Raw genomic sequence first — 144,179 nt, forward strand, 5'->3', positions numbered from 1 at the left:
ACCTTCAATAACTCGAAAAGTATGAGAGATAAAAATATGCTCTTTTGGAGAAAGTTATGCGTTTTTGCAAGTAACAAATAACACTAGAACAATTGAAAATTGTACAAAATCATCCAACCAAGTTATGATGAAAAAAGTGATTTTTAGGGGTGTTCCACAAAAAACTCCACAAATGTACATGAAAATCAAAAAATATGCATACGGTGTCTTCAGCGAAGTTGTTTCTTCTAATATTACCTACAACTTTCCCGAATAAAGTTTATTTTTAAATTCATAAATACGAAAAATAAAATTTCGTTCTCACTTATAGGTGGATTAATCACCAAATTGACACTTTCATAAAATAGCGATTATTTTATGGAAAAACTTTCCCGAAGACACTATAGTACTAAAATCATGTTTTCAAGGTCAAAACAATTTCGATCACGTGCACGCGACGGCTACAGTGTGCAATGGTGCGAACGTTTAGAGGTAACCATACCATCTACCAGAGCTGCGGCAATACACATGAGCTGGGAACAGCTTTTATAGTGATGGGTGATATGCAGAGGCGCGTGATCGGGTGGTGGCCGATCAATGAGAGAATGTGCAAGTTGAGGATCAAAGGCCGGTTCTTCAACTTCAGCATAATAAACGTGCACAGCCCTCACTCCGGAAGCACTGATGATGATAAAGACGCTTTTTACGCGCAGCTCGAACGCGAGTACGACAGCTGCCCAAGCCACGACGTCAAAATCATCATAGGAGATCTAAACGCTCAGGTTGGCCAGGAGGAGGAATTCAGACCGACGATTGGAAAGTTCAGCGCCCACCGGCTGACGAACGAAAACGGCCTACGACTAATTGATTTTGCCGCCTCCAAGAATATGGCCATTCGTAGCACCTACTTCCAGCACAGCCTTCCGTACCGATACACCTGGAGATCACCACAGCAGACAGAATCGCAAATCGACCACGTTCTGATTGATGGTCGGCACTTCTCCGACATTATCGACGTCAGGACCTATCGTGGCGCTAACATCGACTCTGACCACTATCTGGTGATGGTCAAACTGCGCCCAAAACTCTCCGTCGTTAACAACGTACGGTACCGACGGCCGCCCCGGTATGACCTAGAGCGACTCAAGCAACCGGATGTCGCAGCGGCATACGCGCAGCAACTCGAGGCTGCATTACCGGAAGAGGGTGAGCTGGACGAAGCCCTGGAGACTGCTGGAGAACAGTAAAAGCAGCCATCAACGATGCAGCTGAGAGCAACGTCGGGTACGTGGGACGGAGTCGACGGAACGATTGGTTCGACGAGGAGTGCCAGGAGGTTTTGAAGGAGAAGAATGCAGTGCGGGCGGTCATGCTGCAGCAAGGGACCCGGCAGAACGTGGAACGCTATAAACGGAAACGGCAACAGCTGACCCGCCTCTTTCGGGAGAAAAAACGCCGCCTGGAGGAGACGGAGTGCGAGGAGATGGAACAGCTGTGCCGGTCTCAGGAAACGCGTAGATTCTATCAGAAGCTCAACGCATCCCGCAACGGCTTCGTGCCGCGAGCCGAGATGTGCAGGGATAAGGATGGGAGCATTCTGACGGACGAGCGTGAGGTGATCGAAAGGTGGAAGCAGCACTTCGACGAGCACCTGAATGGTGCTGAGAGCACAGGCAATGAAGGACGGGACAACGGAGGAAATGCCTTCGTCAGTACTGCGGAAGATGGAAACCAACCAGCCCCCACTTTGAGGGAGGTTAAGGATGCCATTCACCAGCTCAAGAACAATAAAGCTGCTGGTAAGGATGGTATCGGAGCTGAACTCATAAAGATGGGTCCGGAAAGGCTGGCCATCTGTCTGCACCGGCTGATAGGCACAATCTGGGAAATAGAACAGCTACCGGAGGAGTGGAAGGAAGGGGTAATCTGCCCCATCTACAAGAAAGGCGACAAGTTAGATTGTGAGAACTTTCGAGCGATCACCATTCTAAATGCGGCCTACAAAGTATTATCCCAGATCATCTTCCGTCGTCTGTCACCTGTAGTAAACGAGTTCGTGGGAAGTTATCAAGCCGGCTTCGTTGACGGCCGATCGACAACGGACCAGATCTTTACTGTACGGCAAATCCTCCAAAAATTTCGTGAATACCAGGTCCCAACGCATCACCTTTTCATCGATTTCAAGGCGGCATACGACAGTATCGACCGCGTAGAGCTATGGAAAATCATGGACGAGAACAGCTTTCCCGGGAAGCTCACGGACCGATAAGAGCGACGATGGAAGGTGTGCAAAATTGTGTGAAGGTTTCAGGCGAACACTCCAGTTCGTTTGGATCCCACCGGGGACTACGACAAGGTGATGGACTTTCGTGCCTGTTGTTCAAAATTGCGCTAGAAGGTGTTATGCGGAGAGCCGGGCTTAACAGCCGGGGTACGATTTTTACGAGATCCAGTCAATTTGTTTGCTTCGCGGATGATATGGACATCGTCGGCCGAACATTTGAAAAGGTGGCAGACCTGTACACCCGCCTGAAACGCGAGGCAGCAAAAGTTGGACTGGTGGTGAATGCGGCCAAGACAAAGTACATGCTAGCTGGTGGGGCCGAGCGCGACAGGGCTCGCCTAGGTAGCAGTGTTACGATAGACGGGGATACGTTCGAGGTGGTCGACGAGTTCGTCTACCTTGGATCCTTGCTGACGGCTGACAATAACGTTAGCCGTGAAATACGGAGGCGCATCATCAGTGGAAGTCGGGCCTACTATGGCCTCCAGAAGAAGCTGCGGTCAAAAAAGATTCACGCCCGCACCAAATGTACCATGTACAAAACGCTCATAAGGCCGGTAGTCCTCTACGGGCATGAAACGTGGACGATGCTCGAGGAGGACCTGCAAGCACTTGGAGTCTTTGAACGTCGGGTGCTTAGGACGATCTTCGGCGGTGTGCAGGAGAACGGTGTGTGGCGGCGAAGGATGAACCACGAGCTCGCCCAACTCTACGGCGAACCCAGTATCCAGAAGGTAGCCAAAGCTGGAAGGATACGATGGGCAGGGCATGTTGCAAGAATGCCGGACAGCAACCCTGCAAAGATGGTATTCGCTTCGGATCCGGTTGGTACAAGAAGGCGTGGAGCGCAGCGAGCTAGGTGGGCAGATCAAGTGTGTATCGATTTGGCGAGCGTGGGGCAGAACCGAGGATGGAGAGATGCGGCCACGAACCGAGTATTGTGGCGTAAAATTGTTGATTCAGTGTTATCTGTGTAGATGTTAACTAAATAAATGAATGAATAGCTTAGAGTCCTTCTCTAGCACTCGGACGATGATCAGCCGCCCCTGACATGGGAAAAAGACGCTGTTATGAGCCGCTCCTAACATGGGGTACAGACGCTCCAGGTTTGCAGAAGAAAAAGCAAAAGTAACCCCCCCCCCTTCCCTGTCGGCATATGACCAAACTACCCACCGGGGATGGTTATCCGATCTTCCCCAAGGTTACTCGTACCCCGGCCAGTAATGCGAGTAGGTAGGAATAGGAGTTGCTGGACAGGAGGCTAAGGACCGCACCGAGGGGTCTATTTTATTCTTCCAGGTACGCGAGGTACCAATGGTACGCCATGCCCAGGCAGTTACCAATCATAAAATGGTACAAATTTTTCTCAACAAATTATGTTAGTTTTTGTGTTTTATCTGTTCTAGAATGTTTTATATTATATCTGGCTGACTACATCGTAAACACTTCTAAAGCTGTACAATACGTTGAGCGGGCAAGTTAAAAAAAACAGTCAGCAATAGTAACTGCAGTTTTAACAAAGACAAAATAAAGACCTCCATGTCCCTTGCAGTTGCCCAAAATTTTATGGCAAAGTCTGCACGGCCCACTGTGGCCATTTTAATATTTGTATAATATCACAGATATTCTGCAAATATTAATGCTGACAAGAAAATACCTTAACATATCTAGGTATTTCCAGGATGCTTTTCAATATTGGCTGTGCAAGCGCTTAGATTAGATTAGATTAGAAATCTAGAATGTCGTGAAAAGTATACTGCGATCTGTCAAACTTGGGTACTTTTTGCAGTACCAAGGCACCAAATGCAGTACTAGAAGTGGTACCCAATTTGAGCCTGAGTGGGACGGTTTTATCGAGAACTTTCGGATGATCGATGAAAAAGCAACGAATAGCCGTTTAAAATAGAATAACGATAGCGTTTATTTTACTTGCTACAATAATCTCCTAGCCGCTAAACTGTTTCAATATAAAAAATATATTAACAATTGTTCGAATTATCATTACTATCCTCATGGAAAAAAGTAAGGCAAACAATAAATTACTCCATGTGTAGGTACCACTGTTCGATTCCATATTCTTGAAAGCGCCGATCAATCGTTGAAAATTGATGCATTCTCTTTTGGCATTCCTAGTACCGACCGTTTCCCTTAAACACACAACGTACATTTCCGTTCTTTTTTGATTATCATTGGTATACTTAACGACTAATCAGTTAGAGGTGAAAAACGACTCGGGAGAATGGGATTTTAAAATACTTTCTCGGAAATACATAAATATAAATACAACATAGAGCATCGTTTTTGGGTTTCGTTGATAATGCCGCGAAATGGAATTGTCTGACAATCATTACACGAATGAATATCTGAAGATACGTTTATATGCCATATTCTCTCACAAAGACATCATTTTTCTATCATATGTATGGCTTTTTATTAAGGTTTCACATCCATAGGAAGTTGGTGGGTGCAAACGCGGTTTTGTTCTTGTATACTACACATGAAGACGTGCGCCAGTAAGGAATGAGTTCCTTGCTGTAGTATTGTCTAGCATTAGTCCTACGATTGATATAGTTTTAGAGAGATGAAAACGATCAGTTCCTTGGGTCATAAATCATAGGATTCAATCTTCCACCGGCGATTGGTAGTTTTTCTTTCGGAACGCTGCCAGCCGCATTCGCTCCATTTGTAGAGCTTGCTCCAACTCCAACACTTTGACCTGGATTTCCATCTCCTTGGTTTTGGCCTGATGAACGGTTAGCGAGCCCAGGTCCAGGTCCTGCGAGTCCTCCAATCGCTGACTGCAGTCTTTGGCAGTTGCCACCACGATTCCGGTAGCTTGGGTGACATTCTTGGAAGCGGTACCCAATGCGGCCAGATTTTGACTACCGCGAGGAGCCTTGACGCGACTGGCCACTACGAGCTGAGCTGTACAGGCCGCAATCTCCTGGGCGGCCACAATAAGATCCAGCTGATGGCGAGCTCCACCGGAAACAGTTTTGTTGGCGGCCGTTCTGTGAAAAAAAAATTATCTTATTAAAAATCCTCACCCGTTACATTTCATCGATACGTACACTAAAAAGTTCGCTCCCTGCGCGACACTCTTGGCAGCGGAGATAAGGCCTTCGGTCCACTGGTGGTTACGTTTGTAGAATTCCTTCGCCGACGCGGAGCCCTTTCCGAGGGCGACAATCTCCGACTGCAGCAGGCGCGACTTCTGCACCAGGACACGGATTGCCTGCATCAGCGAAGTACAGGCGTCCAGGATTTTTTCGTTCACCTCCAGCTTGATGCCGGAATCGGACGCGCGGGACTTTGAGAGCATTTCCTGCGATACGGGAATGGAATGTTAGTTAGCTGGGAAACATGATGTTGTTCATGAAATGCGTAATATCGAATTCAGCCCGATCTACAGGGTTGTGATTCTTCGAACAATCTCTGCAAGTCGCTCGATTTAATTGCAGTGACATGACAGGACACACCTGTACCAAGTACCAGAAATTTGATTATGTATAGATAATTTTCGGCATTTGAAGGTAGATAAAGTAGAATAAGGCCAACGGTGAAAATACAGAATTTGAAAGCATTTTTGAAAACCTTAGCATAATTGAGGAGGCTAGAAGCAAAGTGGTGTAAGCGACAAAAACTTCAAAAGTTTTTTTCAAGTAACTTTTAATTCCATACAAATTGTATGGGAGCCAAAAAAAAACATCTTCTACAAATTCCGTTATTTCATTCTATTGAACGGAAAAATCATTCAAAACTGACGTTGATAAGGTTAAAAAGAGTAGCAGTTGTAGGTATACTTAACTTAAAACCAACCAATATTGACTGATGTGTGCTACAGTTGCTGGCTAGTGTTGTGTGCTATTTCATCACCTAAAAAAAATAATGCGCTCTCGGGTTAGGCATTGAATATTAATAGAAAGCGTTGTGTTTGGATGGGCATCTAATTCTTCCGAAAAAGGTGCACTTTGCGAAAAAGGACCACGTGATTATTGAGCTGAAATCGAATTCAGGTTAACTTCTGCGTTCATGAGTCCTCTCATGGCGTAGGGGTAAGGCGCCCTAACTAGAGATCAGGGAGTCGTGATTTCGATTCTCACTGAGAAGACGTGTAACTTTTTCGCAAATCTTTACATCAATTTGTCCATCTAATCCAATTGCAAATTATATGTAATGTTTAGCTTTTCGGTAGTTGTTAAACTTCCACTCGGCTGGTTAGCCGTAAACCACGATTCATAATTAAAAACAAGGTTAAATGAAGTTCAATCGTGCTAAGTACCTCCACTATTGGTACATCTATCCTATTGGAATTTATACAAGAGAACCAAGAACACTTCTCAGAGTTTTTGGTTGCATACTTTATCACAAGGGATTTTCTTAGAAAAAAATCCTGATCAAATCCTTGATAGAGTTCATGGATGAAAATTTCCAGAAACTCCTGGTGGAATTTCCGAGGAATTCTTGAGAAAATATTGACTGATGTGACACTGCTTAGTTTGTAGAAGTACATATTCCACAAGTTTTTGGGTAAATATCTGAAGGAGGTTTGGAGATCTGGGACAAATTCTCAGATTCTAGGAGTAGTTGTAAAAGTAAAAGATTACCAGAAGGCTTTGGATCAATTTGTAGAGGAAATTCTGGGAGAGATCATAGATATGTTAAGAGCAATATATATGGAAGATCTTTTGGAGAAATATTTAGGTACATTGATTTCAGATTCTTTAGAGGATTTCTTGATCGAATTCATAGAGCAATTTATGGCAGAATACCTGAATACTTAGTAGGAGTAATATCTTAATAAATATCTAAAAGATATCCCCTGAATAGTGTTGGATTAGTTTTGAAAGCAATTCTTGACAGAAATCTTGAACTGATACCTAAAAGACATTTGCAGAAATCTTAGAAACAATATCTGGAGGAATTTCAAACAAAATCTCTGAAGGAGCATAAGCAAATTATCAAACGAATCTGTTGAGAAATTCCTAGATGTGTCATTAGTGGTATTCCAAGACAAATATTTAGTAGAATTCTTTTACAAGTTTCATGGGCAGTTTTTTGGAGTTATATTGAAGCAATATTTTCGATGAAACACAATAAGAAAATTCTAAAAAATCTCCTCTATCCCCAAGTACTTCAAAAATAGCTGAAAACAGTTTCTAGGGGGGAATTCATACATGATATGAAATTAATTCTTGAGATAATTTCCCGCTTCCTTGAAGCAATATTCCGAATGACTCTCTCAGCGATGCCTGGAGGAATCCTGAAATGCGCTGTTATTTATTTTAGAGAACCTTTAGAGGAACTTAATGAAATTTTTATACAAATCAGTCATGTCCAACAAGGAATTCTTTTTGATCCTTGAACACTATCTTACCAATGCAAGTTGTCAGTCTACGACATCCACGTTTTTACGTTTGAAACTGCAGCTGAAGGCAGTGAAACGTAGGAACTGAGTGCAGAAGCGCAGTGTAAAAATCTAGATAAATCACCGTCAAACCAAATCAAACGTCTCGAATGTCCTCAAGAGCAGTGTGACATCGACGTAGCCAGTAAGACCATCCACCTTAGAAAAGGCACCCAGGTGGTGGTGATAAGGCTGCCGGTTACAGAGGCCTACAAAGCGAAGAACGTGGGTGTCCAGCTTCTTAGGGGAAGGGGTGGTAAAATGAACACCTTAAGGAAATCATCTTGTTTCTGATTGAAAAACGAGGAATTTGTATAGTTTAATTGCACAACATCAAAAATAGGGATGTAATCTATATCAGCTACATGAATTCAGACTAAAATAGCTAAATTTTCACATATTTTCATCGATATCAAAATGAGATGCAAATGTTCATTTTACCTGCACTATGTGGGTAAAATGAACAGCGATTGGTGGTAAAATGAACACCATGCAAAAAACGTGATCAAAACAAATATTTCTGGAAATTTTCATTGCCCCACCGAAAATATATCCAATAATGAGTGTAACCCATTTCAAACGAATTCGAAAGGTATCAGATTTGACATCATATCATAACGATATTCACCTCACTAAAAGACCTCAAGTCTTCCGAGCTAAAAGTTACGTCAGTTCTAATTTTCAAACGTGGTTTTCTAAAATCTTAGTTTTTGTTGATATTTTTACTTCAATTGACTTCCTTATCAACTCGAACACTCAGATTTATGCTCTAAATCGTCCGTGCGTGATAAAAATTCATCGAAATTTGTTTTTTCTCGGTAAAAGGCATGGTGTTCATTTTACCACCCCTGTTCATTTTACCACCACTTCCCCTACTCTAATTTGCTATAATATTTTGATCACCTCCTATTTGACATTGCGTACATACACTATAATTTTTTATAGCTTAATCGAAGTAAGCTTTGAAGAGATCGACATTTTTTTTGTTGATTTTAAAATGTCAGTGTATAACGGGTTTACCGCTCTTATTATCGGAAAATCAATATTAGAATAATTAATATTCTTATTTTCTAATGTGTTTTACTATTTATTTTAGGTTTAGTGGTGATAAGTGTCCAATCGATGATGATTAGCTACGAAATAATCTATACCGAGACAAATTTGGTGAATGAAGACGTCACACGGAAATAAACCGCTCAACATGTCGCTTTATAAGCAGCCATCAACAGCGCAGCCAAGAGCATCGTCGGGTACGTGGAAAGGAGGACATGTAACGATTGGTTCGACGAAGAATGCAGGCAGGTTTTGCAGGAGAAGGATGCAGCGCGGGCTGCAATGCTGCAGCAAGGAACGCGACAAAACGTGGAGCGATATAGAAGAAAACGAAAGCAGCAAACCCGCCTATTCCGGGACAAAAAGCGCCGCCTGGAAAAAGCGGAATGTGAAGAAATGGAACAGCTGCATCGTGCAAAAGAAACGCGAAAGTTCTACGAGAAGCTTAACGCATCCCGAAAAGGCTTCGTGCCGCGAGCCGAAATGTGTAGGGATAAGGACGGAAGCATCTTGACGAACGGATGTGTATTGGAGCTGAACTCATCAAAATGGGCCCGGAGAGGTTAACCGCCTGTCTGCACCGGCTGATTGTCAGAATCTGGGAAACGGAACAGCTGCCGGAGGAGTGAAAGCAAGGGGCATATGCCCCATCTACAAGAGAGGCGACAAACTGGAATGTGAAAACTATCGTGCGATCACTATCCTGAATCTAAGGGGTGCAAACTCGAACATTTTGGCCTTTCAATTTGAACAAAACTTTTTTCCACCAGTGCTTATCGTTGCTTGTTTCGCAGGAAACCATTTTCATGGTACACACTTAACATACTTCACACAAAACTACTGCAGATTGATGCTGTTAATGAGTCCAATAAATCGACTGAATCAGATAGTTTCTGACCTTACCTTAGTAAGAAATATATTTTACCAGCTTTTAATAAACTTATGCATAAATAAGACCAAGTATAACGTCTTTTCAAAAGTTGGAAGTTTTTGTGTCACATAAAATGCATAACATTTTTTAGGGTGACTCAGTAATGACCGCACATTCCTAGGCCTACTCGGATCATTTCCATGAAAAATTTAGCTTGACAGCAGCCTGGCTGCTTGTTGATATCCAGTTCGCATACCCCAGTCCTGAATGCCGCCTTCAAAGTGCTATCCCAGATTGTCTTTCGTCGTCTATCACCAATAACAAATGAGTTTGTGGGAAGTTATCGAGCTGGTTTCATCAACGGCCGCTCGACGACGGACCAAATCTTCACTGTACGGCAAATCCTCCAGAAATGCCGTGAATACCAGGTCCCAACGCATCACCTGTTCATCGATTTTAAAGCGGCTTATGATAGCTCGACCGCGAAGAGCTATGGAGAATCATGGACGAGTACAGCTTTCCCGGGAAGCTCACAAGACTAATAAGAGCAACGATGGACGATGTGCAGAATAGCGTGAAGATTTCGGGCGAACACTCCAGTACGTTCGAGTCTCGGCGGGGACTTCGACAGGGTGATGGACTTTCGTGCCTGCTGTTCAACATCGCGCTAGAAGGTGTCATGCGGAGAGCCGGGTTCAATAACCGAGGTACGATTTTCACGAGATCCAGCCAATTTGTTTGCTTCGCGGATGATATGGATATTGTCGGCAGAACATTTGGAACGGTGGCAGACCTGTATCCAGGCCTGAAACGTGAAGCGACAAAAGTCGGCCTGGTGGTGAATGCGTCAAAAACAAAGTACATGGTGGTTGGCGGAACTGAGCGCGACTGGGCCCGCCTAGGAAGCAGTGTCGCGATAGACGGGGATACCTTCGACGTGGTGGACGAGTTCGTCTACCTTAGATCCTTGTAGACGGCTGACAACAACGTTAGTCGGGAAATACGAAGGCGCATCATCAGTGGAAGTCGTGCCTACTATGGGCTCCAAAAGAAACTGCGGTCAAGAAAGATTCACCCCAGCACCAAATGCACGATGTACAAAACGCTCATAAGACCGGTAGTCCTCGATGGGCATGAGACGTGGACTATGCTCGAGGAGGACTTGCAAGCTCTTCGGGTTTTCGAGCGCCGAATGCTGAGGACAATCTTCGGCGGCGTGCAGGAGAACGGCGTGTGGCCACGAGCTCGCTCAACTCTACGGCGAATTCAGTATCGTGAAGGTAGCTAAAGATGGAAGGATACGCTGGGCAGGACATGTTGCAAGAATGCCGGAAAACAACCCTGTAAAGATGGTGTTCGCTACGAGGCCAGTCGGAACAAGAAGCTTTTGTTCACCCCGGATAATGAAATCCTCCGGATAATCAAATCACTAGAGGAAAAATTAAAATCTGCGATAAAAGAAGTTTTATTTTTTTTTTCGTGATATTATTTATATAATTCAGTGGTGTAGCCAGAAATTATTTCTAGGAACATTAGAGGTTTTCAGAAGAATTTTTTTTTGAAACCCCTTTTCAAACCTCCTTTGTTCTAACGACGTCGAAAACTGCTAAATCATTCATATTGTATATTGCTTAGCTTAGCTTAGCTAGCTTAGACTGACTACACATATCAATGGTTGCTATTCCGTGATTGACCGAAGTCAGTGAAAATGCAAAAGAATCAACTAGAAGTTCGGCTGGGATTGGCCATAATCTTCTTCAGTGTGCATAATTCAGTGCCTCTATTTATACAAGGTCAATAACGGCGCCGGCCACGTCCTTGCAGTCAGGTGGGATTGGGGGAAGGAATGTTAGTGTGTAACCTTTGCTATTTGGAGACCGTGTTTGTCTCTGCATCTCCACAAAGGTTACTGGGAAGGATGTTTGTTAATGGGGAGGATCGTTGGGTCAAAGGATTCACTTTGATAAGTGATTAGACCATGATAAATAGTTTTTTTTTGCCAAATATAAATATGCTTTTATGAAAATATAATATTTTCATTTGATATGAACAATTTCTATGTAAAGGAAAATTATGCCGACACTTGAGGTGACGAACCATTCAAAGTTTGTTGAACAAATATCTAAATGTAACATTCCTACAGCTGTCAGGACGAAAGCATGTGTTATTATATTTTACTTATTTGAAAAAAAAAAAACAAAAACTCGATTGGCTGGAACATCATAGAACACTCTTATTCTTATGCCGACACTTACAGTGGCGAACCATCCAAAGTTTGTTGAATAAAGTGAACCTTTCGGAAGTCTACACTTGTAGTGTCGAACCATTCAAAGTTTTTTTTTTATAATTACAAAAATAAAGATAAAAAGAAAGGGGTGTTTTGTAAACAAAAAAATGTTAAACATAAATAATTCATGAATCAGAGTTTGTGTCGACACTCACAGTGACGAACCATTCATAGTTTGTTGAAAAATCATATTTACGTCCTACCGTTGTATCGATTAAATGTGCAGTCATACATATTTTATAGATTAGAAATAGTAGCATGAAACGAGCTCACCAATTGATCCGTCATCCTTGACTGAGCAGCAACAATCCACATTCAGCTTAACTCGTTTGCTCGGCTATATAAAAGCACTCAGAGAAAATAGGCGCACGACCCGAGAGGGAAAACAACTGACGACTGCTCGGGCTTTCTTGACGCACTGCCAAGGAGCAATCGTCAAGGTCGAAGATCAAACAGAACTAACCGATCGCGGAACTTTTTCACTTCACTCGACCGACACACGACATGTTTGATCCTGCCCTCGTCTCTCGCTCCCGCAAAAGCAATCGTCAAGGTCGAAAGATCAAACAGAACTAACCGATCGTGGAACTTTTTCACTTCACTCGACCGACGCGCGACATGTTTGATCCTGCCCTCGTCACTCGCTCCCGCAAAAGCAAGCGTCAAGGTCGAAAGATCAAACAGAACTAACCGATCGTGGAACTTTTTCACTTCACTCGACCGACGCGCGACATGTTTGATCCTGCCCTCGTCACCCGCTCCCGCAGAAGCAAGCGTCAAGGTCGGAAGATCAAACAGAACTCAAATCATTCATATTGTATATTGCAATAATAAATTATCTTATGCACAAAAAAAACTGAAAAACAAGAATATCAAAACATATATTCCGGATAATCGAGTCTATAAGATTCCGGATCATCGAAGACGGGGTTGGTGGTCTTATGGCTACCGCTTCTGCTTTATAAGCAGAAGGTCATGGGTTCAATCCCAGGCCCATCTCTTCCCTCGTACTTTGTAGTTGTATCTTTCACTTGCTTCTATCCACCACTCTTAATGTATCACAGTTGATCTATCACAGTTCATAGCATTTGCTAGAACAAGAGACGGACAGAAATAAACCGTTTCCCTAACGCTTCCATTCGTTCATCATTATAGCATGCCTTCCTTTACGCCTGATACATAGGCAGTCTGCTAACCAAACCAGCAATCCTCTCTGCCATAAACAATACCCCACCCTTTCTCCCTTCCCGCATGAACTGGCGTTGACGGAGTGCGGTATGAGCCTCTGTACGTGCCATAAATTCTTTTGTTCTCTTTGAGCCTATGTATGCTATAAAACTTTTGACTTTTACTGTGCGCCCTGTTTTCAAGTTGCCTGTGAGAGAGAGCGAGACAGCATCAACACACGGCGCACAGTAAAAGTCATGAGAACAAAAGAATTTATGGCACGTGCAGAGGCTCATACGATCGACCGTGGGAGCCAGTTGAATGCATCATCAATTCCTTCCCCTTCCCCTCATTGGTCTGCATTCTGACGTGGCAGGCACCATTGATGCCTAAAAATAGAAGATCACCAGCACTTATACACTGAGGGTGCCTGTTTATCCCAAGCAGTCATCTGGTGGGTTCCTTGTGTAAGTGCAGCTGATCTGGCGATACTGGAGTAGCAACCACGGGCGGCCAATCAAGCTCAAGCTCAAGCTCAAGATCTAAGATTCCGGATAATCGAATCCCGGATTATCGAGTTGCCGGATAATCGAGTCTCTGGATAATCGAGTCGGACCTGTACCGCAAAAATTTAAATTTTGATAATTTTCAAAAAACAGTAACCTAAAGAGGCGTTAAGAAAAAGAATGAAAGGATTAAGATATTTAAAAATAAAAATTAGAAAAATCAAAATTCATAAATTTGCGATAAAAAATAAATCATTGTTCAAAACGTGCATAGATAAATTTTGGGTAGCGAAAATAAAAATTTGGTATAGGAGGGTTAATATAATAGTCAACTATGCAATTGATAAACAATCAATTTACTATTGAAGAAGAACTAAACAAAATTAAACTGATTTTAAAAGTTTAGCCCATTTGCAACAGTGTTTGTTTAAGCTTTTTTTTAAACGCTTCAGAGGCCATTGAGATTCTTTACATCCTCAGACCTACGTAGACCTTCACAGATCTTCACAGGCCCTTCGAAGAGCTTCGCGAACGTTTGCAGACCGTGGATGATGTTAGCAGATCTTCATAGGCCTCGGTTGATCTAACTCTGCGATTACATTTCAGAGGAAGACCCTAAATTTGATTTGGTAAATAAGAAGTAGTTCAGTAAAGTGCTTCTGAGAAAGTTATGAGAACAATTGACAGTGCAGGGTGAGAATCGTTGGTCACAATGCACTGTGTATTATTTTCTCGATTTCATGCGCTTTTTGAATAGCGCCCAAACCGTTGATTTTAGCGATATAGTTTGTTCGGAGAAGTTTCTTGGTGTATTGAAGCGCAACTTTTGACGAAAAAAGTTTTGTGATCAACCTAGCAGTGAGATAGAAAAACTATTTTTTCAAAACATTTAGATAGACCTATGGTGTCTTCGGCAAAGTTGTAGAATTGGCAATTTGAAACAACTTTGTCGAAGACACGATTTTTCTATCTCTTATATTTTTTTAGATATATGCCGTTGTATGTGAATAGCCCCTAGAAATCAATACTTTTTATCATAACATTTTTCCAAGATTTTTAACTTTTTTTGCGTTTTCTACAAAGTTGTTTTTCATGAGAAAACCCGTGTTTTTGCTGAACATATCATCACTCTATCTTTTAAAGTAACAAAGTTATTCATGAATTACTCTTTTTTCAAGGGGTAGTTTAGGCCTCTATAAGGCGGCATCCACAAATTACGTAACGCTCTAGGGGGAGGGGGGAATAGGCTCAAGCGTTACGGCTCATACAAAAATTTGAAATTTATCATACAAAAAGCGTTACGGAGGGGGGGAAGGGGTCAAAAATTTAAAATCTTAGCGTTACGTAATAAATGGATGCTGCCTAACTGGCTTCGGCGCAAAATGGCGCAGACGACTCTTACAAATGATGAAAGTACCATATCTTCCCTTTCGGTATTTGCTAAAAACTTTTGTCTATAAGCGTCTTTGCTTGGGTTTTTACTATAAAACAAATAAGCTTTATTGAAACGAATTCGACTGATAATTCCTTTACTTTAAGAGTTGTGTAAAGTACACAAATTTGTTTGAAAAAACTCGTTCAAAATCATTTTTTCTCATAACTATTTACTTAAATTTTTAACATTTTTCATGTCTTTTACAAAGTTATTAAACATCTTAAAACGCGTGTTTTTGCTGAACATCGCACATCTCTATCTCTTAAAGTAAAAGAATTATCAGTCGAATTCATTTTAATAAAGTTTAATTGTTTGATAATAAAAACCCAAGCTAAGACGCTTATAGACAAAAGTTTTTATCAAATGCTGAAAGGGAAGATATTGTACTTTCATCATTTGTAAGAGTTGTCTGCGCCATTTTGCGCCGAAGCCAGTTATAGAGGCCTAAACTACCCCTTGAAAAAAGAGTAATATATGAATAACTTTGTTACTTTAAAAGATGGAGTGATGATATGTTCAGCAAAACACGGGTTTTTTCATGACAGATAACTTTGTAGAAAACTTAAAAAATGTTAAAAATCTTGGAAAAATGTTATGATAAAATGTATTGATTTCTAGGGGCCATTCACATACAACGGCATATATCTCAAAAAGTATGAGAGATAGAAACATCGTGTCTTCGACAAAGTTGTTTCAAATTGCCAATTCTACAACTTTGCCGAAGACACCATATGTCGATCTAAATGTTTTGAAAAAATAGTTTTTCTATCTCACTGCTAGGTGGATTGATCACAAAACTTTTTTCGTCAAAAGTTGCGCTTTAATACACCAAGGAACTTCTCCGAACAAACTATATCGCTAAAATCAACGGTTTGGGCGCTATTCAAAAAGCGCATGAAATTGCGAAAATAATACACAGTGCAATGGTTGCATATTCCACTGTACGTCCATTACAGTCCTGCTTACAAGCAGAGTTTGGTAGTGAAAAATTGAACATATTTACAAAAAAAAAAAAGAGGCAGGAAACTCGACCATTTGTACAAAGAACACCAATGGCATATTTTTAGCAATACGTTTCGGCGCAAGAGAAGATGAGACCAATCTCACTTATTTCAAGAAAAAATCCCATTCCGACAATACTCCAATCGGGGGCTCACCACTGTAGACCTGGGCATAACGAGGCAACAACGAAACTGGACGACACAGGTATCCACATCGACGAACATACGCTTTATGACGCCCACGTGCGGAAACGCTTTTGCTGTTGTCGGTACTGCAGCTGGAATAGTAGTGGTAGGGGTGGTGGGATCTGGTTGGGAATTTACCTCAATTTGCGATGCCGCTTCCTCGATCGCCTTGTCCATACTGGTGAGTTCGTTCTCGACCAGATCGCCCAGGTTCTCCGTGCCGTCGGTTTGCTTACTCAGGTCCCCGATCATTTCGGTCACCGCCTGCAGCTTCGTCTTCAGATCGGTGATCTTCTCCGACACGTTGGCCGACTCGCTCGTCTTCTGCAGCGACTGGAAAAGCCCGGTGATGGATCCGCTCAACTCCTTGATCTCCTCGGCTATGCCTGTAGAATGTGGAGGATTGGGATATGTTGGAAACGTCTCAATTATAAAGATATGAATTGCAAATATATATTATCCCTCATAAAACTAATACTTACACAGAAGAAAATAACAAAAAATAAAGTATGCATGCATTAAGGACAAAACACTCAAAACAATTAAGTACCAAAGTTGATCATTACGTCAAAACCATACTTACGTTCACCGCACTCGATGTTGGCCGATCGATTGCAGATGGACATTCCTTGGACGTGCGCCGAGGCCAGCAGATGTGCTCCGATGATCACCTTCCGGGCCAGCGATTCCACGTTGGTCGAGTTGTCCTTTAGGTAGTTTTCGTGCACGATCGCCAGCTTGGACAGCACTTCCTGCAGTTCTTCGGCGATCATCAGGAAGTACGTTGGCGTTCCACCGGCACCGGGCATTTCGTTCTCGCTGATCGCCCGCAGCGTTAGCTTCTCCGACGACTTGATGCACGCTTCCAGCAGGGTTCGCAGGGCCGTTTCGCCGCTGATCTTGGAATCGACCAGGCAGTTCTCCAGGCTCTTGATCGTTTCGAGAGCGTCCTGGTACTTGTGCTCCATTTGCTCCTGTTGGTGAAGTAAATCTTGCAGGTCGGACTCGATTGCTCCCTTTTCGGCCAGCAGTCGGTCCATGTTTGCATCGAGAGACTTGAGAGGTGGGAAGGAACGAAAGTTGAGATTGTTAATGGCGGAGCTGGAGCTTTGGGGGTTCAACACAGAGATGATCGGGGTGATCTCTCACTTTTACCATGTGGTTGCCGCTAGCGATACCAGGTGAGGGGCTTTACGAGATGTTGGGGTTATTCACATTGGGTTGGTGCAGCAGTCATTACGATAGGTAGGACTGATTTCCCTTACCGAAGGGATCAATCCGAACCAAGTAGTAGCAACTGATGAAACCACCCTACACAAAGCAGTACATACACAACTTGACGATGCATTTGCAGTGACCAAAAGCTGGGTTATTTACGCATGACTTGGGTGTGGAATTGTTCATGAATGGTTAACATACAAAGAGGTTCTGAAGGAGCGATTCTTGCCTTTGGTGAATTTCATGAAGTTCGAAAAACGCTGTGACTTGATAAGTCTAAAATGTAGTCCTAGCAAGTTTTTGAACTTTTTCGCAATTAGTTAGTAATAATTTGTTATTCTCTTTTAATTGCGATATTGCCTTCTAAGGTTTTTTTTTCATGATTTTAGATAATTTCCAAGGGGCTAAAAGCCAGGGTCTAAATGAAAAAAAAAAAAAAAAAGGTTTTCAAAATTGCTAGGCATTGCAATGCCTTTTGCTTCAACAATGGATGTTTTGCGTTAAAGTTACCAATGACAACATTTTTTACCTTATTGTGAGTCATTTTACGCAAGTCAAATTGTAGCAAATTAATTTGCTTTAAATTAAAGTATTTTAATTAAAGTTTCAAAATTTTGGTTTCAAATGACAAAAAAAGTTGATGTTTTATACGCCTATGAATGATGATAGCAACTTCACCACAAGTTCCATCCAGTCGATCATTACGATAAACAAAAAAGTTTGGTTCTCTTTTGAGTTTGGATCCAGGTGTTGAATAAGTATCTGTAATAAGAACGAGCGTTTGAATTTAAAATATTTTAAAAAGATATTTGGATCCATTAGAGACACGTTCTGTACTACCAATTAGGATCTTATCAGCATTTACATCAAACACACACAAGAATCGCTTCTTCTAGAACTTCCACAAAACATAACATAACCTCGTTACCCCGTCCTACCTGATACTTCTCCTCCAGTTCCTGATGCTTGGCGCGCAGTTCCTCCAGCTCGTGGTCCTTCTGTTCGATCACGTTCTTCAGGTCCTTCTCCAGCGAATCGAAGTCGGCACTTCGCTGGCTGGACTCCGTTTGCAGCGTGATCAACTGCGCGCAGGTATCTTCTTTGACGGCCAAAAGGTCATCCTTTTCCGCGCTCAGCAGGTCCATTTCGCCCTGGAGGGAGTCGAGCTTCAGCAAGTCTTCCTCGTGGATTCGGTTGAACTGCTGCTCCTGAGCGGCCTTGGCTGCTTCCAGTTCGGTGTGCCGTTGTTGCAGCGATTCGTATTCCCGTTGCAGATGGTCCAGTTTGTCCACGAGTTCTGGTCGAGGGATGGAAGACACCGTTTAGAATTTGTTTAACAAGAGTCTAGTTTTCTCAACTGAACAAAACTCACAATTCGGGCAGAGCAAAAAGTGCGAAAGCATGCAGTCAAGAACGTGATTTAATGATTTGAATTTCAATGCTGGTGCTTGTCAGACCGTTATTATCATAAAAACTCCATCAAATCTCAGATTCCTCCAGAAGCTATAAAAACTTTTATCGGAAGCTGTAAAAGCTTCCATCAGAAGCTGTTAAAGCTTCCATTAGAAGCAGTAAAAGCTTCTACCAGAAGCTGTAAGAGCTTGTACCAGAAGCTGTGAGAGTTTCTACCAGAAGCTGTAAAAGCTTTCATCCGGAAGCTGTAAAAGCTTCCATCCGAAGCTGTCAAACCTTCCATCAGAAGCAGTAAAAGCTTCTACCAGAAGCTGTAAAAGCTTTTACAAAAAGCTATAACATCTTCTACCAGAAGCTGTAATATCTTTTACCAGAAGCTGTAAAAGCTTCCAACAAAAACTATAAGAGCTACTCAGAAACTGTGGGAGCTTCTACCAGAAGCTGTAAGAGCTTCTACTTGAAGCTGTAAGAACTTTTATCAGAATTCGAAAAAGCTTATAATATTATCAACCAGAAGCTGTAAGAACTTCCTATTGCAGCTATGAGAGCTTCTACCAGAAGCTCTTAAGGGGGCAGGATCCGTCATTGATTTCGGAATTTTCGAAAGCAGTTTTATCGGTCGAAATCAAGAAAATTTTCAGAAAAATGTGTTTACTGTATGCTATTCTCCAATCGAAACACAGTGAACACATTTTCATCGAAAAATATTCAGTTTTGAACAGCAAAACTGCTTTTGGTGTTTCGATGATGACGATGATTACGATGACGGAGCGTTGAACGTTAATGGTTTAATCGGAAGTTGTAAAAGCTTCCATCAGAAGCAGTAAAAGCTTCTACCAGAAGCTGTAAAAAGCAGCTTTTACAAAAAACTATAACATCTTCTATCAGAAGCTGTGAGAGCTTCTACCAGAACCTGTAAGAGCTTCTACCAGATGTTGTAAAAGCTTCCTAAAGAAACTGTTAGAGCTTCTACCATAAGCTGTGATAGCTTCTTCCAGAAGCTGTAAGAGTTTCTATTAGAAGCTTTAAGAGCTTCTATAGCCTCGGCGTTGCTGTAAGAACATGTTTCCTACCTGTATTGACACTTTTGGAAAAGCAAAGATTTCATGGAGATGTTTTTCTAGTAACAACGGTTTTCTGGTAACAACGGTCAGGGTAGCACCGTGTCAACGTGACCAGCTATCCTTCAATCTCCCGCATCTTACCTTGCGCTTGCTGAGTTTTCTGGCTGACGCTCTGCTGCAGTGCCACCTCCTCCTTCGAGTGCTCGTCGGTTTTGATCTGCAGCGTCGCCAGCTTCCCGAGCACATCTTCGTACTGCTGGGCCAACTCCTGTCGCTCCTGTTGAATTTCGCCCAGGCTGCTCTCCAGTGCACCCTTCTCCGTCTGGAGGGCATCCCGTTCGCTTTGGAATGTGCTCAGCTCCTCCTCGACCCGTTCCTTGCTGATCCGCAGCTCGGCGATCTCCGCCTGCCGATTGGCCTCCATCTCTTCGAACTTACTCTGTAGGGTTTCGTACTTTTCGGTGATGGCTTTCAGTTCTTCGACCACCACTTCCTGCTCTCGTTTGGCTTCGGAAGAACTCTGCTGCAGCTGCTCCTCGACGACCGCTTGCTTCTGCTGGATCTCCTCCAACTGGACGCGGAGCTCTTCTTTGGCCTTGGTGGCGTCCGATGCGGCCTTGGAGGAGGCGGCCAGCTGTTTGCCGATTTCACCGTGCTGGAATTTAAGGGTTGGTAGTTAGTATTAGCTAAGCTATAGAAGTTTTTTGGTTATACGACCTCGTCTAAGACTACGAGGGACAGCTCTCGGTCCTGACTAGCATCTATGGGTGAGCGGTAGAATTTGGAACAAAGGAAATTTAGGCAGGTTTGATACCGGAAGCTTCGAATGGTGTTCAAAAAGTTTGTCAAACTGGAATTTATGGTTGCATGGAAATCCATGTTGCAGGTGAAAAATGCTACTGGGTTACTAAGATTACGAATTGTTCGGTATTTCAATAAAATTTTGGATCATGATAAACTAAAAGGGGCCCAGATAGCCGTAGCGGTAAACGCGCAGCTATTCAGCAAGACCAAGCTGAGGGTCGCGAGTTCGAATCCCACCGGTCGAGGATCTTTTCGGGTAGGAAACTTTCTCGACTTCCCAGGGCATAGAGTATCTTCGTACCTGCCACACGATATACACATGCAAAAATGGTCATTGGCACAGTAAGCTCTCAGTTAATAACTGTGGAAGTGCTCATAAGAACACTAAGCTGAGGAGCAGGCTCTGTCCCAGTGGGGACGTAATACCAGAAAGAAAAAGAAGAAGAAACTAAGGCATGGAAAAAACTTCAGCCAGCAGCTGAAAAAGCTTTCATCAGAAGCTGGAAAAGCTTTCATCAGAAACTGAAAAACCTTCCATCATAATCTGGAAAAGCTTCCATCAGAAGCTGGAAGAATTTACATCAGAAGCTGGGAGAGCTTCTATCAGAAACTGAAACAGCTTTTATCAGAAACTAAAACAGCTTTTATCAGAAGTTGAAATAGGCCTCTGCACTGTTTTGATTTTGTATGGGATTTTGACTTTTACTGGCCTTGTTGTTTACAAATTTTATGAAAGTGTAAAAGGGAGGGGTACATTTTTGTGCAGAGCCCAAAAATTTTCCATCAAAAGCTGGAAAAGCTTCCTTCAGAAGCTGGAAGAGCTTTCTTCAGACGCTGGAAAAGCTTCTTTCAGAAGCTGGAAAAGTTTCCTTCAGAAACTGGAATAGCTTTCTTCAGAAGCAGGAAAGGCTTTCTTCAGAAGCTGGAAAAGCTTCCATCAGCAGCTGGAAAAGCTTCCTTCAGAAGCTGGAAAAGCTTCCTTCAGAAGATGGAAAAGCTTCCTTCAGAAGCTGGAAAAGCTTCCTTCAGAAGCTGCAAAGGCTTCTTTCTGAAGCTGGAAAAGCTTCTATCAGAAGCTGGAAAAGCTTCCATCAGAAGCTGGAAAAGCTTCCTTCAGAAGCAGGAAATGCTCCCTTCAGAAGCTGGAAAAGCTTCCTTCAGAAGCTGGAAAAGCTTCCTTCAGAAGATGGAAAAGCTTCCTTCAGAAGCTGGAAAAGCTTCCTTCAGAATGTGATGTGCATCCATACATCTTCAACCCATAAATAAGTACAAGTCAAAAACCTTCATGTAAACACAACAAGTCATTCCACTAGAACCAAAACCCGCAGGTCAGATTACGCATAGCCAAGCGCAACCAAATGTGCCGGTTGCGCCAAGGCGTTAGAAGTCAATAATTTGCACTCTCTCTCTCTTCTCGCGTTCGACGGTTCGATCCATGCCAATGCAGTCCCGAACCGATAGGTGTCATATTGCACAACTGGGTAGGACCGCCGGGGCACCGAAATTGCCGACCTAGTGAAGATGCACTTTTCGGGCATATGTACTCCAGTTGTCTCACTCCGACTAATAGGTTAATTACATTAAGCAATGAATTGTAAAGAATCGTGAACCATATATAAACCCAACTGAAACTCAGAAATAGAGAAATCATAACCAATCACTTGAAGACTCTTCACTGTAGTCCTTACTGGTGATAGCTTTTTAGCTCACCATAGTTTGGATACTACTAGGAAAGAAAGTCCTTCTCCATTGAGAAGCTGGAAAAGCTTCCTTCAGAAGCTGGAAAAGCTTCCTTAAGAAGCTAAAAAAGCTTCCTTAAGAAGCTAAAAAAGCTTCCTTCAGAAGCTAGAAAAGCTTCCTTTAAAAGCTTAAAAAGCTTCCGTTAAAAGCTAAAAAAGCTTCCGTTAAAAGCTCAAAAAGCTTCCTTCAGAAGCTGGGGCCTTCCATAGCCGAGTGGTTAGAGTCCGCGGCTACAAAGCAAAGCCATGCTGCTTTAAGAGCTTCTAGCAGAAACTTTAGGAGCTTTAAGAGCTTCTAGCAGAAGCTGTAAGAGCTTCTAGCAGAAGCAGTAAGAGCTTCTAGCAGAAGCTTTAAGAGCTTTTAGCAGAACCTTTAAGAGCTTCTAGCAGAAGCTTTAAGAACCAATGTCTCAAGCACGGAGCAATCTTTGCAAATTTAAGAGCTTCTAGCAGAAGCTTTAAGAGCTAATTTCTCAAGCACGGAGTAATCATTGCAAACTTAAGAGCTTCTAGCACAAGCTTTAAGAGCTTCTGGCACAAGCTTCAGGAGCTTCTAGCACAAGCTTTAGAAGCTTCTAGCAGAAGCTTTAGGAGCTTCTAACAGAAGCTTTAAGAGCTTCTAGCAGAAGCTTTAGGAGCTTCTAGCAGAAGCTTTAGGAGCTTTTGGTAGAAGCTTTAGGAGCTTCTGGCAGAAGCTTTAGGAGCTTCTGGCAGAAGCATTAGGAGCTTCTAGCAGAAGCATTAGGAGCTTTTGGTAGAAGCTTTAGGAGCTTCTGGCAGAAGCTTTAGGAGCTTCTAGCAGAAGCATTAGGAGCTTCTAGCACAAGCTATAGGGGCTTTTAGCAGAAGCTTTGAGAGCTCTTAGCAGAAGCTTTAAGAGCTTCCAGCAGAAGCTTTAAGAGCTTCAAGCAGAAGCTTTGAGAGCTTCTAGCGGCAGCTTTAAGAGCTTCTAGCAGAAGCTTTAGGAGCTTCTGGCAGAAGCCTTAGGAGCTTCTGGCAGAAGCTTTAGGAGCTTCTTGCAGAAGCTTTAGGAGCTTCTAACAGAAGCTTTAGGAGCTTTTAGCAGAAGCTTTAGGAGCTTTTAGCAGAAGCTTTAGGAGCTTTTGGTAGAAGCTTTAGGAGCTTCTGGCAGAAGCTTTAGGAGCTTCTGGCAGAAGCTTTAGGAGCTTCTGGCAGAAGCTTTAGGAGCTTCTGACAGAAGCTTTAGGAGCTGCTAGCAGAAGCATTAGAAGCTTCTAGCAGAAGCATTAGGAGCTTCTAGCAGAAGCTATAGGAGCTTTTAGCAGAAGCTTTGAGAGCTCCTAGCAGAAGCTTTAAGAGCTTCAAGCAGAAGCTTTAGGAGCTTCTGGCAGAAGCTTTAGAAGCTTCTGGCAGAAGCCTTAGGAGCTTCTGGCAGAAGCTGTTGGCAGGAGTAGTCGTGGGCTACCTGCTGGTGAAAGTGATAATTAAATGCCACCGCCACCATACGGAGCAAGTGGCAGAGCGCACTGCGCGCCGGGTTACAATCCCGCTATAAATCTACAAAATAGACTAAAAGCATTCAGTGCCCGTGCCACGCATTGATGCAAACAAGTGAGAACGTAAAAATTGAAAAAATAGGGGACAATCAAACCTGACGCCAGGCAGATCAACACCACCAGGACCGTGGGAAAAATTTTCATCGAGGAGTTTTGCGCCGTGGACGACGCCGGCATATGCTAAGGAGAAAAACTAAATAACGGGGAGTAAATTAATATTACCAAATTTATAAGTATGGATATTTAGACAGATTTTTTTAGGAACTACGGAGAAGAAAAACCAAGATGATTTGACGATTTTCTGAAGCCATGTAAGTGATTTATTTTTACTTTTATGAACCGTGAGTCTTCCTGTTTTTTTTTAAGATAAATATTGAATTGGCTATTTATGGCATTATTTTTTCCCAATCTTTTTGGATGGTCCACATACAATTTTGGTTTTAGTGTTTTAAATGAGTGATATATTCCGTGTACAAGAAACAATTGCTTACTTAGCAGTGAATTTGAGAAATTTAAAGTAAAACCCACGGCGAAGTTATTTACACTGTATCCTATTGAAGAAAAAATAATACTGTGACAGGAGCTTCAAGACTGGGAATGAACTTTTAGAAATTTTATTACACAAAATATCACTGGAAGATTTGGTGTTCTACAGAAACAAACTAAAAGAAGTATACAGTCAAGTTCCAGAATTGTTACTTAAAAAATTGGAGACTGTAAACATGCCGCCAAAATTGGACCTCAGCATTGGGCTGAAACTTGTGGACAAGTTCAGCGGTGACGCTGAGAAAATAGCAGGATTTTTTGAGTCAGTAGATCTGTTGAAGGATTACTCCGACGGAGTACCTGAAGCGGATATACTGAAGTTTATCAAAACACGTCTGGTCCCGCACATGGGGTGATCAACACCGCAGTGACATTGGCAAATGCGAAAGCTTTGCTAAAAAACAAATTCGCTATAAAATTCAGCCCGCAAGCCATCGAATCAGAGATGGCTAGCGTTAAACAGAAGAAATCTTCTGTTAGTGAATATGGACAACAGATTAATGAGCTTGCTGCAAAGCTCGTAGCAGCTCATGTATCACGTGGAACCGTTGATGACGAGGCAGCAGCTGACGCAGTGGTTCAGCCTGTCGCCATTAAGGCTTTTGTAAACGGGTTGAAGGACCCAAAAGCGCATTTTTTCCTAAAAGCGCGAAACCCACAAACACTTACCAAAGCAATCAGCGATACTTTGGAAGTAAACGACAGCGAAACCGAAATGGCAATGTGGTTTGCCGCCGGTCCTTCGCGATATCATAATCAACCGAATTATTCAAACCGAGGATACCGAAGTAACCGAGGTTACCGAGGCAACAGAAATTTCAGAGGTCGAGGTAGATCTGACTACAATTGGTCCGACCAAAGCCAAAATTATGAGACGTCTAGTTTCCGAGGAAATCGAGGCCATAGGGGTAACACGAATCAACGTTACCCGTCTCAACATCAACATAGGGGACACGTTGCACACGTAGCAGAAGCCCCTCAAGAAACCAGACCAAACAATCAAGCACTCACACAACGTCCGGAACAAGAAGCAAATTTAATTGATTTATTTCGTTGATTTGAATCAACAAAAATTAAAATGTTCACCGAGAACTATTTTCTCAGTATTTAATACTGATATTGTTTTTATTATCGATAGTGGTGCGTCTTGTAGCATTATCGATAGTAGATTTTTGCCAAATAATGTTCAATTTCGAACCGATGACATCATTTCAATAAAAGGAATCAATGGAGTAACCAAATCCTTAGGGTCCATTGATACTAGTTTACGTTTTGGAAACGATAATTACGATATTAAATTTAATGTAGTTTCAAACTTGCCTAGTAATATAGCAGGCTTAATAGGAACTGATTTTTTTGGTCCATTATAGGGCAAATATTGACTTCGAGGCATTAACATTATCCCTAAGATACAGGAATGACAAACGCACAATACCCTTGACACTGAATGGTACTGTAGCAATTACGATACCAGCCCGAACAGAAATTACAACATATGTCAAAACGCAACATGTAAACACATGTGTAGTACTTAACCAGGAAGTTACTTCACATGTTTATATTGCAAATTCTATTGGACAACCTTCAAACGGATTAATACCAGTTCGGATTGTTAATTTCAAAAACAAACCGGTTGTTATTGATCATATTGCACCCCACATTGAGCCAGCTTCAAATTACAATATAATTGAACTGAGCAAAAATGACAACAATATTGATAAAAACCGAGCCAGTAAATTGCTCAGAGAACTGAAATTAGGTCACCTCTCTGGAATTGAAGAGAAAACAATTAAACAGATTTGTCTCAAATATGCAGATATCTTTTGTTTAGAAGGTGATAAACTTGGAACAACTAACGTTTATTGCCCGACGATATCTGTCAAACCCAATAGTCAACCCTCCTTTAGTAAACCATATAAAATTCCACATTCACAAAATGAAGAAGTCATTAAGCAAGTTGAGAAAATGATTAACGACGAAATACTAATCTTCAAGATGACAAATTTCCGCTACCTAATATAGAGGAAGTAATTGATTCCCTCTCGGGAGCACAATATTTCACGCATTTGGACCTGTCGCAAGGTTATTATCAATGCGAATTGAAGCCTGAAGACAGACATGTAACAGCATTTTCAACACCAACTGGTCAATATCAAATGACTAGATTGCCCATGGGACTGAAAATAAGTCCCTCTAGTTTTTCACGGCTAATGACTGTAGCTATGTCAGGCCTAAATCTTGAAAGATGTTTGATATACTTAGATGATATTATTGTATTCGGGAAAACATTTGACGAACACAATAAAAATTTGATTTCTGTTTTTCAACGACTACGAGAAGTCAATTTGAAACTCAACCCTGCTAAATGTAATTTCTTCAAGCAGGAGTTGATATATTTAGGGCATTTTATTTCAAAAGAAGGTATACTACCTGATCCCCAGAAAATTGAAACAATTAAAAGTTAGAAGAGTCCTTCATCCTCAGATGAAGTCAAGAGATTCGTTGCTTTCGCGAATTATTATAGGAAGTATATACGAAACTTTGCGAGTTTATGTTCGCCTTTGAATTATTTAACGCGAAAGGGAAGCGAATTCAATTGGAATTCGGAATGTGAAACTGCATTTCAACAGTTGAAAGCGAGTTTCATCAACCCCCCTTTGTTAGATTATCCGGATTTTAGTGAGGAAAATACATTTAAATTACACACTGACGCATCTGATTATGGAATCGGCGCAGTGTTGAGCAATAAAAATGAAAAACCCATAGCTTATGCTAGTAAAGCGTTGAATAACGCTGAGAAAAACTATTCAACAATCGAAAAGGAACTTTTGGCAATAGTTTGGGCAATTCGTCATTTTCGTGCATATTTGTATGGGCGAAAATTTGAATTGTATACTGACCATCGACAATTAGTATACCTTTTTACTCTTACAGATCCTTCAAGCAGACTGACGAAATATCGTCTGGCGCTTGAAGAATACAACTTTGATGTCTTTTATAAGAAAGGTTGCGAGAACGCTGTGGCAGACGCGCTATCACGTATCTCGACAACTGAATTAAAAGACATGCACACAAAATTGACACAAGAAGTATGAATGCAAACTCGAAGAGAGAAAAATAAAACTAATCATGAAAAGAACGTCACTGGCCATGACAATCCTACAATGAAGATTATTCAAATCATAGTGAAAGATCATAGCTCTCAAGAAAATGCGAAATGGATCCCAGAAAATGAAACGATACTCATCAAACCAACGGAAACATTGGTTTCATTACGACGAACAATGAAGGAACTTGGTAATATTTGTACTCAACAAAATGTCGACGAATTATATATGAAAATAAATAATCAAAGTGCGCAATTTTATGAGCAGATAATGAGCAACGACTTATAAAAAGGGATACCCAACATAATAAGAATAGCAAGTAATATTAAAGTCATCGAGGACGAAGTAACCAAAAAACTGATCCTTAACGACTATCATGTTACCTACTGCAGGACATGCAGGGGTCAAAAGAACCATGAATACAATTAGACAACTTTTCACTGTTTCATTCCATTGTCAGAAAATAAAATTAAAGCAAAACTATACTCGAACTGTACTGATAATGATGCAAAAGTGTTCGATATTGTAAAAAAATTGAATAACAATAAATAAATAAATTAGTATTAATAAAATGTTTTCATGATCTCATAACGCATACCCAAATCCAAAACTTTTAAAGTTTATATATAACATTTAGAAACTCATCGATCATACTCTAAAAAAAATATCCTGGTAAAAAAAAATTTTATTTTCGTGTAATCTGTTAATTCATTTTAATTTATACATATATACATATACATATAATATTTATACATATAATATACATAATACTAATGAATACATGAAAACGACTTGTTAAATTCACGCAAGGCCCTTAACAATAAAATCAGCAACAAACTGCGGTTCCCGTAATAATTTACACCGAAAAAAAATTGTTTTCTACTAAATGTGAAAATTGTGACATGTTTGAAATGTCATAACTTTTTTGTTTATTGGTTTACCATCACCAAATTTTTATGGTAGATAGCTAATATAATGGACCGTTTTCCCTCAAAAAATTACGTTGGTATTCCGATAGGGTTTTGAGATATTTGAGTTTTTGTGTCAAAAATTATGTTTTTTAATGCAAAAAAAAATATTTTTTTACTGTGTGTATTTTTTTTGGAATCTTTATTTAGTTGTCTAACTTTGTTTCTTTAGTTGTCTAACAATCGAACAAACCGTTTTTGCTGTGCAGCTTTTTGAATATTTTTGAACCATTTTCACATACACCCTTTTGAAAAGTTAGTCGTGACTCAACTTGATGATTTGAATCGGAAAATGACGATTTAGATGGAACTGGAAAACTGTGCAAAGTTTCAGCTCAATAGAAAAAAATGAATTAAAAAATTTACCAAATTTTGGTGCTGTTGCTTGGAATCACTCAAAGGTACTATTGGAAAGGTATGAAGCAAGATGTACACAAGTTTGTGAAGTCTTGTGAAAAATGCCAAAAGTATAAATCAATAAATGTACCTAAACCGGAAATGACAATAACGACAACAGCAAATACCGCATTTGAAAAAGTTTACCTAGACCTCGTAGGACCTTTGATTCCTTCAGAAGGCTACGAGTATATCTTAACAACTCTGTGCGAGTTAACAAAGTTCTTAACCGCCACACCTATTAGAAACAAGACAACAGAAACAGTTGCGGAAGCATTTGTAAAATATGTTGTACTAAAATATGGAGTACCAGACAGAATCGCATCAGACAGAGGAACAGAGTTCCTCTTCAGTAGCGAAACTGTTAAACATCGAAAAACTAAACAGCACCGCTTACCACCACCAAGCAATAGGATCTTTAGAAAACACTCATAAATGTTTAGGAAATTTTTTGAGGACCCAATGTGACAACAAACTGTTTTCGTGGTCAACTTGGGTACCATACTATGAATTTGCGTATAACAACACAACACACTCAACAACGAACTATACTCCATTTGACTTAGTTTATGGCAAATTATCGAAAATGCCATCCAACATAATAGATGCTCAACCCGAGCCTATTTATAATGTAGATGACTATTGCAAGCAATTAAAGTGCAGATTGCAAATATGTCATAGCGAAGTTGAGAACCGTTTGATAGAGGAGAAAACGAAGCGAACAACAGAGTTTAACAAAACTGCAGAATTAAAAATTTACCATCCAGGAGATTTAGTTTGGCTTAAAAATGAAACAGCCAAGAAACTTGAAGCAAAGTATATTGGTCCATACAAAGTAATTGAAGATTTGAATCCGAATCTTAAAATTTTAATTAACAAAAAGGAAGATTTAGTTCATAAGAGTACGGTAAAATCATATGAAGAAAAAATAGAAGATTAGGTTAGACGTGTGGTGTATAATCAAGTTAAGTTAAATTTCAATAACACCATATAATTCTCATATATTTTACAAAGTATTAGAATTTAAAAACATTCTTTATTAATATTACCTTTTTACAAATACACTTATATGAAGTAACACAAAATATTCAAATATCTAAAAAGTAAAAAAATAACAGTTACATAAATGATTTAAACATTAAACTTAAGCTAATTTTTAAATTTTATTAGGTAAGGCGTGTGGTGCCTACCAGCCTTACTGTTTTTTTTAGTCGCAAGATCAGCATAAATACGCATAGTCCAAAGTATCAACGATCGGACGATTGCGATTATGCTGACGGCAGCGAAAAGAGTCACGTCCCTAGCTGCCAACCACACTCGAGTAAGTTAAATAAACATATTTTTCAATTCGTTCATTCTTAACGAGACTGTAACTAGCGAGTGGTTCTTATTCTGAGATATCACCACGCCAGCGGGAGTAGTGAAGAGTCCCCACACAAAGTGCAGTGCTAAGCACATCAAGAAGCTTTAGGAGCTTCTGGCAGAAGCTTTAAGAGCTTCAAGCAGAAGCTTTAAGAGCTTCTAGCAGAAGCTTTAGGAGCTTCTAGCAGAAGCTTTAGGAGCTTCTAGCAGAAGCTTTAGGAGCTTCTAGCAGAAGCTGCTCATGTCGTGCTCATGCTCATATCAGGGCAAGATATGAAGATGATTAATGTTTTAAATAAATGGATTAATCTTGCTGCTACGTACTGAGTTTTACAGTTAATTGTAATCGCGATCAACTACAGAAAAATGGAACGATTTGCAAAATGGATAGGCTCATAATTTTCATCTGGGCACTAGCAATCTACAGTATTCCACTAGCATACCATTCACCTGTCTGTAGCAGCTGATCTTGTATTCATGAAACTTGGTCTACGGCGGTCGGATTTTTTTTCCAGTTGGACGGTTCGGAGATTGTTTCGTATCGTTATCGCCGGCCATCATCATCGTGCGAAGAAGGGTGTCCGGTTACGATGAACCGACCGGGACCATCGAAGCATAAAAATACATCGCGTCCAAATAGTAAAAGTGATCGCGTTTAGTTTTTTCCAACAATTTGAAAATAAAATCCAGTTAGATTTTTGACACGCGCCGTAACGAGAAGAAAAAAAAGTGAGAGATGAAAAAAAACAGGTGCGAAGTAAAAATAAATCTATGAAAAAACTAACAACATTCAATCGATGGGTTGATTGCCCACGAAACAGAAAACGCCGAAAAACAACTGGCGTGGAAAAGCGCCTAATGAGATAGTAATAACCGCTTCGCTGCAATGGATGCACAATGGTCCGAATCGGCAATTTAGCAGGAAAAAAACTTTTTATCTCTGTTCTCGTAGATTTAGATGTGCGTTGACTTCAGAGAAGTTGTTCGTAATTGAGTTTCACATCTCTGAAGAAAAGCGTTGATTCTATAAGTTACCCAGACAACCTTATACCTTATATATAACGTATTCTTGAAGCTTGATACATTGTTTCCATTATTTTGGTATTGCTGTAAAAATATTGGACCAAAGTCACCACGCACGACGGTACATCCAAAACGAACGAGAACAGATAAAACACTTTTTTTCGTGCTAAATAGTCGATTCGGACCATTGTGAGATGATCAAGAAAAAGATCTACCCCCTTGCTTCCTTCCCTCTCAATCTTCACACTTTCGATTTCGATGATCGATCTGACGATATGACTATAAAAAAAACCGCGAACTCACCTGTCGAAGCAATTTGACGTGCTCATCCCGAATCTGGGTGTACATGGACTTGAGTTTCTGGAATTTCTCCTCGCTCGCTTTGGCTCGTTCTTCCTCGGCCTGGGCTTTCTCTGTTGTGGGGAAAAAACATAAATGGAAGATTATTAGTTGGTGTTAATTGATAGGAAATCGAATCTGGCGGTGCTAATGAATGCTTATGAGGGGGCGGCTTAGTGTTTGAAAATTACCAATTTTGTATCTCATTACTGGACTGCGATATATGCAAATGAAATGTTTGCCCACTAACGCCTAATGTTTTTTTTTTTGGTTCAGTCTTCGTGGTTTCTCTTTGAACGTGATTTGAATTCATAACAGCGCAAGAACCTTAAGTTTTCAAGATCTTTTCAGAAATAAGCTGCACCCCAATGATCAACTTACGTTCGAGGGTGGGTGCCGACTGCGCCCGCAGCTCCAGTTCCTCCTTCTGGATTCGCAGGTTGGACACCTCGGCGCGGGTGTCCGTCAGGTGCGAGTTCAGCTGAGCGATCTGGTCTTCGAGCCGGTGCTGCACGTCCCGCTGTTCGATCGTGAGCGACTTGACGTAGTTGGTAAGCCGTTCGATCTCCATCTGCAGGTGCCGAATCAGGTCGTCCCGGTCTTTGAGTAGGCGTTCCAGCTCCAGGACCTGCTTGCTGAGGGCAGCCGAAGGTGGCGCCGCCTGTTGGACATTGTTGTGGTGGTGGTGGTTGACCGGGAGTTCTGGAATAGGTGGGGCGGCTTCGGTGGTGTCTATGAGGCTGTCGGACACTACGGACTCGGTGTCGTGCTCCATGGGGTCGGAGTCGGGCATGACGACAACCGGCGCTTGGTAGTTGCCCAGGTCACTCTGCTGTTCGAAGTTTGGCGGAGCGTCCGGAAGCTTGGGTACGGTGATGAGGTTTACGAAGTACTGCAGGTTGCGGGATTGATTGTAGAAGGATTTCAGCTGATGGAAGATGGTCCGGAAGCGCTCCCGATGGCCAGTGAGTAGATCCGATGGCAGGTTGGCGTGCAGTTTGAACATTATCCGGACGACGAAGTCGTACAGCGGGTTGGAGTCTTGGATGCAGGGGATCAGCGGAGCCAGACGACATTGCCCCGCCGAGGTCATTGAACTGACGCAGAATGTGGTAATGGAGTTGAAGACTGGTAGGGTGATTTAAGAGTTGAACGATTAGGAAACGTGTGAGAGATTGTAGCAGAGATTACTTACTGGTAGCTTGTAAGGCAATGATGTCGTCTAAGTAATCGAAGATCTCCACCGCTAATTGAAAGCTGTTGAAGAATTGATAAATGTTTATTAGTTTGATGAGAATGAACATGAGCATGAGCATTGATGACCGTAGTTGCTAATCCGTGATTGACCAGAATAATCGAAATTTCACATGGAACCAATAGAAGAAATTTGGCAGCAGTGTATTATATCGAGAATTCCGAATTATAACGCGAATAACAACGCCAGCCACGTTCTTACGATCATCGTTATGCCGTAGTTATTATAGCGATTCGCCCATGGAATCCTTCAAGACTATCTAAAGGGATCAAGGAGGTATTCTTGCAGGGGTTTTACAGGTATTTTTCCAGAAGATCCTTAAGATATTCCTTCCGGAGTAACTCCAAGACTTCATTCATAGATTCCTTCCGTAGTTCTTATCTAAAGTTTTTTTTTCAAGAATTATTCCAGGAAATCTTGAGTCACTAATAACCCAAACCCTTATTGAAATACCCTCAACAAACTTAAAATACTCACTAGAAGTTAATATCGCCGCCGCCGATCTTTTCCAGCTCCCCCGGCTTCAGCGCCAAACTGCCCGGTATGCCCGGATTTCGGTCGTGGAACTCCAGCTTCGTCACCAGCAGTTTGGTGTAGTGCTTGATGCAGATCCCGTAGCCATCGTTCAGGTGTCCCCACAGCTTCCCGGCCTCCGTCAGCATTGACCTGTGTCGCATCGAGTGCTGACAACAGTTCGGATGGCCCTCGCGCAATATTTTGTGCAGCAGGTGACAGAACTTCCACGCCACGATCCGATTGTCCTGGATCGGTTGCCGTATGGCGATGGCCCAGAAGGCGTGCCCGCCCTTGCTGTGGAACGTCCCGATGATGGCCGCCCGGACGTGTTTGACCTTGATGGGCATCTCCTGCACGCTCAGCGCCTTCGAGATGCTCATGGTCTGCGGAAATGGATATGCGGGAATGGAATTAGCTTGCGATGTTCTATGCGATGTGCAACACACAAAATGTGAACAAAATTCTGACTGCAGTTCTTGAAAGTTAAAACCCATACCAGCAAAACCCTATTTGGGTTTTAAAAGATTGGTTCGACATTTGGAGTTATGACCTTTACAATTTTCTGCTAGATTTTTCCTGTGTACGGCGCTCATCAAATATTGAGAATTCAATACAATCTTTGGACGAAATGTTCTTCACACAAAAACAAACGTGAACATTCTTATTTCTCATCGTTCGTGGCACGACGACGCTCCGGTGACACAGGAGTGTTGGCGTAGGCTCAATAAGCCACGCGTAAAAAGCGTATTGCGAATAACATAGGAGAAAACCCGGAACTATCGGCAAAGACTCACGCGACAAAATAAGGATTACGATTGGAAGCATGGAACATGGAACTGCAAGTTACTTGATTTCGACAGGTTAACCTACGACGAATTACGTCCCCGTAACTTCGATACCGTAGCGCAGTAGGAACTTTGTTGGACCTGACAGAAGATGTGGAGAAGTAGGCATCGAGCGGCAATCTTCTACTAAAGCTGTGGCCTTGCAAATCAGCTAGGAACTGGCTTCATAGTATTGGGCAAGATGCGGCAACGCGTTATCGGGTGGCAGCCGATCAACGCAAAGATGTGCAAGATAAGGATAGAAACCCGTTTCTTCAACTATAGCATTATCAACGTACACTCCTCCATATGAAGGGAGACACGACGACGAGAAAAAGACGTTTTACGGATGCTCGCCGCGTGATGTGAAAATCGTTGTTAGTGACATGAACACACAGGTAGAACGAGAGGAGATGTACAGACCGGTGATCGGGCGGAACATCCTGCACGCCGTATCGAACGACAACGGCCAAAGATGCGTCAACTTTTGCAGCCGTGGTGTGGTAGTCAGACTACTATGGAGGCTGTATGGATGCGCTCAAAACTTTTGACGGTGGCCAAGTCGCGTCGGCCGAACCCCGCGGCTCAACATCGAGCGGCTACGGGACATAGAAGTAGGCCAAGAATACGCGAAGCAGTTGGAAATGTCCATACCAACGGAAGAGCGCCGTCACTGTTAAAGTGACTGTTTGAACCGAATTTCTTAGCAGCGGAACCACAAACACTGTAGTTTCAGGGCAACTATAACTGAAATGTATTTATTGATTAGCTTAATATTTAGTGCATGAATAGCCTTAATTACTTACAAATCTTCAGTAACTCACTTCACCTGAATTCCTCTCTTAGCTAACAGCTTCTAGGTTATGTTTTACCTGATATGTACAACGTTTTAGGATACAAAGCATGATCATTTTTACTTTTAGCAAATAGTTTTTAGATTTACTTACAGTGTTTGTTTAAACGTGATTGAAAAAATAGTATTTTAATGTGTTTGTGCTTAACGCTTGTAAATAGGATAATAAATTCTGTACCCATGAAAATAGAAAATTTAAGTTAGTAAACTAGTTGTTTTATGTTTAGTTCAACAATTTTCACTCACGAATAGACAGTTTCGAAAACTACCAATTAGAATTCAGCGAAATTAACTAATTTTAAAGAGTTCAGTTGGAGAAAAATATTGTGGTAATATTAGGATTTGCGGAGATTCGTTCAGCCACTTGCACGATTGTTTTGGTAATAACGCTACATCATCATCCTTTGACGGCGGTGACGTATTGACCCTGAAGGTCCTATGCAAATAATGCGAAAGCAGTATCCGCAGTTAGAGCTGTTCGCCGTCACAGTCTCCCTCCCGTGAACGTCCCCGGATAACCTAACTAAGTTCACCATCTTCACTGACGTCGAGCAGCGCCAAATTCACCGCTGGCCGGCGATGCAATCCTCCAGCCGTCCTCACCCATGCTTGACGGATCCTTCCATCCGCGCCGGGTATCACCTTCTCGACCCGTCCTCTTATCCATTGATTCCGAATAGCTCCGTTCACGACTAGCACCAAGTCGCCAACCGCAATATCCCTCACGTTGTCAAACCATTTCGATCGTCGCGATATTACTGGCAGGTATTCCTTTAGCCACCTCCTCCAAAATCCGTCCGCTAAGTGTTGTGCAAGCTTCCAGCTGCTTCTGAGGGTCGAGCGATATTCCATTGGTAAAACAGAAAGTTGCTTGACTCCAGTTGAGCTCCCGAGTAAGAAATGGTTGGGAGTAAGTGATTCTTGGTCGGCGGATTCTATGGGAATGTAAGTCAACGGTCGCGAGTTTATCATTCCCTCGGCCTCGATGATAACTGTTTCCATCGTCTCGTCATCCGGCTTCCTAGTAGCATGGATAAACGTTCCTATGGCCATCTTTACTGAGCGGACCATTCGCTCCCACACTCCCCCCATATGGGGAGCTCCAGGTGGGTTAAAGGACCACTTTGTATTACCATTGGTGAAGATAGCGGCTAAGGTTTTGTTGCGCTCTGTAATCTGCTGTTTCAGTATATTATTTGCTCCATGAAAATTCGTCCCGTTATCGCTGAATATTTCAGCTGGAGGACCACGACGTGCAACGAACCTTCGTATCGCCAAAATGCAAGACTCTGTTGATAGAGTATGAACCACTTCCATATGAACCGCGCGAATACTCAGACAGGTGAACAACGCTACCCATCTCTTGACATTGCTTCTACCTTGTTTCACCAGTACTGGTCCAAAGTAGTCGAGGCCCACATATGTAAAGGGACGAACAAATGGCGTGAGACGTACTTTTGGCAATGGAGCCATCGCTGGTGTATTCGGGACAGTTTTCGATACACGACACCACATGCAGGATTTCTCCACCTTAGACACTAATGCACGCATTTTTGGAATTTGAAAACGTTGTCGCATTTCGTTAATGACCGTTTCTCGATTGGCGTGTTGATAACGGCGATGGAACCAATCTGTTAACAGCCACGTGATAGAGGATTGTTGAGGAAGTATTGCGGGAAACTTTGCTTCGTACGGCATATATGGAGCAAGATCAAGTCGGCCCCTCATACGAAGTACTCCAAACTTATCCAGGAAGGGGCAAAGCTTATAAATTTTACTTGATTTCGATACGGTTTTGTAAGAGTTTTTGCCAAGTTCTTCCACTTCATCGAAGTAGTATTCTTGTTGCGCTATCTTCCATAAACTTTTCTCGGCTACTATCAATTCAGCTTGAGTAAGGATTCCCGATTCTAGCGGAATTCCTTGCCGTTTCCGTTTTATATTATCGACGAAGCGATGGACGTATCCTAATGTTCGTTGAAGGCGTTCCCAACGACTGAAGCGAGCCACTTTGACCACTTGCTCTGATGTGGAAACATGAACATTACACATTCTGACCTCTTCTGAGGTTGCTGGAAGCTGTTTTTGTAGTCGGGGCCACGTATCCTCTGGTTGACGTAAGAATTCCGGACCGCGAAACCAAACACTAGTTTCATTAAGATCGGGTCCCGATCCCCACTTCGTGGCAAGGTCTGCTACGTTCGATTTAGTAGGAATCCACCGCCATTCAACTGCTTCCGTAGTAGACAAGATTTCCGCTACACGAAAGCCAACGAACTGATGATATCTGCGATGATCTGAATTTATCCAGGCCAATACTGTCCGAGAATCGGTCCAAAGTATTCGCTTGGTTACTTGGAGCTTATGCATGTCTATGACGTTATTCAGAAGTCTCGTACCTAGGACCGCAGCTTGGAGCTCTAGACGAGGAACGGAGAGCATTTTAAGCGGCGCAACCTTCGATTTCGCTGACACTAACACGGTGTCAACTCCAGAATAGCTAGTCACTCGGAAGTATACGACACTGGAATACGCTAGTTCACTAGCGTCCACAAAAACGTGTATTTGCAGCGTGGAGTAAGTGTTTTGGGTGGCACCAGCGTAGTAACAGCGGGGAATACGGAGCAAGCTTAACTGCGGTAGATAGCTGCACCACAATCTCCATCTTTCGAACAATTCACTTTTGATGGTGTCGTCCCAGTCAATGCCGGAGGCCCATATGTCCTGCATAAGGATTCTTCCGTGGATTAAGTAGAACGCTATCAAACCTAGGGGGTCGAAGAGGCTCATAACAATTCTTAGCACTTCACGTTTGGTAGGAATGTGTGTCGCGACCAATATTTGCTGTAGGCCTTCCCGCAGTTCGAGGGAGTACGTGAAATGGTCACTTCCAGGGATCCATCTCATACCCAGTATTGATTCGGCGCATTCTTCTTTACCAGTTTGAAAAATTCTATCCATTGCTGTTGATTGCGCTCCTATACTCCTAGCGATTTCAGGTTCGTTGGACAGAAAATTTCGAATTTCAAATCCACCTTTTGCATGGATTTCCTTCACTTCCCGACCGACTGTTACGGCTTCTTCGATCGTTCCAAAGCTGTCGAGATAATCGTCGACGTAGTGGTGGCGAATGATTGCCTCCGATCCTCTTGGATAAACACCAGCGAAATCTTTGGCATTACAATTCTTCACGTATTGTGCTGAACTCGGTGAACACGTGGATCCGAAGATTGCAACGTCCATCACAAATATAGTTGGTTCAATGTCCGGTCGATCACGCCACAGAAATCTTTGGAATTGCCTATCTTCTTCACGTATTTTAATGCGATGGAACATTTCCTTTATATCGGCTGCTAATGCAAACTGAAACATGCGGAAGTTACACAGAACTGCTGGAAGCGACGTTACCATGTCTGGACCTTTCAGCAAAGAAGAGTTGAGGGACACGCCGTCCACCGTAGCTCTCGCATCCATGATCAATCGAACCTTGTTTTTTCTAGCGTTGACAACTACCCCTAGCGGCAGATACCAGCATTTCTCTGGCTTGGTAGTAGTAAGCTCATGTCTCGTGGCTTCGTGAGCATATTGCTTTGCTAAGTAATCGAGTATAATTGTACGAACACTTTCATAAAGCTGTTCGTTGTTGCTGAGTTTTCTCTCGAGACTGCGGAGTCGTCTATAGGCCATTCCATAACTATTTGGCATCCTTACGTTGTCCGTTTTCCAGAGCAGACCGGTTTCGAACCCAGTAGAAATTCTTCTAGTAGTCAATTCCATTTTTTCACGTGCGCGTTGATCTTCTTCAGATTCCAACAGAGTCGCTGGTGATACGATTCCAGAGTTATCCAAAGCTACATAGTTACGGACTAGCTGATTTAATTCTTGCTCGTGATTGGTCCATCCTCCAACGTGAAACCCACAAGTGACCGGTATGGCCTCACTAGGGGAACATCCATAGATGCTCCAACCAAGACGACATTTGGCTGCCATGGGATGACTCCAACCTCCTTCTCGGATTTTCAGCGGTATTGTAAGTTTCAGGTTGTCAAGACCAATCAGTAACTTTGGAACAACTTGTTCATAATCCTTTATTGGAAGACCACGAAGATGGTGATATTTTTCAGCCAGACTCTGGTAATTCAACGACTGAGCTGGGAGCATTAATTTTCCGACCGTCCGAGCATCCACAAGCTTGAACTGCGAACCTTGCGAGCCAGCTATATCCATCAGAAGTCGTTGAGAATCAGCTTCGTTGCGCGTGATGTTGCTCGTCCATAACAACTGAAGGGGTTCACAGGGTCCGGAAATTCCAAGTTTCGAAGCTATTTCATTCTCTATGAGTGTTAGTTGAGATCCTTCGTCAATAAATGCAAAAATATCAACCTTTCCACTTGGTCCGTAGAGTGTGACCGGTAAAATTCTGAACAGAGGGCCATCAACAGATTGTTTTTGATCCAGATGACTAGTAGATACTGCAATGGACATGACTGGCGACGAAGCATGTAACAGCGTATGGTGCCGCAAGCGACAGCCTGAAATTCCACAACCTTGCCAGGTTCGACAAGGCCATTTACCATGCTGGTTTAAACAGGTCCTACACAACGAATTCTGATTGACAATCTTGAGTCTGTCGTCGACGTTCAGTGATCTGAATTGCTCACAATCGTGAACACGATGACCTTCTGTTCCGCACGCTGCACAAGCCCTTTTGTGGGACTTTTCCGCATGGGTTAGGCTATTCGAAGAAACGATTTCCTCCGTATATGGTGATTCGGAATGAGTCTGTGCGTACCCACGCTCTCTGGGTTTCTGCTGTGCTTTGAACGGTTTGCTCACTGGATGATCATCCGCCACATCAAACGCTAGCTCCACGATAGAATTCATAAATGTTCCAAAGATCCTCAGGTCAGCATTGACCCTAGCGCCCTTATATGCTGCCCATTTCATTCTGTACTCCACCGGTAACTTAGCAACCAAATCATGAAGAAGAGAGGGGTTCATCAAATGCGCATTCTGTCCCGCGGTTTTCAGGTGCTCCACGAGGTTATCTACTGCCATCCCAAAATCGATGATACTCTCCAGATTGTCCATCTTCGGCGGTTGCAAATTCCGTATCTTTTCCGTGAGCGCCCGAATCAAAGTTTCTGGCCGACCATAACGCAACTGTAATGTTTTAATCACATGTGGCACACTTGCTGGGGTTAGGAGCCTTCCACGAACCATTTCCAAAGCGGGTCCTTTAAGGCAACGTTGCAATCGTATCAAATTTTCATCCTGAGAAAATCCACACGTAGTAGTAGATCTTTCAAAATTGCTCACCCAAATCGGCCATTCTTCTGGGTTGCCCGAGAACACTGGAAGATCTTTACCCATGACTTGGCGGGCGGCAAGTTGGCGATTCGTAGGACCGTCCTCGGTTTGGTATTCCATTACGCGTGGAGTCTCGTTCTCTGCGCCTTCTCGGTGGCGTGGCACACATATTGACTCGGAGACTCCATCAGCTTCCTTGTTATTTCCCTCCGTTGTTAACAGGTTCCGTTCTTGATTTCCTTCAGTCGGAGTTTCCTTGCCCACTAGTTTAGCTGCAAAATCCGTCGTCTGTTGCCCGCTATATCGCGGCGTCAACCCAAGCTCCTGGAGAGAATTCACTAGTTCCCTGTTAGTAGGATCATTCGAGGCAGAATGTTGTTCCGAATTTTCCAACCACTTCTTCACCTTTACACTCAGCTCAGATTCACTATGACTGACGCTCGACGCCCGACTACTTCCGCGTTGTGACTGTTCCCGGATAAGTTTAGCCTTTTCCTCTAAAGATTTTTTCTTGATAGCCATCTGATTTCTACGAAATCTTAACTCCTCGGCAGTCTTCTTCTCAAGAAATGCTTTTTCCTCCGCTAGTTTCTTAGCCTCTATCTCTAGCTCGCGGTCCCTAATAAACTTCTCTTGGGCAATTTGCTTGGCCCTAATCTGTTTCTCCTCCTCTAACTCTAACTCTTCTAAATGCTGCTGTTCATTCAGAACCTCTAGTTCTAGCGCAAGACGTGCTCGTGCACTAGACGAAACACTCACGGTTTTACTGGCATTTGTCTTCTTCGATTTATGGGAACCTGCTCTACTACCCGCTGATCGTGTTGTCTTCTTTGTCGCTCCGGTGGGAACATTCAGGTTTGCACCGACTCCTACGTTTGTCGCCACAACGGTTTTAGAGATGAGTCCACAGGGATGACACTTCCACGACTGGTCCATGATCGTATGATCAACTTTGGCACAGCTGTAATGGTACCAAGTATTGCAATCATCGCACGCCACCATGTCTTCGATGTGGTCGGGGCGGTTGCATGCCGTGCAGCTTCTTTGCCCTTGTGGATCGTTCACTTTCGAAGTTGCCATGCTGGAGGAATCGATGAAGATTTTTATAGGATGTTTGAACCGAATTTCTTAGCAGCGGAACCACAAACACTGTAGTTTCAGGGCAACTATAACTGAAATGTATTTATTGATTAGCTTAATATTTAGTGCATGAATAGCCTTAATTACTTACAAATCTTCAGTAACTCACTTCACCTGAATTCATCTCTTAGCTAACAGCTTCTAGGTTATGTTTTACCTGATATGTACAACGTTTTAGGATACAAAGCATGATCATTTTTACTTTTAGCAAATAGTTTTTAGATTTACTTACAGTGTTTGTTTAAACGTGATTGAAAAAATAGTATTTTAATGTGTTTGTGCTTAACGCTTGTAAATAGGATAATAAATTCTGTACCCATGAAAATAGATAATTTAAGTTAGTAAACTAGTTGTTTTATGTTTAGTTCAACAATTTTCACTCACGAATAGACAGTTTCGAAAACTACCAATTAGAATTCAGCGAAATTAACTAATTTTAAAGAGTTCAGTTGGAGAAAAATATTGTGGTAATATTAGGATTTGCGGAGATTCGTTCAGCTACTTGCACGATTGTTTTGGTAATAACGCTACATCATCATCCTTTGACGGCGGTGACGTATTGACCCTGAAGGTCCTATGCAAATAATGCGAAAGCAGTATCCGCAGTTAGAGCTGTTCGCCGTCACAGTGACCATAGGTAGCACCGCAGCAGCAGCACTAGGTTCAGCGAATGCGAGCCAATGCGCCAGTTGAAGGATGTTGAAGAATGTTGCAACACCGCATGAGATCGAACGAGGCGCGCAACAGACAGAATTCGCTCTTCGGGAGAAAAAAGCGACATTAAGAAGAATGAGATCGCGAAGCGAGGGAAGAACTGTTCCGCGCAAAAGACATACGGAAGTTTCAAGAGAAGCTGAACCGCTCACGCAAAGGCTTTATGCCACAAGCCGACATGGGCAGATTTTTTTTTTGAATTTGTTTATCGGCATATCGGTCTTTTTACTCGAAGTAAGAGGGAGCATGGAGAAGAAAGCAATGAATACTAGATGGATAGGTACAGCCAGGCTGTCTTGGTAGTGTCATTCTCAAAACACACCCAAGCCGTTCCCATAGGGGACGTTAGCCACAAGGATGGACGTTCAAATAATACTGTTTCATATGGTGTGCCCTAGAGATCCTTTATAGAGAGATAAGCGGAAGTAAAATGGAATGATTTGGCAACAGACCAGCAGTGCTGATTTTGCTCGGCGTCGAGAATAATATTGTAACACGGACATGACTTCCTCATTGCTATAAAGTGTATTTTGTTTCGTTATAGATCTTTGAGCTATATATCAAAACTAATAAACAGCCAAAATCAAAAACTAAAAATCGCATTGACAAAAATTCAAAAAAGTAAAACATTTCATTTTTTTGCTTCATGCAAAATTACTTTTACCGAAATAATTTCAAGCGGATTACATTACTCCTCAAGAAAAGTTCAAAACAAACATAACGCATGTTCGAATATAAAGGATTTCTAGTATGCCCTCTTCAACATCTAATCCAATTTCTTTCGCCGTTCCTTTACGGTACCTATCCATCTAGTATTCATTGCTTTCTTCTCCATGCTCCCTCTTACTTCGAGCAAAATAGACCGATATGCCGATAAACAAATTCAAAATATAATTAGGGGCTGTCCATTAATTATGTAAGAGTTTATGGGGGGAGGGGGGGTTTGAGATTTCTTACACGCCATACAATTTATTTTTAATTTTCATACAAAAAATATTACCATGGGGGGAGGGGGGGTTGAAAAACCCCGAAAATTGTCTTACGTAATTAATGGATCGCCCCTTATCACGGTCGATACCTTTGTATGTAAAAGACATGGGTAGAGACCGTGACGGAAATTTTATCACAAATGGACGTGAGGTGATCGAAAGGTAACGGTAGAAGGTGTTATGAAACGGGCGGGCTCCAACATGCGGGCACCATCTTCAATAAATCCCGCCAGTTCATCTGTTTTGCTGACGACGTGGACATTGTCAAAGGTAAATACGTGGAAGACGAAATATCTGCTGGCTGGAGGAACCGAGCGCGATAGAGCTGGCATTGGTAGACACGTGATGATCGACGGAGTTGAGTTCGAGGTGGTGGACGAATTTGTCTACCTTGGATCATTGGTAACGTTGAATAACAACTGCAGCAGAGAAATTCGAAGACGTATCATGGCCGGAAGTCGTGCTTACTACGGACCCCACAAGATCTTGCGGTCTGGTAAATTTCACCTCCGTACTAAGCGTACCATTTACAAGACACTGATATCAGAGGACCGGCAAGCTCTAGGAGAACGGCGTATGGAGGAGCTTGCGCAACTTTACGGTGAACCCAGTGTCCAGAAAGTATTCAAAGCTGGAAAGGTACGATGGGCGGTACTCCTCTATGGGCACGAAACATGGACCCTACAAGCAGAGGATCAACGCGCACTTGGTGTTTTCGAACGGAAGCTGTTGCGAGCCATCTACGGCGGAGGGCAGATAGAAGACGGAACGTGGTCAAGGTGAATGAACCATGATTTGCATCAGCTGCTGAGAGAACCAACCATCGTAAACCTCGCAAAAAAATTGGAAGGTTGCGGTGGGCTGGGCATGTCACCAAAATGTCGGACAACAACCTAGTGAACATTATTAGCAGTGCGCCGCGAGCAAGATGGGTCGACCAAATTTAGGACCATTTGCGGACCCTTTGCAGAATGCCTGGCTGGCGACGGGCGGCCATAAATGACCGGGGCAATCGACGTAGAGCACAGTGGCGAAAAGAGACTAGCGATTGGACTTCCACGTGGAACTGTACATCTGTCAACTTTATAGGGAGCACACGCATACTCGTTGATGTGCTCAAGGACTGCGGATTCGTCATTGAAGGGTTAAAGGGGGTTTGTTGAAAGGGATCAATTGTGTGAATGTTAAGAGGTAATCATACCATCTACCAGAGCTGTGGCAACACACGAGCTGGGAACGGATTTTATAGTGATGGGTGATATGCAGAGGCGCGTGATCGAGTAGTGGCCGCTTAATGTGAGAATGTGCTAGTTGAGAATCAAAGACCGGTTCTTAAACTTCAGCATAAAAAACGTGCACAGCCCTCACTCCGGAAGCTCTGATGACGTTAAAGACGCTTTTAACGCTTTTACGGTCATGCTGCAGCAAGGAACTCGGCAACAAACCCACCTGGAGAAAATGGAGTGCGAAGAGATGGAACAGCTGTGCCGGTCTCAAGAAACATTCTATCAGAAGCTCAACGCTTCCCGTGATGTGTAGGGATAAGGATGGGAGCATCTTGACGGACAAACGTGTGGTGATCGAAAGGTGGTACCAGAATTTCATTGAACACCTGAATGGTGCTGAGAGCACAGGCAATGAAGGTCGGGACAACGGAGGAAATGCCTTCATCGGTACTGCGGAGGACGGACACCAACCAGTCCCCACTTTGAGGGAGGTTAAGGATGCCATTCACCAGCTCAAGAACATTAAAGCTGCTAGTAAGGATGGTATCGGAGCTAAACTCATAAAGATGAACCTGAAGAGGCCATTTGTTTGCACCGGCTGATAGGCACAATCTTGAAAACAGAACAGCTACCGGAGGAATGGAAGGAATCTACAAGAAAGGCGACAAGTTAGATTGTGAGAACTTTCGAGCGATCACCATTCTAAATGCGGCCTACAAAGTGTTATCCCAGATAATCTTCCGTCGTCTATCACCTATAGTAAGCGAGTTCGTGGGAAGTCAACAAGCCAGTTTCGTTGACGGCCGATCGACAACGGACCAGATCTTTACTGTACGGCAAATCATCCAAAAATGTCGTGAATACCGGGTCCCAACGCATCACCTTTTCATCGATTTCAAAGCGACATACGATAGTATCGACCACGTAGAGCTATAGAAAATCATGGACGAGAACAGCTTTACCGGGAAGCTCATGAGACTGATAAGAGCGACGAAGGTGTGCAAAATTGTGTGAAGGTTTGTTTGGATCCGCCGGGGACTACGACAAGTTGATGGACTTTCGTGCCTGTTGTTCAACATTGCACTAGAAGTTGTTATGCGGAGAGCCGGGCTCAACAGCTGGGGTACGGTTTTTACGAGATCCAGTCAATTTGTTTGCTACGCGGATGATATGGACATTGTCGGTCGAACATTTGAAAAGGTGGCAGACCTGTACACCCGCCTGAAACGCGAGGCAGCAAAGGTTGTACTGGTGATGAATGCGGCCAAGACAAAGTACATGTTACCCGATGGGGCCGAGCGCGACAGGGCAGTGTTACGATAGACGGGGATACGTTCGAGGTGGTCGATGAGTTCGTCTACCTTGGATCCTTGCTGACGGCTGACAATAACGTTAGCCGTGAAATACGGAGGCGCATCATCAGTGGAAGTCGGGCCTCCACAAGAAGCTGCGGTCAAAAAAGATTCACACCCGCACCAAATGCATTATGTACAAAACGCTCATGGGGCCGGTAGTCCTCTCCGGGCATGAAACGTGGACGATGCTCGAGGAGGACCTGCAAGCACTTTGAGTCTTCGAATGTCGGGTGCTTAGGATGATCTTCGGTGGTATGCAGGATAACGTGTATGACGGCGGAGGATGGTCCACGAGCTCGCCCAACTCTACGGCGAACTCGGTATCAAGTAGGTGGCCAAAGCTGGAAGGATACGATGGGCAAGGCATGCTGCAAGAATGCCGGACAGCAACCCTGCAAAGATAGTGTTCGTTTCGAAACCGGTTGGTCCAAGAAGGCGTAGAGCTCAACGAGCAAAGTAGGCGGATCAAGTGCACTACGATTTAGCTAGCGTAGAACAGAACCTAGGATGGAGAGATGTGGCCACGAACTGAGTATTGTGGCGTGAAATTGTTGATTCAGTGTTTTCTGTTTACATTTAGAAACTAAACAAATGAAATGAAAATAAGCTGAAAAATTGAAAAGTGCTCAACTCCAAAATTCGAACTAATATTCAAAAACCCAAATAGAGTTTTGCTAATGTGGGTGTGTACTTTCAGAATTAGAAGACAGAATTTTGTTTACATTCGATGACCTTGAAAACTTTCACTGTTTTAGTGCAATCGTTACTGTTAGTATCCCAAGAACCAATCAAATCATGCATTACTTACCAGATTGTAATACTCTTTATCGGTCAGCGACATCTTGTGGTTGTTTAAAAATTATTTACAATTATCTACAGTATTATTCCTTATAGCAAAAAATCACGTTTCACTTATAGTCGATTAAAAACTCGATATGGCCACTATTGTTCATTTAGTAGGAAATCTGATCCGATCGATCCACCACAGTCAGTGGTTTATCAGCATGCAATCAATTAGCTGCAGGGTGCCTGCCTCCCAATTTCCTCCTATTTGATGCGATTACAGTTTCACTACATAGGTCATAGGCGTCGAAAGTAAAAGCCCACAATCATCTTGTTTTATGGTCACTCAATTATTCGATGTTTCTCGTTTTCTCACAACTGTTGCGTTTTTGCTTCTCTCGCCTTTCCAATCGTTGGCAGTGCGTCACCGTTGCTTGAACTAGGATTGATTTAGCTTCATCACAATTTCGTTGTGATAGCAAAAAAGCAGCTCGATCTCGCAAAAAACGCTTAGCAAAACGCGAGGTGTGTAAATTGATTATATGGATATGGTTCTTCTGGATGCTTGGTTGGAAATTGCGTTTCAGTTGCGATTTCAGTTTCATGCACTCTGAAAAAATAAAATGACAAACGTTGCAAATGTGATGATAAATTATCGAACTAGATAAGACAACGGCGCTGGAACTGGTTGAATGTGACCACAGTGAACAGTGAACTGATTCTTATTGACGAGAAGTGAACGATACGATGATATCAGATAACTCGAACATCAGTACGATAAAAAGTCGACGTGAATATATAGAACAATTTCAGCATTAAGATATCCAAACACGCTTGGAAGGTCTGATATAAAAACGGAACGGGAAGATATGTAGTTTTGAGTCCTAGTATGACAGTATATTTGTTTTATCTTCAGCAATCTTTCCATTAACTCTTCAAGGAATTTCCAGGAAGCCCTTATCCTCAAGACATCTCTTCATTAACCCCCCTAGCAATTCCTTCAGGAATCCAGATAGATATCCCTTCAGGAATGCATATTATTGTTTAAGTATCCATTCAGTAACTACTCCAGAAATTCCTTCAGGAATTTCTCCAAAAAACCTCCAAGAATTTCATCAGGAATTCCCCAAAGAATTTCTTAATTCTAGGAAGTATATTTGCAAATTCAGAATTCTGGATCCCTGTTTGAATTCATGGAGAAATCATTGTGAGAACTGCCTGTGGAAGCTTATCCCACAAACAAAATCCTGGAAGAAATTCTGCATAAATTCTTGAAAGGAGCAAAGGTCGAAAGAGATCATCATTTGATCTCAGTCAGGCAGAAAGTGTGATAAAGCCCAATGCACCCCACACACGCTCAGTCTGTTTGACCTACATTGGCTCCGCCCCCAAATTAGTCAAAACAATTTATGTTCGTACGACCGCTTGACGAGCTGTCAAATTTTGTACCAACATGATTCATCATATTTCCACAGACAAACAGACGTAACACTTAGAACAATTTTCTGAGCATGTTGCGCGAAACACTCTTTCGTGCAACAAGACCTACAGAAGGCGCTAGTGAGAAACGTCAAACACGTAGAAAAACGATGCGCGCGCCTCTGGTTGTGAGGTTTGCAACGTACCGAATTTGAAATGATCGTTAACTATGTGGTCGATGGAAAACTCGTCAGTGTTACGTCTGTTTGTCTGTGATATTAGGATTGATCTCTGCAGGCATAGTATGGATGTGATTATGCAACCGGAATGGAGAATATTTTCGATTGTTGCGTGAAAGCGATGCAGCAGACAAAACATCGGAATTCAATCAAGTAGTGAACTCTTGAAAAAGTTTGAACGATTTGACACGCAATTATTGTGGCTCATCATCAAACGCCAGTATTTTATCATTGGAAACATGTAGGGAGCACGATTGTAACCAATTTGGTCGATAAAAACCCCGAAGTGAATCAAGAAAATAACCAAGTAATTTCTTACCCCACATGGATCTATATTTTTTACTGGGAGTATTCCCGAAGGCAACAGTGGAATGTATTGTTAAATTTTGGGATGTTACTAGTAAAATTCAAAGAAATTACTCCTGGATATCCTCTACGAATGTCTTCAGTAATTTATCTAGGGGTTTATCCAGGCATTCCTAAATGAAATCCTCCATGATTCGCAATACATAAATTTATTCAAGAATTCCTTCACAAATTCTTTAAAGAATTCTTCCAATTATTTCACAGGGGATTGCTCCAGAAAATCCTACACGGATTCCTCCAGGAATTGTCTCAGAGAATCTATGACATTTGGTCAAATGGACATATGGTCAAAAAGAAATCAATTGCTTGAAGTAGCATATGACATTTTAACAAGAATTAAGTCGATTAGGGATTTTTCAGATTGTTGTACAGAGTGATATTTTGACGTTAATACATAATGATTATCCTAGAACAACATGATATTTTTTGTTTTTTTTTTGTAGACCAACAACGTTCATAAGCTATTTCGTGACATACAAACACCATTCCATTTTTGTACAGCGTAGATAATGATTATTGAGTAGATAGATTCGTTATTGAGTTCTGATGAATAGTATGTTTGCCCAAAATACACTTTTTATCCAATTTTCACCCTTTGTACAAACATTCTAGTTCAGTTTTCTCTCTGTTCAACTAAACGATTTTTCAATCTTCCATTACGAAATTTTTATAAAAGAAAAGCTATTCGAAACGTTTATTCAACCAAATGTCCTTTCAAACAAATGTCCTAAAGCCGTCTCAGGAACTCCTCCAGAAGTTAACATCAGATATTTCTCCAGCGATTCCACATAGAGTACAGCCAGGAATTCTCAAAATTCCACCAGGGATTCCTAAAAAAACCCTCTAGAGGTGCTGCCAAAGCTTGCAACAGGGGTTTCTTCAGAAACTTCTCCAGAGATTTACGTCAAAACCAATTACTCAAGTTATTCTTCCTTTAGAAAATCTTTCGAACATTGCTCCAAGAATTCGTCCGGAAAATCCTCTAGGAATTCCTTCAGCGATTCGTCCAGAAATTCCACTGGGGATTACTACATGAGATATAAGATTTCTTTAGAAATTCTTCTTAGACCAATACACGGGACCGAAACGTCGGGCTTAGCCAAACAAGCCGTTTTAATTTATTAGACTGAGAAAGCCATAAAATTACAATTGTCCTCCCAGTCGCAACACCATCACTAATTCTTCTTAGAATTATTCATGAAATTATTCTCAAGGGACTCCAACAGGAAAACTGTCAAAAATTTCTTCAGGAAATCCCCCATAGATTCCTCCTGTAATACGGTATAACCCCAGAAATTGTTTCAGAGAATCCAGCAGAAATTTCTTCAGGGATCTTGCAAAATTTTCCAAGGAATCCTTAAAATAATCGACCAGAAATAAACATAGAAAACTCCTACATAAATTCTTTCAATAATTTCCAACAAACTTCTCGAAGGTTTTCTATACAAGAAATTCGCCGAAAAAAATTCAACTAATAATTATTTCACAAATTCTTCCAGAAATTGTGCCAGGAATTCCTTCAGAAGTTCCACCAAAGCGACCATCAGAGATTCTTTTAGAGTTTCTCCCTGATATGAAACAAGAAATGCATCCACAAATAATAGCATGATTTCCTCAAGAAAATCCTCCAGCATTTCTGTCAGTCATTCCTTCAGAAATGCCTAATGAAAATTCTTTAGAGATTCCTTCAGCATTTTCCAGAGATTTCTTCCGAAAATTCTCCAAAGATGTTTCAAAAATTACCCAACAAATTCTTCAAGGTATTCCTCTTTCAGGAATCTTGACATACTCCTCCAAAAACTCCTCCTCGAATTCGTTCTAAAATTCCTCTGGAAATGTATCCAGGAATTATTTCTAGCATTTCTTTAAGAATTTCTTCAAAAAATTCTACAGGAAATCCTTCAGAAATTTCTTCAAGAATTTTTCAAGAGGATTTCTTTAGAAATTCATGCACAGCATTCTTTCAAAAATTCCTGCGGAGGTTTCTCTACAATTCTTCCATAAAATACTCCTAGAGATTTTTACAGATTTTCCTCCAAGATTTTTTCAGCAGTTTATCTAGAAATTCATCCAATAATATCTCTAGAACATTTGTAACTGATTCCTTTAGGTTGTTTTCCATGAACTCCTCTTTGAGTTACTTCAGGAATTTCTGTAGAAATTACAATTTTAGCAAGAATTTCTCCGGAAATACGTCCAGAAATATTTCCAGATAGTAGTTCGGAAACTCCTCTATGTATTCCTCCAGAGATTGCTTCTGAAATTTTACAATAGCTAGAAATTACTTAAAAGCTTCAACCAGATATTTCCAGGGATTCTCCCAAAAGTTGTTCCATGGATTTCGTCAGTAGTCTTTCTCAAATTCGGTCAGTTACTATTTCTAGAATTATTAGAGGTATTATTTCATAAATTTTCTTGATAAATCATTCAGGAATTCCTCAAAAAATAATCACAAGAACTTCCATGTAACAATAGAAGCTGAACAATAGTATATTGAACTGAAATATGCTAAACTACTTGGAAAGTTGTTCATTGGATTGCTTCAGAAATTCCTCCAGATATTTCTCCAGGGAATGATCCTGGAATTTCTTCATATTTTTTCCAGGAAAATAGCCATAAATTACTCCATGATTTTTACCAGGTATTCCTACGATTTTTTTTTCCAATGATTACTCCGATAGTATTCCAGATATTCTTCTGGAGATTCAACCGGAATTCCCTCTAGGATTTCATCCAACGATTTCTCCTGGTATACAATCGTCAGGAATTCCTCTGGAAATTCATCAAGGGACTTCAAAATCTTTCATGAATCCCTCCAGAGACTCCTCTCAGAATATTTGCAATGATTTCTCCAAGAGTTGCTTCAGGTATTGCTCTAGCAACTTCTTTTGAAATTCTCCAAAAGATTTATTCAAAAATTACTTCAGAAATCCTCTAGGTATTTCTCCACGAATTTCTTCTGATTTTTCTCCAAAAATTTCATCAATAAATTATCCAGAAAATCTATTAGGAAAGTCTCGAGCGATTTTTCAAAAATTCCTCTATTCCTCTGTGATTTTTTTTCCTAAATTTCTCAAAATAATTTATTTGAGGATTCCTTCACGAATTTATCTTTATGTTTCTTCTGGAATTCCTCGGAAGATTCGATCAGACATATCTCATAAAAACTTTTCCGGAAGAGTTTATGTGTGAAACCATTGTGTAATTGTTGAATGCCTTTAGGAATTTCTTCCGAAATTTCACCTGGAACTCCATCAGGAGGTCCTCCAGGGAGATTTCATAAGGAGTTCTTCTAGGAATTCCTTTAATAGTTTTCCAGGGTTTTTTATCAGGAGAACTTCGAACGTTTCAATCCGAAGTTCTTGTAGAAATTCCACAATGTTGGTTGGTTGGTTTGACTATATTAACGAGATTTTTAGCCCTGGGCTAGTTCATCTCGGGACCAACGGCTTTACTTCCCTTCCGAAGGAAGTCGTCACTATAACTTTTTACGTCATAAGTGACTATGTCGGGGATGGGATTCGATCCCAGGTCCTCGGCGTGAGAGGCGAGTGTTCTAACCACTACACCAGGTCCGTCCCCGCCACAATGTTAAGTTCTTTCTGGGATTCCATCAGTAGATCCTCTAGGGATCAGGAATTATTCTAGGGATTCACGAGTTCGTCCAAGAATTCCATCAGGAGTACTTTCAAAGATTCTATCATGAATTCCACAAAGTATTCTATCAGGAGTTGCCTCAGGGTTTCCATCAGAAGTCCCTCTAAAGATTCCATCAAAGTTCTTGTAGGGATTCCATCAGGAGTTCTTTCAGGGATTCCACCTGGAATTCTTCTAGGGGATTCTATCAGAAGTTCCTCTAGGGATTCCATCAGGAGTTCCTCTATACATTCTACCTGGAATTTCTCATGCAATTCTATCAGGAGTTCTTCTAGAGATTATATCAGGAGTTCCATTAGGGATTCCATCAGGAGTTTTCCAATCAAGAGTTCCGTCAAAGATTCTATTTGGAATTCTTCCAAGGAACCCATCAAGAGTTCCTTCAGTGATTTAACTCCTCTAGAGATTCCAAAAGAATCCATCACAAGTTTCTTCAGGGATTCTATCAGGAGTTCCTTCAAAGATTCCACCAGGAATTCCTCCAGCGATTCTATCAGAAGTTTCGCTAAGGATTCCATCACGAATTCTTCAAGGGATTTCATCAGGAGATCTCCAATAATTTTATTAGGAGTTCCTTATGGAATGTCTTTAAGAATTCTATGGAATGTTCATCAGAAATTCTTCCAAAGATTGATTTTGAATTCCTCGAATCACATCAGGAGTTCCTCCAGAGATTCCATTTGGGATTTCTCCAAGGATTCTATCAGGAGTTCCTCTTGTAATTCCATCAAAAGTTTTTCCAGGTATTCCATCAGGAGTTCCTTCGGAGATTCCACCTGTAATTCCTCCAGGGATTCTATCGGGAGTTTCTCCAGGGATTCCGTGAGGAGTTCTTCTAGGGATTTCGTCAGGAGTTCTTCAATGATTCCATCAGGAGTTTCTTCATGAATATCTTTATGAAATCCTCCAAGGATTCCATCAGGAGTTCTTCTAGGGATTACATCAGGAATTTATATAGGGATTCTTTCTGCAGCACTTTTAGGGATTTCATCAGGAGTTTTCTGACGATTTAATCAGGAGTTTCTTCAGGGATTCCATTGAAAGTTCCTTCAAAAATTCCACCTGGAATTTTCTCACCTTCTCTAGCTTCTCCAGAGATTATATCAGAAGTTTCTATAAGGATTTCATTAGGAATTACCATAGGGATTCCATCAGAAGTTCCTTCAGAGATTCCACCTGAAACTTCTCCAGGGATCCAATCAGAAGTTTTTCTAGGGATCGTGTCGGGAATTCCATCAGGAGATCTTTTAGGGATTCTATTAAGAGTTCCTTCAGATATTCCACCAGAGATTCTGTCAATAGTTTCTCTAGGGATTCGATCACAAGATCCTCTAATAGGAGTTCTTCTAGAAATGTCATCAGGAGATCCTATGGGGATTCAATTAGAAATACCTCCTGGGATTTTACCAGAAGTTTCTTATAAGCAACTAGGAAATCCACCAAGAACTCTGCCAGGAGTTGCTCCTGAGATTCAAAAAAGGAATTTCTTTAGAGACTGCACCACGGATTCCTTCAAAAATTACGCTAGGATTTCATCTAAGGATCTCATCCAAAAATCTCCCACATAAATGCTCCAGGGATTTCACCCTTTAAATATTATTCCTTCGGAGGTTTTTCCAAAAAAATAAACCTTGAAAAATTCTCCAGGAATTCCGCTAAGATAATCTCCAAGTATTCCACAAGGAATTTCTCAAGGGATCTAACCACAATTACCCCTAAAAATTCCACCAGTGATTCCTTCCGAGACTTCACCAGTATTTTCTCGATTTATTTCATCCGTATTTTTTCGAGAGAGAAGATTTTTAAGGCATTTTACCAGAAGTTAGTTAGCACTAAGAATTTCACCAGAATTTCCTCAGATTTTCGCCAGAGTTCCATCAGATAAACTTTCAAAGGTTTTACTAGGATGTATCTTCTTTTTATTTTGATTCTGATCATGTGCCTGTTACATTTCAAATATCTCATGAAACTATTCTCAATCCTATCAGTTCCACTTGCAATTATGTTCGAGCCTATTGGTAAACATATTTTGATGTTACCATTTCTTTGCAAACAAAACTTGATATTGACAATGCTCTCGAAACTTTAACATATTCCATTGTTGAAGCAAGGTGCATTGCACTACCAGAATGTGAAGTTTAATTCGTATCCGTGATTATGGACGATGATCTCAAACTCTTGATCCGTCTTAAAAAACGTAAGGAGAATGCAATATTACATATTTTTTTTATAATATAATCTATCACAATTTCCCATAATGAGTCACGTACAAAACAGTAATTCCGATTATCCTTGTTTTTCCTCTGACTAAACTCCAACTTTTGAAAATAAGTCATCAAATTATGACGTATCATCAACACATGAAACATTCTTTTCTTGCTACTATCGAGCCCACTAAATGCTAAAAGTTCCTCTTATCTGCGAAGCATATCAAACCGAGGTGAATCACTTAGTATCTTATCTCGACGTTAAGCTGACACTTGCAAGGGTGATTTTTCAAAGATAATCAACGGCACCGTTCAGCAAAACAATTTCACTGTAGACACTGTAGTTCACCGTTCCATCTTCAAACAGAGTTTGCGCACAAACCTTGGGAAAGTTCTTTCTCCAGCAAGATTATCACTCTGATTGAGGTTGCACTTTATGATGCTCTACACACTTGTTAAACTTCCCCTTCTGGATCCGATTAGCCCGTGCCAACGATATTTGCTTATCAAACTTCCCCACTGAACTGTACTGAATCGCGGTTCGCTCTCGACAACCTTTAGTTCCGCCCGGGAAATTCACACTAACTGACTGACTGACTGACGGGCTGACTGCACAAATAGGATTAGGTCGGTATCGACCAACCAACGATCGATAACCGGAGCCCAGATAGCCGTAGCGGTAAACGCGCGCAGCCATTCCGCAAGACTAAGCTGAGGGTCGTGGGTTCGAATCCCACCAGTCGAGGATATTTTCTTAAAGGAAATTTCCTTGACTTCCTAGGGCATGACGTACCTTCGAAACTGCCACACGATATACAAATGGAAAAATGGGTAATCAGCGGAGAAAGCTTTCAGTTAATAACTGTGGAAGTGCTCATAGGAACACTAAGCTGAGAAACAGGCTTGTCCCATTTGGGACGCAACGCCAGAATGAAAAAACCGCCGTATGTGACTGTTTATGTCTGCCGGTGTCGTATCTGTAGATAAGCAGTGTCGTAACTGCGAATCGATTGGTTGCAATAGGGTAGCGTGACCACAGCGAAAAAATGCAGACTTAACTACGCGGGAAGCTCGGGTGGTTTCCGGATGTGTCGATATGTTAGGGGAACATATCGATTTCTGAGTTTGAGTCATCCACTTAGCGTCTTCTGATCCAGGTTCAAGGTCCACCGGGGATTGTATGTTTGGGTTTCTCGGAATCGTCTTATGGAAGTATGTTAATATCTGTATATTTAAAATGAAGAATGATCAAGTGGCCTAATGGTAGATGGTATAGTGGATAGATAGGGTGATGTGCTAATTTCTATCGTGAGAACCTGCAATTTACCTAGTTTTGCAGTAAATGATGCTGACACAACCGATGCCAAACAATTCTTTCCCAAGATGGCTTTCACATTGTGAAACAAGATTTTTAAATTGGAAACAATGCAATAAAATTATCGCTTTCCGATGCTTGTAGGGTAAGTGTTCCTTTAGTTGTGGGTGTTCCTATAGTTGCGGTAGTGCCGTTTTCACTGATTTTATTACATTAGCCACAGAACCGACACTGCCAATCGACGTATTGGCTTGTTGATACGCGGAATAGTTGAAAAGAGCGTTCAAATTGCTTCAAAACTGATGAAATAACACTAAAATTGCTAAAACTGTTTTTACTTGTACCAATAGTTGCGTTAAAGTGTTCCTATAGTAGAGGATCCCATAAGAAATGAACGGATACCGCAACTATAGGAACACAAATTAAAAATATACCGCAACTAAAGGAACAGTGTACCAATAGTGGAGGTATTATTTTTCACTGACATGCCGCGGATTACTGCGATGAAATCATTTTTCTCATTGAGTCAATGGTCTTTACTTCCCGTTAAAACTTTAACATGTACATCAATTGCACTTCTTGAATTTAGGCAATCAAATGAAGTTCTATTGTTCTTAGTATCTCCACTATTGGTACATCTACCCTATCCGTCGCATCCATTTATATTTCGGTCGCAATCAGTTTTGATTCGTTTCACAACTAACGGTTCACTGTGATATAGTGAGTGGTCAATTTACACCACTTGAACATTATAATAAGATACCTAACTAGATTATTTAGATCTTCTGGCATCCCTCTCCATCCCCACAGCACGATGAAATACAGTTAACTCTCCCTTACTCGATATTCCGTATCTCGATATCGAGTTAGAGAACCATAGTAAAAGTTGGTTTTCATGGCTAACTCGATGGTCCCTTGGAACGCAAATGCACTGCTTTTGTGTTCTGTAACTCGATACCTCCCTAACTCGATGGTCCCTTCAATATCGAGTAAGGGAGAGATGACTGTATGTGGATTCCCCTTAAAATTCATTGACTCCATTGAAGTACAGCCCAAAATTATAAGCACAATTACTTTTGACCTAACAAATGTATAATGGCTCACAGTGCAATCGTTAGCAATCATAGCAATCGTTTTCTACACCAAACATCACGCACAAGTTTATTCCTCAGTCCGGACGAATGGAAAACTTTGTTTACGTTCTGAAATAAATGAGGTCGTTGAGGAATTTTCCTGAAATTTCATGAATTATAGAAGTTTTACAGCGTGTGATTGGAATGAAATTAGTACTCGGTGAAGTAAGTCACACAGGGGGCGACAAGAAATTTAAATCGTTATGTGACGTGGATCAGTCGATCAGATTTAGCTCGGTACGTCTTCGTCTAGGCGATTTCAGTAAAAAGGGTAAAGTGGGTAATTGAACTGAAGTTCAAAATACAGTAGTTTTATTGTATTTTTGGTGTACAAACGGACGAACCATATGGTTCAAAATTACACTTGGAAAATGAATCTGTATTGCAGGTAAGTTTGAATATCCGCTGTAGTGAAACATTTTAAGTTCGATACGATGAACGTTAGCGCTTGCGACGAAGTAGATCTAAACCCTACTAGTAAACTATTATCACACCAGCACACATTCACTGCAACTGATATGCTTTTGAACTCCATGTGATTAGATTAGATTGAACCAGTTGCAGAAGGTATCTGATACGAGTGCGTACCATGCCTCCAAAATCTCTTTCAAATTCAAGTGAACAATCAGTTAACTCCGTATCGTTGGTGTCTTCACTTCATCTTTTTCGCACCGCCGCCACCATAGCTCTTTAGTAGGTATAGGGATAACCTACTTATAGCGTAACCGTTCTCGAATCAAACCTCAATCATTTACGCCACACGCTTTACCGCGATGATTGATATCTTCCCGCGACTGTGTTTGAGAATGGTGCACTTCGCGAAGCACTTGAAGCCGCGTCTTAACCGGGAACACTACCTACTCATATTTCAGGCTGGAATGGAAAACAAGCATTTTTTTGGTACGCTATGAGACGTCACAAAACTCTAACCCAACGTCTGGCAGCATATTTTTTTCACCACAAAAAAAAACTCAATAACTTTAGTTTGTTTTTTGTGCCATTTCTCCCAAGTTCTCGAAAAATTCTTCGAATTTTTATCACAGACAAACAGACGTCACACTCTCATCATTGTCCATCGACCACCTTTTTAACGGTCGATTCAAAAATATGGTTGGTGGCCAATCCACCACCTGCAGCGCTTGCATCGTTTTTGTTCGCGTTTGACGTTTACACACTACCGCCATCTGTTGGCTCGTCGGCCAAACACGCCAATTTTAGCATTGGGCGTACATGTACTCGTGACTATGATTTTGATCAAAATTTGTTCCAAGTGTTACGTCTGTTTGTCTGTGTTTTTATTATTGATCATTGTCACTTGTTTTTCAAGATATGTCGATGTTTCTTTGTGGACCAAGACCCCCAATATAAAATTTCTTTGACCGCCCTTGTTTAAATCAATTTATCGAAAAAAAAATTTTTTTTTTGGCTGCACAATATCAAGTATTAAGGCTCAAGAATCCATCATCCAATCATCAGCAATCATCAAAACTTAAAAACCAGTTTTTTCGTACAAATTTAAAGATATCCTCATGAAAATATATCATCGCATTACAGATAGCAAGGACAATGCAATGATAGATTTTCACGAGCATTGCTTCGATTTTGAGCATTTGTAAAACGATGATGGTTATTTTCTTCTTAAGAAGCTTGTCTGAACAAAATCATACGAATCGGTTTAGTCGTCTCCAAGAAATCTCAAAATTACGAAATGAAGTTTTTAATATCCGGCCAAAGTTGTATCAAAAACATAAATGGTCATACTTAGAAACGGCTGCAACAATTTGCTTCATTTTTCACGAAAGACTCTTACTAAAGTGTTGTATCGAATAGCGAATAATAAAATAAGAAACAAATTGTTACTTGAAATGATTACGTGGGTTACGGGTACGCCACGGTCCGTCAAGAAATTTTGGAATATATCTAAGGCCAGATTGTCAATGATCAAAATCTACTCAGATTTTTGAAGTGGAGGATTTTTTTTAAACTTGTGCAAAAATTTTGCAAAAATATCAAAAACACCGAATTGTTATCTTAATTTAATCGTATTTTTGTGGCAAAAAATATGTTATCGGTAGAAGGGTTAAGATCTCATTTTTTTTGCACCCCTTGGTGGTGAATGGTGAAGCGAACGGCTTACACACTTCGCCTTGCAGCGAATTGATCATCTCGCCGTGCTGAATATATTGAGCTTGTGTGTTAAGAGTGGAGCAGTCCGAAATTTGCACAAAACAATCTCCCCAATTTTATTGGTTAATCTGAGGAGCATCGGTTAGCGGGTTTCACGCGGATTAGTGCTAAAAGATTGTGGCAAGTGTGAAGCGGCGAACAATGTATGAAATGAGATATTATTTTGCGTTTCAACCATTTCTTCCAATTCCAATTGATTTGCCATATTAACCGCGATCGAACGTTTTCGACCTTGCATTTCCTGCACCTTATGCGATTAGTCTAGGAGTTTTACTACTCGTTTTAATTTTTTAAATATATTTGAATCCTTTGGAAAATTCTCTGAGAAGTGTTCCAGCGATTTCTGAATAAAATTCGACAAATATGTTAAAAAAACGCAACATTTCCAATTATTCCTTTAGGGATATTCTCTTTGGTGAATTGATCTTGAAATATTATCAATGCTTTCAGTGAAACATCTTGGAGTTTCTTAGAGTATATCACCATTAATAAACTGTAAAACTCTGTAACGTTTCTTTTAAGATTTTGAAAGCTTTAATATTATTTTTCAAGGTGTATCAAGTCATTCTAAGCCAGTTTGAGCTTTTTTTTTTAAAAGCATTTTTAAATCTTTTTAAGGGTTCTTAGGCCTTTTTAAGCTCGTTTAACCCACATTTCAGTCTTTTTGGATGCTCTTTTCAAAGTTTTAAGCCTTTGAAAGTATTTCAAGTCATTTTAATATTTTAAACATTGCTAATCCTATTTTAGGCCTTTCAAAGGCATTTCCGACCCGTTTTAAGCCATTATAGACCTTATTAAACCGTTTTAAATCTGTTTAGGCCTTAGAAGCAATTGCGAGCTTATTTAAGACCTTCTTATCTTTTAAAGTCTTTTCAACGTTGTCAAGCTATTTTAGCCTTTTAAGGCATTGTTAAGCTTGTTTTAAATCTCGTAAGCATTATTGAACTCAATGAGACTTTTGGGACCTTCTTGACTATTTAAAGCACTTTGATGAATTTCTAAGTGCCTTCAAGTAATTTTGAACCTCATTAAGGCTATAGAATACATCTATATACCATTATTACGAAAATAAATTAAAAAAAAAAAAACAGTTTTCTTTACAAAAAAAAAAGAAAATGAAAATCAGTTTACGACAGGCATTGCAGAATCCGCTCTGATTTGGTTCCGAAGCAGAATCAAAGCAATCGTAGAAAAACATCACAACTTTTGCGTTCAGTATCATAAGGGCGTAACTGTAGTGATCGATTTTTCTTCATCGATTTTCTCTTTAGTTAATTACTCGGCCCGGAAAATGTTTTCGATTGTTATTTTTGATTCAGTAGACAGTACTCATCGAACTTCATCATCCTGCATCGTAAGATGTTCCAGAAATCGTTTGTATTTCGTGTAACGATCCAAAGAGAAAGTCGATGAAGAGAAATCGATTACTGTAGATACGCCTGTATGATACTAAACGTGAGATCTGTATCGGTCCATGATCGGAAATATTCCTCAAATAGTAACAAGCTTGATAAATAACGGCAAAGAACGAGAGCTCCAAAGAGAGAGAGCCAATTTTCTCGCTTATTTACCATTGCTTACCCCCCGATGGCAATGTTATACTTTACAGGCATGTCAAGCAATCCCCGAACATCCTATGGCAATAGTGCCCCCAGGTTTGGAGCTTGTTTAGATGAGTGATAACAGTGCATGATACAATAGACTGATGCAAATTTTGAAGTTTTCGCTCCCCTATGCTTAAACGATGTCAATAGGGTCCTAAAGCCCTGTCCCAATTTTAGTGCCAAACGCTTAAGTTTAGGCCAAAAACACATGTTTACTCAATTTTCTAATGTTTTCCGTTGGTTTAAGCCCAAAAAACATTTTTTTTAGATTTTATCAAATCCTTTGGCTTAAACTCAAATTTTGAGTGTATTTTGTTTTCCATGTCCCTTACGAAATGTCAGATAGGAACAACCCTAGTGGTCGAACTAAAACCCCTGTGGTGTTTTTGTCGACTAAGCGAACGTCAAACATGATCAAAAGTGTCAAGGTTCATTTATGGACCAAATTTTTAAATTAAAGTTTAAACATGATGTAGCCATTATTTGAGCGGGAAAAATTGCTAAAGTAGTTAGAGTAACATGCTCTTTCGTGTTATTAAATAAAAACAAGATTTCATTAAAAATTTTAGGACCCAATTATGATGAAAATGATCCTCCCAAAATTTGAAGTGATTCGGAAGAAATTTGGTTGTGCACACGCTTTTTGAAGTTTATATGGAAATTACTATGGAAAAGGCAATCCTTTTGTGTTCAGTCCTCCAACTGCTCGTCATAATAATCTATGGAAAAGTGAACACACTCATCTCATGTGAAAACTTCCCTGCTACAACTTTGTCGAAGACCACATTTTGATGGGACGAAAGGATAATTTGTTATTATTGATAACAAAGTCTGTATCATGCTGAGATGATCATTCAATTACTTTCAGAGCAACACTGCTTTTTGCTGTAGAACATAGTAGCCTGGATTACTTTGATCTATTCTTACCGCCAGGAGAACCACTGTTGCCTGCCGAACAGTTGGTGAAGCATGCTACATGCAAACCAACTTTATGATGATGAATAACAATTTATCCTGACGTCCAATCAAAAAGTGGTCTTCAGCAAAGTTGTAGCTGGGAGGATTTCACATTAGAAAAATTTGTTCACTTTTTCATAAAATTTTATGGCGAAGAGATAGAGAGCTGAACACAAAAGATTGGCGTTTTCCATAGTAATCTCCATATAAACTTCAAATGGCGTGTGCACAGTCAAATTTCTTACGAATCACTTCAAACTTTGGGAGGATGCTATTTACCATAATTAAAATCGTTTAAGCATAGGGGAGCTAAAATTTCGAAATTTGCATCACTCTAATGATACAATCAGAGCTGTAGCAGAGACGACAAACAGATTCTCATGTTGTATTGCGGATCACGATTGTTCAGAAATAAAACAAAAATATGTACCGTAATCCGGGGTAACATTGATCAGCGGGGTAACTTTGATCGGTATGATCCTTCTCGTAAAAAGTTTGAATCATCATTTATTGATTAATTCTTTTCAAAGCATGAATGGTGCCTCTCTTTCTTACATTCATAAGCTAATGAAAATTGAGGTTTTTGTGAAAATTGCGATTCGTTCATGCGTAAATTAGTCGAGTTTTTGAATCAATGATTTCTATCATCATGGATGACACTACCGAACATTCATGTCTTACACGAGTTCTGCAAATGGTATGAGCAAGGAAATTGCGATTGTTACCAGAAATGGCATCGCCGAAAACGATTCCGTTGTCAAATCTCTCATAAGTTTATTCATTTAAGTATCATTTATGAACTACTATTAAGTATGTAGAATTTCCTTAGGAAATTGCCTACCTTTAGGCGTATTGCGTAGTTCTAAGTGATTTTATTTTTGAAATAACTCAAAAAGTAATTGACTTGTACGAGTTTTGTATTCATATTCGGCTTTAGCGGCCATGGTTTAAGTAAGCAAAGACATTTCCAATATTACCGAACGTTGTTTCCATATGTGATCAATGTTACCCCATATCAGCTAAATCAAAAAATCACTTAAAACATTTATTTAAACATACTTAAATCTTTTGAAAACCAAAATACAGTATACAGTCACGAGCGGTGGGTGCCAGTACTTGTTTTAAAAATATAAAACATGCGATAGTTGCATTTTCAAATGAAACATTTAAGAAATATCCTAAAAACTGATCAATGTTACCCCGGATTACGGTATATGTAAAATATACTAGTCTACGTCGGTTGACAGAGAGCGATAAGTGGATATCTGGATTTTTGTCACATATTCATTTATTATTTGTGGAATGACAACATGCTCCAGACCCAATTTCTCGTTTTTTGGCCTTGTTGAGCCTATTGAGCTGATTTCAGTTTTAATTAGCAGTTTTTTTTTATCTTTTTGAAGCCTTTTGTTGCCTCCTCCTTTTGAGACATATTGTGCCTTTGGATGTGTGTTTAAGACCTTCTAAGTATTTCCGAGTCACGCTAAGATAATTGAGCATTTTCACACCCTTCAGAACCTTTTTTTATATGTTATACAGTCAACTCTATATAACTCGGTATGTTATATCTCGATATCGATTTGGAGAACCATACTAAAAGTTGGTTTTCATGGCTACCGCGATGGTCTCTTGAAACTCAGTTGCACTGAATTTATGTTTCATATATCAATGGTCCTTTCAATATCGAGTTATGGAGAGTTGACTGTATATGCCTTATGAAGCAACCTTTTTTTTAGTCTTTTGTAGCCTATGTAGCCAAGCGTTTCCAAACTTTTTGAGCCTTGATTTATATGATATCGTTTTATAACAAAGATATCTATCGACACCAAACCAACATGAATTCGTCAAGAATCGTCTTAAGAACTATACTCAACAGTTTTTGTTTAAATTGCGGTAAAATTAACAATTGTTAAATGCGGTAAAATTAACAATTGTATATAGAAGCCGCATGATAAAGAACACACTATATGTGGTTCGAGTAGACTACAATTTGAAATTGATATATTTCAAAATATAAATAATTTCGAAAAATGGGGTCTTCAGTGAAGTTGTTCGGGAACTAAAGTGCTATCTTATGGTACCTCATTTAAGGGGACACGGGAGACCGTGTTATTTTCCCTATCTTTCGTCTCACTCTAACAATAATCATCAAAACTTTGTGGAAGCAAATCTCGAGTTTTAGTGAACCGATGAAGCTGAAAATTTATCGGTTTGTGCACTACATCTATAGAATCATAGTGATACATTTTCGCATCGATATATGGAGTGGTTCTTGGGATTTGCTTCTTGAAATGGATAGGGTGATTATGATGACGTCCCGTGCGGCCTTAATTTGGAATTCAACCGCTAGATGGTACTACATGAAACCTTTAGTTTTGTTTTGCACATATCTCAGGAGTCTGTCCATTTAGAAAGATGATGTTTTGACAAAGTTGTTCAGTAGCTCAAGGGCTATCATTGTTCAAGCAAGTTGATTCAACATTTTGCCACCAGGCGGAGCTAGTGGGCATGAAACTTTTGTTTTACAGTTATCTCATGAGCCTGACCGCTTAGAAAGATGGTGTCTTGTGCAAAGTTGTTCAGTACCTCAAGGACTATCATTATTCTGGGCGAGAGATTCGAGATTTTGCCACCAGGCGGTGCCAATCGGCATGAAACTTTTGTTTTGCGGATATTCCAGAATGCTGGCCTTTTAGAGGGATGGCGTATTTGGCAAATTTGTTTAGTAGCTCGGGCTACTGAGATACTGGTGGCAACATTTACAATCAACTAACTTGATCAATGATTGCTCTTGGCCCATTGAAAAACTTTGCCGAAGATGCAATTTTTATAAGTGGTCTGAATTCTGATATATCTGCAAAACAAATGATTCATGCTCACTACCGCCGCCAGCTGGAAAGATCGCGCTCTTGGCTTGAATAATGAGCCCTTGGATTATTGAACAACTTTTTCAAAGACGCCATCTGTTTAAGTTGCCAGGCTCCTGATATATCTGAAAAACAAAAGTTTAATGTTCACTAGCACCGCCTGGTGGCAAAATGTTGAATCAACTTCCACTAACAACGATAGCCCTTGAGCTACAAAACAACTTTGCCGAAAACGCCATCTTTCTAAGTTGTCAGGATCCTAATATATCCGCAAAACAAAACTTTCATGCCCACTAGCGCTGTATGGTGGCAAAATTTCGAATTTTTTGCCCTCGAGCTACTGAACAACTTTGGCAAAGTCGCCATCTTTCTAAGTGGTCAGGCTTCAGAGATATTTGCAAAACAAATCTTTAATACCCTTTAATGCGCTGCCTGGTGGCGGGATTCCGAAACTGAATAATCACCGCAATTCAGCTCTGGATCTCCTAAACTTTGTCGAAGATAGTTTTTCTATCTTCAATCTAGATCACAAGGTATTTCATGTTGAACATGGAAAATCAAGGATGTTGTACAAAGTACGATGCGCGACTACTTGCGTTACAAAAATTTGCGCGACAACCGAAAGGTTAAGGATTTTTGGTTGAATATCGGGTTTTCTTCAATACTAAAAAAAATGTCATATTTCTAGGCCCACTGTATTCTGAAAAGTTTTAAATATGAGCAAAATACAATTTTTTTACGACGTCATACTACTTAATTTTATACTTTCATACATTTGTTTTGATAACTGACTTAATTTTGCCATATTTGAACCATTTAAGCTTTTTGAAGCCTTATTGAGTCTTCTTAAGCCTTTTTAATCCTTTTAATTTGGTTTAGGTCTTTTAAGATACTGTCATGGTGACGATGAATCGAAGCCAAATCTCTAATTTTCAACAGCACAAATCTAGAGAATTGAACATTCGTTTAAGCTGAAAACTTGATCGATTGGTCACCACCAGCGAGTGACCAATGGGTCCAGTTTTCAGCTCAAAATGCTGTTAGGTTCTCCAAATTTGTGCCCTTCAAAATTTGAGATTTGGCTTCGATTCATCTTTACTTCAAACCTTTTTTAGCCGAATTAAGACTTTTCAAACAGTTTTGAGTATTTTTCAGCCCATTCAACAGCCATTCTAAGTTATATTTAATATTTTCTAGTATTATTGAGCTCTCTAAGTTTTTTATGCATTGTTTAGCCTTTTGGAGCCTTTTTAAAACTATGGGTACGGCTTACGGCTTGGTTTTTGGAAACATCATACCTTTGCTTGTGAAACATTCGTTTTGAAACCCCGTCCATTAATTACGTAAGGGTTTATCGAGGCAGGGGGTGTTTGAGATTTCTTACGCGTCATACAATTTATTTATCATTTTCATACAAAATATCTCATCATGGGGGAAGGGGGGATGAAAAATCCCCAAAATTGCCTTGCGTAATAAATGGACCGCCCCTTAGGCCTGCTCTATCCTTTTCACGTTTTATAAAGCATTTGTAGGGCTTTTTATCCTTTACTACACGGAGAAATATTTTTACCTAATTTTTGAGTTTACTTTACCCAAAATTAAGTATATCGATTATAGTTTCAACCCAAAATCTCTTGGTTTTCTCTTTCTCCCACACGAATGTTGTCAAAAATAGAGAAAGCTGCATCCACCCAATGGGGGTACTTTGGTCCAATAAGCCAAATTTGGGTAAAAGCAACTTTTCTTATGTTTGGGTCGAAAGAACTCAATTTTGCGTTAAATCAACCCAAAATTGAGTATATTTTTCTAATGGAATTAAAGCCAAACTACCTAGTGGGGACCTTGGAAATTTAGCCAAAATTGACTTATTGGGCTCAACTACGGAATTGCGTTGAAACATCCAAAAATTGAGTTGAATTCCGTCTCCGTATACTTTTTATCTACTGTAAATGCGTTGACTAAATCATTTCATTATTTTGTTCGATGTATAGTGATGTTTTTCATACATCTAGTGGGAACAATGAAGTGGATCAATTAAATAGTTCGAGTAGCAGGGTGGATTTCCTAAAGTTATTTGATGAAATTTATCATAGAATGTTTGTTCAAATTGTGCTATCATCTGGTGAAAATCTTGGAATTAAATAAAATCCATTTATGATGTTTTCAGAGTTTTTTCAATGATTCCTGAACGTGATCCTTCATGTATACCATCGAAAATTTCTCGAGAAATCAATCAAAAAGTGTTTTGATCAGTATCGTTAGAAATTTTCTCAGAAATTATGTAAGCCCTTTTTTCATTAATTCCAACCGAAATACTCTTAAATTCGTAATGAGTGCTTAAACACAGTCAGAAATTGTATCTGAAGTTCTGCCAAAAAATCCTGCAGATTTTTCTTAATAAAAGAAATCCTTAGATCTTTCAAGAATCGATACGTACCTTTTTGAATTTGGCTCAAAGATACATTCTGCTGTGTGTCAATGTAAACGAAATATGTCAGCTGAATTTCTTTCATTTTGTTAATATTTTATCATACTGAGGGCCGTGGGTTCGAATCCGGTCCGTCCAAGGTCTTCTCGGATTGGCAGTTATCTCGACTTTCTAGAACGGAATTTCTGGAGTATCTTCATGCTTGCCAAACGATATACAAATACATAAATGATAAAGAAAGCTCTGTGGAAGTGCTTTGCTAATAAGAACTTTAAGCTCAGTAGTGAGCTCTGTCTCAGTTGGGACGCAACGCCAGAAAGAAGAACTTTATTAGTTCCATACTCCAAATGCAACAATTTTATTTGTCAGAAATAAATCCTCAATTAATCTATAGGTTTTCGGCAGGTTACAAACAACCACTTACCCGACAATACTTCAGTGTCCACAATCCACGTGATTATGCTTTTCGGCTTATGACAAAAGCGGAGTTTTCTTGCAGGTGATGAAACGTACCATTCAGTTTATATAACGTTACTCTAGACTAGTTATACCTAAGCAGGAAGGTTTCATTTTTTCGTTCAACTAATTCGGACGAGGAAGGGAGATGAAGGAAAAGAAAATGCTAATTCCAAACACAGAATGCCTTAGATTTTTGAAAAGCCCAAAGCACAATAAATCCGGAGCAAGCAAAAGAGCTATAAAATGATTGTACTTAGTGCGCCCGCTAGATGGAGTGTTGTGGAAAAATGTGCTCCAGACTGGCATCTATTTCGTCGGGAAAGTTCTTGATTATATACCATCTTCATCAACGGGCAAAAGAAAAACAAAGGCTTGCCCAGTGCATAATGCGGAGGAGAAAGACCATGAAATTGAAGCTCTTGAAAGTGAAGCACTGTACATTACGGCAGGTAGGCGTTGTAGGCATCGTGTTGGACCAAAAAGTGTGGTTTTACTGCGTATTTAACAACAACGTGAATATCATTTGGACGGAGTAGCATGCCGGATCGTGGTGTTGTTTGCCATTATGCGCTTCGTCGCGCCACAGTTTGGGTAGCTTATTATGGTCACAGCCATTCTTCGGGACCGTTGACCTGCCGGGCAGCTTCTCTGCCCCAGCAATAATCTTTAACAGTGTCATACAAGAAGAAATTTATCACATGGCCTATATTTGTTTTCCTTTGTTTTTATTTTTTAATTAGTATTATTTCAGTGAAAATTTGAGGTTTGGCTTCGATTCATCTTCACCTTGAAATATTACATTCTTTTCTTATATCTAGGTGTTCTGTACTGAACAAAACTATCATCATAATTTGGTAAAATTTTATTAAGCTTTTATTAACATCTTGTTAACAACATATTACAGTTACCTTGCCGTATAATCGCGGCAATACAAGATTACAACGATTTTTGTGTAATATTATTAATAATTCTTTTCGATGTCAATGTTCCAATGTTTGAACATTGGATATTGGTTTATGGACAAATGGTCGAAAGACAAAAGATCGAAAGGACAAAAGGTCGAAAAAGATTTGCATGGTGGGACATTTTTCCTTCTTTGAAAAAGGATTTTCGACCTTTTGTCCCATCTTTTTTGTTCTTCGACCTCTTGTCCTTTCGACCTTTTGTCTTTCGACATTATGTCCTTTCGACCTTTTGTCTTTCGACCTTTTGTCATAGATTCTTGGATATTATATGTACCTCATTGGGACAACATCAGGGAGGGAGTTTCAGAATCATTTTCAAAATTTTATTTTGAATCCTCCGCAGAGCTTTCTTCATGGTATTACAAAAGCTAGTTCATATGGGTACAGCATACAACATTGCTGGCCTGAAAATTTGTTTGAAGATCAAAAGCTTGTTCTAAAGACAAAGTGTCGATTTTCTGTCAATAAGTAGATTAAGACATTTTATATCTCTTTAATGAATGTTTGAATCCTCTGAGCAGAATCTCAAATAGAGAAACTTTAAAGTAGATGGAGTACCGTGTACCTTTTAATTCCGCTCCTAAATGCTTATCTTTGACAGATACGCGTATTTCGACTACCACTAGCAGTCTTCTTCAGTGTCGAGTAACTGACCTGAAGAAGACTGCAAGTGGTAGTCGAAATACGCGTATCTGTCAAAGATAAGCAGTTAGGAGCGGAATTCAAAGGTACACGGTACTCCATCTACTTTAAAGTTTCTACATTTTATATGTTTGTTACATTTGGGTTGAATGCCTTCAATGCCTACAATAAGATTTTGATTAATGTTGATCGTCTTTTTGAAAATAATGCAATGATAGTGCATGTTGCCGTATTCTCAATTCGTCGTATCGTTTTCGTTTCTGTCGCAATCAGTTTTCAGATTCGTCCCACAACTTACGGCTCACTGTGATATAGTGAGTGGTCAAAATACAACATATCAACGCTTTCCATTCCTTCAGCATGATGAGATATATAAATTTTCTTTAAAATTCATTGTTCGCCATCAAAATTCAGCTTAAACATATAAACACAATTCTCGAAAACTTATTGAAACCGACTCAAGTCAAAAAAGTATACAAACTTACTTTATCGATTTTACGTGTTTCGCAGACGAAATTCTACTCATTTCGCTCTAAACCAACTCGATTTTTCACTTTTAGAGCGTTTACTTTCCGGATTTACAAAACGACGAAAGTAAGATTTTCAACTTACGCTACCTAACCACTACTTTCGCCGCTCCGCTGTATGGAGAGACAAAGAGACTTATCCACGAATCAAAACAAAACACTACTTAAGCCGATTTTACACTGATACAAAAACGTCGAAAGTAACTGAATAATTCGGCTTATCATTTTGTAATAAAATTGTTGTGGGAAATAACAGGAACTCCCTAGTTTTTTTATCGCGAGCTTATTATATGCAAAACTTAAGCAATGTACACGGCGAAAAAATGTTAAAAAGGTGATTCATTTTAAAACAGTTTTAGAAGACAGGTTGTGATTCTTCTGAATTAATTTTCTCAAAACCGTATGGAAGTTACTTACGTCGATTTGAAAAAGTAATCGAGAATTCCTTTTGACCGAACAATCATGCTCGCTCACAGTGCAGCCAAAACAACACAATCAAAGGAACCGTTTTCTACACAGAGCATCGCGCACACATTGATGCGCACCAGCTTTTTTTCTCAGTACGACGGATTCAACTTTGTTTACATTCTCAATTATACGCGGTCGTTGAGGGAATTTCATAAAATTTCGTGAGTTACAGAACTTTTACGGTGTGTGATTGATTTTAAATCCTTCAGTGAAGAAGTACGAAGGTTTTCCATAGTGAAAAGAAGTGCCCGGAGAAGTAAGTCACACAGGGGGACGGGAAGAAACTTGTATCAAAAAGTGGTGTGCCTGGTGTCAATCGCTAAGCATTTCTTTCAAATCGTGTTCGTCCATGCGATTTCGGTGAAAAAGTGCCAAGTGGATAATTGAACTAAAGTTATTTATCGAAATATAGTAGTTTTTTGGTGTACAAGTGTACGAAACATAACAGCTTCGACAAAAGTACACTTTGAAAATGAATCTATGTTGCAGGTAAGTTGGAATATCCACCGTAGTGGAACATTTTAAGTTTGTTACGACGAATAATAGCGCTTACGACGAAGTAGAACGAGTCCCCAATAATAAGATTGTCTTCAGGAATCACCAAATATAAATGTCGAGGAAATGATTTCATCGGAAACTCAAGAAGTTCAGATTTCAAGAAATCCCTTGAGGACATCGTCTATTGAATATTGCAGCAATTTGAATTTAGCCGGGATTTGCCGTAACCGGTTCCTGTAGGGTGTGCCCATTTTCAAACCATCTTATACTAAAATAAGACGATAGCTTAAAAATCATGATTTTTTATTCAGATCTCAACAGACGCCATGGCAAATATCACACATATTTTTTTAATATCAGAATATCCTGAATTGCCTTCGAAACGACCAAATAAGTAAATTTTGATAATAAGATCAATCGGTATCATTCCATGAATTAAAATTCTTAAATTTTACCTAAAAGCAAAGAGATATTTTGAATTTATATTTTTCGAAAACTCAACCGCAACCGCAGTTTTGGGGCTCCAAAAAAAACCTCCTGGGATTCCTCCAGGAATGCCTTCATTAGTTTCTTTGTGATATTTCCAGTGATTCCTTCAAGATTTCCTCCAGTGATTTATTTTGAATTTGTTCAGAGCTTTCTGCAGTAATGTCTCAAATGATTACTCCACAAATTCCTCCAGATATTGCTTCATGGATTTTTTTCCAGGGATTCCTTCTACAACAATTTCTACAACAATTTCTCCAGAGATTCTTCTAACAAAAACAATCGATCGTAACTGTATTTTAATATCAGTTCCGATAGGGCCCTTTTCATTTTCCTTTTTTTTGTGGAGGTTAAGCCACTGCGTCCAATTGGTTGAACTTTTGTGGTATCCCCATTCCTTTACTCTAGAGATTTCTCAAGAGATGCCTACAGGGATTCCTTCAGCTATGTATCAAAATTCCAACAGGAATATTTCCAATGACTCCTCCAGACATTCCTCCAGATATTTTTCTAGCAACTTCTTTCAAAAATTAGCTAGGGATTACTTAAAAAATTTCTCTACATAGGATCCTCCAAAAAAATATTCAAAGGATTTATTAGGAATCTTTCCAAAGAGTCCTGTAACTGATTTCCTCAATTAAAATTTACAGGGATTTGGTATTTTTTTCTGGAAAAATTTCCCTGGCAAAATCCAGGTAGTAATTCTTGTAGCGCTTTGATGAATTCGCAAAATTAATTTCTATCAGGATCCCTAGAGGTAGCAAGTATGCTTGGAGGAATCCATAGAGGAATTTCTGGAGTAATAATCCTTCGAGAAGTTCCTGGAGAAATCCTTGGAGACATCTCGGCAAGAATCTATATAGAGGTTTTTTAGGAAGAATCTTTGGAGGAATCTCTTGGAAGAATTTCTGGAGGAATCTCTAAAAAAATACCATGAGAAATTGCTTCAAGAATCTCTGGAGCAATCTCTGCAGGATTCATTGGATAAATTCGAGGAGGAATTCCAGAAAAGATTTTACTGAAGGAATGATTGGAAACAATTCCTTAGAAACCTTCTTGCGAAAGAGGAACCCCTGTAGATGAAGTTTTGGCAAAATTTCTGGATGAATTACTGAAGGTATTCCTAGAGCCATATCGGAACCAAACTAAGAAAGGCGGTTGCGATCTAAAGTTTATCCAGGTGAAATATTAGGAAGAAACTACTAAACATACTATTACTGAAACTACTGAAGCATGGAAAATTACAAGTAACCTGCTAGATTTTGTTTTTGGCAGAATTCAAGAGAGAATTTCTGAACGGGTTCTTGAAGGAATATCCGAAATAAAAATCCTGGAGGAATTCTTCTTAAAAAAACATTTAAAATCTTTGAACTATTTTAAGAAGGCATATTTGTATTTTTGAAAGAACCTTGTGATAAGTTCCAGGAAGAATTTAAGGTTTTATTTTAACAAGAAAAATAAAACAGTCAACTTATAGAACAGCTTATCTCAATTTACCAAACATTGATATTCAAATAATTTGAAATTTTATAATTGTAGGAACGTTTTTCAACTAAAAAATTTGGATAAAGATTCTGCACATTCTACGGCTTTCTTCTGGAATGCTTTTTTGTTGATGTTTTTTTTCGTTACTTAACTGAATATATTTTTCAGAAAAATCAAGAAATGTCTCCAGAGATTTCTCTATGAATTCCTCCAAATTTTCATTTATTTCAAAGTTATGAAATTTGGTGGGACTGTTATGGGATTTCTTCAGATGCTCATCCAATTTTGCATTGTTCAGTTATTCTCCGAAATTATTCCTTAATAATTCCCGCAACAATTTTTTTCAAGAACTCTATCAGATCCCTTCTCCAGAAATTTATTGAGGACTTTCTTAAAAAAAATCTCCCGGGATTTCATTTTTGACTAGCTTACCCGGCTAACGTTGTATTGCCACCCAGTAGGTCGTTCTATTATTCATAATATTCTCCAAATCTCTACAGGATCTATTTCTACATGGATACTTCAAAGAATTTTGCAAGAAATTTATCCACAAATTTCGGTAGGGGTTTCCTTAGGAAGAACTGCCAATTAAAACCGTATTGTCTTGACCAGTTCCGATAGAGCTCCATTCTATTCCAAGGGATTTCTCTAGACAGTTCTTCCAGAGACTCTTCCAGTGATTGCTCCAGAAAAAAAATCCAGAGATTATTCCAGGTATTTCTCCATAAATTTGGCAATACGTCCAAGGATTATTCCAGGGATTGTTCCAGAAAGTACAGACAGAGGTTTCTCCAGCAAACTCTCTATAGTAATTCTTCCAGAAATTTGTACAAGGATACTTCGGGCATTTTCTCTAGGGATTTCTCCAAAGATGACTCTAGATATGTCTCAAAGAATTCCTTCAGCAATTTATTCAGGTCATCCTTGTAAGCAGTCTTCAAATAATCCCACTCCAAGAGCTGCTGAGATCGAAAACCATCAGAGCAAGATTAATTCCACGCGCATTTTTCGTTTAAATCCAGGCATGCAATGAATCATGCCACGTGTATGATAGGATTGAATCCCAGGATTCAATCTTTGATCAATTGTTAGCCGGATAAATGAATCGAGTAAGCATTGATATTTCATTCCATATCGGATGAAAACTTTTGTCTGACAGGACACATTTGGAATGTGTCTGAAAGATTTTATGTTGCACAGCTGCTTCCAGTGACCAATTTTTGGAAACTAGCAACAATTTTTGATAACATTCTGACCTGACGTAATTACTCGTCATGTAGACGGAATTCCGAGCTCTTGAACAGAAAATATGAATCAGGTGCAGTTGATTGAATTTCCGTTGAAACATGTCTGGATTCAATGAAACTCCGGCGTTCAAATTTTTGTCTAAATTAATTTCTCCTTGACTGAAAATAACTATAGTATACAAGTAGTCCCAATTTGTAGTGGTGTGATACCATTTCTACTCTATCCTTATTTGCTGAATTTCATTACCTTCCATATTACAATGTATCTTGTTCGGTAGTCAGGTTTTATTGGTCCCAATCCCCTACGAAACGTCAAATATTCCACACGAAGAGCATTTTACCTTGAATCGATTGCCTATGAGCATAATGACAGAGATTCAATCGTGGGATTGAATCCTTGCATAAATCACGCATTGAGATGATTTCAAGCATGCTTGTTTAAATCTGGGAGAAGAAGGATGCTCTTTGAAGACTGCTTGTAAGATTTTTCCAGCAGTTTATTCAGTAATTTCTCCAGAGATTACTCCAGAAATCGCTCTAACCCTGGTTCATCCATAATTGTTCTAGGGATTTTTTTTCAGAAATTCCACCAAATATTTTCAACGATATTCCTCAAAAAACTTCGGCAAGAATTTCCTCAAGGATTTTTCCAGAGATTGAACCAAAGATTCCTCCAAGAATTCTCCCAAAAATTCCTCTAGGGAATCCTCCATTGAAACCTACAGGTATTTTTTAATATTTTTCGATAAATTCCTCTTGGGATTACACCGAGAAGCCTAGGAAAAATCCCCGAAGGAGGCCCAGACAATTCTCTAGATAAACTTAACTTAAAAATCCTCAAAGTATTTCCTGTAGTGATTTTGCTGAAGCTATTTATAGGAGAATTGTTGGATAAAACTCTTGAGGAATCCCTTTAGGAATTCGTGAAGTGATTACTTGTAGAATCCCAGTAGAAATTTCTGGTGGAATATCTGAAAAATGAAAAATAATGAGAAATCGCTGGAAAATATCTGGAAAAATCTCTGGAGGAATCCCTGGAAATATCCCTGAAAAAGTTCTTGGAGGATATCTCTAAGATATTCCAGGAGGAATCTCATTAAAAATATTACCGAACAATTCTATTGAGAAATCACTCGAGGTATTCTTTTTTGGAACTCTTTAAGAAGCTCGTTGCGAAATCTCTAGAGGGATTCCTGTTGAGATGCTTTTGCAGGAGAAATTATTGAAGAATACCTGGAGGAACTCTAGGCTGAATTTCTGAAGAAATTGCTGAAGGTACTCCTGGAGGAATCTATGAAGTCGAAAGACAAACGATCGAAAGGACAGAAAGTCGAAAGACAAAAGATTGAAAGGACAAAAGGTTGAAGAACAAAAAAGAAGGGACAAAAGGTCGAATACATTTTTTTCAAAGAAGGAAAAATGTCCACCAAGCAAATCATTTTCGACCTTTTGTCTTTCGATCTTTTGTCCTTTCGATCTTTTATCATTTGACCTTATGTTCATAAACCCTCCTGGAGCCCTATCTGATCCGGTCTAAAAAATTTAGTTGTGATCAAAACTTCTTCGTGAAGGAATCTCTGGCCAAATCGTTGTATGGATCAGAGATTATCTTGAGATAAATTTGTGGTGAAATCCATGGAGGAATCTTCAAGAAAATCCTGGAGCAATCTCTGGAAGAGCCTTTGAAGAAATTTTCTTTCAACACCAATGTTTTCATTATCATTCTGACCATGATGATTTGCTTACTACATTCTACACAACTATCCATGGTTGCTATGCAACGCATGTTCGACGAAACAACATGTTTGAATGCACGAATAGGTATGTTCTTACAAGATTTTTGCTAGTAGTTCGTGCACGTATTACACAGTTCGCGCAAATATTTGTGCAATTTGCACAAATGTTCGTACATTGCATGCACTGTGTAACCATAGCTTAAGTTCAACAGCTCGTATGCAGATTTATGCGCGTTATTCAGTGCGCATCGTACCTTCGTGCTGTGCGTACACGAATTCTCTCTGCTCTTGGAAGTTTTCTTAAAAACTACCTAAAGCAATAAAACAGTACTTTTCAGTGCTACAAAAACAGTACTTTTCAGTGCTAAAATTAAAAACGGTACTTTTCAGTGCTACTAAAACAGTACTTTTCAGTACTATTTTTTCTACTATTGATCCCTTTACGATCCTTGTTTGGACCCGTGCCTTCGATTTTTCGTTGGACCCGTTGGCGAAAGCTAGCGGTGGTAATCCTTCTTGGACACCGTCTTGGGAAAAAACCTTTCGAAGGTCACGTCTTCTTTCGTTTTTTAATTAAACATGGTATCAACAACAAACAAAAGGAAGGGTGAATCTCTGAATTCACTACTTCCTTCCAAAAAAGTGGGTTTTAAAACTGTCACTACACGTGGCAAGAATGGAAGAAAGGACGCTTCCCCGGAATGCGAAGTTTCTTCCAAGGGTGAAATGAATAATTGTATCGAAATGAGCAATCAGTTCGATGCTCTAGACAAATTTTCCGAACACCAAATCGAAGCAGCCTCTAGCCCAGGCTCTTTGATTCAAGTGAGGAAGCAAAGAGTGCCGCCTATCGTGGTCAGTTGTTCCGAATTTGGGGGATTTAGGCAGGAGATCTTGAACTCCATTAGGGGAATCAAGGTTTCCTTCCAAATCGCAAAGAAAGGAGACTGTCGCGTTTTGCCGGAAACTCTTAAAGATCGTGAGCTTCTTCTCAAACATCTTGAAGAGAAGAAGCACAAATTTTTTACTTATGACGACAAAACTGAACGTTTGTTCAAAGTTGTCTTGAAAGGTCTCTCAAGTGACTATAAATCACCTGAAGAGATCAAAAATGGAATAAATGATTTACTTGGATTTTCCCCAGTCCAAGTAATCATTATGAAAAAGAGAACCCAATCTGGCATTGTTCGGAAAGGGCTTTCTCAAGAATTTTATTTAGTTCACTTTAACAAAAAAGAACTAAATAATATTAAAGCTTTAGAAAAAGCAAAACTTTTGTTTGATGTCCGTGTGACATGGGAACATTTCCAGAAACCTGGAGGAAATTACCAGAACCCCACTCAGTGCCGTCGGTGCCAAAAGTGGGGTCGTGGTACAAAAAATTGTCGCATGGATGCTAAATGCATGATTTGCGGAGGTTCTTCTCACGCCAAAGACGTCTGTCCAGTGAAGGAAGATACCACCAAATTCATATGTTGTAATTGCGGGGCTAACCATAAGTCCAATTTTTGGAATTGTCCTTCACGCAAAAAGGTCATTGAGGCTCGTGCCAGGCAGATGAAAGATAATATCCGTTACGATAACGGTCGTTTCCGGAATTTGCCTGGTAGAGTATCGAACAATGCTCATTTTTCAGTTAACGATCGCTTGATCATGAATCATACCCATCAGGAAAATCATAATCATGCTCATTCACAAACTAATTTTAATCCGTCGGGTAGCCGTTCGAATTTTTCTATTTCGAATGTATCTACCCACGGTAAATCCTTTGCCGATATCGTAGCAATAAATTCGAATTCCCCTGTTCGATCCATGGGTACCCATTCTACTTGTTTCAAATCAAATGGAAAAAACCCTACCGCCACAGGTAACTCCGCTTCTTCGTCTACCGGAAATTCCAATGGGAAATCACATGACATGTCTGCCTCTGATTTTAATTTTCTAACTGAACAATTGAATCTAATGATTGATGCAATGTTCAATGCCACCACTATGACTGAAGCAGTCCAAGTAGGTGTAAAATTTACAAATCAAATTGTTATTGGATTACGTTTTTCTAATGGATCCAAATAATAATTTAAATATTTTAAATTGGAATGCTCGTTCTCTGAATGGTAAAGAGGACGAGCTGTTTAATTTTCTTGCGGTTAATAACGTGCATATAGCAGTTATTACCGTAACGTATTTACTGGATCTAAACTCAAAAGAGATCCTAACTTTTTTGTTTATCGTAATGATCGACTTGATGGTGCATGTGGGGGAGTTGCAATCATCATTCATAGGCGTATAAAACATCAACTGTTTTCGTCATTTGAAACTAAAGTTTTTGAAACTTTAGGTGTTTCTGTTGAAACACAGTTTGGTAAATATACTTTCATAGCTGCCTATTTGCCTTTTCAATGCTCTGGGCAGCAAGTTAATTTGCTCCAAACTGACTTGCGTAAATTGACTCGCAATAAGTCAAAATTTTTTGTCATTGGTGACTTTAATGCCAAACATCGGTCATGGAATAATTCTCAAAGTAATTCCAACGGCAGAATTTTATTTGATGAGTGCTCTTCAGGATATTTCTCAATTCAATACCCTGATAGCCCCACATGTTTTTCCTCTTCTAGAAATCCATCTACGATTGATTTGGTCTTAACCGACTCTAGTCATCTTTGTAGCCAACTGATTACTCATGCTGATTTTGATTCTGATCATGTCCCTGTTACATTTCAAATATCCCAAGAAGCGATTCTCAATCCTATCAGCTCCACTTTCAATTATTTACGAGCCGACTGGAATATATATAAAACGTATGTTGACTCCAATCTTGATGTTAACATTTCTTTAGAAACTAAACTTGATATTGACAATGCTCTTGAAACTTTAACAAATTCCATTGTTGAAGCCCGGAGCATTGCAATTCCAAAATGTGAAGTAAAATTTGAATCCGTGATTATAGACGATGGTCTTAAACTCTTGATCCGTCTTAAAAACGTGAGGAGAAGGCAATTTCAACGCACTCGCGATCCTGCTATGAAAATTATATGGCAGGATTTGCAGAAAGAAATCAAGAAACGTTTTGCTCAATTAAGAAACAAAAATTTTGAAAATAAAATTTCTCAATTGGACCCTGGCTCTAAGCCCTTTTGGAAATTATCGAAAATCTTGAAAAAACCTCAGAAGCCAATACCGGCATTGAAAGAGGAAAACAAATTATTACTAACTAATTGCGAAAAAGCTCAAAAACTTGCTATGCAGTTTGAAAGTGCGCACAATTTTAATTTAGGACTTACTAGTCCAATTGAAAATAAAGTTACTCAGGAGTTCGAAAATATTCTCAATCAAGAGAACGTTTTTGAAAATGCCTGGGAGACTGATTTGGAAGAAGTGAGAACTATTATTAAAAAATTCAAAAACATGAAAGCTCCTGGCGATGATGGAATTTTCTACATCCTCATCAAGAAACTTCCAGAAAGTAGCTTATCATTTTTAGTTGATATATTTAACAAATGTTTTCAATTAGCATATTTTCCTGACAAATGGAAAAATGCTAAGGTTGTTCCAATTTTAAAACCAGACAAAAATCCTGCAGAAGCTTCTAGCTATCGTCCAATCAGTTTGCTTTCCTCCATCAGTAAACTTTTTGAAAAGGTCATTTTGAACAGAATGATGGCCCACATCAACGAAAATTCAATTTTTGCCAATGAACAGTTCGGATTCCGCCATGGACATTCGACCACTCATCAACTTTTACGTGTAACAAATTTGATCCGTTCCAACAAATCTGAAGGCTACTCTACTGGTCTTGCTCTTCTAGACATAGAAAAAGCATTCGATAGTGTTTGGCATGAATGTTTGATTGTAAAATTAAAAAACTTTGATTTTCCAACATACATTGTTAGAATAATTCAAAGTTATCTGTCAAATCGTACACTTCAGGTTAATTATCAGAACTCCAGATCTGAAAGACTTCCTGTAAGAGCTGGTGTTCCTCAAGGCAGCATTTTGGGACCAATATTATACAATATTTTCACATCTGACTTACCTGAGTTACCTCAGGGATGTCAAAAATCTTTGTTTGCGGATGACACAGGCCTCTCCGCCAAAGGACGAAGCCTGCGTGTCATCTGTAGTCGATTGCAAAAAAGTTTGGATATTTTTTCTTCATACTTGCAAAAATGGAAGATTTCTCCTAATGCTTCCAAAACTCAACTAATAATATTCCCACATAAACCAAAAGCTCTTTATTTGAAACCTTCAAGTAGACATGTTGTCACGATGAGAGGGGTTCCAATAAATTGGTCAGATGAAGTTAAGTATCTAGGGCTCATGCTAGATAAGAATTTAACTTTCAAAAATCACATTGAGGGCATTCAAGCCAAATGTAATAAATATGTAAAATGTCTCTATCCCCTTATTAATAGAAAATCAAAACTTTGTCTTAAGAACAAGCTGTTGATATTCAAACAAATTTTCAGGCCAGCCATGTTGTATGCTGTACCAATATGGACTAGCTGTTGTAATACCAGGAAGAAAGCTCTGCAGAGAATTCAAAATAAAATTTGGAAAATGATTCTGAGGCTTCCTCCCTGGTATAGTACCAATGAGTTACATAGAATATCCAATGTTGAAACATTGGAACAAATGTCAAATACAATCATTAATAATTTCAGGCAAAAATCGTTACAATCTTCTATTGCCACGATTAATGCGTTATATGTTTAGGTTAAGTTAGGTTAAGTATATTAAAAACATTTTTTTTTCTCTTATAAGCAGGTGAAATCAACTCACCTGTAAAAAAAACTAAACTGCTACGGCAAATGAAATGTAATATGTTGTTAACAAAATGTTAATTAAATCTTAAATTTGTTTTACCAAATTAGGATGATAGTGTTGTCAAATAACACAGAACACCTAGATATAAGAAATGAATGTAATATTTGGAATGATACTAATAAAGAAATTAAAAAAAAAAAAAAGGCGCGTTATTTACTACAGAAATCAGTTTTAGTTACCCAAAATCAGCAAAATCTTAATAACCTAAACATTTTTTCAAGCATGCTTAAAACTATCAGAAAATGGTACATATCATATAGTCATAAAATTTGGCTGCCAGTACCTAATTGTTTTGAAAATATTCAACTGCCTTTGTGAGTTAAATTTGTAAGAAATATATATATATATATATATATATATAATGTTATGAGAAACACAAAATTGATCAATGTTTTTGAGGGTTTGGCACCCTGTATATATTATTCAGTAGGTACTGTTTTATTCGGGAAAGCTATGATTAATTTGGAATAAATCAATGGATAAAGAAAATTATTCCTAGGTTTGAGCATTAAAATGCTTAGTATAAACGTGTCTAATTAAAATTATCATTTCACTGAGAAATTTTCGCATCTGCAGCCCATAAGCTCACCCATTATAAAGTCAGTCGAAAAACACGCGTACCCTTCGCAATTCATACATGCACGCGAGAACTGCAGCGTGCAAAATCAATAAAACGAAAACGTTACTCTACCGTAAAAAAAAGAAATGAAAATCAAACTTTTACCCGCACTTTTGCTCGTCGACCATGAATAAAGTATGCATCGTTTTCCAATAAATTCATATCAACATCTCTACCTTCATTCCTCTCAGTAGGTACATATATCGTTGTCTATGCTGCTGAAGGGAAACTGATCAAATATGAACGAATTTTCTATGCCTTTTTCAAAGCTTCAACACAATTTTGCAATCTATCTTCACCTGAATCGACGCCGCTTGCAATCGTCGAAATTCTGCGATGAATGCCGCATCGAACATATTTTAGCTAATAAAATGTAATATATTGTTAACAAAATGTTAATAAATGCTTAATTTTTGTTTATCAAATTAGAATGATATTGCTGTCTAAAACAGAACACCTAGACATTAGAAATTAAAGTAATGTTCAGAATGATACTAATAGAAGACTGTAAAAAAAAGTTGAATAGTTCTTGATAATCATCCGACAACATTCGATTGAAGACTACAACTGAGACAGGTAAATGTCACGTTGAGTAGCAAAGCAGACCGTTGCAGAAGAAATTATGCAACAAGGCCACAGTTCGCGCCGTACGTAACTGAACAGTCGCATGTAGGCGTTCTTCAATGGTCGAACGTATTTGAAAAGTTGCGCCAGTTATGCGTAACTATTTCGAAACCACCATGGAGCACACCAAAAGATAAGTTTTTATTATATATACCTAATTGAATTATTCCCGCGCATAGTTGGTTTGTCTAATTCAATCTAAGCAACATTAAAATCTAGATAATTTTTAGCCTTCGCTGCACTGTCGAGCAAGATATGCGTGTCCATTATCATCACACCATTAAGACGATTGAGAATTGCAGGCAGCAAGTGCCTCTATGGTGAATGAATGATTTTTATCGCGATATCGGTGTCTGGTAGCCGTGCAGAAAACGCAGTTTTCTTCTTATGAAAGTACAACTCTATTCATATAAAGATTCTGACAGACTGCTTTATGTATGGAACGGTTTAACTGTTAATACAGTCATCAACAACCGAATCGAAGGCAATGCAATGTGGGAGAGAAGCTTTGCCAGCTTCTGAAAAGAAGCTTTTCCAGCTTGTGTAGAGAAGCTTTAACAGCTTCTGAAGAGAAACTTACCAGCTTCTGAAGAGAAGCTTTGCCAGCTTCTGGAGAGAATCTTCCCAGCTTCTGAAGAGAAGCTTCCGAGCTTCTGAAGAGAAACTTCCTAGCTTCTGAAGAGAAGCTTCCCAGCTTCTGAAGAGAAGCTTCCCAGCTTCTGAAGAGAAGCTTCCCAGCTTCTGAAGAAAAAAAAACTTGCCAGCTTCTGAAGAGAAGCTTTGCCAGCTTCTAAAGAGAAGCTTTGCCAGCTTCTGAAGAGAAGCTTTGCCAGCTTCTGAATAGATGTTTTTTCCAGTTTCTGAAAAGAAGCTTACTAGCTTCTGAAGAGAAGCTTTGCCAGCATCTGAAAGAAGCTTACTAGCTTCTGAAGAGAAGCTCACCAGCTTCTGAAGAGAAACTTATCAGCTTCTGAAGAGAAGCTTTGCCAGCTTCTGAAGAGAAGCTTTGCCAGGTTCTGAAGAGAAGCTTTGCTAGCTTCTGAATAGAAGCTTTGCCAGCTTCTGAAGAGAAGCTTTGCCAGCTTCTGAAGAGAAGCTTTGCCAGCTTCTGAAGAGAAGCTTTGCCAGCTTCTGAAGAGAAGCTTTGCCAGGTTCTGAAGAGAAGCTTTGCTAGCTTCTGAAGAGAAGCTTTGCCAGCTTCTGAAGAGAAGCTTTGCCAGCTTCTGAAGAGTAGCTTTGCCAGCTTCTGAAGAGAAGCTTTGCCAGCTTCTGAAGAAAATAAAAAACTTGCCAGCTTCTGAAGAGAAGCTTTGCCAGCTTCTAAAGAGAAGCTTTGCCAGGTTCTGAAGAGAAGCTTTGCCAGCTTCTGAAGAGAAGCTTTGCCAGGTTCTGAAGAGAAGCTTTGCTAGCTTCTGAAGAGAAGCTTTGCCAGCTTCTGAAGAGAAGCTTTGCCAGCTTCTGAAGAGAAGCTTTGCCAGCTTCTGAAGAGAAGCTTTGGCAGCTTCTGAAGAAAATAAAAAACTTGCCAGCTTCTGAAGAGAAGCTTTGCCAGCTTCTAAAGAGAAGCTTTGCCAGGTTCTGAAGAGAAGCTTTGCCAGCTTCTGAAGAGAAGCTTTGCCAGCTTCTGAAGAGAAGCTTTGCCAGCTTCTGAAGAGAAGCTTTGCCAGGTTCTGAAGAGAAGCTTTGCTAGCTTCTGAAGAGAAGCTTTGCCAGCTTCTGAAGAGAAGCTTTGCCAGCTTCTGAAGAGAAGCTTTGCCAGGTTCTGAAGAGAAGCTTTGCTAGCTTCTGAAGAGAAGCTTTGCCAGCTTCTGAAGAGAAGCTTTGCCAGCTTCTGAAGAGAAGCTTTGCCAGCTTCTGAAGAGAAGCTTTGGCAGCTTCTGAAGAAAATAAAAAACTTGCCAGCTTCTGAAGAGAAGCTTTGCCAGCTTCTAAAGAGAAGCTTTGCCAGGTTCTGAAGAGAAGCTTTGCCAGCTTCTGAAGAGAAGCTTTGCCAGGTTCTGAAGAGAAGCTTTGCTAGCTTCTGAAGAGAAGCTTTGCCAGCTTCTGAAGAGAAGCTTTGCAAGCTTCTGAAGAGAAGCTTTGCCAGCTTCTGAAGAGAAGCTTTGGCAGCTTCTGAAGAAAATAAAAAACTTGCCAGCTTCTGAAGAGAAGCTTTGCCAGCTTCTAAAGAGAAGCTTTGCCAGCTTCTGAAGAGAAGCTTTGCCAGGTTCTGAAGAGAAGCTTTGCCAGCTTCTGAAGAGAAGCTTTGCCAGGTTCTGAAGAGAAGCTTTGCCAGCTTCTGAAGAGAAGCTTTGCCAGCTTCTGAAGAGAAGCTTTGGCAGCTTCTGAAGAAAATAAAAAACTTGCCAGCTTCTGAAGAGAAGCTTTGCCAGCTTCTAAAGAGAAGCTTTGCCAGGTTCTGAAGAGAAGCTTTGCCAGCTTCTGAAGAGAAGCTTTGCCAGGTTCTGAAGAGAAGCTTTGCTAGCTTCTGAAGAGAAGCTTTGCCAGCTTCTGAAGAGAAGCTTTGCAAGCTTCTGAAGAGAAGCTTTGCCAGCTTCTGAAGAGAAGCTTTGGCAGCTTCTGAAGAAAATAAAAAACTTGCCAGCTTCTGAAGAGAAGCTTTGCCAGCTTCTGAAGAGAAGCTTTGCCAGCTTCTGAAGAGAAGCTTTGCCAGCTTCTGAAGAGAAGCTTTGCCAGCTTCTGAAGAGAAGCTTTGCCAGGTTCTGAAGAGAAGCTTTGCTAGCTTCTGAAGAGAAGCTTTGCCAGCTTCTGAAGAGAAGCTTTGCCAGCTTCTGAAGAGAAGCTTTGCCAGCTTCTGAAGAGAAGCTTTGCCAGCTTCTGAAGAGAAGCTTTGCCAGCTTCTGAAGAGAAGCTTTGCCAGCTTCTGAAGAGAAGCTTTGGCAGCTTCTGAAGAAAATAAAAAACTTGCCAGCTTCTGAAGAGAAGCTTTGCCAGCTTCTAAAGAGAAGCTTTGCCAGGTTCTGAAGAGAAGCTTTGCTAGCTTCTGAAGAGAAGCTTTGCCAGCTTCTGAAGAGAAGCTTTGCCAGCTTCTGAAGAGAAGCTTTGCCAGCATCTGAAGAAAAGCTTTTCCAGTTTCTGAAGAGAAGCTTTTTCCATCTTCTGAAGAGAAGCTTTGCCAGCTTCTGAAGAGAAGTTTTTTCCAGCTTCTGAAAAGAAGCTTTCTAGCTTCTGAAGAGAAGCTTTGCCAGCATCTGAAAGAAGCTTACTAGCTTCTGAAGAGAAGCTCACCAGCTTCTGAAGAGAAACTTATCAGCTTCTGAAGAGAAGCTTTGCCAGCTTCTGAAGAGAAGCTTTGCCAGCTTCTGAAGAGAAGTTTTTTCCAGCTTCTGAAGAGAAGCTTTCTAGCTTCTGAAGAGAAGCTTTCTAGCTTCTGAAGAGAAGCTTTCTAGCTTCTGAAGAGAAGCTTTGCCAACATCTGAATGAAGCTTACTAGCTTCTGAAGAGAAGGTTTGCCAGCATCTGAAAGAAGCTTACTAGCTTCTGAAGAGAAGCTCACCAGCTTCTGAAGAGAAACTTATCAGCTTCTGAAGAGAAGCTTTGCCAGCATGTGAAGAGAAGCTTTGCCAGCTTCTGAAGAGAAGCTTTGCCAGCTTCTGAAGAGAAGCTTTGCCAGCTTCTGAAGAGCAGCTTTGCCAGCTTCTGAAGAGAAGCTTTGCCAGCTTCTGAAGAGAAGCTTTGCCAGCTTCTGAAGAGAAGCTTTGCCAGCTTCTGAAGAGAAGCTTTGCCAGCATCTGAAAGAAGCTTACTAGCTTCTGAAGAGAAGCTCACCAGCTTCTGAAGAGAAACTTATCAGCTTCTGAAGAGAAGCTTTGCCAGCTTCTGAAGAGAAGCTTTGCCAGCTTCTGAAGAGAAGCTTTGCTAGCTTCTGAAGAGAAGCTTTGCCAGCTTCTGAAGAGAAGCTTTGCCAGCTTCTGAAGAGAAGCTTTGCCAGCATCTGAAGAAAAGCTTTTCCAGTTTCTGAAGAGAAGCTTTTTCCAGCTTCTGAAGAGAAGCTTTGCCAGCTTCTGAAGAGAAGTTTTTTCCAGCTTCTGAAAAGAAGCTTACTAGATTCTGAAGAGAAGCTTACTAGATTCTGAAGAGAAGCTTTGCCAGCATCTGAAAGAAGCTTACTAGCTTCTGAAGAGAAGCTCACCAGCTTCTGAAGAGAAACTTATCAGCTTCTGAAGAGAAGCTTTGCCAGCATGTGAAGAGAAGCTTTGCCAGCTTCTGAAGAGAAGCTTTGCCAGCTTCTGAAGAGAAGCTTTGAAAGCTTCTGAAGAGCAGCTTTGCCAGCTTCTGAAGAGAAGCTTTGCCAGCTTCTGAAGAGAAGCTTTGCCAGCTTCTGAAGAGAAGCTTTGCCAGCATCTGAAGAAAAGCTTTTCCAGTTTCTGAAGAGAAGCTTTTTCCAGCTTCTGAAGAGAAGCTTTGCCAGCTTCTGAAGAGTAGTTTTTTCCAGCTTCTGAAAAGAAGCTTACTAGCTTCTGAAGAGAAGCTTTGCCAGCATCTGAAAGAAGCTTACTAGCTTCTGAAGAGAAGCTCACCAGCTTCTGAAGAGAAACTTATCAGCTTCTGAAGAGAAGCTTTGCCAGCATGTGAAGAGAAGCTTTGCCAGCATGTGAAGAGAAGCTTTGCCAGCTTCTGAAGAGAAGCTTTGCCAGCTTCTGAAGAGAAGCTTTGCCAGCTTCTGAAGAGCAGCTTTGCCAGCTTCTGAAGAGAAGCTTTGCCAGCTTCTGAAGAGAAGCTTTGCCAGCTTCTGAAGAGAAGCTTTGCCAGCATCTGAAGAAAAGCTTTTCCAGTTTCTGAAGAGAAGCTTTTTCCAGCTTCTGAAGAGAAGCTTTGCCAGCTTCTGAAGAGAAGTTTTTTCCAGCTTCTGAAAAGAAGCTTACTAGCTTCTGAAGAGAAGCTTTGCCAGCATCTGAAAGAAGCTTACTAGCTTCTGAAGAGAAGCTCACCAGCTTCTGAAGAGAAACTTATCAGCTTCTGAAGAGAAGCTTTGCCAGCTTTTGAAGAGAAGCTCTCCCAGCTTCTGGATGCTTTTCCAGCTTCTGAAAGAAGTTGATTAACCTTTTTTTATTGATGCTCCTTGTTACACTGCCTACGATACTTGTTGAAAGCAAAAAGCAAAGCTTTGCCAGCTTCTGAAGAGAAGCTTTGCCAGGTTCTGAAGAGAAGCTTTGCTAGCTTCTGAAGAGAAGCTTTGCCAGCTTCTGAAGAGAAGCTTTGCCAGCTTCTGAAGAGAAGCTTTGCCAGCTTCTGAAGAGAAGCTTTGCCAGCTTCTGAAGAGAAGCTTTGCCAGCTTCTGAAGAGAAGCTTTGCCAGGTTCTGAAGAGAAGCTTTGCTAGCTTCTGAAGAGAAGCTTTGCCAGCTTCTGAAGAGAAGCTTTGCCAGCTTCTGAAGAGAAGCTTTGCCAGCTTCTGAAGAGAAGCTTTGGCAGCTTCTGAAGAAAATAAAAAACTTGCCAGCTTCTGAAGAGAAGCTTTGCCAGCTTCTAAAGAGAAGCTTTGCCAGGTTCTGAAGAGAAGCTTTGCCAGCTTCTGAAGAGAAGCTTTGCCAGGTTCTGAAGAGAAGCTTTGCTAGCTTCTGAAGAGAAGCTTTGCCAGCTTCTGAAGAGAAGCTTTGCAAGCTTCTGAAGAGAAGCTTTGCCAGCTTCTGAAGAGAAGCTTTGGCAGCTTCTGAAGAAAATAAAAAACTTGCCAGCTTCTGAAGAGAAGCTTTGCCAGCTTCTAAAGAGAAGCTTTGCCAGCTTCTGAAGAGAAGCTTTGCCAGGTTCTGAAGAGAAGCTTTGCCAGCTTCTGAAGAGAAGCTTTGCCAGGTTCTGAAGAGAAGCTTTGCCAGCTTCTGAAGAGAAGCTTTGCCAGCTTCTGAAGAGAAGCTTTGGCAGCTTCTGAAGAAAATAAAAAACTTGCCAGCTTCTGAAGAGAAGCTTTGCCAGCTTCTAAAGAGAAGCTTTGCCAGGTTCTGAAGAGAAGCTTTGCCAGCTTCTGAAGAGAAGCTTTGCCAGGTTCTGAAGAGAAGCTTTGCTAGCTTCTGAAGAGAAGCTTTGCCAGCTTCTGAAGAGAAGCTTTGCAAGCTTCTGAAGAGAAGCTTTGCCAGCTTCTGAAGAGAAGCTTTGGCAGCTTCTGAAGAAAATAAAAAACTTGCCAGCTTCTGAAGAGAAGCTTTGCCAGCTTCTAAAGAGAAGCTTTGCCAGCTTCTGAAGAGAAGCTTTGCCAGCTTCTGAAGAGAAGCTTTGCCAGCTTCTGAAGAGAAGCTTTGCCAGGTTCTGAAGAGAAGCTTTGCTAGCTTCTGAAGAGAAGCTTTGCCAGCTTCTGAAGAGAAGCTTTGCCAGCTTCTGAAGAGAAGCTTTGCCAGCTTCTGAAGAGAAGCTTTGCCAGCTTCTGAAGAGAAGCTTTGCCAGCTTCTGAAGAGAAGCTTTGGCAGCTTCTGAAGAAAATAAAAAACTTGCCAGCTTCTGAAGAGAAGCTTTGCCAGCTTCTAAAGAGAAGCTTTGCCAGGTTCTGAAGAGAAGCTTTGCTAGCTTCTGAAGAGAAGCTTTGCCAGCTTCTGAAGAGAAGCTTTGCCAGGTTCTGAAGAGAAGCTTTGCTAGCTTCTGAAGAGAAGCTTTGCCAGGTTCTGAAGAGAAGCTTTGCTAGCTTCTGAAGAGAAGCTTTGCCAGGTTCTGAAGAGAAGCTTTGCTAGCTTCTGAAGAGAAGCTTTGCCAGCTTCTGAAGAGAAGCTTTGCCAGCTTCTGAAGAGAAGCTTTGCCAGCTTCTGAAGAGAAGCTTTGGCAGCTTCTGAAGAAAATAAAAAACTTGCCAGCTTCTGAAGAGAAGCTTTGCCAGCTTCTAAAGAGAAGCTTTGCCAGGTTCTGAAGAGAAGCTTTGCTAGCTTCTGAAGAGAAGCTTTGCCAGCTTCTGAAGAGAAGCTTTGCCAGCTTCTGAAGAGAAGCTTTGCCAGCATCTGAAGAAAAGCTTTTCCAGTTTCTGAAGAGAAGCTTTTTCCATCTTCTGAAGAGAAGCTTTGCCAGCTTCTGAAGAGAAGTTTTTTCCAGCTTCTGAAAAGAAGCTTTCTAGCTTCTGAAGAGAAGCTTTGCCAGCATCTGAAAGAAGCTTACTAGCTTCTGAAGAGAAGCTCACCAGCTTCTGAAGAGAAACTTATCAGCTTCTGAAGAGAAGCTTTGCCAGCTTCTGAAGAGAAGCTTTGCTAGCTTCTGAAGAGAAGTTTTTTCCAGCTTCTGAAGAGAAGCTTTCTAGCTTCTGAAGAGAAGCTTTCTAGCTTCTGAAGAGAAGCTTTCTAGCTTCTGAAGAGAAGCTTTGCCAACATCTGAATGAAGCTTACTAGCTTCTGAAGAGAAGGTTTGCCAGCATCTGAAAGAAGCTTACTAGCTTCTGAAGAGAAGCTCACCAGCTTCTGAAGAGAAACTTATCAGCTTCTGAAGAGAAGCTTTGCCAGCATGTGAAGAGAAGCTTTGCCAGCTTCTGAAGAGAAGCTTTGCCAGCTTCTGAAGAGAAGCTTTGCCAGCTTCTGAAGAGCAGCTTTGCCAGCTTCTGAAGAGAAGCTTTGCCAGCTTCTGAAGAGAAGCTTTGCCAGCTTCTGAAGAGAAGCTTTGCCAGCTTCTGAAGAGAAGCTTTGCCAGCATCTGAAAGAAGCTTACTAGCTTCTGAAGAGAAGCTCACCAGCTTCTGAAGAGAAACTTATCAGCTTCTGAAGAGAAGCTTTGCCAGCTTCTGAAGAGAAGCTTTGCCAGCTTCTGAAGAGAAGCTTTGCTAGCTTCTGAAGAGAAGCTTTGCCAGCTTCTGAAGAGAAGCTTTGCCAGCTTCTGAAGAGAAGCTTTGCCAGCATCTGAAGAAAAGCTTTTCCAGTTTCTGAAGAGAAGCTTTTTCCAGCTTCTGAAGAGAAGCTTTGCCAGCTTCTGAAGAGAAGTTTTTTCCAGCTTCTGAAAAGAAGCTTACTAGATTCTGAAGAGAAGCTTTGCCAGCATCTGAAAGAAGCTTACTAGCTTCTGAAGAGAAGCTCACCAGCTTCTGAAGAGAAACTTATCAGCTTCTGAAGAGAAGCTTTGCCAGCATGTGAAGAGAAGCTTTGCCAGCTTCTGAAGAGAAGCTTTGCCAGCTTCTGAAGAGAAGCTTTGAAAGCTTCTGAAGAGCAGCTTTGCCAGCTTCTGAAGAGAAGCTTTGCCAGCTTCTGAAGAGAAGCTTTGCCAGCTTCTGAAGAGAAGCTTTGCCAGCATCTGAAGAAAAGCTTTTCCAGTTTCTGAAGAGAAGCTTTTTCCAGCTTCTGAAGAGAAGCTTTGCCAGCTTCTGAAGAGAAGTTTTTTCCAGCTTCTGAAAAGAAGCTTACTAGCTTCTGAAGAGAAGCTTTGCCAGCATCTGAAAGAAGCTTACTAGCTTCTGAAGAGAAGCTCACCAGCTTCTGAAGAGAAACTTATCAGCTTCTGAAGAGAAGCTTTGCCAGCATGTGAAGAGAAGCTTTGCCAGCATGTGAAGAGAAGCTTTGCCAGCTTCTGAAGAGAAGCTTTGCCAGCTTCTGAAGAGAAGCTTTGCCAGCTTCTGAAGAGCAGCTTTGCCAGCTTCTGAAGAGAAGCTTTGCCAGCTTCTGAAGAGAAGCTTTGCCAGCTTCTGAAGAGAAGCTTTGCCAGCATCTGAAGAAAAGCTTTTCCAGTTTCTGAAGAGAAGCTTTTTCCAGCTTCTGAAGAGAAGCTTTGCCAGCTTCTGAAGAGAAGTTTTTTCCAGCTTCTGAAAAGAAGCTTACTAGCTTCTGAAGAGAAGCTTTGCCAGCATCTGAAAGAAGCTTACTAGCTTCTGAAGAGAAGCTCACCAGCTTCTGAAGAGAAACTTATCAGCTTCTGAAGAGAAGCTTTGCCAGCTTTTGAAGAGAAGCTCTCCCAGCTTCTGGATGCTTTTCCAGCTTCTGAAAGAAGTTGATTAACCTTTTTTTATTGATGCTCCTTGTTACACTGCCTACGATACTTGTTGAAAGCAAAAAGCAAACTTGAGTATACCATACCAATACAACCATTAGGAGCCATTACATACCGACACATGATTAGGAAACACCATTACTTTGACCTTAACCAATCGATGTGGAACAACGATTCACCGTAGCAGACAAAAACCTGCTATATTTCACACAGTTTACCGCACTCTTGAATTCATTTCCATTTGCTATTCAACTAACGTTGAAAAACTCGTTGATGCGTACTAACAACTTCCATCGTTACCGTCGGCGGCCACTTTTCCTCTCATGCACAGTATTGGACGATGAATTTGCAACATCTTTTTGATTTTCCATAGAAAATGGTCAACTTAAGAGGGTTAAATCTGAGTTGATTATAGACCGCAATGAATGGAATTGTCACAGTTTTTCAAACATTTATTCTTGAATGATTTTTCCAATTACGAGTCCAAAAGCAACAACGGTTTGGTCGAATTGAATTATTTGACCAATTTTATAATTAACATAAACAAAAAATGAAGAAATAGCTTCATATATGTTGCGATTCAAGTTATGTCTGACATGCTGTGCAAATTTCATTCAAATTATTATTTTTATTATTATTGTTATCTATTTATTTTAACCTAAATTTTGGAAAAGGGAAAACCCCTTTGAGTGATCACTTAATTAGATCTTCTCAAAAAGGCACAAAACCTCTTCATCTTTTCAAAAACGTTATAACAAATATATTATACACTAAAGGCTCACTTGGATTGAACCATAACAGAGCTAGATTGTTTATTGAATGCAAAGCATTAAGAGAACTCAAACTGTCAGAACATATTATAAATAAGTTTGAAGTAAAAATTCTAATCAAGTTGCATGCAAAACATAAAGCAGTTATCTCAGCTATGAATATAGAACAAGGATATTGTAAATGAGCTAAAAGATTAATAAAAACTCCAAATCCAGCAACATTTTGAATTAAAGATCCATCAGTGAAGTTAATTGATCGCGAATTTCATTCAAATCGGTTCATAAATAACTGAGTCTGATCATATTGTTGTATGGAAAATCGAAAAAGTTGCAAATTTATTGTCCAATACTGTACAGTAAGCCACCGCAAGTAGGGCTCATCGAACCCACCCACGGCAATCCACATGCTCCTATTCGTAAACCATGTGCGTTTTCAAGCTGATGGGATCAATCAAAACAATCCATGCTTTTACTCTGAGTGAAAGAAAGGGAAGCTATGTTTCCCCCCTCCGTTATTGTTTTGTAGCGTTTCAGAATAACTGCCCATAAACTCATAATTGTCCCATAAGGATTTTTAAACCAACGCCATTTTTCATTTTTCATAAAAATAAACACACTCAAGTATGCTTTTCGGTTACGTAGTCTTTATTTTGACAACGGCTTTATGATTTGATCAACATTTCAACAGTCTCTTTATGAACTTTCAGCCCAAATAGCAACTGCAGAACGAGAATTGAGTTCAAATATTTATTTTTTGGTGATCAAAATGGTGAATAATGAATATGGCTTGCAGAAGTGTATAAGAAAATTGTGAAAATTTGTATAAGAAAACAAACTTCAAACATCAAGCGCTATTATCTCATCACCAACATTTTTTATGAGACAGTTATGCTTTTATAAGCAGTCAATATGTCGCCAGGTGCCGCTGACATGACACGGTCAGTGAGTTACATGAATGAACATCGTAGTTGGCTGGTTCATAGAATGGAATGAGTGTGATTCACTCCACGCCATTGTTATCGTACCATAATCAGTGGTTTTCAAACGGAATGTGGTTGCAAACCAAAACCGATTTAATGCGACACTCGGTATTCAATTTTCATGCAATCCAAACCAATTCGTGGTTCAAATTTTATATTCAAAATTCATAAAATAATGTTACTCCAAGTAACAACTGTAAAACAATTTGGTGTTAATTGGTTTTTGTTCTTTTCCAGCAATAAATTGAACCTAAAGTTTTAAAACGATATTGAGTTAATCCATCTTAGAAAGGAATTACGACAAAGTGTAGTTCCTTCTATACTTTTCTACAAAACACTCCACTTTTCAGTTGCAATTTTCAATCAAATTTAATTGACTGTTTAACGATAAACTTGCGACGATCGACGCGCCACCATATTTCATATAACGGAGGGTATTAGAACTAACTTGGAGGTGATGATTTGGAGGTTATTTGGCAATTTGGAGGTTAAAATCCCCTCCAAACACTAGCGATTTTGCAGTGGGATGTTTACGTTTGATGACGAATATCAAAAGTGTATTTGATATATTAGGATTTAAGGGAGCAGGAATCGTCAACAATTATAGTATTTTCAAGAGCAGTTTTTTCGCTTGAAATCAAGTATGTTTCTATAAAAATGTGTTAACTGTATTCTATTCACCAACTGAAATAAAGTGAACATATTTTCATCGAACTTATTTTTGTTTTGAAGAGAAAAAGTGCCTTTGAAGCTTGAACGTTTTTCTTCTTCTTCTTCGTGACATTACGTCCTCACTGGGACAGAGCCTGCTTCTCAGCTTAGTGTTCTTATGAGCACATCCACAGTTATTAGCTGAGAGCTTTCATTGCCAAGTTGCCATTTTCGCATTCGTATATCGTGTGGCAGGTACGATTATACTCTTTGCCCAGGGAAGTCAAGGAAATTTCCATTACGAAAAGATCCTGGGCCGACCGGGAATCGAACCCAGGCACCTTCAGCATGGATTTGCTTTGAAGCCGCGGACTCTAACCACTCGGCTAAGGAAGGCCCCTTCTTGAACGTTAATAATTTCAAAACGCTATCTTTTGTAATTGACTCAAAGCACTTCAAGGAATTAAGTGTTTTCGACTGAACAATGTGTGTTCTGATGGATTCGGAATTTTTGAATAAAGAATATTCATCCGAATTGAAATTTAAAATTACTGTATTTAGCAATACTGTATCAATTTTTTTATTCTGGATTCTATAAACGATAACTGGTTTCTTATTTTATGTTCAATGTTGTTAGTTTCAAAGATATAAATTTAAATTGATATGCAAAGATTTTTCAATAGTGCACATATTAGATTTTCTTCATAATGATGTCTTCAGAGCAAGTATTCTTTTATTTGCGAATCCGCTGAAGTCATCCGCTCGATTTGATGCAAAAGCGCGCTTTTATTTGCGTTTTGGCACTAATAGTAACTTGTGTAATTTTTGGACTGAATCTTTGACAAAAGAACGAAAGAACAAAAAGTCGAAAAAGAAACAAAAGAAAGGATGAAAGGTCTAAGTTTTTTTCACAGAAGGGTTTTATTTGTAACCACACGAATAGCATTTAACCTGCTGTTTTTTTCGGCCTTATATCTTTTGATATTTTGTTCTTGCGACATTTTGCCTTTTATTTTCTGTCTTAAAATGGTTTTGGAAAGTTATGGTAGGAAAAAAATGTAAGAATGTGTAATTTGTAATATTTCTCTTGACGAATCGAAATAATTACAGTGGAAAAAAAGAAATCAAATATATCACATAATATCACAGAAATATTACTCACAGCAAAAATTTGTGAATATTAAGCAGCACGCAATTCGGACATCGACGGAAAATTGTGGCAGGCAGTTGAAAATTACAAGCGTTAGCTAACAGCTGAAGCAAATAAGACCATCTGTCATCCAATCAGGGCCCTTCCAACTATATTTCAGTTAAATCCGCTAGAAATTTACATGAATCTGCCACAAAACAAACCCAGCCTCGCTCAACAATCACGCGACCGAGAGAACGCTCCGCATTGTTGACTGCTCTTTCAATCACTTCTCGATGAAACCCATGAAACCACCAATCGTCGAAGCGATTCTGTGATACACTCATTTTACGCAGAACCTGTTCAACTTTCATCAGTCAATTACTAAGGTGGAGAGACAGCTGAGAGAGCTCAGGCGTGTAGCTTTCGCTCCAGAGGTCGAGAGTTCAAATCCAGTTAAGATTTTTTTTATATATTCATCTAGTTGGGTAGCTAATCATAGCTCATTTTCAAACCAACAGCAATGTAATTTTAAGATCGCACATAAATATCTATCGTATATGATGGAGTCCTTTTGTTACATTCGATTCGCTATAATTTTACAGGTTTCGTTCGTACTGTGCAGTCTCCTGATACTGAGATTACCCATAAATTGGTAATTGATTTACTCATTTATGGGTTTCACATATAAAACGCATAATATGAATAAAACTTACCAATACAAATACCCATATTATTAGCTTAGTTGATTTACCCAAACATGGGTAGTGTCGGTTACTCATATTTTGATGAAAAATTGAGAATTGTTGACAATACACAGTACGAACGAAACCTGTAAAATTATAGCGAATCGAATGTAACAAAAGGACTCCATCATATACGATAGATATTTAGGCTGATACAAATATTAAATTTCTTTTATGTCCGAGACCACTTGGAAGGTACGAGGGGGGGGGATAAAAATAAATAAGGAACAAAAAATAAAAATGAAAAAAAAAAAAACAAAAAAATTCGAATTTTTATTTTTAACGATAATTGTTAAACTTTTTTTGAACCTCCTCTGGATTATTATTTTACTTGTTTTTTACTTTAAAAATATAAAAAACCTAACTGATGTCAAAAAAATGATGAATCTTTTTTTTTCTCCCCTTCAAAATTTTCGGATTTTTGAAGGGGGGGGGGGTGACATAAAACAAAATTAATATTTGTATCAGCCTTATGTGCGATCTTAAAATTACATTGCTGTTGGTTTGAAAATGAGCTATGATTAGCTACCCAACTAGATGAATATATAAAAAAAATCTTAACTGGATTTGAACTCTCGACCTCTGGAGCGAAAGCTACACGCCTGAGCTCTCTCAGCTGTCTCTCCACCTTAGTAATTGACTGATGAAAGTTGAACAGGTTCTGCGTAAAATGAGTGTATCACAGAATCGCTTCGACGATTGGTGGTTTCATGGGTTTCATCGAGAAGTGATTGAAAGAGCAGTCAACAATGCGGAGCGTTCTCTCGGTCGCGTGATTGTTGAGCGAGGCTGGGTTTGTTTTGTGGCAGATTCATGTAAATTTCTAGCGGATTTAACTGAAATATAGTTGGAAGGGCCCTGATTGGATGACAGATGGTCTTATTTGCTTCAGCTGTTAGCTAACGCTTGTAATTTTCAACTGCCTGCCACAATTTTCCGTCGATGTCCGAATTGCGTGCTGCTTAATATTCATAAATTTTTGCTGTGTGGAAGGCGTTGAGTTGGCTGCAATGGATGAGGATAAGATTTAACGTCCAGAACTGATTCGAGCCTTCTTCCCTCAAAGCGCACAATACACCGATGATCGTATCAAAGCTCTCATCGAGAGTCAGAACGATCTGATAACCAACAACTGGCGTGTCATGCAACGGCTCACTCCTAACAACAAGCATGTGGTGTGGGTCTTTAATGTAGATGGACCGTCCATGGAAAAACTCCTTCAATCCAAGTTCATCTTCAACTACCGCTTTGGAGAAATACAGTTGAGGAAAGTAAAGAGCAACCCCAAACTCCAATGACAATCCAACTGACAGCCGACCCAAGAGAAATCTGAGGAGGCCTCTAGTAGCATCCCACAACCAACTCCCACCATACAAGCTAGCTTGTCTTCCTCTAATGGAAAAGATGCATGCTTGACCTCACTTCCTGGCCCAAGCGGTGTCACCTCAATGGCTCCCAATAAGGGCAGTGGAAATGTCAAAAGTGTGAAATTGACCACAGGGGATAAACCAGCAGGCCTAGGTAAGGGAAAGGACAAAAACCAAAATCTAAGACATCCCCCAAAATCAAAAGTTGATGATCCGCAACATCCAAAGAAGGACGGCAAACGTCCGGAAAATGCGGAACGCCTCAGCAATGATTAAAATCCTCCAAGTGAATCTCCATCATGCTCAGTGCGCAACAGATGTGCTTTGCAGGAGATTCACAAAAGAACACCTTTCCGTGGCACTGATTCAAGAGCCATGGGTCAACAAAACTCGAATACAAGGTATTCAACTAAGCTCGTGTAGGTTGGTATATGATGACAGCCAGCTCTCTCCCAGAGCAGCTATTCTAATACGCAATGATACTAAATGTTTTCCAATTACAGAATTCATCAAAAGGGACATCGTGGCGGTCAGGATGGAGGTTTTTACTGCTAGGGGAAGTACTGAGACCATTATGGTTTCGGCGTATTTCCCTGGCGACGCAGAAGACATTCCTCCTCTAGAGATGGCTGCTCTTGTCTCTTAGAGTCAAAAACACAACATCCCCTTCGTCATAGGTTGTGACGCCAATGCTCATCACCTTGTATGGGGAAGTACAAACACAAATATCAGAGGTGAGCATCTTTTGCAGTTTCTTTCCTCCAAAAATATTGACATATGCAATGTCGGTGATAAGCCTACATTTGAAAACATCATACGACAAGAAGTCCTTGATCTGACTTTATGCAGTCAATCCATCTCGGATAAAATAAAAAAACTGGCATGTTTCTAATGAAATATCTATGTCAGACCATAAACATATAGTCTTCGAGTGGGAAGGGGGTCTAATGATTCAAAAGTCGTTTAAAGATCCCAAGAAAACTGATTGGGAAACCTACTCAGCTATTCTCCGTTCTGAAGACTATATAATAGAGCCGAATATTCAGACTATTATACAGTTAGAAGCAGCTTCGGATTCTATTAAAAACAAAATTCTAAATGCTTATCAAGAGAGCTGTCCGATCAAAACAGTTAGTTCGAACAGAGATGTTCCATGGTGGAACTTCAATCTTGATAAACTCAGAAAAACTGCTCGGAAGGAATTCAACCGAGCCAAAAGCACTTCTGATTGGAGTCTATACCGAAAGGCTCTGACAGAGTATAACAAAGAAATGAGACGAGCAAAACGGAAATCATGGGTTCTCATGTGTGAAAGCATTGACAAAACTCCCGTAGCTGCTCGACTTCATAAAACTCTTTCGAAGGATCACTCCAATGGTTTGGGAAGGTTTCAAAGGACTGACGGTTCACTCACTGTGGAACCTTGTGAAACACTGAGTGAAATGCTAAGAGTTCACTTTCCTGATTCAATCCCACAAACGAGTCTAAATGCTGAAGGTGCCAGACTTGACGTCTCAGTTCCACACGGGTTCCTATCAGGGGACTCAGGAGCAAAAAGGGACCCAATTAAGGTTGCCAAAGAAGCTTTTACTCGCGATAGGGTTGTTAGGGCAGTGAGATCTTTCGAGCCATTCAAATCTGCTGGTATGGATGGAATCTTCCCAGCGCTTATCCAAAAAGAGGAAGAGACACTGATTCCACACATGGTAGAGTTTTGTAAGGCAAGTTTAGTTCTAGGACACGTTCCAAACGATTGGCGTCAAGTTCGAGTTGTCTTTATTCCAAAAGCAGGAAAAAAGGACAAAATCAACCCTAAAGCATTCCGAGCGATAAGCCTATCCTCGGTAATGCTCAAAATCATGGAGAAGGTATTATGCGAGTATATAGATTCTAAATTTATGAAAACTATGACTCTTTCTAAATCCCAATTTGCTTATCAAAGCGGAAAATCAACGGTCCCAGCACTGCACACGCTAGTGAACAAGATCGAGAAAACCTTTAATGCAAAAGAAATCGCTCTTATAGCATTTCTTGATATTAAGGGTGCGTTCGATAACGCTTCTTATTCGTCTATAGGTTCGGCAATGTTGAGGAGAATCTTCGACCCATGCATTGCAACCTCGGTACATGCTATGCTAGCAAATCGACAGATCTCATCTGAGCTGAGTGATTCGCGCATTACTGTAATGGCTACAAGGGGGATTACTCTCTCCCTTATTGTGGTCATTAGTGGTGGACGAACTGCTAGATAGCTTAGAAAGAAGGGGGTTTGAAGTTGTTGGATACGCAGATGACGTAGTCATTATTGTACGAGGCAAATTTGACAGCGTTATTTCATCAGGGATGCAAATTGCTCTCAATCACACACTCTCCTGGTGTCAAAAAGAGAAACTAGGAATAAACCCTTCAAAAACAACAATTGTACCGTTCACAAAACGACGAAAGGTACTACTCCAACCTCTTTTCTTGAACCAAATAAAATTAGTTTACTCGAATGAGGTCAAGTATCTTGGCATCACACTTGACGCAAAACTAAATTGGAATACCCATCTTTAAACAATCATAAATAGAGGTCTCAATTGACTCTGGGTTTGCTCAAAGACCTGTGGTAAAACATGGGGTCTAAAACCCAGTATGATCATGTGGATCTATAAAACAATCGTTCGGTCTAGAATAACCTATGCTTCCCTTGTTTGGTGGCCTAAAACAAAGGAAGCTACGGCTAGAGCTAAGCTTCAACAAAATTCAACGTATTGTCTGTATTGCCATAACCGGTGCAGTTCGTAGTACCCTCTCGTTTGCCCTAGATGCTATACTCAATCTGCCCCGGCTGGATCAATTCATAAAGCTGGATGCTGTCAAAAGTGCTCTTAGGCTAAAACGATCAACAGTCTTACTGTCAGGGGACTTAACAGGTCATCTCAGTATATTAAACGAATTTTCGATAAATCCTATTGTTGAGAAATGTAGTGACTGGATGGAAAAAGTGGTAAACTATGACTCACCATTCACGGTGGTCTTTCCTTCTCGTGAGGAATGGGAAGGAGGTGGACCCACCATTTCATCAGGATCTATTAAATTCTACACAGATGGTTCAGAGTCTGGAGTATACGGACCGAAAACCAGAATCTCTGTCTCTCTTGGACAGTGGCCTACAGTATTTCAAGCAGAAGTCTATGCAATCAAGGAATGGGCGCAGCTGTGTCTGAAAAGAAATTACAGACATGCCAACATCTGTATTTTCTCTGATAGTCAAGCAGCGCTTCAATCTTTGAAGGCTTTCACTTGCAACTCAAAACTTGTGTGGGAATGCATTCTTGCACTGAAATCCCTAGCTGAACGCAATCGAGTTAAACTATATTGGATCCCAGGACATACGGGTCTAGAGGGTAACGAAATTGCCGATCAGCTAGCAAGGAATGGATCAACCAATATGTTCATTGGTCCAGAGCCATTCCTTGGCATTTCAAACTCTGCACTAAACACGGAATTGAACAACTGGTTGTTCGGTCGAATTCAATCAAATTGGAATACAGTTTCCAAAAGGTTCGTAACAATAAACACGACACAAACACAAAAACTTATAGGTCTCAACAAAAGGGATCTCAGAACATACATCGGTCTAATAACTGGTCACTGCCCAAGCAGATACCACTTATACAAGATCGGTGTCGTCCAAAACACAAATTGCCGTTTCTGTGACGAGACGGACGAAACCTCACAACACCTTCTCTGCTCTTGCAGTGCACACATCCATCGTAGGTTCAAAATATTTGGCAAGCACTACTCACAGCCAGCTGATATTTGGAACGCATCCCCCAGGGAGGTGGTTAGCTTTATTAGGTTGATCACGCCAGATTGGGGGAACTACAACTCTGGCAGATGGTTCAAAGTTCAGTCAAATGCGCAAAGTATTCCGAAGGCACATTTGCTACTGGAAAACATTGTTTCAACAACATTCATTTTCATGGGATTGAGGCTTCTTTCACACGTAAATATGCTTACATATCTTGAATATTCGCGAAAAAATGATGTTACGCTTATATGTTCTTTGAAAAGTGTAAACAATCGATAGAAATTCTAAAAATATCGAAAATCAGGTTTTTGGTTTAAAAATTTGCTTTTGATAAGCAAGCCTCAGGGGGGATGAAGCCAATCCTTTAATATTGTACTTAATACAAAAACTTTTACCGGAAGACGACTGCTAATGGACCCTTTTAAGATTATCAGGTGGTGGAATTCTCCTTGGAAACATTTCTATTACGCTGTGGACCTTTTTTCTACGGGTGGGGCATATTGCTCGGGTTGTTTTGAAACGTAAACATTGGAACCGTTTACAAAAAAACATCTTGTACACTTTTTTGAAGCAACCTGGAAAGAGAAAATTGCGTGCAGAGCATGGCCAACTAAGTAAGTAACACATTGACATAGAAAACTTTAGAAGTGATGCATTTGCTATTGCGATAGAGCAGTTTTTCCTTAAGGGGGGGGCGTATTACACCTTTTTACCTTACATAGAGTAATAGGGTATATCACAATAGTCCTAAAAAAATGGACGCAGTGATCCCACACCCGTCAGAAGAAGATGGGTAATCTGTGCTTAGCGTGTAAATTGTATCTAGCAAATGAACAAGCGCAGTAGAATCTAAAAATTCGTATATTGACAATTCGAGTGACAATTAGAAGTTCGGCGTCGGCATTTTAATTTAGTGCTTCACCGACGCATAAGGAATGCCTTTGTCGGCGTAGCACTTTGTTAGAATGCCGACGCTGAACTTCGGCGAACTTTTGTTGGTGATAATTCATTTCTCTTATGAACTTCATACTAAACGCACAATACTATGGTCAATATTAGAATAACAAATTCAACAGATCATTGTGATTCCAACGTTGAGCAATTTATAAATACAATTATTTTTGTCCTTCTACAAATTTTGATAAAATAAAACGTCCTGTCTTCCATTCCAAAAATAGCTTGAGAATAAGAAAATTTTCAAGAATAATGTATCTAATATAGACACTAGCAGATAGACTAAGCACGATGTAAAGCATAGGTAATATTTAATTTGTAGATAGATTCGTTATTGACTTCTGATGAAAAGTAAATAAACTTAAGATCATCTATTGTGCAAACAATCGAGTTCGGTTTTATATCTGTTGAATTGAACGTGTTCAATCAACCATTACTAAATAATCTCTCGTCAAAATGTTCTAGTCGTTCGACCAAATATCCCTTCGACCAAATGTATTTTCGATCAAATGTCATTCGACCAAACATCATTCGACTAAATGTCTTTCGACCAAACGTCCTAAAGCCGCCCAAATTTTGTTTTTCTAATTTTTTAAATTGAATTTGGGAGAAAACATAAATGATTCTTAATTGTAAGACCAGCGTACATACCAGTTTCATAGCTTCATAGCTTTTTGACACAATTAAACAACCACAACAAGTTGAGAGCCCCTCGTGTAAATTATGAATGGATTTAATATGCCTGGATGAACGTAGTAAAGTGTCAACTCAATCGTCTCGTCGTCATCACCGCAGTCATCAAGCATGTGAGCAAACTTTTTTTGTCATATTCCGATATGGATGAGCATGTACGAATGAGCGTACAAAAGCAACACGCAGAGAATCTTCGCACGAGCTAGTGGAAGCGCTGGTACAGAATGGTGCTAGTCAAACCGGAAGTCGCCGGTTCTGGGTGAGATACTGTTGGCCGGGCGTGATTAGAATTTAAAATTAGATTCCGTGCGAGTTATTCGAGCCATATTGCAACCGAGATCCCTGTCCCTGTGCTGGTTTTCGGTGCGATTAGGGCGTGTGGTGCAGACCAATCCAAGAGTGCCATGCCAAACTTTCCTTTAGCCAAAATTATACCATCGCCCAAGGCCTACCATGTTCTTGATCAGGTTCTCGTGTTCGATATCCAAATTGTTCTTCTTGCTCTGCAGCACTCGCGGTAGCGATAGCGACGCCATCGTCGATCAAATCCTTTTCGGGACACTGTTTTCTTCCTGGCGATTTACCACTCACTGTCGAGCGCTATCAAATTCCATCAAAATGTTTGAGGGAATGCCTCAAATTAGCCCCCCCTTTCACTTCACTCGGTGGCACACTTTGGAATGATCTGTGCTGTTGCGTTCACTTCCAAATCCGAACTTCGTTCGGAGTCACACCTTTCAAATTTTCTTCAAATCTCCCACGAAAACATCAGAGGCGTTCACCGCCCTCAAAATCTAGCACTCTTTCCTGCGACTCTGTGTCAACTCTGCACCGAGGCAGAGTATCGAGAGGACGGCACTTTGTTCGTAACAATCACCCGCACATAGACTAACAGTTACCGCTAGTTCTGCACTGCACAACGGGAGATTTAGTCTATTTAGCGCTCTTAACAAATAGCTACTTGATTATGCTTCTAAGCGTTATGGTGTTTGCTAGAAAGTTTTTCAGTAAGTATATGTGTTTTTTTGTGTATTCATCATTTTGATCTATCTTCATAGGAATGAGACAAAAAATTCTTTTTAAGGTTTTTGGATTTGGATTTGGATATGTAACTTCATATCTAAAGTTAACTTGATTTCAATTGACATACGATCATCTATTGATTTCGCATTCCATTTGCAAACTCACATTGCAAAAATCCATAAAATTTGAATTGGGATTCCCGTTTTAATACTGAATCGACATCTTTGAATTTAACACTGTAAAAAAAATTATCATTTAATTTAAAGAAGTCATGAACTAAGTGTCATAAACAAATTTGTTCAAACAGCGTTTTCTATAACTTTTGTGAAGTCTTCAACCTTGCACATTGAACTTTCCATCTGTTAGTTAAATAGATCAAAACCCCGAATACATCAAATACTCTCGGAAGCATTATTAAGGGCCGAAATGACCAAATCTCCCACTGTGCACTGGTGAACTAACTCACCGATTCTTCCAAGTTAGCACAGCTGTAGGTCAAACGGTGCACTGTGCAATCGTTCTCGCACTATTCTTCTCACTACTGACCCGGTCCGTACAACGTGCAATCCGTTAGATAGGTACAGCCCTAATACAACAATCACGTTTGGCGCCTCCTCTCGTCAATGAGGAGTGAAACCGCGAACGTCTAGCGCAACCGTACGCCTCCGGTAGACTGGAGTCGGAGCAGAGCAATTGTGGAGTCGGTCGGTGTCGAAATGTTGAATGGATAACATCTGCCCACCATCAGCCAGTAATGCGTACGGAGCGCAGTGCATCTTACTATGACCGGAGAGCGAAAGAGAGAACGAAGGAATTGTGCAAAACAGAGAGCGCGTGGAGAGAATGCACTTTTGCTGTTTCTCATGCTCAAAACAGCCATGCCTTGCACAACTACTACGCAGAACTGGTCATGATAAACCACATCACTGCCATGAAGCGCTGATTGACGATGAATCATAAAAGTGAACGTAATAATTTTGTAAACAAATCACTATCACAATTAGAGCCCGGAGCGAATAATTTTCCATGAAAATTTTAGTTTGTAAACTTTTACAGACTAATAATAAATTCATCTTAACACTACCAGAGGCTTTTGGCCCTTCATACATCTCTTCCCCTGGTATTCGTAAACATTGAAATGTCATCGGGGCAGTAAGCAAGGGAGTCGTCACACCAAAATTTCATCAGTTCACTGTTCCAGAACCTAGCCTGCTATCATGAAAGTCTACATACTTACGGTTTGCTCCCACGCGTATTTCACGTTCTTCCCCGATAAACTCAACAAACACAAAACTAAATTCACTTTTCCAAGCACTATTTCTCGCAGGTGAAATGCATCAAAAACAAATTTGCCACTAGAGTAAGCGGAAAGTTCTCCAATTTCTGTTACATGCAGTGCAGAATGTCATTTCTTCTCCAGAGAAGAAAGAGGGTGTCTTTTTCAACACAAATACTGACGAGCCCAACGATAGTTGCGGAACGCCATCTTTGGAGTGATACGAGAAATTTCGAAGACAACACGACGTATTGGGTCGCTTCTGGGTGGTGCAGACTGATATGAAACAAATTGATTAAATAAATATTTATATCATTAAACAAACAATTTGTTTGAATTATTCTATGAAAACATTCACGTGTTTAGGTTGGTTATGATTTAAAAGCTCTGTCTCAATTTTATTATCGAACGTTTAAGTTCAAACATACATAAGTAGATGAAAAACCGAATTTGGTACTTTACCATTTAATTCCACTAGAGTTTGTATATTTTGACAAATACGTTTATATATTTTACAGCTTGAAGATTTACTATCAGAAATAAAGGTTTACTCAATTTTTAAATGTTTTTCGTTGGTTTATGTCGAAATAAACTTGTTTTGACGGTTTTTGAGATTTTGTCACACCTTGGCTCAAACTCACATTTGGGGTGTATTTTGTTTTCCGTGTCCTTTCCTAAATGTCAGATGAACTGATCTACGATGACGTCACGCTGCAACTTCCAGCGGGAAGAAAACCTTTACTGCGGGCCGTGTTTACAAAAAATGAACGATTTCGTTGTACATTCATCCACTTCGTGTTCATTCGGTGAACATTCGTTGTCCGGATGTCATTTAATGTAAACATTAAATACGATACAGTTATTATTTGAGCGGAAAAATTTACCAAAATAGTAGCAAGAGCACGCTTTGCTTCAATAAAAATAAAATTTTAGCATAAGGTTTAGAACCCTTTTGAAAAGGCCGATATAAATTCCATCACTGTTACGCCTGTTTGTCTGTGCTGCTATGCTCTTCAGTGTTGTTTTACATTTTATTGAATGTGGGGGTGCGCTGATTTCCATCAATGTCAAAATTGGAACAGCGGCGAACTGTCATTTCCATACAAATCCGCGTTCCAATTGAGCAGAAGACCTGTCAAAATTGGAACATAACGTCACGTTTGTTTATAGGCACTCTAATTTAATCTTAACACTTTTTAATTTGTACCTCATTTATTTGCACACATCGTTCAGATTAAAAATGGTTCGAACGTCATTTAGCTTATGGAACGGAGTAAAATGAAATGGAACGCTGTAGAATGGTAGAATGGAACGCAGAATCAAAAAAAAAAAAAAAAAAAACAGTGAAAGAGGTTACCACCCAAGTAACCACAAGCATTATAACATTGCACGTATTCTACTGCATATCAACACCATTGATGCAACATTGCTTTTATTCAACAAATTTCAAGAGCTGTCAAGCAATAAAGCATTAACCCTACATTACAAATGTATCAATGCAATAACATCACTTTATAAATTGTACTGTTGCATTAATATTACTTTATAAGTTGCTTCATTGCTTTATCGTCCTTTTTGCATTAATTTAACTGTAAAAGTGCCCTTGTCCACTTTTAAACTACTTTAATGGTAGGCTTACGGCAATGCAGCTGCATTATATATGCAATTATATAATGCTCCATGGTTACTTGGGCAGAAACACGGTATTAGGGTGACTAGAAGTTCAAATTAAAAATGAACCCCGATGGGTTGCATGAGGTACCGTTCAAATTAGCGGGGGTACACGGTATTAAACTTTGATTAATGTTCAAACCAACATTTTTACTAGTTTTGCAGTGAATGATACCAAACAAGTTTTTCTCTAAACGGCTTTCGCATTGTGTAATATAACTTTGATAAATATTAATCGTTTACTGAAAACAATATAGTAAAATTATTACTTTTCATCGCCTATTCAGCTTTTTACGCTAACCATGCTATAAAATCTTTGACAGAAGCTGACTATTACCACTGAACTGAAACTCGAAAATAAATCCTTAGTAACTCATCACTCACTGAAATAATTTTGCGTTTCTGTCACTCAAACTAAAATCTAATTCCGTAGGTTTCATTTAGATTGTGGCGGTGCATTAAGGTGAAACAGAATCCAAAGATGGCCGTCACAATGGCCGACTCGTGCCCCTATCCACGTTTTTAAAGGCACAAAACTGGAGAAATATTTGAACGAACGCCTTTTCCACTGCCCGACGGTCAATCTCGATGATGTCGATATCGTCCGCAAAGCCAAGGAGCATAATATTATGAGAACGTGTGATAATGGTACCGCTTCTCTGCACACCGGCTCTCCTGATAGCACCTTCGAGCGCTATGTTAAACAGCAAGTTAGCAAGAGCGTCACCCTGTTTCAATCCATCTAAGGTTACGAACGATGACGAAATCTCGTCCACCACCCGCACACTTGATTTCGATCCATCAAGCGTTGCATGAATCAGTCTAATCAGCTTCGCCGGAAAGCCATGTTCGGACATAATTTGCCACAACTCGTTTCTCTTCACTGAATCGTACGCTGCTTTGAAATCTTCAAACAGATTATGAGTCTGAAAGTTGTACTCCCGGAATTTATCTAGGATTTGACGCAGGGTAAACATTTGATCCGTCGTTGATCGCAAGGCTGGTAGCGAGTCACTTTTTAGTGATTTGGTCACTTTTTTGAAGCCAGTCACTTTAAAGTCTCTTTTTTGAAGCCATTTCAACTAAAGTCACTTTTTACGTCAAAAAGTCACTTTTTTCAACAATTTTGGGCTACATTTTTGGATGAAAATTATGAATCGGCCTTTTTTCAATTTAGGCTAATTTTTAAGTTAGGTCATCATCAAAACAGCTTCATGTAAGTATCAAAATATTAGTTCATGGTTTTCTTGTGAAAAAAGGTTGGAAAAAAATTATGCTTCATAGAGTTCCACGTAATAATATCTATGTTTTATTAGTATGTTATAAACTAAAGGTTTGAACGTCTAGTTTTTTTTTAATATGTCGTGCATTCTCTTTCCATAGAATTGTTCATACCTTGTGGTGGATAATTAGATGTTTATCACCTATTGACGAACACTACGTTTTGAAATATGCATCCTTATTATTCTCTTTGTCTTCAAAATTCGTTTTATTAACAAAACCATTCAGGTACAGACTTTACTAAATATTATAGAGGTATTTAACACTAAAACCACAGACAAACTAAAACACTAAACAAAGAATAGATATTTCATGTTCTATTCGAGAGTAAAAACTTTTCATACTTCTTAGGACAGACTTTGCAAACCAAACATTTACAAATGGCCGGGTAGATCTTACCTAGAATATACACTAAGAATTTTTTAAGTCGTTCGGCGTCTTGCGTAAAAAAAAACGCGTTATTTTAAAAGCAACGTAAAAAACCTCGTGGTTTTCGAAGTTTTATGACATATTTTGTTTTGTATGAAAAAAAAAAAATATCTCAGGTTTTTACGTCATTTTTTGAAATAACGTGGGTTTTTATGCTATACCGCGGAAAAAAATCAGTTTACTTCCTTTTTTATTGCATGTATTTAAGCATCTATTTAAGAATGTTCCTAAAATATTATTTTAAAGAACTATTCGAAGTTGTTTGAGAATGATACCATGGGTTAATATATAAGAATGGTAATACAGAAAAGCTACAAAGAATTTATCGTTTCCATTGAATCGTTAATGAAATCATGCATGCTTTCTCCAAACAAATGTGGGGCGTCGGATCCTCTTCATAGCTTTTTTTTATTCACTTCGGCACTTCGGGTTTTTTGAAAGCCATAGAGTTTATATTTTACTATAATATGCGTGTTATTAAAGTATTTTTTATTGCATACTTTATTACGACCGACTATAAACCCCAATGCCAAGTGAATCATGAAAGTGTCTAAGTAATTTTGATTGAAATATTAGAAGCTTAGTGCTAACAACTACTTTAACAGCACAACTCACAAGAACAGCTAATTAAGCGTATCGTCTTTATGATAAACTAGTGGTCCCAGCAAACTCCGTCTTGCCATCAAGTAGGCTGTTGAAAACCGCTATGATTCGTCATACTAAATGACAGTTCCGTGCACTCTCGTTTTTCCAACTTTCCCGGTGAATATCCTAGAACTGTAATACACACAAACACGTCGGAACCCTTGACGAACAAAATGGAGAAAGAACCATACAGATCCGTTGACCCGTTCGTAAGCCATTTCCTGACATACAAACACAACTCCATTTTTATTTATATAGACTAGTGGTCCCGGCTAACTTCGTCTTGCCATCAAGTAGGCTGTTGAAAACGGCTGTGAATCGTCCCATACAAAATGACAGTTCCGTTCACTCTCGTTTTTCCGGCTTTCCCGGTGAACATTTTGGAACTTTTATGCACACAAACACGTCGGAGTCCTTAACGAACAAAATGGAGGAAATATCATCCAAATCCGTTGCCCCGTTCGTGAGCCATTTCGTGACATACAAACACCATTCCATTTTTATTTATATAGATAGATTAGATATCCATTCGGCCAAACGTACCTCCCAATAAACTTACTGATGAAAAATTTCAATGTCACTCAGGCTTATGTCAACCATTTGTTCTCCCTTTGTCGGCGTTCGAAGGACGCGTCTATGATACATTGGTATTAAGCAGTACTTCGATCTTTTTGAAGAGATTGAAAATTGATACAACCCAAATACGAAAAAAAATTGAAATTTTGGAAAAATAATAACTACTACCTGCAGCAGATCATATTGAATATCACATTGGATATTGATCGTGAAATAGAATTGAAATAAAACTGGTTACGGTTCGATGTTCAAGTCACTTTTAGTCACTTTTTCGAGAATTGAAAGTCACTTTTTAGTCACTTATTCCTCAAATCTGGTCACTAAACTAACTTTTTTTGGTATCACTTTTTGCTACCAGCCCTGTGATCGGCTTTCTCGAAAACCAGCTTGGTATTTGCCGACAAAGGACTCCTCATACGGTCTCAATCTGTTGAACAGAATTCCAGACATGATTTTGTACGCCGAATTAAGGAGTGTTATCCCTCGGTAATTGGCGCACTCCAGTCATGCCCTTTCTTGTACAGAGGGGAAATGAGTCCTTCCAACCAACTAGTAGGCATTTGTTCTTCCTCCCATATCCTCGATATGATACGGTGAAGGAGTTCGTGCAGCTGCTCACTTCCGTGTTTGAGAAGTTCGGCCGGGAGCTCGTCCTTCCCAGCAGCCTTGTTGTTCTTCAGCCCATTGATAGCTTTTTTACCTCATCTATCGTTGGAGGTTCCACAGCCTGTCCATCGTCATCGATTTGAATTCTGCTACCAGATCCACTTCCATTATCTCCGTTCAACAATGACTCGAAGTACTCTTTTCACCTGGCGGCCACCATTGTTTTATCCGTCAGCAAGTTTCCTTCGCGGTCGTTGCACATGGCGGGAGACGGCGCTGTTTTTCTCCGCCCACCATTAACGGACTCGTAGAATCGTCGCATGTTGTTCTGTTCCATAGCTTCTTGCGCCTGAGCAATTACTGCCTCTTCATGCTCCTTTTTCTTTCTGCGATGGATCCGTTTTTCGGCTGCCCTTGCTTTCTTGTACCGCTCTCTGCTCTGACGGGTACCAGACACCAGCATCCGGCTTCTAGCCAAGTTCTTCTCGTTCGTCATTCTCTGGCACTCCTCGTCGAACCAACTGTTCTTTGGTCTCCGTTGAGCAGTACCTACCACTTCTCGCGCTACTGTGCTCACCGCTCCGTGGACTGACTCCCACAGATCGCTGAGGTTGACGCTTTCGTCGATTTCGCTAATCCGCTCGTCGAGCTCTTGATGGTAGTCCGCTGCTACACCATCTGCTGACAGGCGTTGGATATTGAAACGCAACGATTGTCGATTTCTAGAACTCGAAACGGTTGATAATCGCGCTCGAATTTTGCTTACAACGAGATAGTGGTCTGAGTCGATATTAGGACCCCTGAAAGTTCTAACATCGATGACATCGGAAAAATGTCGGCCGTCTACCAGAACATGGTCGATTTGGTTGCAAAGTTCGCCATTTGGGTGTTGCCACACAGAAAAAAATCCGTTCTCGTATCCGTGAACAGCAGACGTGAACTCGTCAACAACAAAAATACACCGTGAACTAGATCATGTTTATGTGACCATTTGTGGTAGTTCATGGTGTATTTTTGACAGTTCACGTTTTTCAGAATTCTTTTTTGAGCGTGCAGGTGTGCTTGCGGATATCCTTGCGTGCAAAGTAAGTGCTACTGATGGCCATCCCCCTGGTGGCAGCAAAGTTCACTAAACGTATGCCGTTGTCGTTGGTAACAGAGTGAAGGCTCCTTTTACCAATGATAGGGCGGAAGAAGTCCTCTTTTCCGACCTGCGCATTAGCGTCGCCGATGACAATTTCCACGTCGTGTTTTGGGCATTCTCCATAGGTCTTGTCGAGACAATCGTAAAACGCGTCCTTCACGTTATCGGGTTTGTCGTTAGTCGGTACATATACGTTGATCAGGCTGTAGTTGAAGAACTTGCCCCGAATCCTCAATACGCAGATCCGCTCGTTGATCGGCTTCCATCTAATAACGCGCTTCATCTGGTCTACCGCTCTGAATTCACGTTCTCCAGATCTTAGCCAACGCACTTCCTGAATTGCAGACACGCACACGCCAACCAATTATGTTTTTCGGCTACGCAGTCTTAATTTTTACAACGGCTTATTTATTTGCCCGACGTTTCGACACGGGAATAAGCCGTTGTAAAAATTAAGACTGCGTAGCCGAAAAACATAATTGATTACAACCATACAGTCGATTCCCCACCAGCACACGCCAACTTTTCGCAATTCACGAGCCATAAGGCTCACTCGTCCAGGTTCATTTAAGGTCCTGACGTTCCAGGTACCGAGTTTCCAATCATAGTCCTTATTTCGTTGCCAGGTCGGTTGCCGAAAATAACGTTCGTTTCTTTTTCTTTCTCCATTTTTCGTGGTGGATAATTAATTCAGTATGCTACCTTACCGGGGTCGCGCTACCTACATCACGTTGATGGGGCTGCCATCCTTGGTGTAGCTGACGTGATACAGCGTTTCATACTCAGCCGCTGGATGCCAAAACAGACGCTGTTTGAGCCGCACCTCCTGGGGTACAGACGCTCAAAACGCACCTCCTCACTCTAGCTGATGTCAGAAGGACAACAGTGCCCAGGCTGCACTACCAGCTAAGTACGCAACCCTTAGCTGGCGGTCTTTGTCATCATTTGACCCGTGGAAGCGCGAGGTAGGAACTTGTGAGGACCAGAGCTGTGTTGGTCGCTCCTTCCTGATTGTCGACTCACCATTTTGCAGCCCAAACATTTCGAACATAGGTTGATATAAATATGATGCAGGATGTTGTTAAAAAAACTAAAAATATTAAAAAAAAAAATGTATGAATAGTTACAGAAACATAACAAAATGTGTTTTAATTATATCAAAAGCATATCAAATTATAATCGGGAAGGGATCAATATTATGTTTATGATAAATCCCTGAGAGTGTAAGTCAAATAAAAGTTGTTTCAACATAAATAATATATAATGAGTTTTGTAATTGAAAGAAATGGTGTTCAAAGCACGAAGACAACTCAAGCTATCAGAACATACAATGTAAATATTTGGTGGACACTCCTTAATCAAGTTGCAAGCAAAGTATAAAGCGATTAATTCTGCTAAGAAAATAGAACAAGGAGCTTGCAATTTGAAAAAGTGAGCCGAAAATCCATGATATACTCCAAAACCCGCGATATCTTGAATGAATGAACCATCTGTAAAATAAAATTGTGCAGGGGCAATTCCATCAAATTTACGCTCAAATAAGATATTGGCAAAATGAGGATGTAAATGTTTTGGAAATTGTTTTAATTCATGAAATAAAGACAAGTCAATCAAAGGAGATATGTATGAACATCAATTTTACAATAGGGTAACGACTGTTTATTTCGTTCTTAAACGCTAACGGTTGGCGCAAGCGTCAAAAAGTACAGGCAACAACCTTTCGAACATTCAGTTTCTTTCACTGGCCGCCGAGCGACGACACTGTTGTTTGTATTCCACCTACTGATTGCGCTACGCTGGATTCTCAAATTTCTCAAACTTCCAACACAAGCGCATGGAAGAATGGTAGTCGAGAGTTGTCAAAACGTATGGAAAATAATTAAAAACGTAAGGTAAAAAGGTGTAATACGCCCCCCCCCCCCTTAAGGAAATACTGCTCTATCGCAGTAACAAATGCATCACTTCTAAAGTTTTTTATGTCAAGGTGTTCCTTATTTAGTTGGTCATGTTCTGCACGAAACTTTCTCTTTCCAGATTGCTTCAAAAAAGCGTTTAAGATGTTTCTTTGTAAACGGCCCCAATGTTTACGTTTCAAAACAACCCGGGCAATATGCCCCTCCCATCTAAAAAAAGGTCCACAGCGTTGTAGAAATGTTTCCAAACAGAATTCCACTGCTTGCTAAGCTTAAAGGGGTTCATTACCAGTCTTCTTCCGGTAAAAGTTTTTGTAATAAGTACAAAAGTAAAGGATGGGCTTCATTTACGGTGAGGCTTGCTTATCGGACGCAAAATTTTACGCCAAAAACCTGATTTTCGATATTTTTAGAATTTCTATTGATTGTTAATGCTTCTCAAAGAACATATATGCACAACATCATTTCTTCGCGAATATTCAAGGTATGTGATCATATTTACGTTTAAAAGATGCCTCAATCCCGTGAAAATGGAGAGGGGCGTATTGCCCCGTTGGGACGTATTACACCTAATTACCCTAAATTATTCGCAATTTGGAAACTGGATCGAAAAAGTGGTGATTAGAAATCAAGCGTAATATGAATGCATAACTTTTTGTGTTCAGTTCATCTTCAGTGGTGCTTTCATTGCATCAGGATTTCGTTTTTACTACCGTCGTTGAGGGTGACAATGGGTCAAAAAGGCATATGTACGATTTGTTTATTGAATAACTATCGCAATTTCGCTCCAATAAACATACAATTTGGTGTGTATGTACTTTGATGGTACATTAACAACTATTCACAAATATATTGAAAAATATTTATTCACAGCTGTAGTGCCAAGTGAATGAAAAATGACCCAATCTCACCCCATAGAGGGGGTGACATTGGGTCACTATTATTGAAATAACTTATTTTTGAGAATATGATTGCAAAAACATTCACAGCTGAAACATATTGATGAAATACGATGCAAACAAGACAAAAAGATATCTAAGATATTTCACAAGTATGATAAACCCACTTAAAAGAACGATTATACCAAAAAATTGAAAAGCTATGAGAAAATATATGAGACCCAACATTTATCGTCAAGTTTACATAAATTTTCTTATTTGTTCCCCTCAAATTATCTTCAAAGTCTCATCCCCATTGCCATAAAACCTATTCAGTTCTCCCAGAGGTGTAGTGAAACAGTGATTATTTTAAACCCTCGCAAATAGTTATATTTCGGTGCGATATTCCTCGATCAATACATTTCAGGCAGATTTTGACTTCATAGTACCGGTATTTAAGCGATCCATCTCATTCGTACTTTCGTGAGATGTTTCTGTAATATGAAAACACTAATAAATAATTAAATTTATTAAAAAAAAAAAATTGATAAAATTTTACGATGTTGCTGCGCACGAAACACAGTTGCTGGTTTGAGAAGTTGTCAAAATTCGTTGCATTTTTATTCGATGCACGGAATCCTCAAGTAGACTTGTTTGATGTTTCAGAGATGCTGTATTTAGAAAGAATAAACACATCTTAATGAGGAATGAGAACACCCGGCACCGTAAAATGTCAAAAAAGGGGTCTTGCAATTTAATTTACTATCGTTCTTGCTTGACCCAATCTCACCCCCATTTTCAATGTTTTAGACACCGTACCGAAAAAAATAAAATTTTTGTAGAAAAATCAATTAGATTCCGGAAAATACTTGTGAAGTGTAATGAAAAGTGTTTCAACCTTCTACTAATACAACGATAGAGGTTAAAGTACATGCGTTATACTTTGCACAGGAGAAATTTAATGCTGTAAATTTTATCTAATTTCAACATACAAGTTTATTGATATAGTAAACAAAAATTACTAATTCTAAAAATGTATATTGTGATGAATTATGTGTAATAATATGTTCTCCAACATATGAGTAATTATTTCTAGCGATATCTAGCGTTATTAGCTGATATATGACATAAATCATAATTTTCCATTTTGACCCAATCTCACCCCCTAGACCCATTGTCACCTCCATCGACAGTACCACTGAAAAAGAGCCATCTATTGCCTTTTCAGTTTTTAATATCGCCCTATTGTAAAAACCATTCAATGGAATTGGTACATTATTTTCAGTTGAGCTATGAATATAAGATTCCAATATTTTGCTCGTCAGGTTAATTTCAAATAGGGACTTCAAAATATTGATAATTGGATGATTACTTAAGAAACAATTAATCAAAAATTTGCAATTTAGTTCTTGAAAACGAATTTTGAGAGGAACAATACCGGTAAGAACTTCAGTTGATTAAGTATGAGTTGAATTCATAGGTTTCAAACAAATTCTCAAAGAACGAAATTGTATTTTTTCAAGTTTAACAAAATATGTATTTGCAGCACTTCCAAAAGCAAAGCAATCATATTCCATAACTGAACGTATAGTAGTTTTATAAAGCGTTACCAAATCAGATGGATTAGCACCCCACTAAGTACCTGTGATTGAGCGAAGAAAATTAATTCTTTTCGAACATGTTTTTTGATTTTTTTAATTTGCATGTTCCAATTCAATTTGAAATCAAATCATATATCAAGATATTTATACTCATCAACTTGTTCGATTTAAATGCCATTAAGGTACAAGTTGATAGTTATATTAAAATGTTTTCTTGAAAATATGATGTATTTAGTTTTTTGAACTGAAAATGGAAATCCATTCTCATGAGCCTATGAATCAATATTATTCAAAGCACATTGCATAAAATGTCTAATAACTTCTCTATTTTTGCCGCTAATAGAAATAACATTATCAACGGCAAACTGAAGCAAATGACAACCATTTGGAATAATTGATGCAATATCCCTGGTGAACAAGTTGTATAAAATCGGACTCAGACTAGATCCTTGCGGAAGTCCAAAAAAACTATATCTAGATAATTTTGAGGATCCATTGTGAAAGAAATTCATAATTTTAAGAGAAAATAAATTGTAAATGAAATTGGTGATTAAATTTGGATTTTTTAGATGATATATCTCTTCGAAAAGTAATTCAATTCGTTCAGAATCATAGTGGAGCCTAAACATCAAGAAAAGTGGAAACTACATCCTGTTTTTTATTAAACGATAGTTGAATTTGTGAAGCCAAAAGTGAAATACAGTCACGAGTACCACGACCTCTTCTAAATCCAAATTGAGAAGATTAATATTATTAGGGGTATTCACTTAAAGTCGCGTAAAATGCAAAACTGCGTAACTACAGCAAGGAAATGTTTCAAATGAAATATTCCCCATGGAGTGTCAAACTGGTTATTTTTAATCTAGTTGTCGTAGTCTAGAAGTAGCAGCTGTGAACGTCAATATATTTATTTTTATTCCTGGTATTTCAACTCGCAAATGGATCATTTTTTTTAAGGTTATTTAGGTTGGATTTTACAATTTCACGACGTACGAATTGATATTAGAGATTGTGGTAAATCATGTAATGGTTGGCGCACCAAAGTTTTATCGAAAGCAATGAAGTTTGGTGCTTATAAATTGCATATACGACCGTTTTTACCAGGGCACCTAGAGCTGATTCCGGAACATAACTTATGGGTGCAAAGATAGCTCCGTATTCATATTGCCCAAAAACACTACTCGCGTTTTAATTTACATGATTTGATTGGGAGGAACTTTAAATTTGATTTGAAAATGTCCCAGACCACTGAAGTCCAGTTCCTTGTATTTTTTCCTCTATTGGTAAGGAAATGCCATAGCTATTCCAGGAGCCTTGCAGAAAAAAATCACGTCTCCATTGTCACTAAACCGATCATAAATTTCTCCAATTCTGCCACCAGGACACATATGTATTTTAATATATATATACAAGTTCTAATTTCAATGAGAATAAGCAATGGTTTGCCAGTCATGAAATTCTGGATCACAGTGCAAGCACGTCTTGCTGGTATCGAAACATTAAAATGCATTTTCCGAATAAATACATACTAAGAACAAACTTTTGACATTTGTCAGATCACCAAAGCGCTCTTGGATTGGTTTTGAACATCCTGAAATATTCCATTGGCAGTTTACGCAATGTCATGAAATATTTCAGATAACAAATTTAGCATGACTTACGCAGCGCTTTACGCTGTTAAGTGAATACCCCTATTATTTATCTTTATCAGGGAGATTTAAAGCCCTTGGCTGGTTCATCTCCGATTGAGAAGATGAAAAAAATGTTATTGTTCTCTGCCCATAATTCGAGATGATTTAATATCTTCTTCTTCTTTTCTGGCGTTACGTCCCCACTGGGACAGAGCCTGCTTCTCAGCTTAGTGTTCTTATGAGCACTTCCACAGTTATTAACTGAGAGCTTACTATGCCAATGACCATTTTTGCATGCGTATATCGTGTGTCAGGTACGAAGATACTCTATGCCCTGGGAAGTCGAGAAAATTTCCAACCCGAAAAGATCCTAGACCGGTGGGATTCGAACCCATGACCCTCAGCTTGGTCTTGCTGAATAGCTGCGCGTTTACCGCTACGGCTATTTGGGCCCCATGATTTAATATCATTATTTCTAAAAGTTTTCGTAACCATGATGGCAAACTTATCGGTCTCCTACTATCAGCTAATGAAGGATCTCTACCAGGTTTAAGAATACTGATGACTTTGATGAAACGCCATTCATAGGGAATTATATTTTGAGATAAGAAATCATTTTATATTGTAAGTAAATGAAGTTTTCCTTCATCAGGTAAATTTTTCAAAACAAAAATTTTAATGTTATCAATTCCTGGAGCTGTATTTTTAGTAATTGATAATGCCAAATTAAATTCAGCTACTGAAAGTGGATTACAAAGTTCAGGAAAATGATTTTGACTACTTTTTCTAAAGTTGATGGATTTAGGAACAAAATCAGGGCAAATTTTAGATGCAAACTCCTTTATCCATTTTTCTGAATATTCCAAAACAGTAGGAACAGTCGAATCATAGTTTCTTAAATGTTTTGCTACTGACCACAAAGTAGATAATGATGTGTCCTGATCAAGATTTTGGACAAAATTTTTCCAGTAATTTCTTTTCTTGGATTTAGTTAGTCTAATGAACAATGCTTTAGCTTTACAATATAAAAAAATAATGACTTCTGGAGCCTGAACTACGAAATTTTTTAAGAGCATCTGATTTTGTTTTTAGAGCAATGGAACATTCTTTATCAGAAGATCGGATAATTTTGTCCAGTTAAAATTTTGACAAAGGTCAGGAACATGAGAATCGTGTAAAAAATTACCCTGAGCTGGATTTTGAATTTCAATTCAAATTGGTAAATGATCACTACCATTAGGATCATCAATAGTTTTCCAAGAAGATTTCATTGACTAACTATTAGAACAAAGAGATAAGAAGGTTGATTGGATGGTTCAACAATCCTAGTAAAAGATCTATCATTGAGAATATGTAAGTTAAATTCATCAATTAAATCCATTATTAATTAACCTCTACCATCTTTTTTCTCGCTACCCCAAGCAAAATGATGTGCATTTAAATCAACTTATATGTAAAATGGAGGAGGAATTTCATTTTAAATACATTTAATTTGCGACAACGAAAAACTGACATTATGGGATATAAAAACAAATAAGGTACCGTGGGGTAAGTGGATACAGAAAAATCAATAATTAACTTCATTGTTATGTACAGCTAACGTGAAAGATGTAATTCGAACTTTTTTCTGTGGATAACAAATGAGGGACTATTATACTTCAAATCGTCATTTATTTTTATTTTTCTGATTGTTATGTATTGAGTATGGGAGACTTAAAAAATTGCGCCAAATGATCCACTTGTCCCACTATGGTGGGGTAAGTGGATCACCAATTAAAAAAATCTGTTCTCGAAACAAATGTGGTGTGATTATGTATAATTAAAATGATATTGCTCTCGTTCTTGTTATTAGTACTAGTAATGTTACATTATAATACTTTAAAATTAAAAAAAGTTTCTTTATTTCATCAAAATATAATAAAAAGTATGTATATATTAGTTCATACTAAATCTAACATAAAAAAACATTGACTATAGAAAAATTTGGAGAAAATTCATCCATTTATTCGCATAAGTTATACAGAAGTATTGTTGGATTGTTCCTAACGATAGTTTCGAAAAACACTCTTAGTTTAAAAATATTAGTTACTTTTACTTTGGAATAACAAACTGAAATACTTCTATTTTATTTATGAACATATGTGTATCATCTGTCTAGAACAATTTCTATGGTCAAATAAGGTACGATACTAAGCGTTCAAGTGGAAAATTAGTATATTTTGTTTTTTACAACTCAACTTAGATAAAACACGAAAAGTTTCGTGTACATTTTGAAATTATTATTCTTGTAATTTTTTATTTATGCCAGAAAGGTTAAAAAAAACTTATAGGTGGATTAATTCAAATTTTCTATGGTCAATTTGACTAATTCAAGCTGGGAATGGAAGAAAATAAAGGAAAACAACATTTGCGGATATCAAAGCTTAATAAAATTCTCGTAAGCAGTCTGCCAATAAATGATAATAATTCTTGATCCACTTACCCCACCCCATTAAAAAGTAGGGGTAAGTGTACCATGTCCAATATATTTGTATTTATTTATAAAAATCACATATTTTTCATTGTGATTCATTCAATTAGAACTGAAGTGCTCACCATGTGTCGAAAAAAAAAATAGAATTCGATTTAAGACAGAGATACAATGGATTTTTGATTGATGGAAAACAATTTTGAAATTAATTACTTTTTGCAGCTAACAAGTTTGCTTGTGTTAGTGTACGTGTAGTACCAGTTTTGCAATAGTATCAGTGTGGGCATAAGAATATAACCTAAAACCAAGCAATGGTGCGAAAACATTCAACATATTCAAGCATTTATGCTTTATATTGACAAATGATCCACTTACTCCACTGATACACTTCCCCCACTGTACCTTAAAAGAAAATTCACAATTTTCTCTTTAAATAGAAACAGCAACGTATTAAATTTACGAATGCAATGTTAAATCTAAATACTTAAATTCAATATCGTCCTGAATTCCAATAAGTACTTCTCCATATGAAGAATCCCTATCTTTTCGAAATTCAATATCGTCGTGAATTCCAATAAGTACTCCTTCATATGAAGAATCCCTATCTTTTCGAATTATATTAAATGTTGGAATGCCAAAGAATTTTGATGTAGTTAGCCATGGTTCATTTAGGCAAAACAAATCTATATTATGGCTGTTAATAAGTGCTTTTAATCTATCAATTTTGGGAATGATACTGCGGCAATTCCATTGTAAAATATTCATGTTATTAATACTTATAGGAGCCATTACGACGAAAATAGTGAAGAAATGAGGGGTCCAAATGAATTCAATTTATTTAAAAAGGAAGCCAAAATAGGTAAAAACATTTTGACTAACTTCTTCCAAAAATCACCTAATCCCAATAACCTATTATTTCCTCTGATATGCCTAGAATTGAATTATCAGAATTTTCATTTTGTCTTTCATCCGGCGAATTGTTTGAATTCTGACTATAATATTTGGATGTGTCAACTTCTACTTTACGAAATCCAGGAATGTTTTTTAGTTGAAGCAGAGTTATTCAAAGGGGGGAAATATATATCAAATGAGGTACCGTAAATTCGGGTGAAATTGATCATTTGGGTGAAATTGATCACCGTGTCACTCGATTTTATTTCTTCCTAATGAGTGATTCCAAGCAACAGCACCAAAATTTGGTAAATTTTTAAATTCATTTTTTTCTATTGAGCTGAAACTTTGCACAGTTTTCCAGTTCCATCTAAATCGTCATTTTCCGATATCAAATCTTCAAGTTGAGTCACGACTAACTTTTCAAAAGGGTGTATGTGAAAATGGTTCAAAAATATTCAAAAAGCTGCACAGCAAAAACGGTTCGTTCGATTGTTAGACAACTAAAGAAACAAAGTTAGACAACTAAATAAAGATTCCAAAAAAAAAATTCACACAGTAAAAAAAATTTTTTTTTTGCATTAAAAAACATCATTTTTGACACAAAAACTCAAAACTATCGGAATACCAACGTAATTTTTTGAGGGAAAACGGTCCATTTTATTAGCTATCTACCATAAAAATTTGGTGATGGTAAACCAATAAACAAAAAAGTTATGACATTTCAAACATGTCACAATTTTCACATTTAGCAGAAAAAAATTTTTTTTTCGGTGTAAATTATTACGGGAACCGCAGTTTGTTGCTGATTTTATTGTTAAGGGCCTTGCGTGAATTAAACAAGTCGTTTTCATGTATTCATTAGTATTATGTATATTATATGTATAAATATTATGTATATGTATAAATATTATATGTATATGTATATATGTATAAATTAAAATGAATTAACAGATTACACGAAAATAAAATTTTTTTTTACCAGGATATTTTTTTTTAGAGTATGATCGCTGAGTTTCTAAATGTTATATATAAACTTTAAAAGTTTTGGATTTGGGTATGCGTTATGAGATCATGAAAACATTTTATTAATACTTATTTATTGTTATTCATTTTTTTTACAATATCGAACACTTTTGCATCATTATCAGTACAGTTCGAGTATAGTTTTGCTTTAATTTTATTTTCTAACAATGGAATGAAACAGTGAAATTTTTGGGTTCCTTGGATCGTTTTCGCGTTATTATATTGCTCGCTGAGCTCTGATGCCGTTAATTCGTACTCTTCAGTAGTAGTAAAACAAAATGATAATTTTGTTAAATCTTCTTCTTTTCTGCGATTCGCCCAATCAAATAGTTCTTTTGCAGTTTTAATTGGATGCTCACGTTCTTTGGCTAAACTTGCTCTTGTGGCCATGCGCTTTATGGTTCCTCCAATAGCATCACAAGGACCTTTGCCATGTGACGTAGCAAAGAAATGCCATTCCGTACTTTGATTTAAATTGACATAGGCTCGAAAAATTCTTACGGTTTTTGTACTGCGATGCTGCTCCATCAGACATGAAATATATCTTTCTGATTTCTTTATCCTTATCAACGCGTAAAAAGTTAATCATTTTGGCAATGAACAAATTTACAGATACTGAGTCGTGTCTTAAATCTTACAATTACAATTACAATAAAACTAAAATGTTCAATTTGCGTACTTCCATTGAAATAAATAACGAATGGATGAATTGTAGCTTGTTGTACGTTCCAGTGATGGGACTGCACTTCATCTTGCAATACAAAGCTATAGTTTTCAGAAAAATCACAAATGACTAAAAATTCACCATCTTGTAATATATTTTTCGTATTTTTTAAAAAGCGGGATTGCTCTGTTTTTATAAAGTCGTGAGGAATTAAACTTTCTAATTTCAAGCAAAAAAATGACACAAACTCATCTACAGGTTTTACAATAGTTTCTAGGTCACACCTATCCGTGGTCACCCATTGCTCAAATGATAACTGATCAATATAATTTTCTTCAAACTCAGCGAATAAAGTATTTTCCAATGATGAAGAATCTGGACAATCCGAACAAGATCGTAGATAGCAATTCGATGTTGTATTTTCACACAAAAGACTACCAGTTAACATTTTAATATCCTTTGATAAATTGATTCTTTTCAAACTATGTAAGATTAGGTTAATATTTTCGTGTGTTGTGCACACACAAACATTATGTGTTCCTGAATTGGATAGAAGCTTGCATTACCTTGGACGAAGGCTTGCAAATGAGGAAAAACCTACCTTAATATTTTCGTTAATTTCCTTGAAGCGTGTATACGCTTCTTTCAAAGTAGTCATCATTAATCGTTTTTGGATTGCTTGACGCTTTCCATCTTTTTTTACAGATACATAATCTTTTTGGCCAGGCATAGCTCTACTTACTTCATCGTCTTCAAAATATTGAATTATTTTTTCTTTTGTCTCATCTGTTAATGAAGTACTCGACCTAGCATTTTTGGTTGCAAGACATTTATTTTTGAATTGTTTTGCCTCTTTTGCTGTATTTCTATTGATTTTGAACTCATCAATGGCGTCTTGAATAGACCACGAGCTTGGCAGCATCGACAAAATCAATAATTTTTCTTTCCTTGTCGTGGCTAGATTCGAGAACCTTTCCTTCATATTCATAATTACCTCATCGTAGTCTGTATTTTCCACATCCTCAGGTCCTAATTTGAAGAGGTTTCTTCGTACAGCTTTGTTGATTTCACGGTATTTTTTCTCGGGATAATTGACGTAACCCATCTTCGTCCATTTAATCGGAGTCACTTTTATTCCAGCTATCCCTTCGTTGAAGCGTTCGATGATGACCTTCTGGATTAGAGTGTCCATTTCCCGGCCATTTTGCTCGTCCCGGGATTCGGGACAAAAATCTATGCTTGTCCCGGGAAATCCCGGGATCCCGGGATTTATCGAATTTTCAATAAAACTATAGTTTTTAGTAGCATTTCAGTTGAAATGGAAGTACAAATTTAACAATACAATTTTTGTCAATGAAATAAACAGATAATGTAACTTTTCAAAACAATACGTTTATTATAGCAAATCACATTTCAGATAAGACTTCCATTTTCTGGTGAAGTAACCTAACAAAAATCAAAACTTAGCTTGACTGATTTCGGGTTTGCTATAGATTTTTTCAAATTCTGAATGGAAGTATGATAAAAACTCAAATAATAATTTTAAAGCAATTTGCTTCAAACATTTGAAAAGTCATAAAAACTTTAGAACAAAATGAACGGTTAAAGATCATTGAAGTTAATGTAGATCATGCTGATGGATAACTACTGAAAATTATTGACTGAAGTTTACTGATGCCGTGAAACGCAAGTCAGTCCCATCTGCATTTTGGGCAAAACAGAGTTGATATCAGTTTTCATTATATCTTCTAATGATCTTTTAGCTGCACTAACGAGAAATCACTTTTTATAATGAAAAGTAAACGCATGTATCCACTGCAGATTTCCGCAATTGTTATTTGGTCATCTTTATATTTTTTCTGCAAAGGTAACGGAGCGAAAAGCAAATTATGACAGTTTCATTGAGATCGAAACATGTTCCAATCTACTGGAATTTTTTGAATATTTGTATGGAAAACAAGATTGAAAACTTCTAAGTCAACTTTTCTCAATTCCTACTTTTTACAGATGGTACTGAATTGCGCTTTGCGGCAGTTAAGGTGTACTTTTAAATTTGTTATCTCAGCGTAGGCTTATAAAAACGGCTAATGTTGAAAAGAAAAGCATTAAAACTTTGCAACTAGACAAATAAAAATATGTGTTTTTTACTTTGTAAATACAAATAATTACTCGTTTACTCTCTTTTTCATTATGCTTTTCTCTTTATCAAATAAGGTTGATAGTGAGGAAAAAATGTCATCGTTATTCATTGAAATTTTGTGGTTTTCATCAAATTCTACGTACATTTCGGGAATTCCGGGATTCCCGGGATGTCAAAAATAAAATCTCGGGAAACGGGAAATCCCGAAATTTGTCAAATCCCGGGATTTTTTGTCCCGGGATGTCCCGGGATGGACACTCTATTCTGGATGCACTCATCTTCTGATTGATTTGTTGAAACAGATGTCGCTGATGGTACCGTGGCAAGACTATCTGCACTTGGTACTTCTGGTAATTCCTCAGTTGTTGTCGGTGCATCTAGTAATTCCTCAGTTGTTGTTGTTTTCGAACTTCCTGCAACCTGATCCACCGATGATGTACAGATTGCCCGTTTGTCAACGTTTAAACGGCAGGACGTACAAATGCGTAAATTTGTATTCAATGTAGACATTGGAGCATAACCAGCCGCTTTCAGTTTATCTATGGTGCTTTCGGTGAGATTTCGTAGCTCTTTCGAACACTTTTTTTCTGCAAACGGCCTGCAACAGTTGAGAAAGCGACTACTCATGTTGCTCGTTAGATTTTAATAAACAAAATCACTTTTAAGTTTTTACTGACTAGTTTGGTGTCGTTTGCTTGACTGAAGAAAAATTTTACAATTAAATCTTTTATAACCATAGTGGTAGTATATTTTTAGCTTTTTCGTGAGTATGTTCATGGTATGTACCTATCATGTTTTTGATGTTGTTGAAGTTACTCGCTTTCTCCCAAATATGATTAACCCTCAAAGCCCCGGGACGAACCTTTTATTTTCAATCGAATGGTGCTCAGGAACAAATAGGTTTAATGAAATGCGGTTTTCACTACGATCAATGGGATTAGTTGGACTTTCTGTTAGGGGGGTTTTCAAACTGGAAGTTCAGTTCTGCATATGAGTTTTTACCGGAAATAAGTGTTCCCTAGTCATTTTTTTTAGGAATGTTGCATTTTATTTCATATTCAACAAAGAGCTTGAGCCAAATTTGGATCTCAAAGCACAGATTAATGCTAGTAAACATCATCTGGATTGTTTTCTTGCATGTGCCGAAAACTGGAACCTGGTTCCGGATGTATTCTCCGAATAGGAGCTGGAGTCACGGAACAAATGTAAATACGAAGCGAAATTAGATAAATGGCTACTATAATGTCTCGAAATCTTATCAGATACGCAATGTATGATACAATCACACAATATTTCCAATTTGGCCATACGGCCACGGTCCGATTTTGGGGTCATTTCCGGTTAACCAGGAGACAAATATGATTGCAGCTCAAAACTAGGCATGCGACTGCCCTTACTTCATGATATCTTCACAGCTTTACAGTAATTATATGTGTGAGGTTATCTGGTCAAAGTGTCAACACATACATTGACACTTTGGTCAGATGACCTCACACTGTTTGAATTCTGAGGTCACTTCCGGTGAACCAGGAGACAACCGTGAACTAAGTACAAAATTGGGTATGTGACTACTCACATGTCTAAAGCAGCAGATTGTATACATCGAATGTACCTCGGATTTTTTCCCGCTTGGTCACTTATTTTATAATCGAAAGGTTTCAAAATATTCTATCGGTGAAAATTTTCCCATAGTTTTGTATGAGCTGAAATGTGTAGGAAACGTGATTTTCATTGATTTTAATAGGCTTCATATGAAAAAGTAGCTAAACAGTGGAAAAAATCAAAATTTTACCGATGGAATATCCTTCCGATTATGAAAATATAACTTAATTACTGAACTATAGCGGAAAAAAATCCGAGGTACATTAGAATTCTTTGATCTGCTGGATTAGACAATCTTCTCAGCTATTTTATTAGCATATACTTTCTGTCAATATCGTCACTTCACTCAGACTACCGTAATTTCGGGTGAAATTGATCACTTTTCACGGTTTTTCTTGTCTGATTTCTATAATGTTCACAATGCCAAACAACTAAATGCAGGAAAACAAGTACGCAGGTGAGCCTCAACGACTTATGTACCGAAATTTTCTAACAAATGTCATTTTAACACTAAAATGACATTTGTTAGAAAATTTCGGTACATAAAAAAATCAGAGGATCTCATTTCGGGGTGAAATTGATCACTTGTCAATGCCATTATTGTTAGTTTTCAAAACAACTCTATATGATAAATTTGAGCTCCCTTAGTCCGAATATGCTTGTAAAATTCTTAACAATGCAATATTTATATAAATAACGAATAGTTAAATTTCAAGAATTACGCGGAAAACGCCTAAAAGTATGCAATTCCCTAAGGAATTTCCTGATATCTATCAGAAATTCATTTATTTTAACCAAATCAGTGAATTGGTACGAGTTTTGGTTATGAAATTTAGTCTAGGGATATATCTTAAGTATCCTAACAAACTTTCAGGATTATACCATGTCCAAATCCTTGTCTAGAACTAGAAGTTTATTGATGTTTGTCAATACTGCACCGTACAAGATTTTGAAATTTTACATTTTTTTCATAGAAATGAACATTTTTGAACGCAAAAAACTTCACAACACACAATTTGGACATGCTTTCGACAAAAAACGTTCATTCACTGTGGGTTACATTGATATTTGTGCTCCATTAGAAAGAAATGAAATCGAATGACACAGTGATCAATTTCACCCGAATTTACGGTACTTCACAATGTCCTATTGTTAGGTCACTTCCGGTGAACCAGAAGACAAACTTGAATAAAAACAAGGCTTTAGGTATCAGGAATACAGTGAATGGTACGCATACATATTGATTATCTAATCTATTTTTAGAGTTCAGCAACGGTCGTACACCCGCAGCCGTAACAACGTACTGACAAACGCAGGGTAAATTGATTGTGAAAACTTTCCCGCTAAAATTGAAAACATGCGTTTCCGCAGAATGATAGAAGTTTATCCTTGTATAGGGTGTTCTATGTATTTTGGACAGTGCGTTACGTGTATATAATTTGGCCACTTCCATTTGATTTTGTCGTAAATGGCCATATTTTATATGCCTGTCCAAAATACTTTGATCACCCTAAAGAATAGATATCAAGTGCACCTAAATACGATGAGTGTACTTGCTGTCTAGTCCATGTACTGTGTTTCGAAGTTGAATATTCCTTTATGTTTGCTTATTGTTTTAAACATGGTCTGAAATCACCATATTTTGATTTGTCCTAAAACAGACAATACTATAGCTTATCTTTTTTGTGTATTAGTTTAACTGCATTTCTATTCATTCTTAGATAGATTAGATAGATTCAAAATAGGCAGTCAAATCAACAAGCATTAAATGAAGAAGGGTACTCTGTGTTTTTATTACAAAACCAGCCAATAGCCAATCAAATAATTAGACATAAGCAGTAGTATGGACATCTAGCAATGAAGACATCAAAAGAGCATTACAACAAATCTATATCGATAAAAATTAGCAATTATAAGTGTCCCATTTATGATTGCTAATTTAATAAACAATTTATCAGTATTCATATAAAAATAATAAAAAAGCAACAAAAATCTTTAAATTAGCACTTGAAAAATTAAAATTGGAATGAAAAAATTAAAGTATTCTAAGAAAACAATCAAAACTAGCACTAAACACAGAAAAAAAAATCATGTAAGTTTCAGCATAAAATCATGCACATATAGAGAATGCCAGATTTGTCTCAAATTTACATCACACATCGTGCATATTGTAAATGTATGCAGATTGTCACGTAATAGGTTAGATTCCATGCTAGATTACAAGATGTGTCGTGTAAATTTGCGACAAATTAAGCAATCTCTTCATGTGCATGATTTAACGCTGAAATCACATGGATTTTTCTTCTTGTGAACAACAACAAAATTTCAAATGGGATATTAATATAAACTACTTGAAAATTATAATGGCCAAACAGCACTTAAAATAATGCCCCTCTAATTTTCCAATGATCTCTAATTGGATTAATGATTTGTTGTTATTGTTTCCATACATTTTAAGCCCTGAGGAATTCGCAAAATTCATTTAAATCATGGGATTCACGATTTTTCAATATTAGACACAAACATTGGATCTTTCTAAAGTTTCAATTGGGTTTTAACATATTTTCTAAAAGTTTTTGACATACTAAAGTTTGCTTGTAGCATCCTTAGCTTCCTATCCAATGGGCGTTAATGTTCTTGGACAAATTGAAATTCTAGAACACCCTATTGTGAGTCTCAGGTTATAACCAAGTAAATTCAAACTTTCAGATGTTACTCAATCAAAGTACCGGTATGATACAAAAAAAAAAACAAATTGTTTTATCAAAGGAAACAATGTTTATTGATTCAAATAATAATAAACTACATGGATCATGAACAAAATAAATAGAAATCAAGTTTGACAATTGATGCAAAACGTTGCTATCAAACTAACACTACAGTTTTTGCACGTGAACTGTTCACAACAGCAGCATTTCGAATTAGTTTGAATCCTTCGTTTCTTCGTGCAGAATTGGCAGCGGTATCTCAGCCTTTTCTTCTCAATTTCTTTTATATCTGGATCTAATTCATCGTTACACGGCTTGCAAAGAACAACAATTCGCTCTTTACTGTGTTCTTTGCAACATGGTTTCTTACATGTTTTGCATGAGTTGTCTGTACATTTGTTGCAAATTGCACATACAGTTCGTTCCTCGCCAAATGATTTGTCAAACTCTTTCATTTCCTCCATCAGTTTTGCAGGAAGATGTCCAGTTAACAACCGACAATGAATTTCGTCGATTGCCAACTCTTCTGCCAAAATCCTCAAGTATTCAGATCGCGACGTTTTCTTGCAGTCCGGAACATTTCTGGCCAGTAAGATGAAGCTATTCAGACAAGCAATGTCAATGAATTCCATAAACAGTTTTTTACTCCAAACTCTCGTGCGCCTTGAGACAGTGTACTTGCGTGTTTTCATGTCGCCGACGTCCACACCTCCTTTAGTATGATTGTAGTACTGAATTACTTCAGGTTTTTCTTCCTTGGTGCTCTGTGTTTCGAATCGCTTGGACGTTAGGATAACAACAGGTTTCTTTCCCTTTTTTTCAAAATATGACGAAATGGTGGCAATACCGTTATGTCCAAATAACAAATCCTTTGGACTGCGACCTTTCGATGCCACAAAATGAGGAGGAATTTGTGGTTTGTTGGCTCGTACGGTTCCAGTATACAATGTATCATTTTTTAACAGGAACTTTACTAATTCGACTGAAGTGAATAGATTGTCTGCTGTAACCTCACGCCACTCGTTTAGGTAAGGTCCTACTAAGTCCTTAACAACTCTCATTCCCTGTCCTTTTTCGACCATATTATCTTTTTTCCCGGTATATACTTGAAAATTGCATACATATCCACTGGGCTCTGCGCAAGTCCATATTTTAATCCCATATTTACCTGGCTTATTCCGCAGATAAACGCGAAATGGATAATGACCTGTAGAAAGTGGGCATATTGCATTAAAAAATAGTTTTAGGTAACAATTTAAGCAGTCAAAGTAACCTCTAAAAAGACATAACCTTTCATCTACCGTCAGAATACTGGAGGGAATGTAGTTCCTAAGACAATTTCCGACGAACATATCAGTGACTTTTTTAATCGGTTCAAGTTTGTCATGTGAAACTGCAAAACGAACTGATCTAGTAGCAGCATCATCAAACCGCAGGCAGGTATAAATTTCACCGAAACGGTTTTTGGAAATAGCGATACCATAGAAACCGACTCTCCAAGAAGATTTTTTAGTCCAAAGCTGCTTCATGTTTATACGGTTCTGATTATTTCTGCCAGCAGCAATTAGAACGGCTATGAATGCTAGCATTTCCGAATATGTGACAATTTTCCATGCTGTTTTCTTTTTTTTTCTGTTCATAATATCGTGTTCCATACATGTTAGTGCATTCAACCACTTCATGAATTATTTCGGGACTCATGAATGCAAAAAAAGCCTCTTTCGGTGTAGTTATTCCACGACAAAATTCTGATACTCCAGTCCGTGAATCATCGAACTTACCTAGTGGCGAAAGGTTCAATGGTCGTGGATACCACAACAAGCCATTTTTTCCAGTGAATGGATCTGCATCGGAACTAAGAAAAAAGGATGTTGCTAAGTCTAAAAATTGAAATCTTTGCTCAACTTACGCATCAAGTCCTTCGATGCTGGAATCTGAATCAATATCCGATACAGTATGCTGCGAGCAATCATCATCGTCTTCAAACGAGAGTTCAAACTCACTTTCGTCGTCATCCATTTTCTTTGATTTAGACAAAAACCATGCAAACCACAACACTTTAGCTCTTCTGTTTATACGCCAATTCGTGACAGATCGATGAATGCGAAATATGCGCTCAGAAGTAATGTGCTTTTTCTTTCTATCTCAACCTCTTTTTTAAAAAACGTAAATTTTCATTCATAAGTATGGGTAATGGGCTGGTACATGAAGTATGTAATTTACGAACACAGAGGCAAAGAAGATCTTATATTACACTTGCATTTATCAAAACTGTCGTACAAATAACTGTCAACGTGTGCGTGAGAAAAGGTAATATGTAATTCTGTGTCAGTTGAGGGGTTGGACAAATGAATCATTGAATCTGAATGTGTAATATTCATTCACTTTTGCAATCATGTACGTGATATCTCTCGAAGTACAAATTTCTAAGCACCATTTTATCATTGGTCTCTCGCGTGACACAACAGCAGCGGGTGTCCTATATTGAAGGGTAAGAGATCAGATAAGAAATATGAAGATTGATGCCGCTCTCCAACTTTAGATTTAGATATCGATTGACCGTTTCGATTATTATTGTATTTACGATGTGTTTTCTTGAGGTTTGAGTCACATGCTTAATTTGGAACAAGATTTTATTTTCTTACCTAAATCTTGATGAACCGGAAGTAACCTTAGCATCGAACTTTGTGAAATAATCTGGTCGGAATGACATAGCCGAAAAGACTTTATGAAGTTAGAGCAGTCGCATGCCTATTTTGGCACTCAATTCATGGTTGTCTGCTAGTTCACCGGAAATGACCTTAGAATCCAAACAGTGTTAGGTCATCTGGCCAAAGTGTCAACACAAACAAGAAGCATATATTTACTGTAAAGCTGTGAAGATATCATGAAGTTAGGGCAGTCGCATGCCTAGTTTTGAGCTGCAATCATATTTGTCTCCTGGTTAACCGGAAATGACCCCAAAATCGGACCGTGGCCGTATGGCCAAATTGGAAATATTGTGTGATTGTATCATACATTGCGTATCTGATAAGATTTCGAGACATTATAGTAGCCATTTATCTAATTTCGCTTCGTATTTACATTTGTTCCGTGACTCCAGCTCCTATTCGGAGAATACATCCGGAACCAGGTTCCAGTTTTCGGCACATGCAAGAAAACAATCCAGATGAACAACTACCGAAAAGCTAAACATTACATATAATTTGCAATTGGATTAGATGGACAAATTGATGTGAAGATTTGCGAAAAAGTTACACGTCTTCTCAGTGAGAATCGAACTCACGACTCCCCGATCTCTAGTTGGGGCGCGTTAACCACTACGCCATGAGAGGACTCATGAACGCAGAAGTTAACCTGAATTCGATTTCAGCTCAATAATCACGTGGTCCTCTTTCGCAAAGTGCACCTCTTTCGGAAGAATTAGATGCCCATCCAAACACAACGCTTTCTATATATATCCAATGCCTAGCCCGAGAGCGCATTGTTTTTTAGATATAGGAATAGCACACTACACTAGCCAGCAACTGCGCTGGCTGAGGTTTCTATTGTGTGGGCTTCCAATGTATTTATCGAGCAACGGACTCATGTTCCGTAACCGGTCGTTTGAGAACGTCGCGACCCATTGGAAGCCCACACAATAGAAACCTCAGCCAGCGCAGTTGCTGGCTAGTGTAGTGTGCTATTCCTATATCTAAAAAACAATGCGCTCTCGGGCTAGGCATTGGATATATATAGAAAGCGTTGTGTTTGGATGGGCATCTAATTCTTCCGAAAGAGGTGCACTTTGCGAAAGAGGACCACGTGATTATTGAGCTGAAATCGAATTCAGGTTAACTTCTGCGTTCATGAGTCCTCTCATGGCGTAGTGGTTAACGCGCCCCAACTAGAGATCGGGGAGTCGTGAGTTCGATTCTCACTGAGAAGACGTGTAACTTTTTCGCAAATCTTCACATCAATTTGTCCATCTAATCCAATTGCAAATTATATGTAATGTTTAGCTTTTCGGTAGTTGTTAAACTTCCACTCGGCTGGTTGGCCGTAAACCACGATTCATAATTAAAACAAGTATTTATCGAGCAACGGACTCATGTTCCGTAACCGGTCGTTTGAGAACGTCGCGACCCATTGGAAGCCCACACAATAGAAACCTCAGCCAGCGCAGTTGCTGGCTAGTGTAGTGTGCTATTCCTATATCTAAAAAACAATGCGCTCTCGGGCTAGGCATTGGATATATATAGAAAGCGTTGTGTTTGGATGGGCATCTAATTCTTCCGAAAGAGGTGCACTTTGCGAAAGAGGACCACGTGATTATTGAGCTGAAATCGAATTCAGGTTAACTTCTGCGTTCATGAGTCCTCTCATGGCGTAGTGGTTAACGCGCCCCAACTAGAGATCGGGGAGTCGTGAGTTCGATTCTCACTGAGAAGACGTGTAACTTTTTCGCAAATCTTCACATCAATTTGTCCATCTAATCCAATTGCAAATTATATGTAATGTTTAGCTTTTCGGTAGTTGTTAAACTTCCACTCGGCTGGTTGGCCGTAAACCACGATTCATAATTAAAACAAGAATCCAGATGATGTTTACTAGCATTAATCTGTGCTTTGAGATCCAAATTTGGCTCAAGCTCTTTGTTGAATATGAAATAAAATGCAACATTCCTAAAAAAAATGACTAGGGAACACTTATTTCCGGTAAAAACTCATATGCAGAACTGAACTTCCAGTTTGAAAACCCCCCTAACAGAAAGTCCAACTAATCCCATTGATCGTAGTGAAAACCGCATTTCATTAAACCTATTTGTTCCTGAGCACCATTCGATTGAAAATAAAAGGTTCGTCCCGGGGCTTTGAGGGTTAACAAAGTCTATTCTCTACCAAGGCGGGTCTATACCCAGGTGTAATCAGATTTTAACTTTGTGGAGAAAACCAGCGCCGAGAAAACCGACCTGCTTTACGTATACTAGATCACCTGGGTATAGACCCGCCTTGTTCTCTACGAGGTAAACTTTTTGCAGGTAAACTAGTCGTATACCTGTATAGAAAACTTTTTTTGTAGCTTTTGTCTTCAATATTAGATTTCTTATAGGTTTCTTTTATCAAAAGGTTTCAACACTATTGAGAGAATTTTTCTTCAGTTATTTACAATAAAAAATATGACACTATCAAGACTTTAGCTCACAACACTGGATCGCGTCTAACTTTCTAATAGATGCTATAATAGTTATGAATAATTAAATAAAATATCATGAAAACAACTTGTTAACCTCATGTGGTACCCTTAACAAAAAATTCAGCAACAAACTGCGGTCCTAAAAAAAATTAACAATGAAAAAAAAAAAATTTCACTAAGTGTCAAATTTGTGAAATATTTGAAATGTCATAACTTTTTTGTTTATTGGCTTACCATCACCAAATTTGTATGGTAGATAGCTAATATAATGGACCGTTTTCCCTCAAAAAATTACGTTGGTATTCCGATAGGGTTTTGAGATATTTGAGTTTTTGTGTCAAAAATGATGTTTTTTAATGCAAAAAAAAAAAATTTTTTACTGTGTGTATTTTTTTTTTGAATCTTTATTTAGTTGTCTAACTTTGTTTCTTTAGTTGTCTAACAATCGAACGAACCGTTTTTGCTGTGCAGCTTTTTGAATATTTTTGAACCATTTTCACATACACCCTTTTGAAAAGTTAGTCGTAACTCAACTTGAAGATTTGATATCGGAAAATGACGATTTAGATGGAACTGAAAAACTGTGCAAAGTTTCAGATATTTTTGAAATGGTCGATCAGAATCGACTTGCATGCCTCCGTGGAATCCCTCTAATGGAGCACAAATATCAATGTAACCTGCAGTGAATGAACGTTGTTTGTCATAACTATTGATGAATTGTGTGTTGTTAAGTGTTTTGCGTTAAAGAATGTTTATTTCTATGAAAATAATGTAAAATTCCAATATCATGTGCGGTGAAATATTGACGAACATCCATAAACTTCTAGTTCTAAACAAGGATTTGAACATGGTATAAACCTGAAAGTTTGTGAGGATGTTTGAGATATACCAATTTGGTCATTCGGTGGAAATAATTGAATTTCTGTTAGATATCGAGATATTCCTTAGGGAATTGCATACATTTAGGCGTTTTTCGCGTAATTCTTGAAATTTAACCATTTATTATTTCTATGATTATTGTATTGTTAAGAATTTAGCAAGCATATTTGGATTCAGGGACCTCAAATTTATTATATAGAGTTGGTTTGAAAACTAACAATAATCGCATTAACAAGTGATCAATTTCACCCCGAAATGAGATTTCCCGATTTTTTATTTTAGAGATATTTCTTAGCACTAAAATTACATTTGTTAGAAAATTTAGGTACATGAGTCAATGAGACTCACCTTCGTACTTGTTTTGCTGCATTCAATTGTTTGGCATTGTCAACATTATAGAAAACGAACAAGAAAAACCGTGAAAAATGATCAATTTCACCCGAAATTACGGTAGATGGTTGAGGTTCAAAAATTTGGTTTTGTTGTGACTTTTAATTAACAGTTCTTTTTCTTTTGCTAGGAGGTTTGTAGCCATAATTATCAACATTTTCAAGACATTCATCATCATCATGATTTGATAAAATTTCAAAAGTGTTGTGTGAAACAGTGTTGTCTGAAGATTTCATAACTTCAGCATAATGGGAAGTATGCACTTCAACAGAAAAGTAATCGCCTATCTCGATGCGTGGGAAATTTCTTGCAAGAAATGCTCAAGAAAAGCCTTTTTCTTTTATCACAGTACGCTGTTTAAAAGAAATGTCAATTCAAATGGAGCTCACTTTAGAAAACCACCATTTCTTGAGCAGAAATTTTTACTTTTCTTGAGCTGAACTGCATACTTAGCTTAAGACAACAAATTTTTGTTTTAATTTTGTTTGTTCAATTTAGATTGATTTTCAATATAAACAAGATATTCATTTAAAGAATTGTGCTTGTGTTTACAATAAATACATACTTCAGATTACTCTTTACATGTAGAAGAATCATGAAGTTCTCCACATTTAGAACATTTTTTCTTGTTTGAACAAAAATTAGAAGTGTGACCAAACAGAAGGCATCGATCACAATGCATGAGCTTTGGATAATAGAGTCTCACGTGAAAAATAACATTATCAACCATTACGTAATCTGGAAGTACAGATCCAGAAAATCTTGATACAATTGGAATGTACATATTTTGAATTATTTCCATCAATGAATAATTTAGACAAACGAACACAATCCAAAATCTTGACCGGAGAAATTGATTTGTTCCTAAAAAAGCCTGAACCATGATTTCTTATGTCATCACAGTCCAAAGACTCGTCATAAATACAGTTAACTCTCCCTTACTCGATATTCTGTATCTCGATATCGAGTTAGAGAACCATAGTAAAAGTTGGTTTTCATGGCTAACTCGATGGTCCCTTGGATCGTATTTTCACTGGTTTTGTGTTCTATAACTCGATACCTCCCTAACTTAATGGTCCCTTCAATATCGAGTTATGGAGAGTTGACTGAAATTCCATTTAATAGGGTCCTAAAACTTTTAATAAAATCTTGTTTTTAATTAACAACACAAAAAACATGTTACTTCAACTACTTTAGCATTTTTTTCCCGCCAAAAAAAACGGCTATATCATGTTTAAAATTCAATATAAAAATTGGGTCCATAATTGAACCTTGACACTTGAGATCATGTTTGACGTTCGCTTAGTCGACAAAAACACCACAGGGGTTTTAGTTTTAACACTGAGGTTGTTCCTATCTGACATTTTGGAAGAGACACGGAAAACAAAATACACCCAAAAATTGAGTTAAGGGTGTTAAGGGTGTGACAAAATCTAAACAAAAAAAAAACATAAAAAAATGTTTTTTGGACTTAAACCAACGGAAAACATGCATCACAATGTGCGTACACATGATAGGAATTGTAAAATAATCTGGATTCTAAGAGAGCATTAGCATCATCTCGTGATCCAAAAACTACTCTCAATTTATCCAAAGAAGTTTTTTTGAATTCTAATTTTTTTCTCTTATTCTAAATTATACAACAAAGGGTCCAGAGAAACTAGAAGGGTAAACCTTCATTCGAAATGGTTTGGTCAATACAGCTTTTTACGCTGGCTATAAAACAACAAGGGGTGATTCTATTTTGACTTTTCATGCCAACAATTTTTATAGCAAGGTCTTAGTAGGCAATGTTTCCGTTGTTGATCGAAATTTCAAGAATTTTCACAAACCTGTTTACGGATTTCGCTGCATAAGTTTTTTTTTTCAATTTACGTATGTATTCCAATAACTTTACTTCTTTTTATATATTTTAGCTTTCAAGATTCGAAAATAAAGCTAAGTATGCTGTTTCGCTCAAGAAAAGTAAAGAAATTCCTTGATTGAAAGGGTTAAGAAATTTCCTACAGAGAGCCCCCTTTGATGTGACATTTCCTCTACTGCGTACTGCGATCAGAAAAATTTGATTTTCTTGACCATTTCTTGGGAGAAATTTTCCACGCATCGAGATAGGCGATTCCTTTTCTTGTCAGTAGCAAACCGGTCTTAACTCTATAATATCTTGTTGACTTACATAATACAGATCTAGCTATAGACCAGAACGTCAAGTAAAATTTGAGTACGAATCGGTTACCGTATTCAAAAAATCAGATGCTGCACAGATTTCCTGTTAGACAACGCAACAATGAACTCCGTGCTGTGGAATCAAGAGGACATAAAAATGGATCCTAATTTAGATCATCTCCATTCTCAAATATTGGCAGTGAATAAATTTTCCCCAAAACTAAAGGCTCCGTTATGGAAAGGAGAACAAATTTTATTATACATGGTGTTCGATATTTTATTCTAGACTTATAAACATAGGTTGTAACTACTGTAATTTTACAGTCAACTCTCCCTAACTCGATATTGAAGGGACCATCGAGTTAGGGAGGTATCGAGTTACAGAACACAAATCGAGTGCAACTGCGATTCAAGGGACCATCGAGTTAGCCATGAAAATCAACTTTTACTATGGTTCTCTAACTCGATATCGAGATACGAAATATCGAGTAAGGGGGAGTTAACTGTATTATTAAGCACGATCAGTAGGCTTTTTTTTTCTTTCTTTGAGTTGGCTACTAATTAAAACTAAAATCCAAACCTTCACGTTGCATCGTCCATTTCAAGCCGTGAAAATCTTATATAGGAAAAAAAACGCTAGTGACAATGAAAAAAAAATAATAACACAGAGAAGTAGAATGAATCACAAACATTCACCATGAATTCTTCGAAGGCATCCGGCTGTTAGACGAATATTCACGGTCTGCCTCCCAGTAGAAGAAACGTATTGTTTACTGAGCAAGAGCTATGGATTTGATTCAATTTGTAACTGTGCTGTTACCCCGCATAAACCAGAACCGTACTCGCACTGTTCCCCAAACTATCCACAACCATGAACGACAATATCTAGCCAGTTTCCTATAACATCTAAAATAACAATAAAGCAACACTACCGCGGACTGTTTCGACAGTTTGCTGAATGGTCAATGGACAAATAACAATGTGGGGAATAGGCGGTTAAGTTATGTAACCATTCAAAAACGACGATTTTCTCGAACAAAATTTGTCGTGGATGGTTTGCAAAAAGGTACGTAAACCATCCAATTTTTGCTAAATTCAATGTAAGGCAATCAGTTAAGAAATTGTTAAACCATATTTATTTATAAAAAGCAAATAATGTATGGATAATTATAGGTTTATGGTTCTTCATGGTATTTTAACTGTATGCCGAACTGTTATATTACATTTAGACAATTAACCAATATACGGGGATATTTCTAAGAAGAGGCAATGAAACAAGTAGGTACGTGTGGAAAAACTCATTTCAATTAAAAATACATAATCATTTTTCTTGTTTGAAATGAATTCAGTCCACATGTTCTACTTATTTCATTATTCATTATAAAAAAATAATGAAGGAGAATTGTTTTTTTTATAAAAATGATTATTTTTCATCACTAAATCCTTCTTGTACACAATTTTTGTATGTAATCACTGGAATTTTCACGTCTGTAATTAAGACCGTAATTAGGAACACTAGACACTGGGTGGATTAGGTGCAATATGAAGCAGCGACAGCGAGCTTGATCGGCACGGTTGACCATCATTCCGTCCCGATTCTTCGATTTATACTCGTTCCTGCTTGGATGATTCCATCGCACATCATTTCTGTAGAAAAAAAAAACAGTTGCACGTTACATGCTAATTCAAAAAATCAAACTTGGGATCAGCTTACTTACAGCAGTTCCGGATTCGGTTCTAACATCACGTTGGTTGAAAAAAAAAAAAAAATGAATGCAAACTAGTAGGAGCAAAAATTATAAGCTCGCGAGTTTTTTTTATTTTTCTATTTTTTCAGACAGTTTGAAAACAAACACGCATGAAAAATTGAACAGAGCGTATGTTACAAATTTTACATAGCAGTTATTTTTTTTTACTTTACATTTTTATATAGGAGTAGAAGCGTTGTTTCAGTATTTTAATCGAATCTGTGGAGATTTTTTTTTGTTTTGTTTTGAAATATGTAAGTTCTACAAATATACTGAGAATTGCATCATGATGTAAATTTTCTAGCGTGTATCGCTTATACCTACACCAGTCATTCAACTGTTTGCCAAATTGTTAAATAAAAGTAGTATATTGTAAAACATTCATCTGTGTATGTGTTGCACGAATATAAGCTATCACCATTCCACAGACGGTGCTACTATTTCTCCGAGTTTTTACTTCATACCATTCAACAATGTAAGTACATATTCCCGTATTGTAACTATTCGCAATGCACTATGGTCCAGGAATCAGTTTTACGCGGAAAGATGCATTTTGAGCTTTAGAATGAAACATTAGACAAAAACGGTCTTCTACAAAGTTGTTTGTATTAGTTGAGCCCTGTGTTTGGTGTTATTGAAAATTAGGGTGGACCACATTTTTATAGAAATTGTGTAACTAACTTTCTTATTTGTAGAAATTATATTATACATGCTTCAGCAAAGTTATAGACCATTCAATTTCAAGCAACTTTGTCAAAAAAAGTTTTTTTTTGTATCTCTTGAATTGACCGATTTAGAGTTTTTTTTCCTACGGTGACATAGGGTGGTCCGAACAAAACTGGTTTTCTGGCTCTAGAGTTTTCAATTCGAATTTCTTATCAAAGAAGTCTATGAAACACTTTTAGAGCTTTGAAAAATGCGTAATTTGGTGAGGGAAAAAACTCGCTATCTCCTTCCGTTTGGGAGTAATGGTTGTTTTTCTCTCAAAAACATGCCTACTTTGATTGTGAATATCTCTGATTGGGGCAAACATAGAAAATATCTTTTGACGGCGTTCAAAAGATAAAATAAAATGGTATATTATATCAAAAAATTACAGATGTGTTATTTTTGTAACTCTAATAAAACGTCTTGAAAGTCAAATATTTTTTATCACAAAAACTTTAATAACTCTTGAATTAAAATAGATATCATCAATATTTTTGCACGAAAATTTGCGTTTTGTTAAGTTCTAAAAGTCATTTATAAACGACTTTGACGAGAAAATAATATTAAAAAACTAGAATTGAAAAACTTATTTTTGTTGGACCACCCTGCGATGATTAGGAAAAAATGCTCTAGATTGGTCAAATTTTGAGCTACAGAAAATTTTTTTTGGCAAAGTTGATCAAAATTTCAAGTTCTACCGCTTTGCCTAAGAGCATATACCAGTTTTTGTGCAAATAAAAAAGTTGATTATATGATATGTGTGATATTGTGGACCACCCTAGTTTCAAATGACACAGTATGAAAGCTTACATTTTAAGAAACAATTTTGTAGAAGTTTTTGTTTAAAATTTCATTTTCATGCTCAAAATGCAAAATAATAAAGAAATACATACAGGTCGGACTCGATTATCCGGAGACTCGATTATCCGGGGACTCGATTATCCGGGATTCGATTATCCGGAATTTTAGACTCGATTATCCGGAATTTGATTTTTTATGTTCATGTTTTTCAATTTTTATGCATAAATCTGAGATAATTTGTTATTGCAATATACAACATGAATGGTTTTGCAATTTTGAACGTATTTAGGAACAGGGAAGATTTAAAAAAGTGGTTTTTGTGTATGCTGGCCCAAAAAAATTTTTTTTCTTGTTAAGACCCCTACTGTTCCTAAAAATAATTTCTGGCTACGCCACCGCATCATATAAATAAAACAACAAAAAAAGATAATATTTATGTTCTTTTATCGAAGATTTCAATTTTTTTCTAAGTGATTCGATTATCCGGAGGATTCGATTATCCGGAGTGAAAAAAAAATCGATACTCCGGATAATCGAGTCCGACCTGTACTATGAAAATCTTCAAAACAGTTTTAGAGCCCTATCTTTCTTATTTCAGATTTCTCGTCAAAGCGGTCTATGAACGACTTTAAGAACTTAACAAAACGCAAATTTTCATGCAAAAATATTGATGATATCTATTTTAGTTCAAAAGTTATTAAAGTTTTTCTGCTTAAAACTCTTTGTTTTTCAAGGCATTTTATTAGAGTTACAAAAATGATACATCTGTAATTTTTTGACATAATATACAATTTCATTTTGTCTTTTGAATTCCGTCAAAAGATATTTTTTATGTTTGCCCCAATCAAAGTATCTCACAATCAAAGTAGGCATGTTTTTGAGAGAAACACAACAATAACTCCTAAACGGAAGGAAATAGCGAGTTTCTTCACTCACCAAATTACGCATTTTTTAAAGCTCTAAAAGTGTTTCATAGACTACTTTGATGAGAAATTCGAATTGAAAACTCTAGAGCCAGAAAACCAGTTTTGTTCGGACCACCCTATGTCACTGCTGGAAAAAAGCTCTAAATCGGTCAATTTAAGAGATACAAAAAAACTTTTTTTGGCAAAGTTGCTTGAAATTGTTTGGTCTATAACTTTGCTGAAGCATGTATAATATAATTTCTACAAATAAAAAAGGGCTCAACTAATACAAACATCTTTGTAGAAGACCGTTTTTGTCTAATGTTTTATTCTAAAGCTCAAAATGCATCTTTCCGCGCAAAACTGATTCCTGGACCACTGTGCAATGACGCAACCAAAACGTTTTTTATTGTTGAGAGTTTGAGGTTTCATAATGTTCGACATTATTGCAACTGTTTGTGATATTTTAACCATTTCAATTACATGTAACATATTGTTTGGAAACTTAGGCAAATTGTATTTTTCTATGCGGGACTGCAATCAGCATCATCTTCTCAATTATTGTCCTAGAACAGAAAAATAAGAGATTGTGAAAATTACAACAAATTATATTGATTTTCTGAATATCAGATTCAAAGCTTTTGACATTAAGGGGACAGGATCCGTCATTGATTTTGGAATTTTCAAAAGCAATTTTTCGTTCAAAATCTAGAAAATTTACGGGAAAATGTGTTCACTGCATTGTATGCTCCTACCGAAACACAGTAAACACATTTTCATCGAATAATTCTCAGTTTGAAACAGAAAAACTGCTTTTGAAGTTTCGATGATGACGACGATTACGATGACGGAGCGTTGAACGTTAAATTTTGAACAATAAACATTTTCGTCATTGCAAAGCTTGCTTTGACTGAACTATAAAAAAATATAGTGAAGGCAAGAAATGTCAAAAAGGGTAGATTCCCAATTTATAGCATGCTAGCGTAAAAAGCTGGATAAAGTGGTACTGGAATTATCAGAATTATCTTTTGATCCCCCTCTGATCTCCATCAGTTTCCATAACGGAAACTAAATGGTCAATATAACTACAAGATCAAATATGAGGTGAATAAAATAATAGAAAATAAAAGAAAAAAAATGAAGAAAAAAATTAATGAAATAAAATTATACTCAAGATTTTCCAGTGAACACAATTCCAACGACGGCAAAAATGTTAAAACCTTGAATTCAAATAACTTGCACAGCAACTCTCAAAGCAGTCGCACTGGGAAAATCCACCAATCAAGACGTCAAAATCGAAACTGAAAGCCTCGGAATCATCGAATTCAAAATTTGCCAGTGAACTCCAGCATCGCCAAAAAAAAGGTGAACTTGAATTCCAAAAATTTGAACCTCACCTCTTGTAACAGACACACTTGGAAAATCCACAAATCAAGTCGTCAAAATCGAAAATCAAAGCCTCGGAAACTTCGCATCTGAAACGGGGAAAAAATGACAAGCGATGAAAAAACCGTTTAACCTGGTCAAGGCCTACTTACCGAGTATGAATACAAAAGTATTGTATGATTATTCCGAACGATGTTTTGGAAAGACACTCGTAGTTTGAAAATTTTAGTTACGTTTGCTTTTATTTAACAATCTGAAATCTTTTTATTCTATTTATGAATATATTTGTATCACAAACAACAATTGATATTATCAAATATCATACTTTAAGTTGTTTTCAATTAAAAAATGTGTATATTTTGCTATTTTTGCAATTCAGCTTAACCACAAAATTTTTTGTTTGAAATCATCCTTTCATATTTTTATATCAGAAAGATTTAAACATCTTTTAGGTGGATTAATAATAATTTTCTCTAAAAAAAATTGACAAATGTAAGCTAGAAATTGAAAAAGATTAAATAAAACAACATTTGAGGATATTAAAACTTATTCAAATATGCATAAGTAGTCTGCCAATATATGGTAATAATAGTTAATAATAATTATATATGAATAGGTAATAATAATTATAATTGATCCACTTACTCCGTCCCTATAAAAAGTGCGGGAAAATGTACCATGTCCTATAAATTTGGTTATTTCTTTAAAAAAAATCACACGTTTCCATCGTGATTAATAAAATAATAACTGAAATGTTCACCATGTGTTGAAAAAATTAATCATACTCGATTTTAGGCAGAAAAATCCTAGCTAGTTCTTTGATTACCTACTTACGGTAGAGGTAAAATTTCCGTTACATTTTCGGATTACTCATCCCGTTCGCGAGCAGCTGTATATTTTAACAGCATCTACCTTCCTTCTTGCCTACCCAAACACATACGTACCTATACCGATATGAATACCTTGCTACCCCATCCTGTCTGCGTTTGCTTGTTGTTTGTTTTCCTGCTAGCGATCCGACTCCGAGTCGACGTCATTCCCGAAAAAGTGCGCATCGAGACCACAAGTGAAGAAGATAGCCGAGAGTGTGCAAACCGTAAATGGGAGAAAAAATGAATTTGATTTCATCGTCGTCGCGATTTGCAGCGTTATCGGTGTCAAATGCCTTTTAAAATGATAATTGCAGTGCATCGCAAACCGGGTGGAGTGATTTAAATCCGAGATTTTCGATGGTAAAAATTATGCCATCATGGCAGCTGCTGAAGTGTGATACAAATGGTGGACTGGTCAGTGAGGTGTGTGTGAAATTCAGCGAGGTCGAAAGGTCTGGGTTATGTCGGACGAATTGGACCATCCCATGGGGGACGTGTCCGGATCCGGTCAGAATGACAATCCGAGCTGGCATCGGTTGCTTACGGACGGCCGAAGTGCTTGCAGCGGGCCGGAGAGTCTGTATTCCGATGCGACGACGGTGCCCCAAGCGGAAGAAGAAGATGACGAAATTTTAAGTGTGCTGCATCATGGAAGCGTCGGGAATTATGATTCGGGTAATTTCTCGTTTTCGGAGAGTTCTAACAAGGGACAGCCCGTGGCAGTCAGTCCCGGAGGACAGCAGGAGTTGCACCAGAGATTTGTACAGTTGAATACGGAGTTGTACCGAGCGAAGACGGAGCTGCTGACGTATAAGTACAAGTGGAATGAAATTCGCAACGAGGTAGAGCTGCAATGGAACAAAAAATGCCAACGGGTGATAGATGAAAAGATAGCGCTGCAGCAGGAGGTAGACGATTTGAAGCAGCAGCTGCAGACGGCAGTTGCTTCCGTTGGCGGTAGCGAGCGTGGATTGGAAATTTATAAGCTGCGGTCGGAACTGGATCAGATTAGAATCCAATTGGATTGCAAAGATCGGGCGAATGGGATTCTGAAAGAGAAGATAGCGGAGCTTTACTGTGATAAAGAGAATCTCTCGTTCGATGTTCGGAAGCTGGAGAAAATGCTGCTGGAAGTGCGCAGTGAGATAAGCTCGGTTAAAGCTTCCGAAGCTTGGTTCCGGAATGAGTTACATGTGTGCCAAAATATAAACGCCAATTTGAGGGAAGCCAATCTATCGTTTGACAATCGATTAAGTTTGGAGAAGGCTCACGGGGAGCGATTGAAGGTAGAATTGCAGCAAGTGATACGCAGTGCGGAGCAAGTGGAACGGCAAGCGATAGCCGAGAAGTCAAATCTGCTGGCGAGGCTCGAAACCATTGAAGCGTCCAGCCGATTAGAGAAAGTGTCTGAATTGAT

At 38.8% G+C, this 144,179-nt stretch overlaps 2 protein-coding genes across 10 annotated transcripts in view; one reads left to right on the forward strand and one right to left on the reverse strand.

Moving 5' to 3' along the window:
* Nucleotides 1-4,159: 4,159 nt before the first annotated feature.
* On the reverse strand, nt 4,160-104,012 carry LOC5564744 (huntingtin-interacting protein 1). 9 transcript variants are annotated; one of them, XM_021852409.1, is made up of 13 exons: nt 103,821-104,012; nt 46,663-47,247; nt 33,405-33,826; nt 32,868-32,929; nt 32,054-32,800; nt 31,637-31,746; nt 30,761-30,799; nt 20,013-20,526; nt 18,333-18,691; nt 16,760-17,231; nt 16,315-16,562; nt 5,335-5,588; nt 4,160-5,274 (listed from the first exon to the last, which is right to left on the reverse strand). In XM_021852409.1, exons 2-13 carry the CDS (start codon nt 46,693-46,695, stop codon nt 4,884-4,886), a joined length of 3,651 nt encoding a protein of 1,216 aa, XP_021708101.1. In that variant the 5' UTR covers nt 46,696-47,247; nt 103,821-104,012; the 3' UTR covers nt 4,160-4,883. The 9 variants fall into 9 exon arrangements, with proteins under 9 accessions (XP_021708101.1, XP_021708103.1, XP_021708104.1 ...); XM_021852411.1 differs by having other exon boundaries at nt 103,817-104,012; XM_021852412.1 differs by lacking the exon at nt 103,821-104,012 and adding an exon at nt 103,050-103,262.
* Nucleotides 104,013-142,900: 38,888 nt separating this feature from the next.
* LOC5573365 (girdin) overlaps nt 142,901-144,179 on the forward strand; it is a 4,285-nt gene continuing 3,006 nt past the window's right edge. Inside the window, exon 1 of the mRNA XM_001660796.2 lies at nt 142,901-144,179. This exon is cut by the window's right edge and continues 1,750 nt beyond it. Coding sequence (XP_001660846.2) covers nt 143,224-144,179 — 956 coding nt within the window. The 5' untranslated portion in view covers nt 142,901-143,223.

The sequence above is a fragment of the Aedes aegypti genome, chromosome 3 (assembly GCF_002204515.2).
Source record: "Aedes aegypti strain LVP_AGWG chromosome 3, AaegL5.0 Primary Assembly, whole genome shotgun sequence".
NCBI classification, from domain to species: Eukaryota; Metazoa; Arthropoda; class Insecta; order Diptera; family Culicidae; genus Aedes; species Aedes aegypti.

Coding starts and splice junctions, on each gene's coding strand:
- LOC5564744 (XM_021852406.1), bottom strand. CDS start 102,096: ATGGCGTCGCTATCGCTACCGCGAGTGCTGCAGAGCAAGAAGAACAAT. Junction 32,801..32,867: donor CATTGCCTTACAAGCTACCA/GTAAGTAATCTC, acceptor TCACCCTACCAG/TCTTCAACTCCATTACCACA. Junction 18,692..20,012: donor GAAAACTCAGCAAGCGCAAG/GTAAGATGCGGG, acceptor TCCCTCGACCAG/AACTCGTGGACAAACTGGAC.